This window comes from Pinus tabuliformis, chromosome 6, assembly GCF_031772625.1.
Source record: "Pinus tabuliformis cultivar Carrire ecotype Pingquan chromosome 6, CPIR1, whole genome shotgun sequence".
NCBI lineage: Eukaryota > Viridiplantae > Streptophyta > Pinopsida > Pinales > Pinaceae > Pinus > Pinus tabuliformis.
In genome coordinates this window covers 658,776,327-658,920,505 of record NC_142292.1, presented here as the reverse complement: position 1 = coordinate 658,920,505, position 144,179 = coordinate 658,776,327, and positions in this window count along the sequence as shown.

Here is a 144,179-nt window from a genome sequence, read left to right as displayed (position 1 = left end):
GCATTGATAACCAAAAGAGTGAAAACCATGAAACATGTTGTGTCATGAATTTGAATTGTATGGTAGAGATTTCCTATGTACCAAAAAAAATATGTTAATATCAAATCATATTTGTAATGAGATCAATCCATTGAAACCATTGAAAACAATGTGTTTGGAACAACTACAATCAACCAACCAATGCAAAGGGAGAGAGATCATGCAAGAAAAATAGTTGTAATTATTCAATATCCTCACCACAATACACAACGTGACATAGTTTCTCTTTTTTTGTTAGGCATCGCCATTATTTATACAACAAACAACCATTGTCTTCCCGAGGTTCAAAACCTCTTAAGTACTTCTTCAATTAAACTCCCGCCAATCAAAGCAAGTAATTGACTTCCACACATTTAAAGCCTCTGAGTACCTCTTCAATGGCCACCAACCAGACCAACCAATTGTTTATTTTGCGAGCATGCTTAACACTTTGCAGTGAAAATCTCTCTCTAACATGCGTATATAATACACTGGTGGACAATTTTCAGGTTCATGTGTAGACTTGTTCTTCACCATGAAGGCCCTGAGAGAAATGTGCCTCAACTTTAGTCTCTTATTCATGCTCATACCCATGGCCATCAAATACGTTAAGGTAACGTTTCGAGAAGCTTTCATTCCTCAACAAGAAACTTGACATTCTGCCGCAGTTTATCCTCAGACAACCCCAAAATCCTAGGCATTATCTTCAGAAGAATCCCAACTTCCTCTGTAAACCCTAATTCTCTCAAATTTTCAATCTCCACATAACAATGTACCTATTCAGCGAACTCAACCTACCAAAATAACAAGCAAATGCCTTGGACCCTTTCTCAATGCCCATCCCCTCAATATCCTTGGAAAGTGCCACCAATACCTTCGATGTAGACATTGATAAAATAGAAGGGTTATCAGATATGGCATACATGGTTAGGCTATGGTTTGATTGACATACAAGTCAGGAAGAAAAGAACGAAGGGACGCTCAACTTGTTGTGTTGTACACGCTATTAGTCCTGACCATTTTTATACATACATATTGATTCGACAGATGATTGTACGATGCAACAACTAATGGATTAGCAAGAGGTACGAACATGTTCTTGTTGCAGAGTAGGGTAGGGCCAAAGCCTAATAAATAGGAATTCCTAGCCAATGCAAAATTTACCATTCCCTCTGAATCTGTAGTCCTATTCTGACTAAATTAAAACATAACGTGAATGGTGAATGATGTAGGGGTATGAGGTTTGAAGATAAAAGACTTCGAATTTTATTTCAAAAATACGAAAGAAAGTTTACAAACAAAAGAGTGGGATTATTTAGCTGTCACTTTATAAAGCTTTCTAGATAGGATTTGAGCTAGAATTCAGGGATTTGAATTATCTTGTAATTAATCTAAGTATTTAGGTTTAGTTGAGATTCTCAAGGAGAATATCATGCAGATTAGATATTATCTGGGATTAGGCAGATTCGATATATTGATTTAGGATTTGATTGTTGTATGTACAGGTATTTATGTAAGTTTTGAATTAGTAGAATGAGATTTTCGCTGAGGAGGATTGGAACGTAAAATATGGAATCTCTCTGTATCTCTGTGAATACTGTGCATGAATGGTCAAATACTGGAGGTTTTAATTTCCTTCGAAATATTTCTTAGTTTTGTTGATTTTCAGTTTGAGCCCTTTAGAATTAGATTTTGTATAATCTTGTGTTGTTGCATCTAAATCTTCACTCACTGTGCATTGAAATAACTTGGATGTATTTCGAAATCACAAAGTTAGTTAGCGACATCCTGAATCTGACACATGAGAAACAAACTTGGCGGAAGTGCTAAGTCTGGCGAAACGAGGAAACCTGACAAATTCGCGAGAAACTCAGAGGAAGATCAGAATCGTTCGATCGGACAGATCCAACAGATCTAATTGTCATCATGTGCCAACAAGCGCAGACGTTAATTCCAAAAGCGGACACGATAATTTATAGAACTGAGTTAATAGCTCAGTTAATCATGACCTTCTGCTTGAAGGGGTCAGATCTGACGGTGATCATGTTAGAAAGATGCACGTGCTTTACTTTAAATTTCGGACGCGATAAGGTTATGAACCAAGGTTTTAATTCCTTTTGGTTCCATGGAAAATTTGAAGTTTTGCCATATACCGGGTAAATTAAATAAGTCTGCTATTTTAGTAGAAGAGATAAATTTGGAGGTTGATGACTGATACTCCAAAGGAAAACCGAGAAGAAGTTCCACCTGAACTTGAAGGAATAGTTTCTCATTTTGAATGATTATCCTTAACACCTGCGACCAACCCACCAGTGAACCATTGAAATTTTACAGTAATTTTTCCAATTTTTTTGTACGGACAAAAAAATAGAGATTCATGAATCATAAATGTCACTGCTATGTAGTGACATAACAATCGTGCTCCGAATATATGAAAAGAAGGCAAGTTTACTTTTTTAATAAACAATTTCCATATAATAATGGTATTGCATTTTTTTAAAATAAAGACAAACCTTGACAAAAGGCCATCAAACCTACATTACAATCTAAAAAATAATTGAATAATATGTTAATCATCATTAATCATCATTGTTCATAATATTAATATCATCTCCAATGATTACATACCATCTCTACTTCAGTAGACATGTAAACATTATGCACATTTAAACCAAGTATACCTATCACACATTTATTTGATTATGTCGTAGGTGTGGTCTATATTGGAATTGGGCTTGAGAAATTTTGAGTTTTTAATAAATGAGGGGACAAGATTTGACCTCAAAAGACTATTCTTCATCTAATACATCATCCAAAAGATGATATGAAATGAATTTGAATAAGTTTTTAGTTTGAAACCCAAGAATAAGCTATCAATTTTAAATATAATTTATTTGTCCACTTGGCATGAACCTGATTAGAATGGGATAGTTTCAATGTAACCATTTATTAACATGATTGATCATTTCAGTGTTAAGATTTGATTTGGTTGATCGTTTGATTTAGTTACACTATTTAGTTAAGGCGAAGCTTATGTACTGTCTCACTGATTGATGATCCCATAAATTGAACTTCGTCGCTGTTGGCTCCTCGGTCAACTCCTTAACGAAGACTAAGATTTCTTTTAAAATATCAAATTCATGGAAACAAACATTGTATTTGAAGCGTACTGCATCTCTGCCCCAATCACTGATGCTGAGAATAGTTTATTAATTCACCGATAGGTGTACATATGTGAACTTTAGGTGCAAGGAAGTTTGTTGACTTTTCTTTCTTGTTAATAATGGAGGGGCGGGATTTATTGAGGAGTGAATATGCCAGGTTATTCTTCATCTGAACATTAAATCTACCACTGAAGCGAATGAGAGAGGGAAGTGATGTTGTTTGATGCGGAGGACAAATGTTGTATAATTGACTTTGGAACTGTTGGCAGTGATGTTAAGGAATCAACGAAAAATACGATGTAATGGATTAAAATTCCGTTGTTCATATAACTACTTCTCCACTATTATAGTGAAGGTTTTACTGGGGTGAGGGCCGCCATCACCTTTCTATGCCTACTTGATAAAGACTTTATGTCGGATGGACAGCTCACTCTTCATTGCCTAGGAATAACTACAGCCAGACAATATTGGAAGGGAGAAAGGCGCCAGCAGGGTTGAGGGGAAGAAATGCATAATGACATATATAATGATATCTATTTGTATACGATATTACGGGTACGATCGATGATTCGAGCTACGATCCCATACGACGCTAAAGGTAAATTTATCGCATCACTATGAGCGAGCGCAGGTATTGCGTTTCAAATAAAAGTAAAGTGTGGAGTGGGAAAGAAAATATGTAAGAAATGGGTTTCAAAGAAGACGACCTTCTAATGAGAAGAAGCATTAAGCTTTTTATCATCCTGGCACCGAGCTATTTTCCCGCAGGGCTTCCCCTACAGTATCGTCACCGCAGTAGAGTTTAACCACCGAAAAATTAAGTTTTTTTAATAAATTAAACGAGTTAATGAATTCAAAATTAAGCGATTTAATAAATGTGTAATGTTGGTGGTTGTATTAAAAACAATGGATAACTACTTCTCCACTATTATAGTGAAGTTTTTACTAGGCGAAAATTAAGTTTTTTTAATAAATTAAATGAGTTAAGAAATGTGTATTACTGGCGGTTGTATTAAAAATAACGGATAACTACTTGTCCACTATTGTAGTGAAGTTTTTACTAGGTGAAATTAAGTTTTTTAATAAATTAAGCGAGTTAATAAATGTGTAGTGTTTGTCGTTGTATTAGAGTTATGGAGTAAAAAATATGAAACACCCACACAAATGTTAAAAATGTTAATAAATAAATAATTAAAAATAATTTTTAGTCGTGGACGCTAAAATGAGTTGCATTGTGGTGTATGCTAAAATAATGGACATTGTCGTGGGATGCTAAATTGGGTTGCATGGTGCTGGAATTCAATGGTTATGTATGTTTCATCTCTCATCTTCATGTTTCTTGGAGGTTCCTGCTGCAATCAACTTGCCTTGGTGCATTGCGCTTCCTACGATCCGTGTTGTAGACGTTGGGTTGGCGTTGCAAACATTGGGTTGGCGTTGTAGACATTGGGTGGTCATCTTTTGTGAAAAGAATAAGAAAGCTTCACCTTCTTGCTCAGACGGTAATTAGAAAGAGACTATTTTTATTTATTAAGGTTACATGCATGCATGTGGAACTGATAATAATAAACAGATAGATAGAAGAAGAGGAAGTGTAGGAACTGTGTTAATTTTAGGTATGTTCTATGCTTAGCGCAATTTACTTCAATTTTTCATATTAGCTCAATATCAATTCCAGATTAGCAATCACATTTAGCATGATAGTAAAATCCAAATAGAACATAAACATAAATCATAGAAGACAAGCCAACACAAGAGGACACAAGATGTGGCGCTATCGAGGGACAAACCCCAATGTGGGGAAACCCTTGATCAATTCTTCTTATATTCTTTAATAGTTCAGCAGAGAGAGAGAGAGATAGTACATATACATCAAAAGGCAACACTTTGACTTGACAAGGTAAGAGTAGAGATCTTCACCATGAAGATAACATAATGAGGTAGTTGATCTGAACTCAGGTGAAGGCATAATTCTTCCACTGATCCACCCATCATTGAGCTGCTCCCATCACTTAGCAGTACCTCATCATCGTGTTGTACCCATCAAGCTGCACTTCATCATCATTACGTTGCATCCTTCATGTTGCAATATGTTGTACCCTTCATTGCACTATGCTGCACCCAAATTCATACTATAATGCATCATCATCATTTTGCTACAATGCATTCTTGTTGTTGCACTACTCACATCATGTGGTTGCACCCATCATCTTCAAGCCACTGGAAAGCATCATGTTGCATCCATTGTTTTGTCACCTATCACACCATGTATATAATCACTACACTGCAATGCTATATCCAATTACCCGCCTTAGTTGCTTGCTATGGCTTGCAGCCTAGCAAAGCAGCTCGTTGTAGCAATCTATGCTTCCAAGAGATCTTATTCATGCAATGATCCATTCAACCTTCAAACAACAACCCCATAGCTTCTCTTCATTGGATACTTATGCTTAGCATGTCATACCAAAACATCACCATACTGTCACCTACAACAAGTGGCTAGATGACTGTGCAAGACTTCTTTTAGGAAAACAACCAATTATTTTCCTCCTGCAAACAATGAGTAAGAGCTACCTCAAACAATCCTCCTCAACTGTGGATTGAGGCCTCTAATGACTTCGTCCTAGTGCGCATTTACATGCTGTTGTTTGGAGCCACCTTAAGCTGCCTATAACACCCTCCTTAACTGTGGCTTAGTTCCCTCCATGGACTGTGTATTGACCGCGTCTAGGGCACCAGCTTTTGACACATAAGACTGCGGTTAGGTCATGCTTGAATCGTCTTCCTTTTGACTACATCTAGGGGTAGTTAAGGGCTCCTCTTCCTAGCGTGAGAGGATCCTACACCATGCTGCATAGAACCTTCATTTTAGGGCAACATAGAGGCTTCTAGTGACTGCAGTTTAGATGACATCTCCTTTTTGTGTAGAAAGGTCTCCTCTGCTGCATAAACTCCCTTTAGAACTACGGCTAGGGCATAACACGATCCTCATATCTTAGCGTCTAGAAGTCTTTACTTAGGACTCACTTCCTTGCGGTGATATCACCTTCTTCCCTGACTGCGTTAGGGATTCTGCCTTCATGACTACGTATTAGTTAGGGCATCATTAGGCCAATGGTCAAGGCTTCTTCATACCATCATTAAGCTTCTCTATGGCATCATAGAGCCTTCTATATGGCAGTGTTTAGACTTCTCCATGACAGCATAGATCTAGGGCATCTTCTTCTTAGGGCAGCGAATACTCTTAAGATCTCTGCTCCCACTAAAACCCAAGACAAATGGAGAGGAAGAGATCACAAGAGGTGTGTCCAAAATGACTTGCAAGGCACATATATTTATACTAAAATGTGGAGGACAAGTGGGGGTAATTTGGTTGCTGGCTGACCTCGACGAATTGTCACATAACACAAATAAATTCATATCTCCATGAATACTTTTCGGAATCGGATGATCTTTAGATCAATCTTACACCTCCCGACGAGAGGAATCCAAGAAAAATATCAATTTCCATAAATAGGATGACATGCATGGATTTTAGCCCCAGTTTCCAATTTTAACACTCCCTCTCAACTAGGGAGAACTCCATTTGCTAATCCATCTGCCAGACTGACCATCTCTGCCATCAATGCCCTGCACTGCTCTACTCTGCTGAACTATGAAGAAGAAGAAGTGATTGAGAATGTATCGTACCATCCTCTACTGACCCGAAGTCAGTCCCATCTAAAAGAGAGTGTCTAATGCCACTCTTATTGACCCGAAGTCAGTTCCAATAAAGAGAGTGTGTCATACCACTCTTACTGATCCGAAATCAGTTCCAAACAAAGACAGTGTATCATACGGCTCTCACTGATCCGAAATTAGTTCCAAAAGAGAGTGAGTTATATCACTCTTACTGACCCGAAATTAGTTCCAATTGATCCCAGATCAATATCATCCTGGCATAGGGAGTACGGTAGTAACATGATGCATCCATCGGTACTACTATGGTCCCTATCCTCCTTTCCCTACTCATTGGCCAGATGAGAGGTACTTCCCTTCAATCCCAAACTGCACGTGTAGGATGTCTTAGTAGGATAAAGACGAACCACTCATCCTGCCTACATGTCACCAGGGGTATCCCAGGGAAAGGCTGAACCACTCACCCTATAGACAAAAAATCACTAGGGGAAGGCTGAACCACTCACCCTATGACTGTATCTCGATAGGAGAAGGATGTACCACTCATCCTGCCTACATAGCAAACCGCTAGGAGAAGGCTGAACCACTCACCCTATGGTTGCTTATCGCTCCAAGATGTTCCCCCAATTCTCCAAGAGCTCCCAAAGCTCAATGTCCATATCATACAGGACCCTTAGGAGAGAGTCTCTCCACGACTCCTAGTCATTCTCGGAAAGTCAATAATTTGACCTTTCCCAAGGGCTTCGATGGAATATCGACGACCTGCACATCAGTCCCAATGCGATGGATCCTTCTTTCTCCTCGATGTAACATATCCCACATAAAGTGGTACCTGATATCTATATGCTTGGAGCGATCATAGAACACATGATTCATCAACAATCGAATCCCCCTCTAGTTGTCACAGAAGATCACGATGGTATCTAGTACATGTCCAAACAGCTCACTGAAGAGCTTCCTCAACTAGGCAACTTCACACAAGGTCATACTTTTAACTATGTATCTAGCCTCATCGGTGCTCAAAAACAACTGACATCTACTTCCTTCTCATCCAGGATATCGAAGCAGAACCCAAAGAGAATCAACACCCAGAAGTGCTCTTGCGATCCTCCACACTGCCTGCCCAGTTAGCACCAAAATAATCATGTAGCTTCATATTTCTAGTAGTGTATCTCAATCCATGAGAGATTGTGCCCTGAAGATATCTCAAATTATTGTTGGCACCAATCCAATGAGGCTCAACCATTTATGAGCTCAACATGATAACTATAAAACATATATCTGAACAGGAGTTCACCAAGAACATCAATGCTAGTATGAGTTTATGGAACTCAGAGGAATTTCCCAAATCAGGTCCGACATCACTACCACATAACTTCTTGAAGTTAAGCTTCATCAGGGTAGTCACGGGCTAGCAGTACACCATTCCAAATCCAGAATCCAACTCCCCCTTACTTTTGAAATCGAGAGGATCTGCACCTGTCAAAAAGAGGTCGTCCTCATAAGGTGCCAGTATGAGAGGTCTGTCATCCACAACCTTCAAGCAATGGTTTGGATTGGCTTCACTCCTAGTGAATCTCAGCTTCATCGGCTATCCATCTATTCTCTCATATCAAGCCCAGGATGTTTGCTCTAAAACATAGAGCTTTCTTCAACCTACATACATGAGAATCCTAATCATGAATCTCAAACCCCTCGGCTTGTTCCAAATATTTGGACTTGCTACATGAGGGGAATGGCCCACATCTCGGAAATGTACCTTCATGATCTTCTTGAGTTTAGGCATTCCTGTCACCATTTGACACACATCGGGTAGGGCCTCATAATGAGCAAACCTCCGGTTCTATAGAAAAGATGTGTCAACTGACATGGTCCCCAATGGACTTCCTGCAACTTGATACATATTGCCAATCCTGAACTCAAAAGCATATTTTAAAATTCCTTATCGACACACTTACCTTTTCATTGATGAATGCCACCTTGAAACCTTTGACTTCCATTGCCGAAATGGACACCAGGTTCTTCTTGCGATCAGGTACATAAAGAACTTCTTGTAAATGAACCGTGTTACTCTCATTCAATTGAGGGCTAACATTCCCTACACCCTTTCAAGGATAGGTGGCATTGCCTCCAATTATAATCTCCATGATTGTTTCCTTCTATATCAAATTAGAGAGAGCTTCATTCTATCTGATGAAGTTCCTTGAAGCACTACTATCAATAAGACAGATTCCCAAAGAGTCTGGAGGAGAAGTAGTGGAGAGAGCCAATATAAGATACTACTCCTTTAGTTTATCAGAAACAACATTTCATTCTTCATACCTGGATTTCCTTGCTTTCTTTGAGGAGTCGGCCATTTCCTTGATGACTTGCATTCCTTTTATTTTGTCATTGTACCTGTCATTCCTCCGATCATTGAAGATGCCCCTGGAATGATTGTTATCATCATCAAGTGATGTGTCCCTTCTATTCGCACACTCCTTCGCATAATGGCCAAACTTATTGCAAACAAGGCATCTGCCTTTTCTTCCACCCTAAGATCTGGGCTTCCTTTAGGTAGGCCACCAGATGCTTCCGTTGTGCCACTCTGAAAGTCTTCTCTGCTTTGACTTCACCCTTGGCGAATTTGAAGAGGGACGAGGAACCGATTTAGCCTTTTCTCCTTTCCAACTACCTTCGGTGATTTCTATTTCACTCTTGCTTGGGCTTTGTCTTCACCTCACCTCTAATACCATGTTAATTTTAGGTATATTCTACACTTAGTGAAATTTACTTCAATTTTTCATTTTAGCTCAATATCAATTCCAGATTAGCAATCGCATTTATCATGATAGTAAAATGCAAATAGAACATAAACATAAATTGCAGAAGACAAGCCAACACAAGAGGACATAAGATGTTGCGCCAGCCAGGGACAAACCCCAATGTGGGGAAACCCTTGACCAATTCTTCTTATATTCTTCAATAGTTCAGTAGAGAGAGAGATAATACATATACATCAAAAGTCAACACTTTGACTTGACAAGGTAAGAGCAGAGATCTTCACCATGAAGATAACATAATGAGGTCGCTGATTTGAACTCAGCTAAAGGCATACTGCTTACACTGATCCACCCATCATTGTTCTGCACCCAATCACTGAGATTCTCTCATCACTATGTTTCTCCCATCACTAATCAGTACCTAATCATCATGCTGTACCCATCAAGCTGCTCTTCATCATCATTATGTTGCATCCTTCATGCTACACTATGTTGTACCCTTTATTGCACTATGCTGCACCCAAATTCATACTGCAATACATCATATTCATGCTGCTGCAAAACATTCTTGCTATTGCACTACTCACATCATGTTGCTACACCCATCATCTTCAAGCTGCTGCAATTCATCATGCTGCATCCATTGTGTTGTCACCTATCACACCATGTCCATCATCACTACACTGCAATACTGTATCCAATTACCAGCCTTAGCTGCTTGTTATGGCTTGCAACCTAGCAAAGCAGCTCGCTGTAGCAATTTATTCTTCCAAGAGGTCTTATTCATGCAGTGATCCATTCAACCTTTAAACAACAACCCCATAGCTTCTCTTCATTAGATACTTATGCTTAGCATATCATACCAAAACATAACCATGATGTCACCTACAGCAAGTGGCTAGACGACAGCGCAAGACTTCTTTTAGGAAAACAACCAATTGTTTTCCTCCTGAAAACAATGAATAAGAGCTACCTCGAATAGTCCTCCTCAACTGTGGATTGAGGCCTCTAATGAATGCGTCTTGGTGCACATTTACATGCTGCTGTTTCGAGCCACCTTGAACTGCCTATAGCACCCTCCTTAACTACGGCTTAGTTCCCTCCATGGATTGTGTATTGATTGCGTCTAGGGCACCCGCTTGTGACACATAAGACTATGGTTAGGGCATGCTTGAACCGTCTTCCTTTTGACTGCGTCTAGGGGTAGTTAAGGGCTCCTCTTCCTAGCATGAGAGGATTCTTCACCATGTTGCATATAACCTTCATTTTAGGGAAACATATAGGCTTCTAGTGACTGAGGTTTAGATGACACCTCCTTGCTGCGTAGACAAGTCTCCTCTGCTGCATAAACTCCCTTTAGACCTGCGGCTAGGGCATAACACAATCCTCATATCTCAGTGTCTAGAAGTCTTTACTTAGGACTCACTTCCTTATTGTGATATCACGTTCTTCCCTAACTGCGTTAGGGCTTCTGCCTTCATGAATGTATGTTAGTTAGGGCATCATTAGGCCAACGGTTAGGGCTTCTTTATACCAGCGTTAAGCTTCTCTATGGAAGCGTAGAGCCTTATCTATGGCAATGTTTAGACTTCACCATGACAACGTAAAGCTAGGGCATCTTCTTCTTAGGGCAAAGTATACTCTTATGATATCTCCTCCCACCGAAACCCAAGACAAGTGGAGAGGAAGAGATCACAAGCGGTGTGTCCAAAATGACTTGAAAGACACCTTTATTTATACTAAAACGTGGAGGACAAGTGGGGGTAATTTGGTTGCTATGCCGACCTTGACGAATTGTCACATAACACAAATAAATTCATATCTCCATGAATACCTGTCGGAATCAGATGATCTTTAGATCAATCCTACACCTCTCGACGAGAGGAATCCAAGAAAAATATCAATTGCCATAAATAGGATGACCCACATGGATTTTGGCCCTAGTTTCCAATTTTAACACTCCCTCTCAACTAGGGAGAACTCCATCAGCTAATCCATCTGCCAAACTGTACTATCTTTGCCATCAGTGCCCTGCACTGCTCTGCTTTGCTAAACTAAAAAGAAGAAGAAGTGATCAAGAATGTATCATACCATCTTCTATTGACCCATAGTGAGTCCAATATAAAAGAGAGTGTCTCATACCACTCTTACGGCCTCGAAGTCAGTTCCAATAAAGAGAGTGTGTCATACCACTCTTACTGATTTGAAATTAGTTCCAAACAAAGAGAGTGCATCATACCATTCTTACTGATCCAAAATCAGTTGTTCAATTAAGAACCAATTCGCATAAACTTTGGTGTGAAACAAGGCAGTGGAAAAGGCCTAAAGAAGCTTGGGAAGAACGAGTGTGTACATTTTGCATGTCTGGGGCAGTGGATTTGGAAAAAAATTTCATTTTGGAATGATGCGTTCAAAGATATCAGAGAAAGTTATGGGAATATGTTTAGCATCGGTTCCTTGGCATTGTCTTTCATTATCAATTTGAATAAGAAAATGATTGAATTGCAAAAGGTGAAAAAACATGGAAGTGGTGGTCCCATAGTCTATTTTTACTCTCTGAGCATTAAAATATCATTTCATTTCATTGTATATATTTTAATTAGTCAAATTTTGTCGTCGTTGAGTTGGTTGGTACAACTGAGTGGACATAAAAAATGTCTTGCAACGTTCAAAATGTAGTCGATAATCGAAACTTAGTTAATACCAAGTTCTACAAGAGAAATTCGGAAGTCAAAACCATCTATTGATATTAAATATTCTCTCACTCCAAAAATGTTTCTCATGCAACTACATAAAACATCTTAAGTATTCTTTCATCTTAAATAAGTCGCATTGTATGTTAGAAAAATTGAGAAGCACAAAGATTGTTCACACAACTCAAATCACACATTGTATTCTATTGATCACAAGAATTACATATACAAGAATTGATCCAGGTGGATCTTCAAACACCATGGCATGGAAACACTCAAAAATCAAAGTGTTCAGAATGATGTCGAACTAGGACTAGAGCATAGATTTCGTCTTTCTGATTGCGGAGGTGCGAACGGTTTGTTAATCCGAGGCCGGATGATGAAGTTATTGCGAAAAGAGTTTCCTTGGTTCCTTTGAAAAAAGAGGTTTTCTCATAAAAATGGGTTTTAAGCCTTTGTAAGGCAAATTGCATCAGGAATCGTGCCAAGGGCGGACTTAAGGTAGGCCTTTGGAACCCCTGATCAGTGATCTTCGATTAATCGGGATTAGGGGCAGGCAATCGGCGATGACGGGACTTTAGAACCAGCAATGGAGCGATTACCAATATCGGCGATCGGAACGATCGGCGATCAGTATCGGCGAAACCCAAATGCTGAGGACCAGGACCCCAGGCCGCAGCGATTGCAATATGCGATGCGATCTCAGCCATCGAATTGGAAATCGATCAACGACCATGATTCAATCGACGATCGGCGATCTGCGATCCCAACTGGTGATATAGCGTAGACCCGATCGATTTATAGGTCCGATTTTATAAAATTTGAAATTCGAACTTTCAGATTTTTCAATGTTTTCCAATGTTTTCGGGTTTTTGTATTATCGTTTTAAAATGATAAAAAGGCTATTTTTTAAAGTTTGTTGCACCCACCGATTGTTCTATACAAACGACTTCTATTCTTCAGCAACAGATCTCCGATTTTGAAGCAGCATTGTCTCCAAACGTGTTGTAAAACACGATGGGTGACAGAGAGCCGAGGCTGGAGAAGGGAGAGAGAGCCTGCATGCCAGAGAGTGCCAGAGAGCGTGAAACCCTATGCTAGAGTGTCGAGAGCATGGATGCAGAGAGCCGAGAGCGGCGAAAGGCTATGTAACAGAGGGCAAGGGCAGTATAACAGAGAGCCCGAAAAACTACGTGGAGAGACTGCGTGGAGAGAAGCCTGAGAGCCTGAGTACGTAGAGAAGCATGAAGCCAGAGCAACGCTTCAAATCCATAGAGCTGCAGAGCTACAGAGAAGCATCGAAGCCAGAGCTGCGCTTGAGATGCGTAGAGCCACACAGCTTGAACTTCAGGCAGATCGCAAAGCTGTAGTGACATAAGCCAGAGTGCTACAAAGCCAGATAGCCATTGAGCTACAGAGTCGAGAGTCTAGAGCAGTTCATATTTTTTATGATCGATTCTTCTCTTCATGATCGATTCTGCTTCTTTTGATCAATTATTCTCTGTGATCGATTCTTCTTCTTGCAATCAATGCTGTGGAATCGATGTTTAAGCAAGTTTCAACACTTTGACAGTCTGATTCAGATGTCCACATTCTTGTGCGAGCAACCATCTTCTTTCATCGATGCCTTGAGATTGATGGTCTGAGCAGCTTCAGCAGTGAGACATCCACTTCTTCAGATGGCCCGTGGTGTGAGGTATATGGTTATTGTCTATGTACTTCTTCTTTTACATTACGTTCAATGGATCCTTGATTGATATTGATGCAGGATCTTCTTTATTACATGTTGTCATGATTCCTTGCTTCATGTTATGCAGAATCTTCTATATGATGTACTTGCTGTCATAACTCTTCATGTTATGCTTTGAGATCCCTTGTTGTATGTTGTTGGGATACTCTTGTTGTCGTCATGCATGTGTTTTGCTTTGACATCCCTCTTGTGCCATATCGGCGGGGTGCGCACCATGCTTGTTTTTGTGTCATACTGATAGGAGTCTTTTGATTGAGAGTTCTAGTTGTGGAACATCTCTTAGAGCCACTTCTGCGTGAGAGCATTCTTCCTTGTATGATCAAGACATCATCTTTGTGTACGTCACCTTATTGGCAGCACTTAATGCAACGACCTACACCATCTTGATACCGGGGCTCGGAGACGTAGTCTCTCCTGGACGAACTCTGTTATCAACGACTTATGTTTTTATGCGCTGATGATTGTTATGTTCATCTTCTTTTCCGCATGCATATGTATTCATTAATGTTTTTTTAAAAGCAATTTTAACACATCATGAAAGTAAAAGGTCTTGGAAGGGTCCTTCTTCAAACTCGGACCTGAATTAGAAGTACATGATAATTCTAGATCCGAGAATAGTGGATCTAGATTACTAAAAATAGATAATACAACTAATAATCTAGGAACTTACACAATTACAGCTCACGACAACTTGGAAGTCATGGAAGCATTATTTCCAATACCTTCTATCAATGTTTATATGACAAATACAAAAAATAGACATTACAACAATAAATGAATCTTTGTTATGTTTGTCTAAAATGGTCATCACTAGCACTCATATTCACTTCGAAATCTCACGGTTTTCGATATTTTCTTCACCACACTTTTGAGCTTCCCACTTGATTCATTTAAGACATAACCATTTCATATCATTGTTGATGTACTTTGCAGAATTGATGCTTCTCAACTTCCCGGAGCGCAATGAGTTAGTCTCGATAATGAAGCATCTTATGGAATTGCCACCATCTATTGAATATATGACTTTCCTCTATATTTACTAATTATCTAGGATAGCATTTTGGGTACAAAATATTTTCGGCAGATAATTCTACAACTTGACCTTGTATAAAATAACTTGTACTAATGCTCCCAAAGCACGACGAGTCACATTAGTTTGTTAATTAATTGGCATTTTCTTTGTGATTCTGCAGTAAATTTTTTTTTACACACCAAAATAATTTCACATATATAACAACCACTCTAAGCAATACAATTTCTCTCTTTTATTTTCTATTTTTTTAATACAAAAAAAAATAATTTTATAAATAACAACCAAACGCCAAAACGGACTAAGGCAAAACTAATGCCTTCAATCTATGCCTACCTCGATCAAAGCAACGCTGGGTATAGAAAGTGCATCAACAACATTATATCGTTCGTTCTCAATACATCTTGCTTTCACCTTCATAACTGATCTCAACAACCAAAAGGTTCCACAATTTTTTTTTAACTAGCAGATCTTAGTACTTTTGGGAGATCTTTCTCCATCCAAGGTGTTGTTTCCATTGTAACAATGTCCAACATTCTACCAAGGTGTTGTTTCCATTGTAACAATGTCCAACATTCTACCAGATGTCTTCTGATGGAAATTAGTGGAGGAAAAGCCTTTTCCATCCATTAATAAAGGGATACAGTGGTTATCTTTGGCGGCCTCGTTGCTTAGCATTGATCTCGATAGCAATTTATGACTTTTCATCCATGCCTTTCAACTGAGATTCCATGATTGCTCATGCCCAGATTGCAGGTAGGTTTTCATCCTCTCCAACTGCAAATTAGAGTCACCACAATACGAACCCTCCATGGGTTGTGACGGCTCCACAGACTTCCTAGAAACATACATGATTTTTCCATCCGCAAGAACATGGACAATTTTCATTGCTTGACGGTGGTTTTTTTAATTTTCTGAACCGATGGCGAACCTCAAGCTTGGTACTAAATGGCCTGCAAAATTTCTTAGCAATAACAGATCTTCTTAATCACAGTTGATTGACACGTACTATCAATTTTACAATAGCCTCGTCTGGGCCTCCAGCGTGATATGCCTATCTGTGGATTACAGACTCACTCTGAGCGTGAAAATTCGTTTGGCGTTCTATTGTGGCTCAAGTCTAATTGGCGGCTAGCAGACACAGAGGAATTTTTAGAACGCTGGCTATTCGCTGCATACTGATCAACAAAACCAAGTTCTCTCACACACAGATCTAAACAAAAAGAAATAAAATTCAAAATAGAAAACAATCTTCACACATCTATACTAATCATGTACCTAACACTCAAGATTATCTCACATTTTCTTGGTTCTCCTTTGGAGGAGTCAAACCAATACCAGTTTTGATATCATGTTGGAAAAATTGAGAGAACACAAAGATTATTCACACAACACAAATCACACACTGTATTTTATTGATCATAACAATTACATATATAAGAATACACGATACTTCTAGATCCAAGAATTGTGGATCTATATTTTGAGAGAACACAAAGATTGTTCACACAACACAAATCACACATTGTATTCTATTGATCACATGAATTACAGTAAAAATACATGATACTTCTAGATCCAAGAATAGTGAATTTACATTACTAAAAATATCTAATATAGTAATATCTGATAAATCTAATAACCTAAAAACTCACATAATTACAATTCACGACAATTTAAAAGTCATCCTAAATTTAAAAAAAATAACATTAAAAATTTTGAGCAACCACAATAATACAAATACATATGGAAAATATGTTAGATTTGTTACAAAAACACACTAAAAACAATTCAACCTCACCATAATTTTCATGAAATAAAACCCCTCCAGCCTAATCCAAAACATTTTGGTCCAACCCCCAATTTCCCTGGCAAGGGGAAACACATTCTCCACCCCCCTAAACTGTCTCTCATGCAACTACGTTTTCAGTGTATTCTGTGGCAACAAGTATTCATTCATGTGAAATGAATTGCATTATAAATTTAAAAGAACACTGTTATAATTTTTCCGGTATCTCAAAACATTTTTCTCGTTGTTGTATGTATCCCAAAACATTTTTCTTGAAGTGCGTGCAGCTTCAATCCCGTGGTAAGAAGGGGCTCCACTGAAGAAACTATTCACATAAAAAAGAATTCTCTCATCCAACCATAGCGAGGAAAAAATACGATAAAACTATGAAATGATACAAGATCTGCAAAAAGAAATGACAAAGATCTTCTTGGACTAGATGTCTGTATAAGAAGTGAGCCCCAAGCAAAACCTCTTCGACAATACCAACATAATGGCTCGTAGACTCAATACTGGACTTGAAAACAATGTCTAATAATGCAATTGGAATATAACCATGAAATGGTGTTTTGCATTGATAACCAAAAGAGTGAAAACCATGAAACATGTTGTGTCATGAATTCGAATTGTATGGTAGAGATTTCCTATGTACCAAAAAAAATATGTTAATATCAAATCATATTTGTAATGAGATCAAACCATTGAAAACAATGTGTTTGGAACAACTACAATCAACCAACCAATGCAAAGGGAGAAAGATCATGCAAGAAAAATAGTTGTAATTATTCAATATCCTCACCATAATACACAACGTGACATAGTTTCTCTTTTTCTGTTAGGCATCACCATTATTTATACAACAAACAACCATTGTCTTCCCAAGGTTCAAAACCTCTTAAGTACTTCTTCAATTAAACTCTCGCCAATCAAAGCAAGTAATTGACTTCCACACGTTTAAAGCCTCTGAGTACCTCTTCAATGGCCACCAACCAGGCCAACCAATTGTTTATTTTGCGAGCATGCTTAACACTCTGCAGTGAAAATCTCTCTCTGACATGCATATATAATACACTGGTGGACAATTTTCAGGTTCATGTGTAGACTTGTTCTTCACCATGAAGGCCCTGAGAGAAATGCGCCTCAACTTTAGTCTCTTATTCATGCTCATACACATGGCCATCGAATACGTTTAGGTAACGTTTCGAGAAGCTTCCATTCCTCAACAAGAAACTTGACATGCCGCCGCAGTTTATCCTCGGACAACCCCAAAATCCTAGGCATTATCTTCACAAGAATCCCAACTTCCTCTGTAAACCCTAATTCTCTCAAATTTTCAATCTCCGCATAACAACGTACCTATTCAGCGAACTCAACCTACCAAAATAACAAGCAAACGCCTTGGACCCTTTCTCAATGCCCATCCCCTCAATATCCTTGGAAAGTGCCACCAATACCTTCGATGTAGACATTGATAAAATAGAAGGGTTGTCAGATATGACATACATGGTTAGGCTATGGTTTGATTGACATACGATTCAGGAAAAAAAGAACGAAGGGACGCTCAACTTCTTGTGTTGTACACGCTATTAGTCCTGACCATTTTTATACATACATTTTGATTCGACAGATGATTGTACGATGCAACAACTAATGGATTAGCAGGAGGTACGAACATGTTCTTGTTGCAGAGTAGGGTAGGGCCAAAGCCTAATAAATAGGAATTCCTAGCCAATGCAAAATTTGCCATTCTGTTTGAGTCTGTAGTCCTATTCGGACTAAATTAAAACATAACGTGAACGGTGAATTATGTAGGGGTATGAGGTTTGAACACAAAAGACTTCGAATTTTATTTAAAAAATACAAAAAAAAGTTTACAAACAAAGGAGTGGGATTATTTAGCTGTCACTTTACAAAGCTTTCTAGATAGGATTTGAACTAGAATTTAGGGATTTGAATTATCTAGTAATTAATTCGAGTATTTAGGTTTAGTTGAGATTCTCGAGGAGAATATCATGCAAATTAGATATTATCTAGGATTAGGCAGATTCGATCTATTGATTTAGGATTTGATTGTTGTATGTACAGGGATTTATCAGTAAGTTTTGAATTAGTAGAATGAGATTTTCGCTGAGGAGGATTGGAACGTAAAATATGGAATCTCTCTGTCTCTCTGTAAATACTGTGCATGAATGGTCAAATACTGGAGGTTTTAATTTCCTTCGAAATATTTCTTAGTTTTGTTGATTTTCAGTTTGAGCCCTTTAGAATTAGATTTTGTATAATCTTGTGTTGTTGCATCTAAATCTTCACTCACTGCGCATTGAAATAACTTGGATGTATTTCGAAATAACAAAGTTAGTTAGCGACACCCTGAATCTGACACATGAGAAACAAACTTGGCAGAAGTGCTAAGTCTGGCGGAACGAGAAAACCTGAAAAATTCGCGAGAAACTCAGAAGAAGATCAGAATTGTTCGATCTGACAGATCCAACAGATCTAATTGTCATCATGTGCCAACGAACGCAGACGTTAATTCCAAAATCGGACGCGATAATTTATAAAACTGAGTTAATAGCTCAGTTAATCATGACCTTCTGCTTGAAGGGGTCAGATCTGACGGTGATCACGTCGGAAAGATGCACGTGCTTTACTTTAAATTTCAGACGGGATAAGGTTATGAACCGGGGTTTTAATTCCTTTTGGTTCCATGGAAAATTTGAAGTTTTGCCATATACCGGGTAAATTAAATAAGTCTGCTATTTTAGTAGAAGAGATAAATCTGGAGGTTGATGACTGATACTCCAAAGGAAAAATGAGAAGAAGTTCCACCTGAACTTGAAGGAATAGTTTCTCGTTTTGAGCGATTATCCTTAACACCTGCGACCAACCCACCAGTGAACCTTTGAAATTTTACAGTAAGTTTTCCAATTTTTTTGTACGGACAAAAAAATAGAGATTCATGAATCATAAATGTCACTGCTATGTAGTGACATAACAATCGTGCTCCGAATATATGAAAAGTAGGCAAGTTTACTTTTTTAATAAACAATTTCCATATAATAATGGTATTGCATTTTTTTTTTAATAAAGAAAAACCTTGACAAAAGGCCATCAAACTTACATTACAATCTCGAAAATAATTGAATAATATGTTAATCATCATTGTTCATAATATTCATATCATCTCCAATGATTACATACCATCTCTACTTTGGTAGACATGTAAACATTATGCACATTTAAACCAAGTATACCTATCACACACTTATTTGATTATGTCGTAGGTGTGGTCTATATTGGAATTGGGATTAAGAAATTTTGAATTTTTAATAGATGAGGGGACAAGATTTGACCTCAAAAAACTATTCTTCATCTAATACATCATCCAAAAGATGATATGAAATGAATTTGAATAAGTTTTTAGTTTCAAAACCTAAAAATAAGCTATCAATTTTAAATATAATTTATTTGTCCACTTGGCATTAACCTGATTAGAATGGGATAGTTTCAATGTAACCATTTATTAATATGATTGATCATTTCAGAGTTAAGATTTGATTTGGTTGATCGTTTGATTTAGTTACACTATTTAGTTAAGGCGAAGCTTATGTACTGTCTCACTGATTGATGATCCCATAAATTGAACATCGTCGTTGTTGGCTCCTCGGTCAACTCCTTAACGAGGACTAAGATTTCTTTTAAAATATCAAATTCATGGAAACAAACATTGTATTTGAAGCGCACTGCATCTCTGTCCCAATCACTGATGTTGAGAATAGTTTATTAATTCGCCGATAGGCATATATATGTGAACTTTAGGTGCAAGGAAGTTTGTTGACTTTTCTTTCTTGTTAATAATGGAGGGGTGGGATTTATTGAGGAGTGAATATGCCAGGTTATTCTTCATCTGAACATTAATCTACCACTGAAGCGAATGAGAGAGGGAAGTGATGTTGTTTGATGCAGAGGACAAATGTTGTATCATTGACTTTGGAACTGTTGGCAGTGATGTTAAGGAATCAACGAAAAATATGATGTTATGGATTAAAATTCCGTTGTTCATATAACTACTTCTCCACTATTATAGTGAAGTTTTTTCTAGGCAAAATTTAAGTTTTTTAATAAATCAAGCGAGTTAATGAATTCAAAATTAAGCGATTTAATAAATGTGTAATGTTGGTGGTTGTATTAAAAACAACGGATAACTACTTCTCCACTATTATAGTGAAGTTTTTACTAGGCGAAGATTAAGTTTTTTTAATAAATTAAATGAGTTAAGAAATGTGTATTATTGGCGGTTGTATTAAAAATAATGGATAACTACTTGTCCACTATTATAGTGGAGTTTTTACTAGGTGAAATTAATTTTTTTAATAAATTAAACGGGTTAATAAATGTGTAGAGTTTGTCGTATTAGAGTTATGGAGTAAAAATTATGATGATGATGATGATGATGATGATGATGACGGTTAACGTCCACTCAGACCAAATTGGTCTATCGGACCTACAATTTTCTTAATTTTTACTTGTCTGGCTCCTCGTCTTTCTTGGCGAGATTGGTGTTGTAGCTTTCTTTCTTTTCTCTACGGTCTTCCAACTTCCTTTGTCTTGCATCTCCTTCATCTCTTCTGGTTCTTGGGACATTGGTGTCTTAGCTTCGCGATCTATTGTGTTCGTTCTTTTGAAAATAGTCGGAGAAGAAGTTTGGTTTAGGAGATCTGCTTTGCTGTTAAATGAAGATTTATTTTCTGTGGTATTCAAATCCTCATAACTGTTGATTTGTTGGGGCGGGCTTTCTCCTTGCTTGTTTTGAGAGTTGCTTCCTTCTTCCTTGATTTCTTGTGACTCATTTTCTCTAGAATATTCTTCTTCTTTGATGACAGTGTAGTGTTCTTTTTGTGCTCCTTCCCACCATGTAGATCTGTGGTGGTTTTTTCTAGCAAAATTTTTCTCCGAGGCTTTTGGGCAATTTTTGGCTAGATGCCCCATCTCAAAGCACGATCGACACCTGAAGAGGACACTTTCATAATCAAGCTTCTGGTTCCACACATAGTCTTTACTTGTTAGGTTTATTTCAGCTGGAAATCCGACGCTGAAATCCATTTCCACACAGATGCGTGCATAGGTGGTTCTGGCATATTCCTCTGTTTCTGGGCACCTGCAGTAAAATTTCCCAATTGCATTTCCGATGGCTTTTAGCGAGGAGAGATTCCAGAGATGCAAGGGTAGGCTTGGCAATCTCACCCAAACTGGTGCTGAGGTTATCATTGCTGTAGAGGGATCGAATGATGGGTTCCATGGCTTCATGAATAGGCCTGATTTTTCCCAAAACCAAGGGTCGGAGTCTAGAATACATTGTCTGCTTTCAGGATTTTCAAAATCTACTATAAAGAAACCTCTAGCACAGGGGTAGATATTAATTTCATCAGAAATGATAGGCTTCCATACCTCCGAGATCCAATTGTGGAGTGCTATCAGCCGCGGCCAAAAACCATTGAACCGGCAAATTAGGGCACTTTCGGAGAACTTCAAAGCTTCATCGAGTGAGTCCTGGACCACTTGGATAGTGGGAGCTGGGGCTTCACTCACGATATGGGCAGGAGATTGCCCTTCAGAGGCGGATGAGCCACCAGTTATTTTTGCGAAGCTCGGAGCCATATTTTACTTGCTCGTAGAACGCAGCCGCAGATAAATAAGACAGAAGATAAGATTAGATCTAGATCTGACCGCAGAAATTAGCCGCCTAGATCTAGCCTCAGATCTAAAACCTCGCCGTGAAATATTTGAGACTATCAAGACTTCTGAGATCTGCGGAAGAGGAAATAGGAGATCTGAGCCACCGAGACTTCTGGAATCCCACCGAGACTTGTGAAATACTTCTGGAATCTCTAATAGTAAGAGCTGCAGAGGAATAGGCCGATCTACATTCTGGTATGATAATGTAACAATAAGAGCCTCAGAGGAATTGGCAGATCTACGTTCTGGTGATAGCCGCAGATCTAACCACCGAAGTCCCAATCAAGCCGCAGATCTCACTAAATTGTAATATCAACGACCGAAGAGCCGCAGACTTACGTTAGCTTCAAATCTCCTACGCTAAGAGCCTCAGAGGAATTGGCAGATCTACGTTCTGGTGATGGGGAGCCGCAGATCTAACCACCGAAGTCCCAATCAAGCCGCAGATCTCTGAAGTAAAGAGCCCGAGATGAAGAAATATAAAACCAAAGCCGTAGAGGAATCAGCAGACTTGTGAAATACTTCTGGAATCTCTAATAGTAAGAGCTGCAGAGGAATAGGCCGATCTACATTCTGGTATGATAATGTAACAATAAGAGCCTCAGAGGAATTGGCAGATCTACGTTCTGGTGATAGCCGCAGATCTAACCACCGAAGTCCCAATCAAGCCGCAGATCTCACTAAATTGTAATATCAACGACCGAAGAGCCACAGACTTACGTTAGCTTCAAATCTCCTATGCTAAGAGCCTCAGAGGAATTGGCAGATCTACGTTCTGGTGATGGGGAGCCGCAGATCTAACCACCGAAGTCCCAATCAAGCCGCGAAACACCCACACAAATGTTAAAAATGTTAATAAATAAATAATTAAAAATAATTTTTAGTCGTGGACGCTAAAATGAGTTGCACTGTGGTGTATGCTAAAACAGTGGACACTGTCGTGGGATGCTAAATTAGGTTGCATGGTGCTGGAATTCAATGGTTATGTATGTTTCATCTCTCATATTCATGTTTCTTGGAGGTTCCTACTGCAATCAAATTGCCTCGATGCATTGTGCTTCCTACGATCTGTGTTGTAGACGTTGGGTTGGCGTTGCAGACATTGGATTGGCGTTGTAGACATTGGGTAGTTGTCTTTTGTGAAAAGAATAAGAAAGCTTCACCTTCTTGCTCAAACGGTAATTAGAAAGAGACTATTTTTATTTATTAAGGTTACATGCATGCATGTGGAACTGATAATAATAAACAGATAGATAGAAGAAGAGGAAGTGCAGGAACTGTGTTAATTTTAGGTATGTTCTATGCTTAGCACAATTTACTTAATTTTTCATATTAGCTCAATATCATTCCAATTAGCAATCACATTTAGCATGATAGTAAAATGCAGATAGAACATAAACATAAATCACAGAAGACAAGCCAACACAAGAGGACACAAGATGTGACGCCAGTGAGGGACAATCCCCAATGTGGGGAAACCCTTGATCAATTCTTCTTATATTCTTTAATAGTTCAACAGAGAGAGAGATAGGACATATACATCAGAAGTCAACACTTTGACTTGAAAAGGTAAGAGCAACGATATTCACCATGAAGATAACATAATGAGGTAGGTGATCTAAACTCAGGTGAAGGCATACTTCTTCCAATGATCCACCCATCATTGTGTTGCACCCAATCAGCGAGCTGCTCTCATCAGTATGTTGCTCCCATCACTTAGCAGTACCTCGTCATCATGTTGTACCCATCAAGCTACTCTTCATCATCATTATGTTGCATCCTTCATGTTGCACTATGTTGTACCCTTCATTGCACTATGCTGCACCCAAATTCATACTGCAATACATCATCATCATGTTGCTACAATGCATTCTTGTTGTTGCACTACTCACATCATGTTGTTGCACCCATCATCTTCAAGTTGCTGGAAAGCATCATGTTGCATCCATTGTGTTGTCACCTATTGCACCATGTACATCATCACTACACTGCAATGCTATATCCAATTACCAGCCTTAGTTGCTTGCTATGGCTTGCAGCCTAGCAAAGCAGCTCGTTGTAGCAATCTATGCTTCCAAGAGGTCTTATTCATGCAGTGATCAATTCAACCTTCAACCAACAACCCCATAACTTCTCTTCATTGGATACTTATGCTTAGCATATCATACCAAAACACCACCATACTGTCACCTACAACAAGTGGCTAGATGACTATGCAATACTTCTTTCAGGAAAACAACCAATTATTCTCCTCCTGCAAACAGTGAGTAAGAGCTACCTCAAACAATCCTCCTCAACTGTGGATTAAGGCCTCTACTGACTGCGTCCTAGTGCACATTTACATGTTGTTGTTTGGAGCCACCTTGAGCTGCCTATAACACCCTCCTTAACTGTGGCTTAGTTCTCTCCGTGGACTATGTATTGACCGCGTCTAGGACACCAACTTTTGACACATAAGACTGCGGTTAGGGCATGCTTGAATCTTCTTCCTTTTGACTACGTCTAGGGGTAGTTAAGGGCTCCTCTTCCCAGTGTGAGAGGATCCTACACCATGCTGCATAGAACCTTCATTTTAGGGCAGCATAGAGGCTTCTAGTGACTGCAGTTTAGATGAGATCTCCTTTCTGTGTAGAAAGGTCTCCTCTGCTGCATAAACTCCCTTTAGAACTACGGCTAGGGCATAACACGATCCCCATATCTTAGCGTCTAGGAGTCTTTACTTAGGACTCACTTCCTTGCGGTGATATCACCTTCTTCCCTAACTGCGTTAGGGATTCTACCTTCATGACTGTGTATTAGTTAGGGCATCATTAGGCCAATGGTTAGGGCTTCTTCATACCATCTTTAAGCTTCTCTATGGCATCATAGAGCCTTCTATATGGCAGTGTTTAGACTTCTCCATGATAGCGTAGAGCTAGGGCATCTTCTTCTTAGGGCAACAAATACTCTTAAGTTCTCTTCTCCCACCAAAACCCAAGACAAGTCAAGAGGAAGAGATCACAAGAGGTGTGTCCAAAATGACTTGCAAGGCACCTATATTTATACTAAAATGTGGAGGACAAGTGGGGGTAATTTGGTTGTTGGCCGACCATGACGAATTGTCACATAACACAAATAAATTCATATCTCCATGAATACTTGTCGAAATCGGATGATCTTTAGATCAATCCTACACCTCTCTACAAGAGGAATCCAAGAAAAATATTAGTTGCCATAAATAGGATGACCTGCATGGATTTTGGCCCCAGTTTCCAATTTTAACACTCCCTCTCAACCAGGGAGAACTCCATTTGCTAATCCATCTGCCAGACTGTACTATCTCTGCCATCAATGCCCTGCACTACTCTGCTCTGCTGAACTATGAAGAAGAAGAAGTGATTGAGAATGTATCGTACCATCCTCTACTGACCCGAATTCAGTCCCATCTAAAAGAGAGTGTCTAATACCACTCTTATTGACCCGAAGTCAGTTCCAATAAAGAGAGTGTGTCATACCACTCTTACTGATCCGAAATCAGTTCCAAACAAAGAGAGTGTATCATACGGCTCTTACTGATCCGAAATCAGTTCCAAAAGAGAGTGAGTTATATCACTCTTACTGACCCGAAGTTAGTTCCAATTGATCCCAGGTCAATATCATCCTAGCATAGGGAGTACGGTAGTAACATGATGTGTCCATCGGTACTACTATGGTCCCTATCCTCCTTTCCCTACTCATTGGCCAGATGAGAGGTACTTCCCTTGAGTCCCAAACTGCATGTGTAGGATGTCTCAGCAGGATAAGGACGAACTACTTATCCTGCCTACATGTCGCCAGGGGTATCCCAAGGGAAGGCTGAACCACTCACCCTATAGACAAAAAATCACTAGGGGAAGGCTGAACCACTCACCCTATGACTATATCTCAATAGCAGAAGGATGAACCACTCATCCTGCCTACATAGTAAACCGTTAGGGGAAGGCTGAACCACTCACCCTATGGTTGCTCATCACTCTAAGATGTTCCCCCAATTCTCCTGGAGCTCCCAAAGATCAATGTCCATATAATACAGGACCCTTAGGAGAGAGTCTCTCCACGACTCCTAGTCATTCTCGGAAAGTCAAGAATTTGACCTTTCCGAGGGGCTTCGACGGAATATCGACGACCTGCACATCAGTCCCAATGCAATGGAGCCTTCTTTCTCCTTGATGTAACATATCCCACATAAAGTGGTACCTGATTTCTATATGCTTGGAGCGATCATAGAACACATGATTCATCAACAACCAAATCCCCCTCTAGTTGTCACAGAAGATCATGATGGTATCCAGTATGTGTCCAAACAGCTCACTGAAGAGCTTCCTCAGCTAGGCAACTTCACACAAGGTCATACTTGTAACTATGTATCCAGCCTCATCAGTGCTCAAAAACAACCGACGTCTGGTTCCTTCTCATCCAAGATATCGAAGCAAAACCCAAAGAGAATCAACACCCAAAAGTGCTCTTGCGATCTTCCACACTGCCTGCCCAGTTAGCATCAAAATAATCATGCAGCTTCATATTTTTGGCAGTGTATCTCAATCCATGAGAGATTGTGCCCTGAAGATATCTCAAATGATTCTTGGCACCAATCCAGTGAGGCTCAACCATTTATGAGCTCAACATGCTAACTGCAAAACATATATCCGAACAGGAGTTCACCAAGAACATCAATGCTAGTATGAGTTTATGGAACTCAGAGGCATTTCCCAAATCAGGTCCGATATCACTACCACATAACTTCTTAAAGTTAAGCTTCATCGGGGTAGTCACAGGCTAGCGGTACACCATTCCAAATCTAGAATCCAACTCCCCCTTAATTTTGAAAATGAGAGGGTCTGCACCTATCAGAAAGAGGTCGTCCTCATAAGGTGCCAGTATGAGAGGTCTATCATCCACAACCTTCAAGCAATGGTTTGGATCGGCTTCACTCCTAGTGAATCTCAGCTTCATCGGCTATCCATATATCCTCTCATATCAAGCCCAGGATGTTTGCTCTAAAACATAGAGCTTTATTCAACCTGCATACATGAGAATCCTGATCATGAATCTCAAACCCCTCGGCTTGTTCCACATCTTTGGACTTGCTACATGAGGGGAATGGCCCACATCTCGGACATGTACCTTCGTGCTCTTCTTGAGTTCATGCATTCCTGTCACCATCTGACACACATCGGGTAGGGCCCCCATAATGAGCAAACCTCTAGTTCTATAGAAGAGATGTGTCAACTGACATGGTCCCCAATGGACTTCCTACAACTTGATACATATTGCCAACCTTGAACTCAAAAGCATATTTTAAAATTCCTTATCCACACACTTACCTTTTCATTGATGAATGCCACCTTGAAACCTTTGACTTCCATTGCTGAAATGGACACCAGGTTCTTCTTGAGATCAGGTACATAAAGAACTTCTTGTAAATGAACGGTGTTATTCTCATTCAATTGAGGGGTAACATTCCCTACACCCTTTCCAGGATAGGTGGCATCGACTCCATGTATAATCTCCACGATTGTTTCCTTCTATATCAAATTAGAGAGAGCTTCCTTCTATCTGATGAAGTGCTTTGAAGCACTACTATCAATAAGACAGATTCCCAAAGAGTCTGGAGGAGAAGTAGTGGAGAGAGCCAATATAAGATACTACTCCTTTAGTTTATCAGAAACAACATTTCATTCTTCATACCTGGAGTTCCTTGATTTCTTTGAAGAGTCGGCCATTTCCTTGATGACTTGCATTCCTTTTTCTTTTGTCATTGTACATGTCATTCCTCCGATCATTGAAGATGCCCCTGGAATGATTGTTATCATCATCAAGTAATGTGTCCCTTCTATTTGCACACTCCTTCGCATAATGGCCAAACTTATTGAAAACAAGGCATTTGCCTTTTCTTCCACCCTAAGATCTGGACTTCCTTTAGGTAGGCCACCAGATGCTTCCGTTGTGCCACTCTGAAAGTCTTCTCTGCTATGACTTCACCCTTGGCGAATTTGAAGAGGGATGAGGAACTGATTTAGCCTTTTCTCCTTTCCAACTGCCTTCGTGATTTCTCTTTCACTCTTGCTTGGGCTTTGTCTTCACCTCACCTCTGATACCATGTTAATTTTAGGTATATTCTACACTTAGCGCAATTTACTTCAATTTTTCATATTAGCTCAATATCAATTCCAAATTAGCAATCACATTTAGCATGATAGTAAAATGCAAATAGAACATAAACATAAATCACAGAAGACAAGCCAACACAAGAGGACATAAGATGTTGCGCCAGCCAGGGACAAACCCCAATGTGGGGAAACCCTTGATCAATTCTTCTTATATTCTTCAATAGTTCACCAGAGAGAGAGAGAGATAATACATATACATCAAAAGTCAACACTTTAACTTGACAAGGTAAGAGTAGAGATCTTCACCATGAAGATAACGTAATGAGTTCGCTGATCTGAACTCAGGTGAAGGCATACTGCTTACACTAATCCACCCATCATTGTGCTGCGCCCAATCACTGAGATTCTCTCATCACTATGTTTCTCCCATCACTGATCAGTACCTCATCATCATGCTGTACCCATCAAGTTGCTCTTCATCATCATTATGTTGCATCCTTCATGCTACACTATGTTATACCCTTCATTGCACTATGTTGCACCCAAATTCATACTGCAATACATCATATTCATGCTGCTGCAATACATTCTTGCTATTTCACTACTCACATCATGTTGCTACACCCATCATCTTCAAGCTGCTGCAATTCATCATGCTGCATCCATTGTGCTATCACCTATCACACCATGTCCATCATCACTACACTGCAATACTGTATCCAATTACCAGCCTTAGTTGCTTGTTATGGCTTGCAGCCTAGCAAAGCAGCTGGCTATAGCAATCTATTCTTCCAAGAGGTCTTATTCATGCAGTGATCCATTCAACCTTCAAACAAAAACCCCATAGCTTCTCTTCATTGGATACTTATGCTTTGCATATCATACCAAAACATAACCATGATGTCACCTACAAAAATTGGCTAGACGACTGTGCAAGACTTCTTTTAGGACAACAACCAATTTTTTTCCTCCTGAAAACAATGAATAAGAGCTACCTCGAATAGTCCTCCTCAACTGTGGATTGAGGCCTCTAATGACTGTGTCTTAGTGCACATTTACATGTTGTTGTTTGGAGCCACCTTGAACTGCCTATATCATCCTCCTTAACTGTGGCTTAGTTCCCTCCATGGATTGTGTATTGATTGCGTCTAGGGCACCCGCTTGTGACACATAAGACCACAGTTAGGGCATGCTTGAACCATCTTCCCTTTGACTGCGTCTAGGGGTAGTTAAGGGCTCCTCTTCCTAGCGTGAGAGGATTCTTCACCATGTTGCATATAACCTTCATTTTAGGGAAACATATAGGCTTCTAGTGACTGAGTTTTAGATGACATCTCCTTGCTGCGTAGACAGGTCTCCTCTATTGCATAAACTCCCTTTAGACCTGCGGCTAGGGCATAACATGATCCTTATATCTCAACGTCTAGAAGTCTTTACTTATGACTCACTTCCTTGTTGTGATATCACGTTCTTCCCTAACTGCGTTAGGGCTTCTGCCTTCATGACTGTGTGTTAGTTAGGGCGTCATTAGGCCAACGGTTGGGGCTTCTTCATACCAGCGTTAAGCTTCTCTATGGAAGCGTAGAGCCTTCTCTATGGCAATGTTTAGACTTCACCATGACAGCGTAGAGCTAGGGCATCTTCTTCTTAGGGCAACAAATACTCCTAGGATATCTCCTCCCACCGAAACCCAAGACAAGTGGAGAGGAAGAGATCACAAGAGGTGTGTCCAAAATGACTTGCAAGACACCTTTATTTATACTAAAACGTGGAGGACAAGTGGGGGTAATTTGGTTGCTGGCCAACCTTGACGAATTGTCACATAACACAAATAAATTCATATCTCCATGAATACTTGTCGGAGTCAGATGATCTTTAGATCAATCCTGCACCTCTCGACGAGAGGAATCCAAGAAAAATATCAGTTGCCATAAATAGGATGACCCACATGGATTTTGGCCCTAGTTTCCAATTTTAACACTCCCTCTCAACTAGGGAGAACTCCATCAGCTAATCCGTCTGCCAGACTGTACTATCTCTACCATTAATTCCCTGCACTGCTCTGCTCTTCTAAACTAAAAAGAAAAAGAAGTGATCAAGAATGTGTCATACCATCCTCTACTGACCCGTAGTGAGTCTAATATAAAAGAGAGTGTCTCATACCACTCTTACGGACCAGAAGTCAGTTCTAATAAAGAGAGTGTGTCATACCACTCTTACTGATCCGAAATCAGTTCCAAACAAAGAGAGTGTATCATACCACTCTTACTGATCCAAAATTAGTTCCAAAAGAGAGTGAGTTATATCACTCTTACTGACCCGAATTCAGTTCCAATTGATCCCAGATCAATATCATCCTAGCATATGGAGTACAATAGTAACACGATGCGTCCATTGGTACTACTATGGTCCCTATCCTCATTTCCCTACTCATTGGCCAGATGAGAGGTACTTCCCATGAGTCTCGGACTACATGGGTAGGATGTCTCAGCAGGAGAAGGACGAACCACTCATCCTACCTACATGTCGCTAGGGGTATCCCAAGGGAAGGCTGAGCCACTCACCCTATACACAACAAATAACTAGGGGAAGGCTGACCCACTCACCCTATGACTGTATCACGGTAGGAGAAGGATGAACCACTCATCCTGCCTACATAGAAAACCACTAAGGGAAGGCTGAACCACTCACCCTATGGTTGCTTATCCCTCCAAGATGTACTCCCAAGCCCCCTAGAGCTCCCAGAGCTCAATATCCATATCATACAGGACCCTTAGGAGAGAGTCTCTCCACGAATCCTTGTCGTTCTCGGAAAGTCAAGAATTTGACCTTTCCTAGGGGCTTCGACAGAATATCAGCAACCTGCACATCAGTCCCAATGCGATGGAGCCTTCTTGCTCCTCGATGTACCATATGCCACATAAAGTGGTACCTGATGTCTATATGCTTGGAGCGATTATAGAACACGGGATTCATAAACAAGCGAATCCCCCTCTAGTTGTCACAAAAGATCACGATGGTATCCAGTATGTGTCCAAACAGTGCACTGAAGAGCTTCCTCAACTAGGTAGCTTCACATGAGGTCATACTCATAACTATGTATCCTGCCTCATCAATGCTAAAAAACAACCGACTTCTGCTTCCTGCGCATCCAGGATATCAAATCAGAACCCAAAGAGAATCAACACCCAGAAGTGCTTTTGCGATCCTCCACACTGCCTGCCATGTCAGCATCAGAATAATCATGCAGCGTCATATTTCTGGCAGTGTATCTCAATCCATGAGAGATTGTGCCCTGAAGATATCTCAAATGATTCTTGGCACCAATCCAGTGAGGCTCAACCATTTATGAGCTCAACATGCTAACTGCAAAACATATATCCGAATAGGAGTTCACCAAGAACATCAATGCTAGTATGAGTTTATGGAACTCAGAGGAATTTCCCAAATTAGGTCTGGCATCACTACCGCATAACTTCTTAAGGTTAGGCTTCATCAAGGTAGTCACGGGTTGGCAATTCACCATTCCAAATCTGGAATCCAACTCCCTCGTACATTTTCAAATGAGAGGGTTTGCACTTGTCAGAAAGAGGTCGTCCTCATAAGGTGCTAGTATGAGAGGTCTATCATCCACAACCTTCAAGCAATGGTTTGGATCGGCTTCACTCCTAGTGAATCTCAACTTCACCAGCTATCTATCTATCCTCTCATATCAAGCCCGTGGTCTTTTCTCTAAAACATAGAGCTCTTTTCAACCTACATACATGAGATTCTTGATCATGAATCTCAAACCCCTCGGGTTGTTCCAAATCTGTGTACTTGCTACATGAGGGGAATGGTCCCCTTGTAAGTTTTCCTTCAATACATCTCGGACATGTACCTTCATGCTCTTCTTGAGGTCAGGCATTCATATCACCATTTGACACACATTCGGTTGGGCCCCATAATGAGCAGACCTCCAGTGCTATAGAAGAGATGTGTCAACTGACATGGTCCCCAATGGACTTCCTGCAATTTGATACATATTTCCAACCCTAAACTCAAAGTCATATTTTAAAATTCCTTATCCACACACGTACATTTTCATTGATGAATGCCACCTTGAAACCTTTGACTTTCATTGCCGAAACGGACACCAGCTCCTTCTTGATTTTAGGTACATAAAGAAATTCTTGTAAATGAATTGTGTTACCCTCATTCAATTGAGGGGTAACATTTCCTACACCCTTTCCAGGATAGGTGGCATTGACTCCAAGTATAATCTCCATGATTGTTTCCTTCTCTATCAAATTAGAGAGAGCTTCCTTCTATCCGATGAAGTGCCCTGAAGCACTACTATCAATAAGCTAGGTTCCCAAAGAGTCTGGAGGAGTAGTGGAGAGGGCCAATATAAGATAATATTCCTTTAGTTTATTAGAAACAACATTTGATGCTTCATACCTGGAGTTCCTTGCTTTCTTTTAAGAGAGCCATTTCCTTGATGATCTGCATTCCTTTTTATTTTTTCATTGTACCTGTCATTCCTCCAATCATTGAAGATGCCCCTGGGATGATTGTTATCATCATCAAGTGATGTGTCCCTTCTATTTGCACACTCCTTCACATAATGGCCAAACTTATTGCAAACAAGGCATTTGCCTTTCCTTCGACCCTAAGATCTAGACTTCCTTTAGGTAGGCCACCAGATGCTTCCGCTGTGCCACTCTAAAAGTATTCTCTGCTTCGACCTCAACCTTGGTGAATTTGAAGAGGGATGAGGAACCCATTGAGCCTTTTGTCCTTTCCAACTGTCTTCGGTGATTGCTCTTTCACTCTTGCTTGGGATTTGTCTTCACCTCACCTCTGATACCATGTTAATTTTAGGTAGGTTCTATGCTTAGCACAATTTACTTCAATTTTTCATGTTAGCTCAATATCAATTCCAAATTAGCAATCAAATTTAGAATGATAGTAAAATGCACATAGAACATAAACATAAATCGTGGAAGACAAGCCAACACAAGAGGACACAAGATGTGGTGCCAGACAGGGACAAACACCAATGTGGGGAAAACCTTTATCAATTCTTCTTATATTCTTCAATAGTTTAGCAAAGAGAGAGATAATACATATACATCAGAAGTCAACACTTTGACTTGACAAGGTAGGAGCAGAGATCTTCACCATGAAGATAACATAATGAGGTAGCTGATCTGAACTCAGGTGAAGGCATACTGCTTCCATTGATCCACCCATCACTTTGCTGCACCCAATCGTTGAGATGCTCTCATCACTATGCTGCTCCCATCATTGAGCAGTACCTCATCATCATGTTGTACCCATCAAGCTGCTCTTCATCATCATTATGATGCATCCTTCATGTTGCACTATGTTGTACCCTTCATTGCACTATCTTGCACCCAAATTCATACTGAAATACATTATCATCATGCTTCTGCAATACATTCTTGCTGCTACACTACTCACATCATGCTGCTACACCCATCATCTTCAAGATGCTGCAATGCATCATGCTGCATCTCTTATGTTGTCACCTATCACACCATGTCCATCATTACTATGCTTCAATACTGTATCCAACTACCAACCTTAGTTGCTTGCTATGACTTGCAGCCTAACAGAGAAGCTGCTGTAGCAGTCTATTCTTCCAACAGGTCTTATTCATGCAGTGATCCATTTAACCTTCAAATAGCAACCCCATAGATTCTCTTCATTATATACTTATGCTTAGGATATCATACCAAAACATAACCATGCTGTCACCTACAACAAGTGGCTAGATGACTGTGCAAGACTTCTTTCAGGACAATAACCAATTGGTTTCCTCCTAAAAACAATGAGTAAGAGCTACCTCGAACAGTCCTCGTCAACTGCGGATTGAGGCCTCTAATGACTACATCCTAGTGCACATTTACATGTTGCTGTTTGGAGCCACCTTGAGCTGTCTATAGCACCCTCCTTAACTGCGGCTTAGTTCCCTCCATGGACTATGTATTGACTACATCTAGGGCACCAGCGTGTGACACATAAGACTGCGATTAGGGCATGCTTGAACCGTCTTCCTTTTGACTGTGTCTAGGGGTAGTTAAGGGACCCTCTTCCCAGCATGAGATGATCCTACACCATGCCGCATAAAACCTTCATTTTAGGGCAGCATAGAGGCTTCTAGTGACTGTAGTTTAGATGACATCTCCTTGCTACATATATAGATCTCCTCTACTGCATAAACTCCCTTTAGTCCTGCGGCTAGGGCATAACATGATCCTCATATCTCAATGTCTAGAAGTCTTTACTTAGGACTCACATCCTTGTTGTGATATCACCTTCTTCCCTAACTGCATTAGGGCTTTTGCCTTCATGAGTGCGTGTTAGTTAGGGCATAATTAGGCCAACTGTTAGGGCTTATTCATACCAGCGTTAAGATTCTCTATGGCAGCATAGAGCCTTGTCTATGGCAACGTTTAAACTTCTCCATGATAGCGTAGAGTTAGGGCATCTTCTTCTTAGGGCGACGAATAGTCTTAGGATCTAACTTCCCACCAAAACCCAAGACAAGTGGAGAGGAAGAGATCACAAGAGGTGTGTCCAAAATGACTTGCAAGGCACCTCTATTTATAATAAAATGTGGACGATAAGTGGGGGTAATTTGGTTGCTGGTCGACCTTGACGAATTGTCATATAACACAAATAAATTCATATCTCCATGAATACTTGTTAGAATCGGATGATCTTTAGATCAATCATGCACCTCTCGACCAGAGGAATCCATGAAAAATATCAGCTGCCATAAATTGGATGACCCACGTGGAGTTTGGCCCTATTTTCCAATTTTAACACTCCCTCTCAACTAGGGAGAACTCCATCTGCTATTCCATCTGCTAGACTGTACTATCTCTGCCATCAGTGCACTGCACTGCGCTGCTCTGCTGAACTATGAAGAAGAATAACTGGTCGAGAATGTATCATACCATCCTCTACTCACCCGAATTCAGTCCCATAAAAAATAGAGTGTCTCATACCACTCTTACTAACCTGAAGTCAGTTCCAATAAAGAGAGTATGTCATACCACTCTTACTGATCCGAAATTAGTTCCAAAAAAAGAGAATGTATCATACCACTCTTACTAATCTGAAATCAGTTCCAGAAGAGAGTGAGATATATCACTCTTATTGACCCGAAGTTAGTTCCAATTGATCCCAGATCAATATCATCCTAGCATAGGGAGTACAGTAGTAACATGATGCGTCCATCGGTACTACTATGGTCCTTATCCTCATTTCCCTACTCATTCAATAGATGAGAAGTACTTCCCATGAGTCCCAAATTGCATGTATAGGATGTCTTAGTAGGAGAAGGACGAATCACTCATCCTGCCTACATGTCAAGAGGGGTATCCCAGGGCAAGGCTGAACCACTCACCCTGTACATAACAAATCACTAGGGGAGGGTTGAACCACTCACCATATGACTGTATCTCGATAGGAGAAGGATGAATCACTCATCCCGCCTACATAACAAACCACTAGGGGAAGGCTGAACCACTCACCCTATGGTTGCTCATTGCTCTAAGATGTACCCCCAAGCCCCCCGGAGCTCCCAGAGCTCAATGTCCATACCATATAGGACCCTTAGGAGAGAGTCTTTGCACGACTCCTAGTCGTTCTCTGCAAGTCAAGAATTTGACCTTTCCCTGATAAAGTGGTACCTAATGTCTATATGTTTGGAGCGATAATAAAATACAAGATTCATCAACAATCGAATCCCCCTCTAGTTGTCACAGAATATCACGATGGTATCCAGTACGTGTCCTTACCCACATACTGGCACACACGTTCTGGATGGGGAATGAGCATATTTTAAAATTCCTTATCCACACACGTACCTTTCATTGATGAATGCCACCTTGAAGCCTTTGACTTCCATTGCCAAAATGGACACTAGGTTCTTCTTGAGATCAGGTACGTAAAGAACTTCTTGTAAATGAATTGTGATACCCTCATTCAAATGAGGGGTGACATTGCCTACACCCTTTTCGAGATAGGTGGCATTGACTCCAACTATAATCTCCATGATTGTTTCCTTCTCTATCAAATTAGAGAGAGCTTCCTTCTATTCGATGAAGTGCCTTGAAGCACTACTATCAATAAGCCAGATTCCCAAAGAGTATGGAGGAGAAGTAGTGGAGAGGGCCAATATAAGATAACACTCCTTTAGTTTATCAGAAACAACATTTGATTCTTCATACTTAGAGTTCCTCTATTTCTTTAAAGAGTTGGCCATTTCCTTGATGACTTGCATTCCTTTTTCTTTTGTCATTGTACCTGTCATTCCTCTTATCATTGAAGATGCCCCTGGAATGATTGTTATCATCATCAAGCGATGTGTCCCTTCTATTCAGACAATCCTTCACATAATGGCCAAACTTATTGCAAACAATGCATCTGCCTTTCCTTCCACCCTAAGATCTGACTTCCTTTAGGTAGGCCACCAGATGCTTCCGTTGCACCACTCTGAAAGTCTTCTCTGCTTCGACTTCACCCTTGGTGAATTTGAAGAGGGATGGGGAACACATTAAGCCTTTTTTCATTTCCAACTATCTTCGGTGATTGCTCTTTCACTCTTGCTTGGGCTTTGTCTTCACCTCACGTCTGATACCATGTTAATTTTAGATATGTTCTATGCTTAGTGAAATTTACTTCAATTTTTCATATTAGCTCAATATCAATTCTATATTAGCAATCACATTTAGCATGATAGTAAAATGCAGATAGAACATAAACATAAATCGCAGAAGACAAGCCAACACAAGAGGACACAAGATGTGTGGCCAACCAGGGACAAACCCCAATGTGGGGAAAACCTTGATCAATTCTTCTTATATTCTTCAATAGTTCAATAGAGAGAGAGATAATACATATACATTAGAAGCCAACACTTTGACTTGACAAGGTAAGAGCAGAGATATTCACCATGAAGATAACATAATGAGGTAGCTGATTTGAACTCAGGTGAAGGCATACTGCATCCACTGATCCACCCATCACTGTGATGCACCCAATCACTGAGCTACTCTCATCACTATGCTTCTCCCATCACTGAGAAATACTTCATCATCATGTTGTACCCATCAAGCTGCTCTTCATCACCATTATGTTGCATCCTTCATGCTGCACTATGTTGTATCCTTCATTGCACTATGCTGCACACAAATTCATACTGCAATACATCATCATCATACTGTTGCAATACATTCTTGCTACTGCACTACTCACATCATGCTGCTGCACCCATCATCTTTAAGTTGCTGCAATGCATCACGCTACATACATTGTGCCTGTCACCTATCACACCATGTCCATCATAACTACACGACAATACCGTTTCTAGTTACCAACCTTAGCTTCTTTCTATGACTTGCAACCTAGCTGACTATAACAATCTATTCTTCCAATAGGTCTTACTCATGCAGTGATCCATTCAAACTTCAAACAACAACCCTACAGCTTCTCTTCATTGAATACTTATGCTTAGCATATCATACCAAAACATAACCATGCTTTCACCTACAACAAGTGGCTAGATGACTGTGCAAGACTTCTTTTAGGGCAACAAGCAATTGTTTTCCTCCTGAAAACAAGGAGTAAGAGCTACCTCAAACATTCCTCCTCAATTGCGGACTAAGGCCTCTAATGACCGCTTCCTAGTGCACATTTACACGCTGTTGTTTGGAGCCAGCTTGAGATGCCTATAGAACCCTCCTTAACAGCGGCTTAGTTACCTCCATGGACTGTGTATTGATTGTGTCTATGGCACCAACTTGTGACACATAAGATTGCGGTTAGGGAATGCTTGAACCATCTTCCTTTTGACTGCGTCTAGGGCTTATATAAAATTAATATATAAGAATGTTAATTAGTTAAAATCTATTTTTAAAAATTAATATCGATATTTTTAATTTTAAAGGTTATTGTTTTATTATTATTTCTTTATAACAAATGTATTATAAGAAAATGAAAGTGTAATCATTGTTAAACCATCAATTGCTGAGAGGAAAATTGATTTATAACAGTCCAATATATACAAATTCACATAGGGTTTAGGGTTGAAATCACTGAAATTCATAAAAATGATTTGCACCCTTCTCAGGGTGAGGAGATCCTGTTCTTCTTAGAAACCCTTGCTACGAGAATAAAATGTTCAATCCTAATTCAACATTAAACTGAAAATAATGATTATATGGAATTGTAAACGCTAGAGAGGTAACCTAATTAAACTTGGAAGCGGAGAACGCAGAGTCGAGAGAAAGTCTGGACCACATTATTGGGAAGGGTTGTAAACTTAGTGTAATCTACCAAAATTATTCCACAAATTCACAGATCTGGCCCAAACATATAAACAACATTTGCACACAAAAAAATAGATTAGAGAGAAAATCTATTATAAGAAAATGAAAGTGAAATAACTATTAAACCATCAATTTCTGAGAGGAAAACTGAATTATAACAGTCCAATATATAGAAATTCACACAGGGTTTGGGGTTGAAACCCCTGAAATTCATAAAAATGACTCGCACCCTTCTCAAGGTGAGCAAATCGTGTTCTGCTTAGAAAGCCTTACTACGAGAGTAAAACCTTGAAGCTTGATTCAACATTAAATTGAAAATAATGATTATATGGAACTGTGAATGCCAGAGAGGTAACGTAATTGAACCTAGGAGTAGAGAACACAGAAATTAGGTGGTGCTCTATAGAGCATCTTTTCCCACCTGAGAATTCTGGAGAGTCGAGAGCTAGTTCACACCGCATTCTTGGGAAGGATTGTAAACTTAGTGTAATGTACCAAAATTATTCCACTTATTCACATAGAGTTGGCACAAACATATAAACAAAATTTGCACACAGAAAAATAAACTGGAGAGAAAATGTACTATAAGGAAATAAAAGTGCGATAACTGTTAAACCATCAATTGCTGAGAGGAAAACTAAATTATAGCAGTCCAATATATAAAAATTCACACAGGTTTCGGGTTGAAACCCCTGAAATTCATAAAAAAGGCTCGCACCCTTCTCGGGGTAAGCAACTCTTGCTACGAGAATGAAACCCTCAAGCCTAATTCAACATTAAGCTGAAAATAACGATTTTATGGAACTGTGAACACCGAAGAGGTAACATAACCCTTAATTCTAGCAACTACCGAACTCATAGGAATCAAAATTTTGTCGAGGTAGCATTGTTGAGCCAAAATTCTAGCCAGGAAGGGTTAGGTTGCTAACCTAGAAAACAGAGGAAACAATCAATTCATAATCAGAGACTCTTTGTCCATACTGTTGATCTAAAGATGATCTGTGGTTGTCATTGATGTCAACCCAAGAAGCACCAGGGGCTACCCTGATCTTGCAAGGGAATTTTAACTTGACAACTTACTCTATTTTGAGTCAAGGATCTTCTAGATAGATTCTACTCATCGAGATGTTTTCGTTGATATATGGCACGCCAAGTAATTCTTCACGGTTTGAGAGATATTCATGTTTGAAGTTAGTAACCCCAATTAGTGGGCTAAAACCCTATGGGGTTGTGGCATGGCACTCATAATTGGTTTTGGTCATTGAATAGTCAATAATTAATAACTTTTTAAGCTCCTAAAATCCAACATTCTCTATAGAAGCCCCTGTCAACTCTATCAAAAGAAATCTCATATATCCTCCAAATGTAGTGATTGTGGCATTTTCACTATAAATTCATTTCTGCAAAGTCTTAGATTATGAAATTAAATTCCATTTGATTTGCAATCCTGATGAACATCGTGACCAAATTTCAGATCTTGGTTCGCTATATTTTCGGAGATATGATCTGTGGAAGTTAGGGTTTTTGCAGGCTGCTGAATTTCATCTCAAAGAAGTGACCTTGGGAAAATCGTCATAACTCTCTCTCAGAGAAGAGGATTGGAATTCTGTAAAAAGTGGCGGATGGTGCACGGATTGTAGTTTTCTATGTATCAATTTTAGAGCCGAAGGAGGAAATAGTGACACGTGGTACGTCGTACAAGTTTACTCTACTGAACTAGTCCATAATTAGGTCATTGTGAGAGATTGGGCATAACTTTGCCTTGAAGAGTCCAAATCGGGTCAAACCTATGGCATTGGAAAGAAGACTCAGAGGGCTTATACAGGACCAAATATCACATGTTGGGGATCTGAAATCACAGAGATACATTAGATTAAATATCGTGCTCCTAGAAGGCAAGAAAAACTAGATCAAGTGTTGTCAAGGGGTGCAAAGGACCAGACTTTCTAGGGCAGAAAAGAGCAAGGTGCAACAAAATGATGCAGTAGAGGTAAGCTATAGGTAAGTATCTTCTGTATATGCATGTTCATCTCTTAATTGCATTAGGTTCTTTGTATTCTAATTTGTTGTTTTTGTTTAGCACTGACATATGCTCTGTAGGATGAGGTAAGTTTTGTTATTATCATGTCATGGGTATTTCCTTGAAGACTTTTTGCAGGTATTATATATTCATCAAGAGAAGAATCAATGCATAATCTAATGTTCTAAAGAATGAGAAAGGGTGGCATGACAAGAGCAATAATCAAGGTGCAAAACAACAATAAGAAGTTCACTACATGAAGTCTTCAAGTGGGAAACACTGCATACAGACATTGTAAAAGTATCGTTATACAGAGTCATTGTAAAAGCATCCTTGTAAAAGTTGTACGAGTGTCTATCTGCCAAGAGTTGAAGAGGCAGTGTCGGGAGGTCTAGGATCATCATTAGGTTGCTATGTCATAGTTGGGGTTATGGTCTAGTGTGTCATCTTCTTCTACATCATTCTATATCATTGTAAAGTGGACCATTTTCCTTGGTACGAGAGTCCATTCTTCTTTTATTCTTCTATAGGGTGGTAGGGTTGTGCTAGGCTGGTGCACGAATTCACCAACAGGTTCAAGTCTGTGAAAACTTCAGGGTGGTAGGGTGGTGCTAGGGTGAGTTGTAGCTCATTGGGTGTTGGGGCATCCGTTCAGTTGACTACTGAAGAATCTCGGGTGTTGGAGCATCCATCCAATGGGAGCTGGAGAAGAATGCTTTTCTATAATTCTAGGAAGTTTTTGCTTTCATTTCAGTTGGGGCTGAAGATTAAAGAATTTGTTAGAAAAGCGTTCGATGGTTTTTGACGTGGAGTGGGTTTTCCACCTAAAATCTTTGTGCCTCCTAGGTTCTTTTATTTGCTATTATTACTGCATAAACATTAATAATAATTGAATATTAACTAATGATATGAAAATATTTAAAAGTTCTATTTGATAAGGAATACTGATTCACCACCCCCCTCTTAGTATTTTCCAACAATTGGTATCAGAGCTTGGTTCCTTTCAGTGACATCTTAACCACTAGAAGTCAGTTTTCATAGCATAGAGATGGGAAAGTCAAAGTAGCGGGTTACAAGGATTTCAAAGGAAGGTACAGGTACAACAAAATCTCAAGAAAGTGAGTATTGTGTACCAACCCTTGATTTTGATGCAAATAATTACTGGATATGGGAATCCAGGATGGAAATATCTTTGCTGGCACAATGGAGTATGGGAATCAATTTTTTCTAGAGACACATCTATCGATGAAGCTAAAAGGTTCAATTCAAAGGCCATGAATGTAATTTTGATTTTTTTGCCAAATTCTGTGAAAACAAAAGTTTGTCAATTTTCAACAGCTAAAGCTCTTTGGGAAAAGCTTCATAATCTCTATTGAACAAAGAAATCAGGTCAAGATGTTATTGAAAACTCGGATCCTTCTGAGTATGATGAATAAGCGTTGACCATAGAAGAATTTTCTAAGGAGGCAATCAAGCTTATAAAAGAGCTCAAGGTTGAGAATATATGTTCCAATAATCTTGAAGAACAAGTCCAGGGTCTCAAAATTGAAGTTGAAGAACACAAATGTATTGAAGAATCACTTCAAAAGAAGTTGGAAGAAATCAATAATACAACGACATGAGACCTCAAGAGGGAAGTCCAATAGAAGCAACAAGAACTCGACACAACATTTGTAGAAATTAGCAGGATCACACAACAGATGCAGGAAGTAGAAATTGAAAGGAAGGAATATGATCAAAGATACATATCCGTCGTTGACCAAAAGCAAAAGGAATTAGAAACATCTTCAATAGAAATAAGCAGGCTCAGGATTGAAAATGATAAGTAGAAGGAACCAATACAGTTTCTCAACAGAGAAGTAGAGAAGATCACTCTTCTCAAGCTACAGGTTGAGGAGGCAGAAAAAAGAAGGAAGATCTTAAAAAGATGGTTTCAAGAAGATCTTACTCAAAAGCAAGAAGAACTTGATGCAACTCTTGCTGAGATCAACAAACTCAAGGGATCACAAAAATAATACATACAGGATAAGACAGATGAAGAAGCGAAAATGAAGGAAATTAAAGATGGTAAAGCTCCAGTTGATGAAGGTACAAGCTCCACAGCTTCGCAGGATGATTCTAAGAAGGAAGTTGATCAAAGTGAAAAGCCAAATAATAATGTTGCAACTTCAAAGAACAAGACCAAAGCAATCAAGAACAAAGGACCGCAAGAAACTACAACACCGCCTCCAAAGAAGAAAGTAAAATCTTCCAGGTATGTTCGTTTATTTAATGGTTATTGCTTTTTATGTGCTAACTATGGACATATGGCTAGGGATTGTGATTTTTTTTACAGGTACAATCATTATCTACAAAACCCTAGAAGCAAGTTTGCAGGATCACGAGACAAGTTCCACGATGATTTTGTTAGAAGAGAATATGTGCTAGATGGGCCAAATATTGAATGTTTCAAATGCCATAAATATGGCCATATCGTTTGTGGTTGCAGATATCAGATGGAATTGCCTATGGACAATATTGAATGCTTCAAGTGTCATAACTATGGGCACATGGCTCGAGATTTTAGGAATAAGAAGGTTTGGAAAAGGAAACAGGTACGTGAAGACAAAGCAGATAACAAGGTTTGAGCAATTATTCTTTCAGGATTTGTAAAAGCAAAAGGTCATGAGGAATTAGCAGTTGCTTCAAATAATGACTCAAGTCAAGATGGCCCGTTAGGTGACTCACTATTTTGAACAATCTGGCTTGTTGACTCCTTAATGTTTGTACAAGAGGAGTCTATGCAGCAGTATATGGCACAAGTCTACAATTGACAGGAAGGTAGTTTGAACAAGATGGTAGTTTCATTAAAGGTTCAGGGGGAGCAAAACAATTGAAGGATTACAGGTTACCAGGAATAAGACAAGATTAGTCTGCAAAGGATATGCACAAGTGGAAGGAATTGATTTCGACGAAACATTTGCACCAGTTGCCAGAATGGAAGCCATCCGGATGTTTCTCGCCTATGCATGTTCAAGAAAAATAAAAGTCTACCAAATGGATGTTAAGTCAGCATTTCTGAATGGAGAATTAGAAGAAGAAGTTTACATCGAACAACCTAAAGGTTTTCTACTATCAGAAAAAGAAGACTATGTTTGCAGGTTAAAGAAGGCTCTGTATGGTCTCAAGTAGGCTCCCAGAGCATGGTATGCTCGTCTTGACAGATATCTACATCAACAAGGGTTCAAGAAAGGTACTGTTGATAACAATCTTTACGTACAAATAAATAAAGATAATTTAATAACCGTTGAGGTATATGTGGATGATATAATCTTTGGTAGAAATGATGATCAACTAAGTAAGAACTTTGTTACAAAGATGCAAAGTGAGTTTGAGCTGTCTTTACTTGGCGAGTTGACATACTTCTTAGTGCTTCAAATATCTCAGCAAGAGAAAAGAATATTTATATGTCAAGCCAAGTACATCAAGGAAATGCTCAAGAAATTCAAAATGGAAGATTGCAAACCCGTCCTGACTCCGATGGTAACAGGTTTCAAATTGAGCATAGACGACGCATCTAAGGATCTGGATCAGAGGTTGTACAGATCTATGATTGGTAGTCTTCTATATGTAACAGCCTCCCGGCCAGAGGTTATGCAAGCAGTTGGACAAGTAGCAAGATTCCAAGCAACACCAAAAGAATCACATATTATTGTCGGCAAAATAATTCTTCGATATCTGAAGGGCACAACAAAATATGGCTTGTGGTATCCCAAGGGAAACAGTCTCATTATTCAAGCCTTTACAGATGCAAATTGGGCAAGAAGCGTTCATGATAGTAAGAGTACTAGTGAAGCAACATTCTATCTAGGTGGTTGTCTCATATCATGGTTGAGAAAAAAGAAAACCTCAATCTCATTATCCATAGCAGAAGTAGAATATATTTTTGGCAACAACTTGTTGTACTCAATTTCTCTGGATGAAGAAAAAATTTCAAGATCTTCAAGTTAAGTGTGATGAGCCTATTCCCATATTTTGCGATAACACTAGCGCCATCATTATCTCCAAGAATCCTATGATGAATTCCAAAACGAAGCACATTTTGATTAAATATCATTTTGTTAGAGAGAAGGTCGCCGAAAACAATATCAAGCTTGAATATGTTGGTACAAGATAAAAAATCATTAATATCTTCACTAAACCTTTACCTCATGAAGCATTTGAATATCTTCGCCATAAGTTTGGGATTTTTCCAAGTTCTCATTATATTTTCCTTATTCAGGAAATAAAGGGGGAGTGGAAGTGTGTACAAGTCTGTAGGATGGTTGTGTGTCAGGGGGAGTTACCCTTTTCCATTGATGTCAAAAGGGGAGAGAAGGTAGTAGGAAGAGGTGCCCTGAACACAGGGGGAGTACTTGTGTTGCCACCAATTCCAAAGGGGAAGATTGCTGATCTAAAGATGATATGAGGTTGTCATTGATGTCAACCCAAGCAGCACCAGGGGGATACCCTGATCTTGCAAGGGAATTTGTACTTGAAAACTTACTCTATTTTGAGTCAAGGATCTTCTAGATAGATTCTACTCATCGAGATGTTTCCGTTGATATATGGAACACCAAGTAATTCTTCACGGTTTGAGAGATATTCGTGTTTGAAGTTAGTAACCCGAGTTAGTGGGCTAAAACCCTATGGGGTTGTGGCATGGCACTCATAATTCGTTTTGGTCATTGAATAGTCAATAATTAATAACTTTTTAAGCTCCTAAAATCCCTCCAACATTCTCTATAGAAGCCCCTCTCAACTCCATAAAAAGAAATCTCATATATCCTCCAACTGTAGTGATCGTGGAATTTTCTCTATTACTTCATTTTTGCAAAGTCTTAGATTCTGAAATTAAAACCCATTTGATTCGCAATCCTGATGAACATCATGACCGAATTGCAGATCTTGGTTCATTATATTTTCAGAGATGTGATCTGTGGAATGTAGGGTTTTTGCAGGATGTCGAATTTCATCTCAAAGAAGTGACCTTGGGAAAATCGTCATAACTCTCTCTCAGAGAAGAGGATTATAATTCTGTAAAAAGTGGCGGACAATGCACGTACTTTAGTTTTCTTTATATCAATTTCAGAGCTGAAGGAGGAAACAATGACACATGGTATGCCATACAAGTCCGCTCCACTGAACTAGTCAATAATTAGGTCATTGTGAGAGATTGGGCATAACTTTGTCTTGAAGAGTCCAAATCGGGTCAGACCCATGGCATTGGAAAGAAGACTTAGGGGAATTCTACAAGACCAAAGATAACATGTTGGGGATCTGAAATTGTAGAGATACATCAGATTAAATATCGTGCTCCTAGAAGGCAAGAAAAACTAGATCAAGTGTTGTCAAGGGGTGCAAAGGACCGGACTTTCTAGGGTAGCAAAGAGCAAGGTGCAGCAGAGGTAAGCTACAGGTAAGTATCTTTTGTATATGCATGTTCATCTCTTAATTGAATTAGGTTCTTTGTATTCTAATTTGTTGCTTTTGTTTAGCACTGAAAAATGCTCTGTATGATGAGGTAAGTTTTGCTATTATCATGTCATGGGTATTTCCTTGAAGACTTTTTGTAGGTATTATATATTCATCAAGAGAAGACTCAATGCATAATCTAATGTTCTGAAGAATGAGAAAGGGTAGCATGACAAGAGCAGCAGTAGAACAACAACAAGAAGTTCACCACATGAAGTCTTCAAGTAGGCAGCACTGCATACAGACATTGTAAAAGTATCATTGTACAAAGTCATTGTAAAAGCATCTTTGAAAAAATTTGTACGAGTTTCTATCTGCCAAGAGTTGAAGAGGCAGTGTCGAGAGGTCTAGGATCATCATTAGGTGGTTGTGTCATAGTTGGGGTTATGGTTTAGTGTGTCACCTTCTTCTACATCATTCTATATCATTCTAAAGTGGACCATTTTCCCTGGTACGGGAGTCTATTATTCTTTTATTCTTCTATAGGGTGGTAGGGTGGTGCTAGGGTGAGTTGTAGCTCATTGGGTGTTGGGGCATCTGTTTAGTCGACTACTGAAGAATCTCAGGCGTTGGAGCATCCATCCAGTGGGAGCTGAAGAAGAATGCTTTTCTAGAATTCTAGGAAGTTTTTGCTTTCATTTCAGTTGGGGCTAAAGATTAAAGAATTTATTAGAAAAGCGTTTAGTTGTTTTTGACCCAGAGGGGGTTTCCCACCTAAAATATTTGTGCCTCCTGGGTTCTTTTATTTACTATTATTACTCCATAAATGTTAATAATAATTTAAGATTAACTAATGCTCTGAAAAGATTTAAAAGTGTTAATTGCTAAGGAACACTGATTCACACCCCCCCTGGCTTAGTATTTTCCAACACATACACCGTGAGCATGGGTCTGACTTGTGAAGAAGAGATAATAACATATAAGTAAAAGAGTTGAAACCCTACTGTAGATAATCCGGAATAGAAGAAAATCCCCATAAACATACCTAGGTCACAAAGAAGAAAGCCCATCAAAATTCTGTCACTAGAGCACACAAGATGATAATCTTACAAGCCAAGAACTGATTAAATAAGCCGAAGGGTGTTGAACATGAGTTTTGTCCCTAGTTGAAGCTGAGGGAAGCCTAGGATAATCGACCTTAACTGAGGAAAGTGATGAAGATAGCGCTCATATACTTTCACAACGAAGCTATGGAGACAAAAGAATGCTTAGCCAGAGAAATGTGCCAGATAGAAGGATTTATCACTGACACAACCAAGAAACTCAATCAGGAGTATAGTGAGAAAATGAGGACGCCTATGCGAGACGCGGAAGCCTCGCTGACTGGTGAAGTTGTAGAGCTCATTTCCGCCGAAGTGGAAAAGACCGAATGACCCCTCTGCGACCCCAGTGGAGGGTTTTCAGTTACTTGAATGACCATCTTTACTTCTACACCATCGATGCTAGGGTTGTAACCAAAACTGTTGATTATATTGGCAAGTTCGAGATTAGTAGTGACAAGTGGAAGGTTGAGATGGATTTTACAGATTTCGATGCCAACCTCGATTAACTAGCAATTTCCAAGTTTGAGATCTGTAACGAAAGGTGTCGAAAGAAATAAATTGAATCTTCATTGATCTTCACTATAACTTAATTAATATGGGATGGAAAATCATAATACATTCACAATAATAGAAATTATTATTTTATTATCATAATAAAGTGCAGTATCTTTTTATGCGAGTTTTTATACATTACTTTAGAGAGTTGAATAAGTAATTTAAGACTACTTCGATAAACGATAAATTGACCAAATAAATAATAATAGAAATCTTATCTGTATCAATATCATTCAATCACTTTAGAACCTTCATAATCAACTTTCATTTTCACTTTATGTATGACGTTTATATAGTTACAAACCAATCTTACATATGCAAACCAACTAAAACACTCTTAAAGCTCAAAAAAATGCCACATCATCTAAATAAAGTATCCCAATCTGTTTTTTAAGATCATGTGCTTACACCCAACCTACATCTCCCTTTCAACTTCTCGTTGTAAGTTTTCTAGTCACATGTCGTGGACCGTCGTGAATATTTCTCTCACACTATTTTAGATGTCAAGTTCTTGTAGTAATGAATTATATAGTTTTTTTAAAATTGAGCAAACGCATAAAATATTATGATAAAAAAAATAAAAAATTATGTATATATATTAAAACAATGTAGGTAAAAGATAGAATATTAATTTATTAAACCATTTATATTATTGCAATCTACAATTAAATGTTGGTAATGAAATAAGGTATTTTTCTAAATAATCGATCAAATAGGGTTATTAAATAAGATATCAAAATGTATTTTTATTCCAAATTTTCTAAAACTATTATTTACATAATTAAATTAATAATTTTTTTAATTATATGAAAAGTTATTAAATTTAAGGTATTGTGTTTATATTTTATGAATGTATATATTTTATAAACATATGCATATTTTTATTATTAATTCATTTTTTTAATATAATTATAATAATTTAAGAAAAACAAATATTTAATTATAGTAATTGAGGTTTTTTTCTAAATATGTGGTATACAACTCTTACACATGAAAGGTATAAGGTTTGCCTCATTAACGAGTATATGGTAAAAATTTGGACGTATATTTCACATATGATATTAACCACTCTTATATATGAGAGCAGATTTGTTCAATGTTTTTGAGTATGACAAGGAACTTTTTACACGGAAATAAATTTATTGAGTTCATATTGTATAATTTTATTACATAAAAATTTTAAATTTTTGAATGGATGTTTTATAAGTATTTTTAACTTTTTTTTTTAATAATCTATGACATTGTAGTTTGTGGAATATATGAATAGTTTAGAGCTTAATTGTTATAATAATTTAAAATTTTATGAATTTTCAATTTTAAGTTTTATGAATTTTAAATTTGAGTGTCCAATTGTGTGTAAATGTTAAATTTTGGTGGTTATTAGACAAATTTGAAATTTTTACTAGAATATGTGTTTTCAATTATGAAGTTTTAAGTTGCATTATTTAATTTATTTACTCTAATATTGAAGTCTATAGCAACCAAGTAATGATGAAAATGGATTGTTTTCCTAATCAATTTTGACATTAAAATAATGAATGAATGTTGTGGATATTTTGATTGATATGTTTTTTGTTTTTCTTTGTAGTAGACAAGGGAAGTTTTCCTTTCTTCCCAACAAAAGTTGTTGCTTTTGGTATGGATCCTGCTATTTGGAAATTTCTCCCCTTTGAGATTATTGAGCTTGTGTTTCATTGGCTTCCTTTATCGGTCTTGATGAAATTTAAGTTGGTTTGTAGACAATGGTGTATTGTTTTGGAAAACTCATTTTTCCTCGCGAGTTGTGATCGATGTCGTGAGAAAGAGTTAGGATTTATTTCTTTCCCCACTCATTTTTCCGATGATTGCTTCATAGAATCATACCTTAACAATAGAGGTTACTTGTCTACCATGGTTTTTCCTTTTCTTCATTTTGCATACCGAATTGAAAATATAGTGGGATCAATGATTTTGTTCAGCGTGCCTAGAAGTTATTTGCATACAAAAAATTATTTCATTGGCTACCCTTTTACAAAGATATTTAGAAATGTTGGAGTTCTTAGCCTTTGGGAGCAAGGATTCTTCTCTTTGTTGCAAAAATCTAGTCCACGAAAATATGAATGGTTGTTCTTGAAAGACGTTTCTAAAAACATGGATTCACATTTTCTCATTTGTGGTAGTGTTGACAACATTTGGAACATGACATGCTTCCATATGGTGGTGTAACACCACCAAAGGAGGCTATCTTCTTTAAAGAAAAGTTTTATTGGGTATATCTAGACAAAGATTATGAAGATTACCCTACTTATGGTTACACTATCTACTGGTTGGATTTGAATAGAAACAATTGGGGTTATTCATTTGTTCTTATTGTTGACATACAATGTATGTCATTAGGGTTATACAAAAATCAACTTGTTTGTGTTGTTAATAATGGTTCCACCTCCGTTTGGTCACTTGAAGAGATAGAGAATTTTGAATTTGGTCGACTCTCGAAAGAGAAAAGTTTGGAATATTTTGAAGATGATTGGGGGTACAGATGGTCATTGCTTGAATCTGTCTTTGTGGATATAAATAGTAAATGTTCAGGTTACCTACCTTTGCGCATAGTTGAAGAAAAAGTCCTTATGTTGGGTTGGTCTGAAGTGCAGTTAAAGGTGTATGATTTAGTGACTAGATTGTGAAAAACAACAATTGTTGATGGACTGTTCGTGCTTGAAGCATCATGCTTCTATCTACAAATGGTTGAAGATTTTGATGATGTGATTGAAAATGGAAATGTTTTTTTCTTATTCCAAATGCAAATTCTATTATTGGCATACCTCCACTACCAATGGATGTATTGAATTAGCCTTTGAGGCTTGAACATGTTTGTTTTTTGATATTGCTGAAGACCCTATGTATGTTTAATGTTTTTAAACATTTTTTTAAGATCATTGTAATTCATATTTTGAAGTTATATTGAGGACATAGCTATGCTAAATTTGGAATGTGGTTCATATTTATTTGTTTTTTGCAATTTGTAGAAATGGAAATGTTTTCCTACTTATTGGGAAGAAAGGTTTTGTTGCTACGAATCCTTATTGGTGGAACTTCTTATTGTATCAGCTGAAAGCCTTGCAAGTGTTTGGTTTTGTGCATGTTGATATACAATTTGTTTCTGTGACCTCTTCGATTATCTATAAGGGGATCATTGTTCCATGTGTTCAAACTTTGTGGTGGGAAAGATAATTTTTCAAATATTTCTTGTGTGTGTATATCCTTGAAATTTGAAGGCGTATTTGTTAGTATTTAGTTTTTTGAAGATTGAAGAGTAGGTATTAGCATCCAAGGCAATTGCAAAACAACTTTTGAACTGACTTTAACTTTATCATAGAAATGTTGAGTGAACTAAGAAGCGAGAGTGGTGCGAAAAGACCTCACTTTGCTGCTACACAACAATGATCAAATGAATACCAATGACAATGGTATCAACAGAATAAGGAATTCATTAAAGCACAAAGAAGAGTTGCATACCAATGAAAAAAAAGAGCTTTAGCAAATCAGAAAAGAGGAAGCATTGTAAATCATAAGTATGAAAAGAGGAGTGGTTTAGTGCAGCGAAGATTTTGTTTTGATGGTCGTTTTCCTGGATGTTTATGATGTGAAAGAACTTATATTTTTTCAAGATTTACTAGCTTTTTGTATTCTTTGGGAACATTTTGTTTGAAAAGAGAGTCTTCATATGAACGACGATGGTATTTTGTGTGAAAACAATGAAAGAAATGCAATTTTGGGAGTTGATGACAACTGTAGGAATGAACAATTTCCTGAAATGGTTGAAAATTTGGGAGATTGTGTTGGCGAATAGGGTCGGGGATTTCCTAGTAGAAACTATATTGTTAATATAGTTACCCCTGTTGAATTTGTACGTAATGTGTTTGTTGCAACAACGTAGGCAGTTCAAGTTTTTTTCTTTTGCATTCTTTTTTCTTCTTCTTCATGTGAAGTTTTTATTGTTGTATTTTTTTCCCGTATTATTTTTTTAGAACAGTGTCGAAATGATTACTGACTAGCAAATAGATTCAGAAGCAGTGCAACCTTTATTTGTTCCTGAATGTGAGGGTTGACGACCAACTTTTCAAACTTCACGAAATGATGAAACGTATGGCCTGACTAACCGTAAGTTTAGAACCTTCCATCTTTAGGTAGGAGAACATTTCGTTGGCATGTTTATTTGCTTTGTTGTTGACTGTCTCCAAATTTTGTTGTTATTCCATATATTTTCTCAAATGTTGTATGTTTTGGAACATTGTGTTTACATAGGGATGCTTGATAGAAGTGAGGACCTTGGGGGACGTGGAAATGGTGGAAGACATGCTATAATGGAAGATAGGGAATCTGATTCCATTGAACAACTTGTTGCGTATGTTTTTTTTGTGATAGTAATATGCTTGCTAGAATGGTTGATAATTTGGGCCATTTGTTGGAAATGTTGGAACCAATATTTGTCGATGTATCTCTAGAGAGAATATTGTTGAAGCCAAAGAATGTGAGGAAAATTTTCCTCTTGGCACAACACAAGTGGTTAATGCAGATTTATTTTGAAAGGTTTTGTGCTTCTGAATGTTAAATTTATATTGTTTTACGCATCTGTTTTTTGATGTTTTTTGGCAGAATACTACTCAAGTGAATAGTGGTTAAGAAACAAATTTGCAATCAATGCAAACAATATCAGTTCCCCAACTTGCACATGGACGATGAAACAATGAAGAAAATGTAAATTATTTTTGTTCGATTAACAAATTTAACTTGTTTTGTAGATATTTCATTCTTACAAAGGTTATTTTCTTTCTTGCAAGTAGAATTTTCTCAGGTCTAATGAATGTAGAAGAATGAATTTCCATTCTTTTATGGAAATAAATGTTGCAACCAATACTCCAGTTCCACGAGTTGTTTCACATCATCACCAAGCTAGAATAGTGTGTTGTAGAGAAAATGAAAGTGCTTCCTATCATTTTAGTGGAGACATGGTTGATGTCCATTTAAAATTTCGTTTGAGGATTGACAATTTGTATGATATGCATATGTGCCATGTGTGCAATGAATGTTATCCTGGTATATTAGTTGTCAGATTGCATGAAGGGCCTATTTGTAAAATATGTAAGTGCGAGAAAGGTGCTCATCACTTTTCTAACTTTAACAACATGGATCTAGGTGAGCAGCCGAAGGTTCTAATAGTTTTGACACAAGTTGAAAATTAATAGCATGGGTAAATCCAATATTGCAAGTGACGCATGCTCGTGGTGGTTAATATAAATATAGCGGCCACACGATAATTTTTCCACAAGATTTTAATTTCGATTGCGAAGAAGCTTCCACGACGTGTTAAACAACTATATTTCTTGATTGTGAGAAGGTGAGGTGTTCAATATGAATACTATGAAAGCTATGTCAAGAGACAATGTGTGCTCAATGCATTGCGTTATAAAATTGAAATGGACAAGTACTACAGGGATGTTGAAATTGACATGGATTCAGTTGTTTCTCTCCCGGAAATACCTACTGATGTTTCTAGTAGGTTACAATATGTTGATAGTGATGTTGATGAAATAGCTAGGATGGATGCGGAGATTGAAACAGATGGGGCTAATTGTTTGCATTGTCACCCATCATCCTTTATTTCTCGCTTGCCTAATGAATCTAAGGAAGTTGATCGAATGAGAAGATTTATTGAGAATGAAAATAGCACATCCGTTGAACCAATAGATTGGCTAGATATTGGTACATCTCCCATTAATGAATATAACACTGAAGGACTGCTAGATATGGAATTCCCCACTTTATTCCTTACAGGTGATGTTGATTGGTTGCATCCTTGTATTTGCAATGTTGAGATGCATGAATATGGTTTGCATCTATTGAAATTTTATGATCAAATATTTGGAAGCCATCCTTGGTTTCGATATTTCTTGTTGAATATGATTAGGCGACATTGTAGTAAAGGAACAAATCCTTTCTTCTTGAAGAAAAATGTCCATGAAAATGCGCTTGCAACTATTCAGGAGTTGCGTCAGCAACTTTCTGATCTGCCAAATAATAAGTTGGATGAGAAATTAATGCATTTTGGATCTTCTCTTAGGGGTACAAGGGCTTATTGGACAAAGTGTCATTCTGAACTGAATGACATGATCAACCAGTTGGGCTGCCCTACTTTGTTGTTTACATTAAGTGCGACTGACACAAAGTGGTCTGATTTGCATAGTGTTATGCCTTCAAACATAGATTGTCGTCAACAAAGTGAACATGCCAAAAAAAATCAAAATGCTATGCAGTACTCACATATAGTCGCTATGTACATGCACCAAAGAATCAATATCTTATGTGGCATAGTCTTGCAGAGATATCTTGGTGCTAAATACTTTTGGTATAGGTTTGTTTTCGTTCCTTTTTGACGATTTTTTAATGATTTGAAGCAAAAAGGTATGTTCTTGTGGTTGGCTATTATATGTTCACTGAGTTTTTTGAATTTTGTCAGGTACAAGTGTCAATGTAGAGGTTCGACTCACATCCATGGACTCTTGTGGTTACTTGAAGCACCAGATATGGAAACATTGGATTGGACTAATGCCACTACTATCGGCGCAACAAAGTGCTACTTTGAAAAATATGTTGCATTTTTGGAATCCACGTCACATACATCATCAAAATGTCATGATCCCTTGAACTCTAAATGATGAACCATATATTTTGAATACTCAATTTTTTTTCTTGCAATGCTGAAGAAGATTATGAGCATTTAGTGAATCGTGTACAAAGGCATACAAAATGCAGTGTTGATTCTTGTTTACGTAAAAAAGGGTTTGTCCTTTCATGTCACTATCATGCTCCATGGGAGGTTCATGTAGAGTCAACATTGTGCATAAATGAAAAAGGGAAAAAAAGTATGAACCAACATGAAATGATGACCGTTTAAATGTTCCAAATGTTGATATTTTAACAATGTGGCGAGCAAATGTTGATTGACAGCCAGTTCTTTCCTGACATCAAGTTTTGAAGTATACTGAAAAATATTTTTCGAAGGTAGAGAGGAGGTCAGAAAGTTATCATGATGTTGACCAGAGTTTCTAGTGGGAGTGGGTCTAAGGCTTCTACATTATCTGCGTATAGAAGGTTCCTTGTTGAAACACTTGTTGAGCATGACATTGGAGCTCAAGAAACGTGTCATTTGTTGCTAAAGTTGCCTCTTGTTGTCTATAGTCGCAAATTCTTCTCATTGAATGTTGGGAAGAAAGTGTACCAAAGGCTTTCGTTGCATTATGAAGTTTTGTGCGGAAACAATTTCATTCAGGTTTATCAAACTCGACCTATTTTTTTGGAACATTTGTGCTTGATAGAAACAACAAGATCGTGGAGTTTTGAGGTGAAGCATGGGTAGGAGAAAAGGACTACATGAGATAACAATGCTATCGTTCGTGTTTGGCAACGGTTTTATGTTGTTCCTGATGAAGGGTCAGAAGAGTTTGAAATTTTTTGTTGGAGTGAGTGGCTTTTATACAAGCCATTTCATGACATTGGTTTAGATATCGGGTTGTCTATTGAAAGTATTGTTGAGAATTGGAGGAATTGGAGATATCGTGTGTGGCATGTTGATCGAGGCCCTTTGCCAAATGAAGGCAATGAAGAGGATGTGGAGCTGCTTATACATGAAGAAAATGTTGATCGAGATTTAGAGGAGTGGCAAGTTTTTTCACGGTTAGTTCCTCCAAGCTATGTAAACATTTTAGATCTTGATAATCTTGGTAGAAGGGAATTTGATATTGATTATAATTAACAGGAAATGATGGTCTCAAATGAATTTTTAGAACAAGGGATCAATTTTGTAAAAGATGCATAGTTTCTAGGTGTTATCAATTACGACTTCGTTAGGGACAAATATTTGTCGCGTTCCTCTCTATAAGAAAAGCAACTAGCTGCTTTCAATTTTTTTTTTGATGCTTTGTTAATGGTGAAAATGATGGTGCTTTGAAAATGATTATTCCAGGTACTGCTGGAACTGGGAAGTCTTCTCTCATTGACTGTATTTCTCATGCTCTTTCTAGTTCAACAACGGATGGAAAAAGTCCTTTGTTATTGATTTCTCCAACTAGTATTGTTGCTTTTAACATAAGTGGAAAAACAATACATTCTTCTTTAAAAATTCCTATAATAGATATGAAGCCACTATGCAGGCAGGGTTTGGAAATGTTTCAAGAATAAATGAGGCACGTTCGATATATATTGATTGATGAGATGAGATTTATAGGTCCAAGGCTATTCATACAGATAGATTCTCATTTGCAAGAAGCCTTTCCTGAAAACAAGGATTGTCCTTTTGGTGGTAGGTCCATCATTCTTATGGGTGACCTTGCCCAACTACCTCCTATTAGGGATAAACCCTTGTATGCAGGTAGAACAACTGGGAAATTTTTGTGGGAAAGCTTCAACATTATTGTGACTCTGGACAAAATTTATAGGCAACAAGGAGATGATCCGAGACAAGTGTCTTTTTGTAATATTTTAACCAATATTAAAAATGCAGAGCCTTTTCTTGTTGATTGGGATCTTCTTATGACATGTGTTGATAGTTGCTTGGATCGATAGGAAAGAGCTTTGTTTGATTCTTCTGTTCACTTATTTGCAGAGAATAATCTCATCAATTTTCACAATAAAAAAATGATTAAATCTCTAAATTCTCCTATCACAAGATGTGTTGTAGAATGTAGTAGAATAACATAAATAAGTGATAGTGATGATGATGTGTTGGAGCGTGAAGTACTGCTATGTCGTGGAGAGCGTGTGATGTTAACATGTAATTTGTGGGTTGAAGCTAGCCTGGTTAATGGTGCACTTGGATATATTGAAAATATTTTCTTTGTGCCTGGTTAAAATCCGCCACAACTTCCACAATTTGCTACAATTATGTTTGAAAAGTATTGTCATGTTCCATTTAATAGGGATTGTCCAATTCTTTTACCGATTTCACTTGTTGTTAGGGGGAATATGAGACAGATTCCTTTGAAAATGGCATGGGCGTTGACAATACACAAATCACAGGGGATGACTTTGCAACGAACCATTGTAGATATTGGAGACAGAGAGAGGCAGGGTCTGACATTTACAACTATATCAAGAGTGAAATCAATATATTCTTTGCGGACTTCACCTCCTTTTTCTTTTCAATGTATGCAAAAATGCAAGAAAATGAAAATGTTACACTTAGAAATAAACAGGAGGAACGTTTGAAGTCAATATCTTTTTTGGGGTATTTATCTTGAATACAATTTACTATTCATGAATTCTTTTTTGTATTTGTTGTTGTTTCTTGCAATTATTTGTATGCATGTCTTTAAGAAAAAAAGATTACTTCTCTCTAGTTATTGTTATTTTTTGCAATTATTTGTATGCACCTTGATAAGTTCTTTGTTTTTCTTGTTGCTGATTTCAATAGATTTGTTGATTGGTCAAGTAAGTAAATTGACTGTTTGGGAGAAATTGCATGTGCTAATAAACTTTTTTGTGGTGTTGTTGTTGTTTCATTGGTTGAATTGTACTTGTTTCTACCTTTTTCACTGCTCCTTTTGAATCTTGTTACATTTATGTTTCAATACGAAAGAACCAAAATCATAAATCAATAGTTTTGTTTATGCTTATTTTTGTTTGAATGTATTGATTTTAATTGTATCTTTTTGTCAATGATTCATAGATATGGAGAAAAATGATAGTCTGTATTACATCAAAACGTTTAAATCTATTGCATAAACCATTAGTTTTGTTACCTTTATTCGCGCAAATTTTGATAGAAGACATGTCTTCCATCCTAATTTCATCAATGAGAATATTTGTGTTTTGAATGGAATGAAATAAGATGTTGAAACTCTATATCATTTTCACCAAAGAGAATCAGGGAGGAAAATGAGAAGGGATTGGCTTGAAGGTATGAAATATCGCAATCATTATCCAGTTGATTTGAATTGGTGTTTCTTTTGCCACCGCTCTGGGTGTGTTTTGGAAGAGGCTCGTATTAATAATTGTGTTCTGGTCGAGAATTGAAAGTTGGATTTTGTTGTTGAATGTGTTGTTATTGTTAGAAATAAAATATACCTCATTAAAAATATGTTTTTTTTTTTTTCAATGTTAGTAAATTCCACGTTCTTGTCATTGGTCCTGTAATGTTTAAAATTTGTTTTCATTTTTTTGTCGCATTATGACAGAGATTGTCAGAATCGTCCTTTGTTAACCATCGTCAACGATTGTTAACGATTCACAATGGTTGTCGATCATGCAAAAATTTATGTTCTCTTCAATGCCTTTACTTTTTCCTACGGTTATACTTACTCTGTAATATTTTTATTTATATTGCTTTTTTTAATTTTTATAAGATTTTTTTCCCATAATTATATTAAAATTTATTTTTTATATTTATATTGTTTTTCTTTAAGTATTAATACTTTTTTTATTATATTAATAATATTCTCAATAATAATATTTTCTATATTAACCAAAAGAGTTATTATTAATAGAATAAATGGTTAATTAATGATAATAATATTATTTTTTGTTAATTTATATTTTTAATTAGCAACATTTGGCATTGCTTTCTTTTTATCATTAATATTATATTATTATTGGTGCTAATAATGAATCTTATTATTTATTATTATTATTATTAATCATTTTATTATTATTATTATTATTTTGTTTAATATTATTGATAAAGAAAAACATTATTAATAATATTCTTAATTTATTTTATTAATTAATTTCTATTTCTATTTTTAATTAATTTTTATTTCTATTTTTGTTTTAAACAATTATTATTAATCACATTTGTTGGTTCGAAACACTCGGCCAAAAAATTCTCTCATGTGATTTCTACCGAAAGACTTTGTTTAAATTATTATTAAATTAATATTGCCATAAATATTTAAACAATTATTATTCAATTATTATTTTCAATTAACATTATTAAATTTTTCTTTCTATTTCTATTTATTAATATTTTCAATTAACATTATTATTATATTTCTATGATGAATAATATAATATATTTAGGCTATTAATTTTTATTAATATTTACTTCATTGTGTTAATATAATGATTGTTTATTTTATCATATTTAAATAATTTTTATTTAATAATTTAAATTGTTAATTAAATTGTGTTTAATTATTTCTTATAATATTTACGCTATTATTTTTTTTTCTCGTTAAAACTAATCTATTATATACAGGAGCAAGAAAACAGTTACATCATTTCAAGACCAAAAGAACCAGAGGCCTGTTGTGGCACTTTGGAACAGCTGAGACCAAAAATGAACAACCCTCGCAGGGGCGCCAGACCAGAGATAAACAACCCTCGCAGGGGCGCCAGACCAAAAATAAACAGCCCTCGCAGGGGCACCAGACCAAAACATTACATCCCCCACAGGGGCGCTAGCAGAACTTCAGCATAATCCCGCGCGGGGAAGACAGACCCATCCCTGAGCCAACATACCATAAACAGACTATGTGCCAACATAACATGAACAATAAGACCAAAACAAAACCTGAGCAGCGAGGGAGGCCGAGAGTCCAAACAGATGTGCAGCTATTCGTCTGGCTCCTCCTCGACCACCCTACACCATCCATATTTCTCCACCTCCTCTGCAGTGGGAGCAGTGTCCATGTTGACGTCGTCCCCTTTGCTGGTCGTCGCCTCCTGAGCCAGAGGGCGATTAGAGACATTCTCTGGAACATCCGCAGGCTTCTTCATGACATTCTCTGAGCCGCCAACAGGATGCTTCCCCCTACTGTCTTGAGAGTCGCCACCATCCGGAGAGTCTTCGAGGAAGAGAACCGACACATGGGCACTGATTCGGGGTCTATTCAGAGAACTGCTAAAATTGAAAATGGCGGAACCGAAGGCAGGCGTGGAAGCCGAATCAGAATCAGGAGCGCTTGAGTCCAGAAATTGGCTAGACTGAAGGGGGTTGGCTTCAGAGGTTCGATGGCAATAGCAGTGGCAACAATGGGGATAAGGAGCATCTACTGGAGGGCGCGAAGACCCGCCACGGGAGGAACCTCGACGGCTGAGGATTCGCTGTCGAGGCCTAACCATATTTGCAGGGTCACTGAGAATATAGTGCAGCTCGAAATTGAGTAACCGACTAGGCTTAGGACTACCCAAAACAGTCAGGGAATTGGCCCTGACGGCAAGAACCATAGACTGAGCATGAACCTGCACACAGAGAACCATGGACTGAGCATGAACCGGCGCACAGAGAGCCAACCCACCGCGGCTTTTAACATCCCTGCCGCCCCCTCGAAACCCGTCCACCATTACTGCACTCTCCATTCGAACCAAAGAGCCAGACAGAGCATTGAATTGCCTCTGGAAAATACCAATCCATTTATTCCTTAGTGGCCGAAGACAGGTCTTCTCGCATGCGTTACCCTTGTGACAGCGCATGGCCGGCATGTGGCTTCCATTAAACGCGCGTCCCGTCCACATTATCACCCGCATCCGGGGAATATTTACGCTTTTATTAATTATATTATATTATATTATTAATAATATTGATATTGGTTGATATACACTTATGAGTGTTTATCAATCACATTTATATTAATATAAATGTGGTTGTGCTAGTTACAATATAAAGTAGCATTTTGTAGTCACATTAGTGAAGTGTTCTAAAAATAGAGTTTTGTTTACTTAAATTTACCTCTAGTAGATTACTTACAAATGTTCAAATATTAACATTTTTGTGAACAAAGGTTTACTTGGTGTACATTGTAAAACTATTTTTATGTTTCAAATAAAGTTACATATCAACTTATATTTATTAGTTTTAATTAAAAATATTATTGAAATGATAATGATGTGTAATATCTTATACTAGATGTTAAATTTTATATTAAGTTGATGCTTACTACTTATATCAACAACGTTAATTAATATGATTGTGCTAATAATTTTTTTTTTATAATTGTGAATTTAATATATTTTTATAGATTAACAATAAGAAAAATTAATAAATAAAAATAAAAATAAAATTAGGCTAACTTTATGCAATAAGATGTCTAAAAAAATTCAATACATAATCCATGGTCCTATCTTGAGTTGAATTCATATTTTGTTAGTTTATTATTTTTTCAAAACAAATTACAAGGTAAAGAAGATTTCTTTATAAAATTTTTTATATAATTAATTTACAATCCATCACAATAAAAATAAAAAATAAAAACGACAATAAAATTTTTATTATTTTTAATTTAATTTTATTAATAAAATAAAAGACTATACCATCACTTTTTAATACTATACTCTGTTTTAACATCTTTATCTAATACTATACTATTTTCCAATAATCATATTTGATAAAATTTCATATTTTATGATATTTTTATAAATTTAAATTAAATGAAATCAATTGTATAAAAAAATTTAAACAACTAAAAAATAACCTTCTTTATCTAGAATTTGCTTTACCTAAACCATGTTGCCATCATATTCACTTTTTGGTTGAGTAATTAAAATATATAATATGCATGTTTTATAATTTTATATAAATAAATTGAAGGTTTTTTTTCATAAACGAAGTTTGTAGATATAAATTCGATAAGTGATTTTTTATAATTAGAATAAGAATTTGTAGAGAATTTATAATTTTGAAATGTCAACTCCTATTATTACACCATATATATATATATATATATTTTATAAATATTATAAACTTTCTTGAATTCGTATAACTAGAGAAACAAATTGTTCATCAAATCACTAGAGCTCAAAGGCTCTTAAAACTAGGAAGTTGGGGAAACAAATTGTTTACCAAACCACTCAAGCTAAGATCATTTGACTAGATTTTAAGGATGACATAGGGTTGGTCCTAGAGAATCAATAATTTTGAAATATCTACTGCCACTATTACACCAAATACAACCATTTCATAAATGTTATAAACTCTCTTGGGCCTACATACCTAGGGAAACAAATTATCCACCAATCCATCATAAATGTCACAAACTCTCTTGAACCCACATAGCTAGGGAAACAATTTTTTCACCAAACCACTAGAGCCCACAAACTCTCTTGAACCCACACAGTTGGGGAAACAAATTGTTCAACAAACTAGTCGAGCTAACATTGTTTAACTAACTTTTAAGGAGGAGATGGGGGAGGGATTTAATCCACTTGTGTGTGCACGAGTCAAAAACCATTTAATATGGTATCTCACGGTACTGGGGAAATAAATTGTTCACCAAACCACTCTAGCTAAGATCATTTGACTAACATTTTAAGAAGGACATGGAGGTGGGATTTGATCCAATTTTGTGCACATGGGTTAGAAACCATTTAATAAAGTCTCTCTAGGTGCAACCACATAATTGACCACTACCTCAAGTTACCCCATGGCTCTAAGGAAACCATCACGAGAATTAAACCTTGCCTAAAGGTGAAAAACTCGTAGCTTTCCACCATTGTATCCAACCCCTTTGAGCCATTGCATTGGAGAATTGATAATAAAGTAGAATGTTAATTATTGGGTGAATTTATTGACAACAAATCCATAGCATAAACATGTCAATCCAGGATTGTAGGCTTAGAGGCATTACACAGTATGTGCAAAGGTATGGACATTGGTAATCTTCTCTACTCAACTACTACAATAAGAATTCTATGTATTGTCATGGGTTTGTCTCCAGAAACAAACTCAGAATATTGACTCTTGCATGGCCAATCAAGTTCTTACAAGCTATTTCTAGGTCTTTCCTTCAGTAGATCTAACTCTTGTACTTAGTAATGATAATATTAAAAGCGACACTCTAAGATGTCTGAATCAGCTGAATACCTATTGTACGACTTGTTACAAGACACATATATCTCAATGAATGTTTTATCATCAACCACATCTAAGGAATCACCTGAACTTAGGCTCCTTGAATGATAAACTCTCTACTCTAATGTGTTGATAAGAAACCCTAAATTATGGGCATCACTAGGTTCGTGTCACGTAGCTCTTCCCTCAAGGGTTGTAATATTTCACACTCAAAAGGGAGTGTGTTATAGCCACGAAAGGTTGCAATGCTTCAAAGGATCCTTGAGTAATCACTCTTGAAAATCCAAAGAAATCTAAAACAAAAGAATAAAGGCATCATAAAGACTTTAAAACCACCAATTATATGTAGTGCTTCCAACACCAATCTCACAAAGAAAATCTCAGAAGATATTTGTGTCACTTTTTTAGCAAAATCAAACACAATTCCATTAACAAAAAGTTGGTTATGTGCATTAAACCTTATTGTGTGTTTATTAGTTAGTTAAGGTACAAGACAAGATAATATATTAAATCTATTAACTTTTTAAAGAAACCCTTGTTTCATTTATAAAGTTATAATGCCAAGTATTAAATGTATATAATACAAATCACACCATGATCACGACAATATCAATCACTCATTCGATCTACTAGAGAAAAAAATATTACTCTATATCATATGCAAAACTTGAATATTGCAAAGTAGACCTATCTTATAAACCAAATGAAACCCTTCATATACCCAATCTATGTGTTTACTAGACAAAAATTCATTCTCTATGCCAAATCTAATTACAATGAAGAAAACCCTTTTCTCAAAGTACAAATTTAAATATCAAATCTATGGGTCATGAATTAATTGTTCACAAGTTTTCATATGTTAGACTTATCAAAATATAGAGTATCATTTTGTATTGTTCTTGAACACAAATATCATCAATCAAACCTAGAACCTACACATAAATTATAGATGCCATGCATCACATAGACTGATGTGTAACCGTATAGGGCATAAGTTAATAAAGAAAATGAGATATGTGCCCCATATGTAAATGCATTGCAATCAACACAACCCAAATTTAAATTTCACAAGCCAAACAAAATCGGTATTGCTCCAATCCATACAACTGCTACAACGAAAAGTTATCACAAGGCTTGAACTCATGTATCAAATATTATACAATCGATATATTGATAAAAACAAAGTAGTTTAAGAATTAAACCAAGGTATACTTACAATCTATAACAAACACACCAGAATACCCATTGTAAACACACTAGTAAATGAGGCAACGCACTAGGTTAATGGGCCCTTGCCAACCAGCGACGTTGCCTAAGAAAAAAATTAGCTCAGGTTAAAGTATTGCAGAAAACATGAGTCTAAATATCAATGATTTCCTTTTATTATAAAAATCCAGAGATTACATGAAGGATAATACAAGAGGTTCCTTAAAAACAGGAAGATACAAGACGTCATGGCTATCACTGAGGAGTGTTTGCATTTTATAAAGGTGAATACGGAGGATGCTATTCTTATGAAGATTGATCTGATCGAGGCATATGATTGTGTGGATTGAGACTACCTGAGGATTGTTCTTCATAAAATTTCCCTTTTTGTGAGAAATGTTGATTGGATTATGGCTTGTGCGACTTCAGTAAATTATGTTGTGCTTATTAATGTGGTTCCCACTCCTTTTTGTAAGGCTTCCAGGGGATTAAGGCAGGGTTGTTCAATTTCTCCCATGTCCCTTTTGTTAGTGACTGAAGGGTTGAGCAGGTTAATCACTTTGGCATCTTTCAAGGGTTCTTTTTCTGATTTCTCAATTACTAGATCTATTTCCATTACACATCTGATATTTCCCGATAATGTTCATATTATAGGGAAAACATCATATGGGAAATGGTCTATAATTCATATTATTATTGGTTCTTTTGGTGATGCTACTAGACTCTTCACGAGTAAATCCAATCAATTATGATTGCACAGTTTCTAGAGGATGTCAGGATTAGGGAGATTGCTAACTTATATGATGTAGAGGTGGCCCCATTAGACCATGGTTTCAAATATATTGGTTTTTAGTTGAAACCAAAAAAATATGGCATTAAATTTTGGAGATGGCTCATGCATAAATTTTAATGTAGATTGTCAACATGGCACCATAAATGGTTTACATTAGGGGGGAACTGATCTTGGTACATCCTATGCTACAGAGCATTTTGACATATTGGATGCACTTATATATATTTCTTAAAAACATCGTCTATAAGATCAATTCATTCATATCAAATTTTATTTGGGTTGGTACTTCTTAGGTAAAGAAGATACATTTGGTCAATTTTGAGGTGCTTAATAGGCGGTTTGAGGACAAAGGATGGGGAATTTTGAATATTGAATGGTTTAGATGGGCATTGTTGGTCAAGAGCTTTTGCTGTGCTCTAAATGGTGTACGAATTTGGCAGCAGATTATCAAGGGTAAATTCCTTCATAACAGTTTGGTTCATAATTGGATTAAAGAGGGTGCTCGATCTTTGAGTGCAGTCTCATATATATGGAGTAGTTTTTCCAAAATTAAATAGTGACTGATGAGTACTATTTGTTGGGAGAATGGGTTTAGCAATAAAGTGGAGATCAGACTTGATATCAGGGGTTTTGTGGGAAACCATATTCTTCCTATTTGTCTTATTCGACACATTCATAATTTGGATTTTTATTACATTAATTCGTTGAGGGTGACGCAAGTGTCTGGCTCTATTTCACTCTCATGGAAATGGACATGGGACTTGGGTGTGTATGGTGATTTGGCTGATATTTGGGACTGATATATTGAATGCTTAATTTAGGTTGGTATTTCATTAATTGGTGGGGATGATAAATTTGTTTGGGATGGGAAATTGTTACAAGACAAATTATTTTTATTGATGCTTACAAATATATTATCGATTGAAAACAACAAGTTAGGCCTTGGGCATGGCTATGTAAAATATGGAAGTGGATTATGTCACTAAAGCTTAAATGCTTTGCTTGGACAATGTGGAATAATAAGATACTTACATGGGACAACATGTTGAAAAGTGGTTTCATTGGCCCAGGGCGATGTGTATTATGCTAACTTGGCTTGGAGGATGTGGCAAACATTTTCTTACATTTCCCTTTTGTGGTTCCTATTTGGATTTGGGTGCTAGAGATAGTGGATTTACTTGCGATTCCGAATATGTTTTCCATCGATGCAAGTTTGATGGACTAACACAAGGAATATAAGGATTATGGAATGCTTCCTATCTATATTTTCTGGGGAATTTGGTGTTGTAGGAACATAATTATTTTCAAAAATAAGCCACAACACATTAAGAAAGTGTGTTTGAAGATTAGTGCTTGTTTATGTGAAAATGGGTTGGTGGTTATTAAAAATAATACGAGACATATTGTGATAAAAATATTTGGAGCAAATTTCTGGTTGGTTTCTTTGATGGGGAAACCTGTAATTACAAGTGTGGTAGTGGGGTGGTCATTGTCATTAAGCCAAGTCACTACTATGATTTTAGCTAGAACAGTGGGTGGAGGATCGACACTAGAGAAAAAATAATTACTCTTTGGGGTGTATTACATTGTGCTTGGTGGTTGGCTATTAAGTTCCTACAACGTCAAATCCCCCATAATCGTTTGATTATTGTGCTTGATTATTGATTAATATTTTTAGGGAGGTTCACTTCTCACACATTTACAAAGAACAGAATGACACTACATATGCTTTATCAAAGGAGGGGCACATATTCCACCATGTGTAGACTATACTCTATTTTTATTGATGACAATCTTCTTGGGAGGGAGTAGATAACTACATATGAGTATTTTAATTATATTTTTGTTATTTTATGAGTGGAATTTTTATGATATATTAGCAATATGTTTTTGAGATATTGATGTTTTCTCTTTAAACATGTTACTTTATTGTGTAATTTGATAGCATTAGATTAAATACAGGTAGGAATTGGGATATTGTTGTACTTTCTAATTTACACTTATTGTGGTGTTATTATTGGACAAATTTTGGTCTTTTGCAAACAACCAGCGATTAATATAAAATTCCTATTAGTTATTTCTTTTGAAAAAAAAATGGAAACCCTAATGGCCATAATGTATAGTTATAAAATGATATCCTAACTCTATTCCCATTGTTTGATAATAAGACTTAGATCTGAAGCTTTGATTTTATACAAAATAACACAAAAATTACATTGACATCTTCTATCGCTTAAGATCTTACTCTTAGTAATATCTCAGGGGTCCAACGATCTCAACACTAATATGGTATGCAGGTGCAACAAAGTGCCAAACTAGGTTTGAGCAGCTGCATTCTTGATGAAGAGATATGAACATAAGCACTCCAATCTCAACCACATCTTGTTAGGTTTGACCTGTTGAAGTGGCAAGCCAACTACGTACTCCATATGAACTATAGTCCAATATGATAGGAGTGAAATGATCTCAGAACTAAGCCAAAAATGACTAGTGTGTAAAACCAAATGTGGAATGCGCACTTGCATGTCTAATGTGGAGTTTGGTTGCAGGACTCCTAAAGGAGGTGCAAGACTTGCTTCAAACCCTCATTAGTAGCCTCATAATGATTAAGCTCTTTTAATGCATTCAAATACCATATATAATTGAAATTAAACTAAATATTTACCTTAATATCCCTAGTTAACATGATTCCTTGTATTATGCATAAAAGAGAGTAGTAAGTGGTTGAAAATGGGTGTGTAAAAGGGTAAAAAATGGGTAGATGGCAGTGAAAATGTCATCAATTCCAGGCCTTGACATCTCCCCCAACCCTACATGGTTTTGTATTTTCTCACTCAAAAGGAACCATATCTGATTATAAGGGTAACACTTGGGACAATAGATATGACATTGTGAGGGAATAAGGTGACATATAGGGGAAAGTAATGAATAACATATATAATTGAATGAAGCAATATGTGAAATAGGGGATATGGTGATGTATGTGATAGTGTGTCAGATGAGGATGAAATAATTCCTCGACAAGGGATACAAAATAGTCAATGGATGATGAGAGCGACAAAATTGAAGGCAAGCATACTAATAATATCTCATTACAACAAGATCATTGTAGAGGAATGTCATCATTATATGATCGAGTTACTCGTTTGAATGATTGCATAAAAGAATAGAGGAAAATCATGTCTTTATATATATGAGACTAAGGTTTTATATTTCCAATATTATCTAGGTTTTAAATACACCAAACTGACTTATAACATGATAGGATTACCTTAGGTTACCTTTATACCAAAGCTTCTAGTGATACCATACAAGAGAAAACCTAATTTTTATGTGACCAATGAGATCGTATGTTGATTATAAGGAAACAATGTGGATAGGAAGCTAATTTTAACTATTGTATTATGACAATTATGAAAAGAAGAGATTTAATCTACTAACAAGATCTTAAGAGACATCAAAATACATGAAGGAAGATCCTTTGTCACACCCTTTGAACACTAAAGAACCTTGAAATTTTTAAACTGACTGTTTAAACATTCACATAGGAAGTCTTGTAGTTGGGGCCTATATGATTCTTATTTCTTTCCATTTTCAGGAGTTGGGGTTAACGTCCTCTGATTCTGCCTACTATTAGGCTTTTAAGTATCCTTTCTTGATCTCACATCAATATTCATTATCAACCCTCAGGTTGTCCATTTCAACTCTTAAATGTTGCATTGTTTCAAACAACATTACAGATTGTGACTGGGATTCTTCACCCAACTGCACCCATATTCTTGGATTAGGTCCGAGAAATGGTACAAAACTTGGAACTATAGGCTTGAATGATGTTACATTACCAACTCCTTTTTATTCCATTCTATGAAACATAGCACATGATTTTGTTACTTTTAAACTTGTTTCTGAATAGGCCACAATGTTGGAACCGTGGCTCTAATACCATCTGTAACATGCCTCCAAATACATGTAAAATAAAACTATCTTTTTACCACATTTAACTTCCATGTGTCAAATTTAAAATCCCTTTACTAGAATGTATCCAACGATTGATTAAATTTCACTTCCTTTTAATTATTGTAATTTTCTTGTCAAAGCCTTTATTGACGAGGCTGTATTGGATGACGCCATGTGAAATATGACAATACTGCTATGTATATTTATATGCTTGTCTACTCCATTGGTAATGTTTGGTATACATGTGAATCTGTTGGTCCTTGGACTTATATAAGGTATAATTCTTATATATTGTTATACCCGACCCCAAAGGTCTTAGTCCTAGATTTGTTTGTATGTTTCAATTTTATAATTATTTATCATAAGTCTTTTTTTGGGGGGATGATATGATTTTTTAAATAGCAGCATGAAATTTTGTTTAACATGGGGTTTGTCGAACCCTCCAGAAGCACCAGCTGGAACATTGGTTGTCCCACCAGACATATGAGGTGTTAGTGATCTATTGCATTAGGGTTTAAGGTTCTCAAATTGACGGTGGGGAGGGTAAGTGGGAAGTTATGGCATTTACCCTATCCCTACCCTACTGTCGATGCTCAATTGTCTCTCTCCTTCCCAACTCCAATGAGATCTACAATTCTCTCTTTGTTGGGTCCCTATAATACTAGTGATTACCCCATTACTATTGTAGTTATACCCCTTATTTATATTGTTGTGCCCCTATTACCCCCATGTTGTTATTTCTGTGCCCCATAGAATCCCTCTATTGTTATTTTTGTGGCTTTATATTATTATTGTTAGGTCGGCTGGATTATATTGTGACTCCTTAGACTCCTATATATAGAAAGGAGGTTTTGTCATTTGTATCATCCAAGAATTGTTCATTTATGTAATGTAAAGGAGGTTTCCCCCTCGAAGAGGCTGAATTCTAAGGCGTTGATCTATCTTTTCTATCTTTTCTTGAGCTGGTTTCATAACATTTGGTATCAGAGCTTTGGATTCTAGGGTTTCGCTGCTCCAAACAGGTCATCGTGGCATTTTCGCTATAACTTTTTTTCTGTGACGTTTCAGAAGTCGCAAAAAAAACCCATTTGAAAGAAATCGCGCTGAACCTTGGGTCCGAATTTCAGAGCTTTTTGCGCGATATTTGCGGAGATATGATCTGAGGAAGTTGGTCTTTTTGCAGACTCCTGAATTACATTCAAAACAGGTGACCTGGGGAAAATCGTCATAACTTTCTCTCTGGGGATCGGATTGAAATTTCGTAAGAAGGTACAGAAAGAGGACGGACTGTAGTTTCTTGTATGCGTGTTTCAGATCCAAAGGTTGAAACAGTGACTCGTGGCACGTCGTACAAGTTCGCTCTACTGAACTAGTCTAAAAGCAAGTCACTGTGGGAGATTTCACATAACTCTTCCTTGGAGAATCCAATTTGGGTCAGACTTGTGGCATTGGAAAGAGGATGCAGAAGGCTACTACAGATCGAAATTTCAGAACTGGATGATCCGAAATTACAGAGATACATCAGATTCAATATCAGGCTTCTATAAAGTGAAAAAAGGTGTGTAGTTTTTTTTTAATTTTTGTGTAAGCTTGGTTTAACGGAATTCAAAGGGCATAGTAAAGCATTATTATCGGTAACTGATGCCCCGAGGAAAGAAAATGCAAACACCTAGTAAGGAACCTGAAAGCTCTAGCATGACTCATGAAGAAGAGGAAGAAATGCTACATGATATATCAAAATTACAAGAACAAGTGCAACAAATGTCACGCTCACAAAAGCTAACAGAAGCTAAGATAAATGGCGTGGAATCTAAGATAAATGGCATGGAAGCTAAGATGGACGATTTGAAGATAGATTTAAAGACAGATTTGAAGAGAGACATGGAAAATTTGAAGACAGATTTGAAGATAGACATGGCAGATTTGAAGACAGATTTGACAAATTTTCTACAAGAAATACTTACTAATGGTGAAAAGGTAGTAAAGGAAACTCATGATGTGAACAAAAGAAATGTTAATCATGATTCCATAGACTCTAATGTTGGATCGAAGACCCACCATATTCCAAAAATCGATATGAGGAAGTTTGATGGCAAGGATCCCGCCACATGGATATTACAGATGGAGCAGTTCTTCGATCTCAATAATGTGCAAAACACACAAAAGGTACGTATGGCAACTGTATATTTGGAACCAAATCAGTTTGTATGGTATCAATGGCTTTGCTCTCGTAAACAATTTATCACTTGGGCAATTTTTACGGAAGAATTGATAGCACATTATGAAGATACAAAAAGCAACACTTTTTTTAGCCAATTGATAAGTCTCAAACAAAAGGGTTCAATAATGGAGCACATTGAGGAGTTCCAAAAATTGAACATAAGGGTAAAAGATATTCCAGAGGAGCATAGGATTGATGTGTTCATAGGGTCTTTAAAGGATAATATCCAACATGATGTTCGCCTTTGGGAACCTGATTCATTAGAGAAGGCATTCAGGTTAGCAAGAAAAATGGAAAGCAAAATTATGGCAACCAGGAAGCATACCACTCACAACTATAAAGACGGAAGTGTTGTTGCCCCTAGTCTTCCACAACCTATAAGGTTGACACCACAACAATTGGAAGAAAAAAGAGCAAAAGGGCTTTGTTACAGTTGTGATAGCAAATACACTAAAGGTCATAAGTGTGCTGAGAAGAAATTATTCTACATAGATTGTGAAGAGGAAGAAGAAAAGGAGCAAGAAAGGTCAAAAGAAGAAGATATACTCCAGGAACAAAGCCTAGATGAAGAACAAATAAATCCGACCATATCTTGTAATGCATTGGCGGGAATTACCACTCCTCAAACCATCAAGATAGAAGGACAAATCAAGAAGAAAAAGGTAATAGTGTTGATTGATTCAGGAAGCACCCACAATTTTATTCATTGTAGGGTAGCAAAAGAATTGAATTGCTTCCTATATCCAGCACCAGAGTGTCAAGTGATGATTGCAAATGGAGGAACAATAAATTGCTCTGGAAAGTGCCATAATATCAAGCTATCCATGGGAGAATATGTATTGACTAGCCCAATGCTTTCCATTCCAATGGGAGGTGCTGATGTTGTACTAGGAGTCCAATGGCTACAATCCTTGGGTACAATAGCTTTTAATTTTCAAGAACTTTTCATCAAATTTTCTATGGAAGGAAAGGAAGTTGAATTAAGGGGTATTGCAGGGAAACCAGGAAAGATAATCAGCTCTAATGGTATGACAAAGCTTCTAAAAAAGGAGCAAAGAGGTGTAATTGCACAATTATGTTCGCTAGATGTTTCCACATTGGAATCATCTATTTCTCCAGATCTCCAAAAAGTCCTGGACAATCATTCCAAGGTATTTGAGACTCCCAAAGGTCTCCCACCTATGCGTGATCATGATCATGCTATTCATCTGATTCCAGGAAGTGTTCCTCCAAACATCAGGCCGTACAGATATCCCTATGTCCAAAAAAGTGAAATTGAACGTATGGTTGCAGAAATGCTAGAGGCTGGTATAATTCAACCAAGTCAAAGTTCTTTCTCTGCTCCAGTAGTATTGGTGCACAAGAAGGATGGATCATGGCGCATGTGTCCGAATTATAGGGAGCTCAACAAGCTCACTATTAAAGATAAGTTCCCCATTCCTGTCATTGATGAATTACTGGATGAATTGCATGGATCAATTTACTTCACCAAGTTGGATCTTCGTTCGGGATATCATCAAATCAGAATGAAGATTGAAGACATTCCGAAAACGGCATTTAGAACTCATGAGGGTCATTATGAATTTTTGGTCATGCCTTTTGGCCTTACCAATGCACCTTCAACATTTCAAGGTTTGATGAATTCAATTTTCAAACCATTCCTTAGAAAATTTGTGTTAGTATTTTTTGATGATATACTAATCTACAGCAAGTCTTGGAAGGATCATGTTGAACATGTTGACAGGGTGCTACAACTATTGGAGGAGAAACAATTATATGCAAAAAGATCCAAATGTTTCTTTGGAGTCCAGGAGGTGGAATATTTGGGTCATATTGTATCTCATGAAGGAGTTAAGGTAGACCCTAGCAAAATTAAAGCCATTAAGGAATGGAAAATCCCCACATCCATAAAGCATCTGCGAGGATTTCTTGGGTTGACAGGGTATTATCGCAAGTTTGTTAAGAATTATGGGAGAATAGCAGCACCTCTAACAACATTATTGAAGAAAGATGCATTTTCATGGACTCCGGAAGCAACAAAGGCCTTTGAACATCTTAAAGAGGCAATGTGCCAAGCACCGGTCTTAGCTACACCGGACTTCACAAAAACCTTTATTGTGGAATGTGATGCTTCAGGAAATGGAATTGGTGTTGTTCTAATGCAAGATGAAAGACCCATTGCTTTTGAAAGTCGTCCAATCAAGGGAAAGTTTTTAAGCAAAGCTATTTATGAGAAGGAAATGTTGGCAATACTCCATGCACTTAAGAAATGGCGACCCTACCTAATGGGAAGACACTTCAAGGTAAAAACGGATCATGATAGCCTTAAATACTTTTTAGAACAAAGATTATCCTCTGAAGAGCAACAAAAGTGGGTCACAAAGATGTTGGGTTATGACTTTGAAATCATCTACAAAAAAGGGAAGCAAAATGTGGTGGCAGATGCACTCTCAAGAAAGGATGAGGATGTGGAAGCATTGTTGTGCGCCATTTCTATTATCCAACCAGATTGGATAAACGAAGCAAGGGAGGAATGGAAGAATGACGAAGAAGTGTGGGCACTTATTCGAAAGCTACAACAAGATTCCAGTACGTCTGATACATTTAGCTGGCAAAATGATTCGTTATGGTACAAAGATCGCTTATACCTCTGTAAGAATTCCCAGCTAAAACAAAAGATTCTTATGGAATTGCACACTTCTCCCTTAGGAGGGCACTCAGGATTTTTAAAAACTTACCACAGGGTTAAGAAGGAATTTTTTTGGGATGGCCTTAAATCAGATATTCAAAAGTTTGTGGCGGAATGTTTGGTTTGCCAACAAAATAAAGTTGAAACAATTAAGACACCGGGTCTATTACAACCTTTATCCATTCCAAGCCAACGTTGGGAGGAGGTTTCAATGGATTTTATCACAGGTTTACCCAAGTCTGAGGGAAAGAGTGTCATCATGGTGGTAGTTGACAGACTTACCAAGTATGCACACTTTTGTGCATTATCACATCCATTTAAAGCCAGTACAGTTTCTACTGCATTTATGGAAACAATTCAAAAGCTACATGGAAACCCAAAGATTATTGTAAGTGACAGAGATCCCATTTTCACTGGAAATTTTTGGACAGAATTATTTTCTTGTCTTGGTACTCAGTTAGCTCATAGCTCATCTTATCATCCTCAATCTGATGGGCAAACTGAGATAGTAAACAAATGTTTGGAAGGATATCTTCGTTGCTTTGTATCTGATAAACAGACACAATGGGTCAAATGGTTGCCTCTGGCTGAATGGTGGTATAACACTTCCTTCCATACAGCAACAAAAATGACCCCATTTATGGCACTTTATGGGTATCAACCACCATCCATCACATCATATTTAAGAGAAAATTCTAAGGTTCAGGCAGTGGAACATCACATCGAACATCAACAACAAGTCCTCCAACTCTTAAAGGATAACCTCGTGTTGGCACAAAATAGAATGAAACAACAGGCAGATCAACATCGCAGTGAAAGAAGTTTTGATGTAGGTGATTGGGTATTCCTACGGCTACAACCATATAAGCAAATGTCCCTAAAGCAAGCTAAGAAGGATAATAAATTATCACCAAAGTATTATGGTCCGTACAAGGTGTTGCAAAAGATTGGTACTATGGCATACAAATTGGAGCTTCCTGCAGCTTCTCGATTGCACCCAGTTTTCCATGTTTCATGTTTAAAGAAGGTTATAGGCGACAAGCTCCCAGTTCAAACAATATTGCCAGAACTTGACGAGGAAGGAAAAATTATATTGGAACCGGAAGCAGTCACAGAAACAAGAACTCGACAGCTACGAAATCGATCAATTTCAGAGTATCTTATCAAGTGGAAGAACTTATCCGCTGAAGATTCCACATGGGAGGATGAGAATTTTATGCAGAAGTATCCAGAACTACTCAAGCGTTGAGGACAACACTTTTTTGAAGGAGAGGGGCATGTTGGGTCCCTATAATACTAGTGATTACCCCATTACTATTGTAGTTATACCCCTTATTTATATTGTTGTGCCCCTATTACCCCCATATTGTTATTTCTGTGCCCCATAGAATCCCTCTATTGTTATTTTTGTGGCTTTATATTATTATTGTTAGGTCGGCTGGATTATATTGTGACTCTTTAGACTCCTATATATAGAAAGGAGGTTTTGTCATTTGTATCATCCAAGAATTGTTCATTTATGTAATGTAAAGGAGGTTGCCCCCTCGAAGAGGCTGAATTCTAAGTTGTTGATCTATCTTTTCTATCTTTTCTTGAGCTGGTTTCATAACACTCTTTCTTGCAAAGGTGTTTTCTCATCTATTCTTGGTTACTTCGGCTCTATACCTTTGCATCAGGTATAAATTTGCTGGCCTGTGATGCCTTCTCTCTCATCGTTAAGGGTTTTGTGCAGTTATATATTGTTACTGAAGTTTTTCTACCAATTTTGTTTTTCAAGGTTTACTCATAGTTTGCATTTGTTTGAAAGTTGCAGACAGCCATGACCGAGGGCATTTCAAGATTCTTGATGTTACTCATCTAATTCTAGGTCTCAGCATTGAAGTGTTTGGAGTCACAAGTTACCTATAAGTGCTCCTTAGTCAATTATTTAATACTCTAGTGTTTTATTTGTCGACACTTTGCCCTCTTTTTTTTTAGTTGTGCTGTAATGTTCAACAACCTCCTCATATCTTGATTTAATATTTAATATTCTATCGATAAATGGGGACCCTTTACAAAAAATTCTCCAAAAATTAGCACTTAATCACTTTCTTTTTGAAACCTTAGGAATAAATTTCTAAATAATATAGGGTATCAAGCCAAATCCCTTTACGACTAGAAATTCTTGCTTCATCGCATATCTCCGGATCATATGTGTCAAAAGGTCAATTAACGACCGGAATTTACGAATTGTGATAAGAGGGATCACCATAATAAACTTATGGTATCATTAAACTTTTCATCTAAAACCAAGACTTAAAGTATTTCTTACAAAACAAAGTGCCTATCGCAATCACATATCGACGTTCACAAGTCGCCACAACTAAAAAAACCTTTGGATTGTGTGAATTGTGATATTCTGACATTACAAGCCAAACAAATTATCACATCATGGCGCTTTACTCAAAGGCCAATCTTGTAAACTATGAAAATTTTGCGAAACACGATATGACCCGGACCCGCTAAAAGTATGCGATAAATGCTATAAACATTGATTAAGTCCGGTGCATTAGTAAAAGGTCAATTTATGCAATAAACATTTATTTAAGCAAAATGCACTTTAAATGATAAAAGGTACTCCACTCACATCGCATCTCGCAAAATTCTAAAACAACTCTGAAATAACGCATAATCAAAAATGCGATATTGCGATTTGCGATATTGCGATAATCTTTATCGCAATCGCATAATCGACATTTCACACTTTAAACTCATTACCTTAAAGTTTTTCCTCACACGTTTGCGATGTGATGGCTTAAATGAATAATAAAGGCCACGATAAAATATCTTAGTGCGTATTTAATAAGTTTTAATGGCATTTATGTTTAAAATGGCTCGACGTGATTTGATATCTTTCATCTGCATTTTCGAATAAAAGCTCCTTTCTTGTCACCTTTCGGAGTTAACTGTATCATTGAATTTTCACTGCCATTTTCGCTCTGTGTTTATCCGATAATCTCCATTGCTTTATTTCAGGGAACCTCTTAAGAAAAATACATTGGAAAAGATGGCGACGAAGGGAAAAGCTACTGCATCTCAGAAATCAAACATAATACCACTTTTCTCTGATACCACCTGCAACAAAAACGGAGGAACCACATCATGGGAAGCTATGTATAACCTACTGGAAGAAGAGAAACTTAGGCCACTGGTAACAAAGGCAACAATTGATGCCCAAGAATCATCAGACGCTTCCTACTTTGATGCAACATGTTCATTTTCACACATAATAGCAACAAGACCTAAGATTTTTCCATACACAGGAATTCTGAAATGGGTGATTGATGATGTAGATGTCTCAGACAAAAATTTTAGGACTAAAAGACATGAGGTCACGGGGTCTTTCACACCAGACAATCCGTGCCAGATGTACCAACTACCATAGCCTCAAAATCTCTATAAAAAATATTTCCTTGAGCACTTTGCCAAAGAAAACGAGGACCTGTTGGACGTTACATAGACTTGGAGCTCAGGCGGAGGCAAATTCAAACAGGACAAATTTGGTATGTACCTGATTTCATTCCTCTCTGCCCCACATAATTTCACAACCGTGATGATGTGTAGATTATTTGGTAAAGCTGATAGTACCAAATTTTCTATAAAATGGTTTCCCTTAATTGATGCAGTAGTTAACGCAACAATTATGAACTGGAGCAAGATTTTATTAGACAATTTAGCAATGGCTATTAGGGAATATAGACAAAAGAGAAGTGTTTCCTCAAGAATTTTTCCTCCTTTTTATATGAGTGCTTATGTTATGGACGCCAGTTGTTTTTGTTCTCAATTTCCAAACATGTGTTGGAAGTGGATTGTACATAACCATCTCCCCATCCATGTATACCATAAAATCTTGTGGGAATCCCAATTCCATCCCCATTTTTACAAAATATGCAAGAGTATTATGCTGCCTATTCATAAAACCATTTTTTATAGAACGGCCCCTAGGTTTTTTGAAGAAGCCAAGGTAGACATCTTGCCAGTTGCGAGATGGTTCAGTGAAGAGACGTTCACTTACATCAGAGTTTTTGGGAGCATTTCTTCTCCGCATGTCCTCCCATATTATGTCCCAGACAAGCTATTGGCTAGAGAGATAGCTTACCAGACAACAAGGGAGGGCGGTTTAACCAAAGGCCCGAGGGAACAGAAGAAAGCCATTTGGCCAGCCTTCCCATTACAATGTGGTGCTTTCACACTACATGACTATGGGCACACAATAAAAGAAGCAGAGATTATTATGTCTCTGAAATTGGCCACAGTTCCAGGGAGACAGTATGACCTAAATCAAGTTGCTAAAGACTTTACCACTATGGTTAAAGTCAAACAGTTTACTCATGAAGAGGATGCCTTTGATGACCTCTTTCAAGGAGTTGAAACATTTGCACAGGTCCTACATTCAACATCATTACAGTTAAGCCCAGATGATATTAATTCTTTTCATGTGTATAGGAATAAAAGATTGTTGAAGGTCCCATTGGGCCTATTACAAATTGAACCAATAAGAGAACCAACTCCTAGCATAAGCCTAGAGGGAAGTTCAAAGGAAAATTCTGATGAAGAAACGCAAGAGAAGTTGACTCATGAGTCAAAACACTCAGAACAACAATCTCAGAATGGAAAAGGGAGCCCTAATAAAGATTTTGAGGATGACACAGGAGGAAATGCTGAGGAAACGGTCGAAAAGGTCTCAGCCAAGAAGCAGACAGAGCTCGGGTCCACTTCATCTCATCAGGGAAATTTCCAGTCGTTGACCTTGATAAGGAATGGGAGAAATTCAATAAGAAGCTCCAAAAAAGCACAAATCTTGAGGAAACATCTGATTTTCAGACCCCCAAACAGACTCGGCACAAAGAAAATCTAGAGACAACAGAGCAAAGGGCTACAAAAACTCAAGATATTGAGGTTATTCCTGCTTTTCCTACTTCCGAAATTGTCTTGAGAATTGAAGAGATACCTCCATTAGATATATTATACAGTCCTACTCAGAAAGTTGTAGTTAAAAGACAAATAAACAAGAGGAAACCTGACACCATGACTGTAGAAATTCTAGAGAAAGAGCCAATGAATGTTGTGTGGAAGGACACTCCTATTGGCCCATCATAAAATCTTACGAAGTTGTCACAGTTTGCAGGAGCTTATGCCACAATAACCATCGATAAAGCAATGAAAGTATGAATGCTACTAAAAGAAAAAGAACAGAAAATTCTTCTGCTTGAACGACAATTAGAATAAGAAAAAACTAATCAGCAAGAAGAACAAGTAGCTCAGCTTCAAAGGGAATTTGAGAAAATGAGGTTACAACACCATGCCATCTTAAACAAAAAGGATTCGCAGATTCGCCAAATGAAAGACACGGTGGATTGATTTAAAGATAACCCTCAAACTGATGAATTCATCAAAGAAGCAATCAAGCTCAATTACCTAGAAATGTTCTGCCAGAAAATCTCACAGATTAATCCTTACCGTGAGACAAGTGATAAATTGAAAAACCAAGTAATTGATATGAGGTTTGAATATGAAGAAATCCATAAAAATATTTATGAATTTATCACCTGACAGGAGTCTGATGAGAGAAGAAAGGTTGACCTACCAAAAATAGAATAACCCAACAACGATTTTGTTTACAGATTGGGATACACAGTTAAACAGGTAGAAAAGGCGACATCGACAGTAGCAGCTGTAGTAAGCAGTATAATAGAAGTCGTTAATGAAAACCTCCACATTGCTAACCTTGTAAAAGATTGCATACCAGGGTTTCTACCAAATATCAAAAAATCGGAGCAATAGTGGAAATAGGCAATGTAGACCAATGAAGAAGCAATAAAACAACTGAGAAAACTAGAATGGTAATCATATTGGCAGTGTCTAGTAAAACCACATAGTCAGTGGATGACTCTGCGATGTTTAACTGCCTCTGCACAAAAGATGGTGCGACCCTTGTCACATGCCATATTTTCTGGACAATTAAAATCCACAATTAGCTAGCCACCTTAACTCAAACCAATGATCAACATTTGCAATCTCAAAGATCAAGTTAGTCGACTAAGTTAGTTCAAGTTGAAAGGAGCTTGTCATTAGTTTAATTCTATTTTTAGTTTTATTTTTTCCACTCTGAGGAAGGTTGTTTGAAACCTCCTCAACTATTTTTGTAATAATATATTTTTGAGGCATGTATTTTAGTATTTAAACCCCTCTCATGCATTTAGAGAGGGGTCCAGAATTTTATCAAAAACACTTTTCAAGACATTACACTTCTGTATTTTTGGGAAGGTTTTGATGAAATTAATGGAACATGATCTATTTTTCTTTGAATATCAAGCATGCTCTACTGAAATTACACTTTTGTACTCTTAGAGTGTATTGGATTGAATGAAATTGAATCAATATTGCTGAACCCATGAGCAGAACCTTTCATATATGGTACTTTTATCGTATGATTGTGTTTTATTTATGCATTAGCAATACTATTTCTCTTGATTGTCTTATGGATTAAAATTTGAATTACAGTTCTGCATTATTGCACTTTTGTATGATGTTTTAGCTCTGATTTCGTTTTGAATACATAAACAATTATTATATGCGATATAGTTTTCTTAATTTTTTTGTATAACTATTTATCCAAAACAATTATCTTGAATGATTTCATTTCTTTTGGCAGTTGAATGATCTTTATTACCAATTTCTTTGAGACATCTTTGTAGATCGCATATCTTAGTTTATTCCTAGGTATATTTATAGTTAGATAATGTTAGATTAAGATATATGCATGTGTTTATTATTTAGATTAGATTATACTTAGTTGAATCATTCTCCATTATATCTTATATCATCCCAACAATATTATCAAATCAATCCTCTCTGGGAAAATGGTCCCATTATCCCGAGTGGAAGCCACTATACCAAACGGAAAAGGAGATGATTTTAAGGTCCAGACCGGGTGGTTACTCCCCACGTTGTCACAACGAATTTCGAGGCTTCAACATTTTGGCACTAGAAGGAGGGCCACGACTGTGAATGGAAAGCAAATCTAAATCAGAAATCCATTCTAAGAGTAAAACTCCCTCACCATCACCTCTGACTTCTCGGTCACATTCCAAATCCCCAAATCCTAAATGTGAAGTTGCGAAGAAAGCTTTACAATCCACTAGTGTTTCTCCAAGGAAATCAGATCAACCTTCTTCTGCAGAAACTCTCGAAGTTCAATCTTTAATTCATAAGTTACAAGGGATTTCTCTGTCTCAAGAAGAATCTGAATTATCCCAAGCTAGTGTTTCTTCTCATTTTCCTTCATCTCGAAGATTAACTAGATCACAGAGTGAAAAAATTGGAATTCCTCCATTTGAATTTCCTCTGCCTCCTCCTCGAAGGAAAACTAAGAAATCAGAATCAAAAACTCATAGTGAGATTCTTTCATCATCACCAGAAACACCCTCATTCATTCCATCATCTTCATCTCAAACCCAATCATCCACCTCATCATCCCAGATCGTGATTTACATAGGCACAGGAGCACAATCTTCCTCTACCCAATCACCTTCAACCACTGGTACATATTCTTCCACACAAATACCCATAATGGCTCAAAGACCATTGACAAAGCTGGAGGACCATTGCATCCATTACCTGCTCATCCATTGAAATAGTTGTCAAAATTCAATCCCGATAATGGTCTTGCTGCTGAAGAACACAAATAAATTTATGTTGTCCACAAATCTAAATGGAGTTGTTGAAGAAGATGCAGTTGTAATATTATTCCCTTATACTTTACAAGGATCAACAGGATCCTGGTACTTTTCATTAGAATTTGGTTCTATTGATAGTTGGAATACATTTCAAGCAGGGAAAATTTTAAGAACCCCCCCTAAATTTATAAACATAATAAATGGGCGAATCTCCATGGTATATAGGAAAAATGGAAGGCGATTATCAATAATATAATATGTATATATAATTTTTTGGCGAATCTCTCACCAGGCATGGCGAATATTTTACTCAATTATAAAATCTTGTAAGATCTTGGCGAGTCTTTCACTAAATAATAAAACTTTGTAAAGTCCTAGTGAATCTTAGCATAGGCTACATGCTGGTTTAATTCCCCCATTTAAATAGGCTACATTCCAGGTGAATACCATGGGTCAACACCATGTGCCATTTTGGTGAATACCATGGGTCAATACCATGTGCCATTTTTATTTTTATTAGAATATTTTACTCAATTATAAAATCTTGTAAGATCTTGGCGAGTCTTTCACTAAATAATAAAGCTTTGTAAAGTCCTAGTGAATCTTAGCATAGGCTACATGCTGGTTTAATCCCCCATTTAAATAGGCTACATTCCAGGTGAATACCATGGGTCAATACCATGTGCCATTTTGGTGAATACCATGGGTCAATACCATGTGCCATTTTTATTTTTATTAATTCTAATATTAGGGTTAATAATGGTTTTTTGCATGGTATTAATAACAATCTAGTCCATGGTATTTGTCCCATAGTATTTTGGCCATAGGTTTCACCTAAATATAACCCATTTTTTGAGTGTTCGTAAATATAAGGTGACTTATGGAGTAAATATAAAAAAAATGTTTTATTTGTTTACCATACCTCTCGTTTATTTATATTTTTATTAATTTACCATACCTCTTTTACAAATATGGTATTTGGCCCATAAGATTCACTTAAATAAAACCTCTTTCTTGAGCCTTCATAAATAGAACGAGGGTTATGGACTAAATATAAAAAGAGGTTTTATTTATTTACGATACGTCTAGTTTATTTATATTTTTATTTATTTACCATACCTTTTGAGTAAGTATAAAAAGACGTTTTATTTATTTACCATACCTCCACTTTACTTATATTTTTATTTGTTTACACCCTTACATGTATATAAGGTGACTTATGGAGTAAATATAAAAAATGTTTTATTTATTTACCATACCTCTCATTTATTTATATTTTTATTAATTTACCATACCTCTTTTATAAATATGGTATTTGGCCCATAGGATTCACTTAAATAAAACCTATTCTTGAAAATGGGTGAATGGATTCACTTAAATAAAACCTATTCTTGAAAATGGGCGAATGGAAGGTTGTAAGTCCTAATTTCAAGGGCTAAATTTACCTTTTTTACCCTCTCCCTTAAAATAAGGTGGGCTATTTGAAGTGATTTGTAAAAATGTACTATGATACAAAATATTCGCCCACTAAAAATTTAAAACCCCTTAATTTCGCCAAAGGGCGAACATTCGCCCCTAAAATTATCCTTGATTTCAAGAATAGTTCCTAACCAAGTTTGGAGATGACCGCTCAATGACTATGCTTATTGATGATCTCTCCAACTTGAAGGTAGAATCTAAAGAACTGATTAAGGACTTCAATTCCCGTTTTAAAAAATTATTAAACAAAATTCCAATCACATCTAGGCCAAGCACTGAAGTTCAAAATGAATGGTACATTTATGCTCTTCCCTCGAATGCAACTATTTTTGTAGACAGAGCTGCTAAAGCAACTTTGGAAGAAAACATGAAAGAAGCCATAGTTGTGGAAAAACGAATTTTAGCTTTAGAAAAGAAGAATGCATTAGAAGAAATAAAATCCAAGAAGGTCACTTTCAAAGATGAATCTAAGAAGAAAGCACCTAAAGATCCTTTCGATCTTGAAGGTCTGCAAAAGGTACTCAAAACCATGTCCAATGAAATGGTCAACATTAAAAAGCAGGTAGCTGAGACTTCTTCAAGGAAATATTTTAGACCTTACAAAAGAAATTCCCCCTCTGATCCTAAACCTCCAAATACAATATCAAATGTTGAATCAGATGTGGAGGAAGAAGAAGTGTCAACAGTTGAAGAACAAACTAATGACGAAGAGACAGTTGAAGTACAAGGAATGTGGGATTTCATTCTTCCTCTGTTAGATAATGAAGAATCAGAAGAAGCATTACCTGTCGCTACCAGAAGCAAGAGCACTGTTGATTTGCCACAAACAAATCAAAAACAGAAATCATCAACTCCTGCTCCCAAAGATAAAGCAATAGGTAAGAAATATTCTCCCAAATCCACTCAAACAACTCCTCAATCCAATTCTTCACCTTCAGCTAAAACCTTGCTAGTATCTGATGAGATGGAATACAACATCGTCGAAGACATGAAGAAGACTAGAGATAATATCACATTCCATGAGCTTAGCAAGTTGAAACATCAACAGAAGCTATTACTCAAAGAATTAAAATCAGTTCCTACTTCTCCTCTTCCCGTTGTTGTAATTTCTCAGGATGCTCAAGAAATGGGTAGGCCTCCCAGTACTTCATCAGACAAAATGAGTTCAATTGATGTTGCTTTAATAGGTGGTAGATCTAAATCCCATACACCTCATTTTCTTTTGAATTTTGAAGTCTTCAATAAAAATTTGCACAATTTTTTAGTAGACTCTGGAGCCTCATCCAACATTTTACCAAAAACTATTTGTGAAAAATTGAATGTCGAACCCCAGAAATTTGTTGTTCGCATTGTTCAGTTAGATCGATCTCAAGTCGAAGTCATAGGAGAAATCAATCAGGTTACCATTAGACTCTCATCAAACCTGAAATTATGTCAAGTGATTGATGTTCTTGTGGCCGACATCCCTGAATTCTACGACTTGATCCTTAGTAGAGATTGGTCTGAAAAGCTTCATGGCTATTTCGCAACAGACTGGTCCCATATGTGGCTTCCTTATAATGGTAAGCCAAATCAAATAAGGGTCGATCATGAGAAACATTTAAAGTATATCATCACAGAACTGGAAGGAGAAAATGAACCCATCGCATACAGTAGTAATATCATTGGAAATTATTCAGTCGAATCATTTTTAGGAAATTTTAATGCCAATGCTTCACCCTTTTTGGAAAATTCTGTTACATCACAAATCGAAAATTTTTCTCAAACGAATTCTTCTAAATGTATCAATTTTGTAGATAAACCTGTAGTCAATACTTTATTTTGGAAATTATTTTTTGATGGATCTAAATCTAATGATGGAGCTGGAGCAGGTTGCATATTGGTTAGCCTTGAAGGAGAAAAAACTATGTTGGCATGCAGACTTGAATTTGAATGCACAAATAACACTGTTGAATACGAAGCATTAGTTCAAGGGTTGTATAAAGCCATTGGCCTTGATATTAAATACCTTCAAGTATTTGGAGATTCAGAAATTGTAATCAAACAGGTGAGGAATACTATTCATTGTCTTTCTGGACATTTGAAACATTATCAATCACTAGTCCAGGACCTCACCTCACATTTCACAACATTCAACATTTCCCCAATTCCAAGACTTCAAAATGCAAGTGTCGATATTTTGTCTAACGTTGCATCCAAGCTCATACCACCAGGAGATTATAGTCCTAATCGATTTTCTATAGAATTAATTTTTAGGCCTTCTATTCTCGATAACATCACCAATTGGTGAGTTTTTAATAATGATCTGGATATCATAAATTTTTTAACATCTGAAGGCTCTTATGATGACCAGATAATAGATGAAGATCAACATGATAACCAGCTTAAGCAATAAATAAGTGTAAATCCCATACCTAAATCTTTGGTTAAGATGGAAGACTTGTATGATCTTAGGGACAGATTCAAGAAACCTACTAACTCGAAGCTTCAAAGTTCAACTTTGAGGTTTGAATTAGTTAATATTGGAACTGACCTTAAGCCTCAAAATATTAATCTGGTTCTTAGTCTCACACTCAATGAGAGATTAGCCTTTATTCATTTGCTAAAGAAATACAAAAATGTTTTTGCTTGGAATTATGAAGATCTTAAGACATATGATACTTCCATCATTCAACATACCATTCCTATGATATCTGATGAAAAACTTGTACAACAAAAGTTGAGAAAGATTCACCCGAATTTAGAAAATCAGATCAAATTTGAATTGAATAAACTTCTCAAAGCCAAAATAATTTTTCCTATCAGGCATTCAAGGTGGGTTTCTAACTTAGTCCCAGTCAGGAAAAAGAATGGTGATATTCGAATTTGTATAGACTTTCACAATCTCAACAAATCTTGTCAGAAGGACAACTTTCCATTGCCTCCTATGGAACAAATATTGCAATCAGTTGTGGGCTCAAAGTTAATGTCTTTTCTAGATGGATTTTCAAGTTATAATCAGATTCTCGTACATCCAGATGATCGACTAAAGACCACATTTAGAACCAAATGGGGAACATACGCTTATCAAAAGATTCCATTTGGATTAATCAATGCTGGTGCAACATTTCAGAGAGCCATGGATATAGCTTTCAAAGGTTTGGTGAATAAAACAATGGTAATTTATTTAGATGACATAACTGTGTATTAAAAAAAGCACAGTAATCATTTAAAGGACTTAAAACAAATCTTTGAACATTGTCAGAGATATGGAATTTCTCTAAATCCAAAGAAATATTTCTTTGCTTTAAGTGAAGGTAAGCTTCTTGGATTTATTGTATCTAAATATGGTATTCACATAAATCCTGATAGGATAAGAGAAATTTCTAAAATCTCTTTGCCTCATAACAAAAAATCCATGCAATCTTTCCTAGGTCAGATAAATTTTGTCAAAAGATTTGTCCCTGACTTTTCACGAATTGTTTTACCCCTCCAATCTATGATCAAGAAAAAATATGTTTTTAAATGGGGACATACTGAGCATGAAGCTTTCAATCTTATCAAACAAGCCATTATAAATGCTCCCTCTTTAGCAACTCCAAATTTTTCTAATCAGTTTTTTTTATATACTTTTGCTTCTGAGACATCATATGCAACTATTTTGACACAGGTCAATGATGAGAAAGCCGAAGCACCAATTTCTTTCTTTAGCTCCAATTTGCAGGGTGCTGAATTGAATTATTCAGATGTTGAAAAGCAAGCTTTCATTGTTTTTAAATCAATAAAACATTTCAGACCTTTCCTTCTTAAAACTCACACTAAATTAATAGTTCCCTTCTCTTCAGTGAGAAATTTACTAATGCAAAGAGAATTAGGTGAGAAAAGAGAAAATTGGGTAACAACACTGCAAGAATATGACATTGAGATTAGACCAGCTAAAATTGTTAGAGGTCAAGGTTTTTGCAGAATGTTAGCTGGAGCATCCAACTTACCAGTATTAGAAGATTCAGGTAATGACATACAAATATGTGAGGTAAGCCTCAACGACACTGAATCTAAATATGTTGACATCATATTTTATTTGAAAAATGGATATGCCCCTATGCAACTCAGTTATAAATGAAAATGGGCTTTGAGATTAAAATACAAGAAATATGAGATCATCAATGATGTTTTATTTAGGAAGAGTTATGATTCTGTTTTACTTAGGCACTTTGAAAAATCTGAGGCAGAAAAGGTTTTGCAGGACCTCCATGATGGACCAGTTGGTGGACATTTTGGAGGAGACACAACAGCGCATAAAATCCTGCATGTTGTCTATTATTGGCCAACCTTATTCAAATATGCACACGAATATGTAAGGAAGTGTAAAATTTATCAAACAACTGCTAGAAGACAAAGGAAACCCGCATTACCATTACAATCGGTCAACATTGAACAACCATTTGAGAAATGGGGACTAGACATAATAGGTGAGATCGTTCCTCACTCTTCAAAGCAGCATAGATATATCCTTACAACAATTGATTACTTCACTAAGTGGGTGGAATAAATTCCACTTAAGGTAGCCAATTCTGAAAACATCATTGAATTTATTGATCAATTTATTATTACCAGATTTGGCCTACCAACTGCCCTCATGTTTGACAATGCATCCTATTTCACAGGTAATGTTATGACATAATTTTCTCTTAAAAGAGGTTTCAAACTTAAATATTCTGCTAACTATTATCCTTAGGGAAATGGTTTAGCCGAATCTACGAATAAAAATCTCATAAGGATCATCAAACAAACTATTGATCAAAGTTAGAAAAACTTGCATAAATCTTTAACATTTTCTCTATGGGCAGATCAAATAACACAAAAGGCCTCAATATGCACTTCTCCTTTTAATTTGGTCTATGGGAAAGAGGTTGTTCTTCCTACAAATGTAGCTATTCCCTCTCTAGCCCTAGTTCAATTTATTGAAGAAACTCCTTCCTCTTCTATGCAATTAAGGCAATCACAAATCCTCAAACTCGAAGAAGAAAGAGATAAAGCCAAGATCATACATGCACATCATCAACAGTTAGTCAAATCTTCATTTGATGCAAATTATGTAAGTCCTAAATCCTTTCAACTCGAAGACCTTGTATTGAAGTGGGATAAAGCACACGAGGAAAAAGGTAAGCATACCAAATTCCAAAGAATGTGGCTTGGCCCATTTCAAATTGCGAAACAAATCGGCCCATCAACTTTTCTATTGCAAGATTTATCAAGCAAGAGAGATTCTCTGCCTGTTAATGGGCAGATTTTGAAGAAATATTTTTCATAGAAGATAACCTCTTCTATCCCTTGTACATTATTGCCTTTACTTTTCCTAGGAAAATAAAAGTTAAACAGTATTTATTTTGGCCTTCCAATAAAAAATCTCTTTTATATTTTGATTTTTCGCTTGTATAAGTAGAGATTGTTAAGAAGATAATTATGGCATTTGAAAAATAAGCTAAGTTCTATTTCTCTGAAATTTTCTTGTTTTCCACCAAAATAATTTATCCTTTGTGAAACCCCAACTTTATAAAGAGACCTTTGTTCTATTATTAGTTAAGAAAAGTATCTTTAACAAAGAAAAGAATCTCTACAGATAAGCATCTTTAACTCTATAATTGTCATCTAGAAACTCTTAAGGAGTCAATGATTCTCCCCATCTAATAAAATTTTCTCTTTTTAGAGTGTAATTCTAAAATACACTAAAACTTAAAAGGTAAGGGGTTTCATTACAAACCGGCTTACCATGTTCATAGGGAAATAATAGACTGACATTACCAATATTACATATCAAAACAGGGTAATGGCTTGAGATTATTTTAATCAAAAGACAAGGGGTCTCATCACAAGCCAGCTTGTTCAGTTTAATTACAACTAGTGAATGGCATTGTCACTTTTTGGTCATCAAACCAAGACAATGACTTTTAAGTAGAAAAAAAGAAAATTTTCTAGAATATGGCGGATGGAACATATTTGAGCAACTATGTTATGAAGAACAGATCCACGTGTGATGGGAACACTAATATGGAAAAGAAATCTAGTAGTTCCGGGACAACATCTAACAAACCCAACACAGTGTCTAACGCTGGTCCAAAAAAGAACAGTTTAGCTGCATCGTTTGGGGATTCCGTGAATTAAAATATAGGTCATAATGCTTCCCTCAGAAACGTTGCTGGAACCATTTTGACTAACGAAGGTCCTCCTGGGATGGAACAATCCGCAAAACAGAGATTGGACAGCGTAAATATGGAGGATGGAACAGATTTGAAAAACTATATTATGAAGAATGGATCTACATGTGATGGAAACACTAACAAAAACATTTTGAATACAACAAATATTGAGCTTAAAATAGCCGTTTTGACTAACGCAGGTGAAATGGAGCAATCCGCAACACAGAAATCAAGCTTAAATGTGGTGGACAGTGTGATTATGGCAAAAGAAATAGATCTACCACACATTCGATTACCTATGTTGCTGAACAACGAGAAAAATGGTACTGCAGACACGTATGATGATACCACTGACAAGGATGTTAAACTTACAGCAAAAATTGGAATCAAAACAGCTAACAATGAGCTTGAAACAGCGAAGTTGGAACCTGTGAATGAAAACGCAGGACAAATAGCTAACAACAGACACATAAGATTTGCTGGGGTAAAAAATCTTGCGTCACAAGGATCAACATCACAATTAGACAACAAAACCACAGGGACTACTATGAAGTGCGATGAGACCGATGGCACTAGGCTCACATCCACTGAAATAGAAATCGAAGGGATTGAAACAGATGAAACAACCACTGATCCAATGTTGAACAGCGGGAACAATTACCCCAATAACACTAAATCCAAAACTCAAGAAATCGAAACAAGAAATGAGACAGTGACATCCAATGTTGGGAAGGTAAGTATCATAAATCTCTCTAATACCTAGATTGACCAAGTCACTTTAAGTCTGCTTGAAAGAGGATTGAATTTTTCCATTTCCCCACGCACCATCCCCAGAGAAAACATTTTATGCAACATTGAGTATGGGATCAAGAATTTCCCTGAAAATATCAAAGAAACCATTAGACATGATTGTTCCATCATCCTCAAAAAATTTAAACCTCCCAGAAGCAATATCTCCAAACAAGAATACCTTTCTCTCAAAACCCTAAACCAAAACCCCAACATTGTATTCTTAAAAGCAGACAAAGGTGGTGCCACCATTATAATGAACACAAAAGATTACAATGGAGAAAATGACAGACCACTTAACTAATAGTGGTTGTTACATTAAATTAAAAAAGAATCCCATAAGGAAGATCTCCAAAAATGTAAATAACTTAATAAAAATGAGCAATGAACACAATATCAAGAATCTTATTGAAACCAATCCCTACACCCCTAGGATCTATGGAGCCCCTAAAATTCACAAGGAAGGCATCCCCATTAGACCCATAGTCAATACAATTGGAGGTCCCACTTACCATCTCGCGAAACATCTTGCTAAGAAGCTTAAACCTATGGTAGGAAACACTAGCTCCTTTGTCAAGGACTCCCATCACTTCATTAATGAGATCAAACACATAAAACTAGACCAAAATGACATCTTGGTAAGTTTTGATGTAAAGGCACTATATACCAATATTCCTATAGATGAAGCAATGGAAATAGTCCACAAAATCATTGATCCTGACACAGCTAAATTAGTAGAAATTTGTCTGAAATCCACCTTTTTCAGCTTCAGGGATGATATATACGAAAAGACTTGTGGTGTGGCCATCGGATCACCTCTATCCCCCATCATTGCCAATTTTTTCATGGAACATTTTGAAGCCAAAGCCATTGAGTCTTCCCCTTTAAAACCTAAGCTTTGGAAAAGATATGTAGATGACACTTACGTCATTTGGCCTCATGGAAAATAAAACCGGGACAAATTCCTAGACCACCTTAACAGTCAATCAAATTATATAAAGTTTACAATGGAAGTAGAAGAGAATGGATGTCTTCCATTTCTTGACATCCTAATTAAGAGAAACCAAGATGGCTCAATATCTCACCAGGTCTATCACAAGAAAACCCTCACAGAACACTATGTGAATGCCAACTCTCACCATCATCTTGCTCAGAAACTCGGGGTGCTCAACACTCTAGCTACTAGGGTGGTTCGTATTTCGGATCATGATCATTTTGATCAAGAGAAAAACCACCTCTTAGATGTTTTTGTAAAGATTGGATATAGAAGACACCAAGGAATCAAAGCTTTCAAAAAAACAGAGAATCCTAAAAAGAAACAAACATTGGATGACTGTGTAGGCAAGGTTCACCTTCCCTACATTCTAGGCACCACTGATAAGATTTCACACATTTTAAAAAAGAATAATATAAAAACCACTTTCAAACCCTTGAATACAACTAGCAAATGTCTGAAATTTGTAAAAGATCCCATTGATCCTAGGCACCACAAAGGGGTTTATTTGGTTCCGTGTTCATGTGGAAAATCCTACATTGGTGAGACTGGTCGTTCGATATTAACTAGGATTCAAGAACATGCCACTGACATCAAACATAACTGCTCCAAAACCTCAGCTTTGGCCGAGCACTCTAGTAAAACCAATCATCACATTTGCATAAAAACTCCAGTGTTTTGGCCAAAATCGATCATTATCACCATAGAAAATTTAGAGAAGCTATAGAAATAGGAAAACACCCCAATAACCTCAACCGTGATGACGGTTGGAAAATTAGTGACAATTGGATTCCTACACTAACGGGGGATTCTACTGTCCCCTAGGTACCCCTGGCCCCTTTATCTCTTAATGGTTCACCTATCCCTAAAATCATTAAACTAATATTTTAATTAGTTTATTCAAACCTAATTAACCGAATCAAGCACTAAAAAACATTATTAATATAATAAACATTATAAATATTTAACCAGAAACCTTTAAACCTTTATAGATCAATACATAATATTAATCTAACATTAGAACCTAGGAACTTCCTCAACAATAAAATCTAGATGTTTAATGTTAAAACTAAATAAATTTAACATCAATAATTCAACAAATTAATTAATATTGAAACTTTTAGTTAAACATTATAATATTTGAAATATTATAACATCATAATTATCACATCATATAATGTTTGAATAAATAACATTAAGTATTAATTAATGTCAACTAAAATAATTAATACAAAAACTTTTGGGTTAATAACATCACAATATTTGAATAAATAACATCATAATAGTTGAATTAATAACATTTTTTTATTTTTGTTTATTTTATTTTTATTTTTATTTTTTATTTTTGTTTATTTTTATTTATTTATTTATTTATTTTTATTATTTTATTATTATTATTATTATTTTTTTTTGAATAAGTTTAATCTATTAGTATACAAAAAGATTACATGGAGGCCTGGGCCTCAGAAGTTCTGGCCCGTGGTATGGGCATTCTAAAACAGCAGACATGATCAACATGTATCAGGCGATTCAACAAGAGAGTGCCGCCCTCATAGGGGAAACCGGCCATGAAGCTCCAACAGTTTATCAACCCACAGTAACTAAGAGAAGTTATGCATACAAAATTGTTCCCAGTCAAAAAACACAGCCGCCCGCAAAGGGGAAACTGGCGACTTGACAAGCTGTAAATCTGAAGGTAACCAAGTTGTGGCAGCGAGCGAGTAACAGTGACTAACCTGGACTGTCGTCCATCCAAAAACATGCAAAAATGGAGATTAGCCATTTAAGTACCTTGAGAGGAGGGGGGAGATTCGACCACGCGACATGCATAGGCGTAAGGGTCGTCCTCGTCCTGCATATCATCTTTAGCACTGGAACAGCCTCGCTTGGTGTCGTCCTCGTCCTGCTTATCATCTATAGCACTGGAACAACCTCGCTTGGTGTCGCCCAAACCGGCTTCAACTCTGAGATCCTGCGAGGTGCTGCACTCGACCGCTTTCCTTTTCTGACCACCTCTGGAGGGAGAGCTAGGCCTTTCAGCCTCCTTTTGCACTAGATTAGTTCTCGGAAGCTCGGTACTCATTTCAGGGGGCTCCTCTTTAAAATCAATGGTAATGGTGGCTGGTATAGTCGGCATGTTGAGCAAACAGGGGAAACGGAACTGGGCAGTATGTTGCTGACCGGGGATGAGACTGGAGATGCCTCTTGCAGGCTGAGAAATCCCGCGACCAGCTCGGAAGCCACGACCACTTCTTGTCTCAGGGTAACGACCCAATGGGGAGTCCGAGGGAGGAGATGAGGAGCTCGGAGAGGTGGAGGGAGGGTGGCGGGGAGGACAACCACGGCTCGAGCCGTGACGACACCGCATCCTCTGGCGTAGACGAGGCATTGGATACAATTGAGAATGACTGATCGAGACAAAGCAAGAAGCAGAGGGCGGGGAATGAACGGGCGGACCAGTGCAAAGCTCAGAAGGCAGAGAAAGAGTCAGAGTGAAACCAGAATCCCCGAGAGCAATGGGAGCTCTGCGTAACATGAAAGCCCGGAATGAGGTCAATGCAACAGAAAATTGAACATCTGCGCCCAGTGTTGGTTCTGGAGCTGTGCTCTGAGATAGCCGAGGAGCAGCAAGAGCGCAGAGGCAACAAAGCAGGCGTGAAGCTTCCGGAAGAAGCCATATTGCTGAAGAACAGACGCGAGCATGGGCAACTGTGCTGCATAAATGCAGTGGGGCGGTTGGCAGGCTCGTCGTTAATGCAGTTAATGAGGACGAGGACAAGAGGAAGGGTGGCGGTGGTAGAATCCCACGCGCATGCCCAAATCCTCTGCCACATATCATTCCCTCTGATCACCCACATCCGGGGGTTGAATTAATAACATTAATCAAGAACACACACACACACACACACACACACACATATATATATATATGTATATATATTAATTAAATTAAATTAAATTTGTGAAGATTTTATTAAAATTATATTCAAATAATTTTATGAAGATTTCATTAAAATTACATTCAAATAATTTTAATTTTATATAAGCTTTAGTTTCCCTATCAAGTAATTAATAAAAATAATAAATATCATGATAATATAAACATACAAATATAAAAAATATTAACAGTTAATTAAGGAAAATAAATTTATTTCTGAGCATTAGCAAACCTGTCGGCTCCATTCATTATCTTCCCAACCCTATCCTCTATTTATTGGTCCATTATTCACTGACTTTTTCACACATATGATCCTCATGATGAACCACAGAGGTTGGTTCGAAACTTTGATACAATAAAATCATGAATGCGATGACTCCGGAAAATAACACTACACAAAATGAAGGTCGTAGAAGCCTCAAATCTACAAGAAAAAATACACTGTTTAAAAAAGAAAGAGAAGAGAATAAGTATATAAGTCTGAATTTATCTCTAAAAATTGCACTCTTATCTGGATGGGATACTGAATCATTGATGGTTAAAAGGTAACCCTGTCGAGGCTATGGACGCCTGCTGGCAGCAATGGCTCTACCTGTGACAAATGAGTACATCTAAAATCTAATCTGCAAGAGCCCCCTGCTTTATCTTTAAACCAAGTAAAGACTGATATAGGCAAAGGAATTTTCATTTTGAAGAGGATATCAAATGGATGGTAATTAGGTGAGTTTTGTTTTCTTATTCAGAGAAATGTTACTTATCTTAAATTTCATGTAATTCCTATTTTCTGAACTATCTTTATTTTGGAAGTTTTAGAAGTTTCAAAAAACTATCAGAGATAACTGGTTCTTCCAGTGAATCGCCAATTGTTGTATTGTTCAACAACCCCCCATTTTTTTATTTAATAGTTAATATTCTATCGATAAATGGGGACCCTTTACAAAAAAATTCTCCAAAAATTAGCACTTAAGCACTTTCTTTTTGAATCCTTAGGAATAAATTTCTAAATAATATAAGGTATCAAGCCAAATCCCTTTACGACTAGCAATTCTCGCTTTATCGTATATCACCGGATCATGTGTGTCAAAAGGTCAATTAACAACTGGGATTTGCAAATTGCGATAAGAGGGATCACCATAACAAACTTATGGTATCATTAAACTTTTCATTTAAAACTAAGACTTAAAGTATTTCTTGACAAATAAAGTGCCTATTGCAATTGCATATCGACGTTCACAAGTCGCCACAACTAACAAAACCTTTGGAATGTGTGAATTGTGATATTGCGACATTACAAGCAAAAACTTATCGCATCGTGACGCTTTACTCAAAGGCCAATCTTGTAAACTATGAAAAGTTTTCGAAACGTGATATGACCCGGACCCGATAGAAGTATGTGATAAATGTTATAAACATTGATTAAGTCTGGCGCATAGTAAAAGGTCACTTTATGAAATAAGAATTTATTTAAGCAAAATGTGCTTTAAACGATAAAAGGTACTCTGCTCACATCTCATCTCGCATAATTCTAAAACAACTCCGAAATAACGCATAATCGAAAATGCGATATTACGATTTGCGATATTGTGATAATCTTTATTGCAATCGCATAATTGGCATTTCGTACTTTAAAATCATTACCTTAAAGTTTACCCTCACACCTTTAAGATGCGATGGCTTAAATGAATAATAAAGGCCACGATAAAAGATCTTTGTGCATATTTAATAAGTTTTAATGGCATTTATGTTTAAAACGGCTCAGAGTGATTTGATATCCTTCATCTGCGTTTTCGAATAAAAGCTCATTTCTTGTCACCTTTTGGAGTTAACTGAATCATTGAATTTTCACTATCATTTTCGCTCTGTGTTTATCCGATAATCTCCATTGGTTCATTTCAGGGAACTTTCGAAGAAAAAAACGTTGGAAAAGATGGCGAAGAAGGGAAAAACTACTGCATATGAGAAATCAGAGATGATACCACTTTTCTCCGATACCACCTACAACAAAGACAGAGGAACCATATCATGGGAATCTATGTATAACCTACTGGAAGAGGAGAAACCCAGGACACTGGTAACAAAGGCAACAACTGATGCCCAAGAATCATCAGACACTTCCTACTTTGAGGCAGCATGTTCATTTTCACACAGAATAACAACAAGACTTAAGATTTTTCCATACACAAACATGGTGAAATAGGTGATTGATGATGTAGATGTCTCAGACAGAACTTTCAGGACTAAAAGACATGAGGTCATGGGATGTTTCACACCAGAAAATCTGCGCCATATGTACCAGCTACCAGAGCCTCAAAATCTCTATAAAAAAGATTTCCATGAGCACTTTGTCAAAGAAAACAAGGACCCGTTGGATGTTACACAAACATGGAGGTCAGGCAGAGGCAAATTCAAATGAGAAAAATCTGCTATGTACCTGATTGCATCCTTCTCTTCCCCACATAATTTCGCAGCTGTGATGATGTGTAGATTATTTGGTAAAGTTGATAGTACCAAATTTTCTATAGAATGGCTTCCATTAATTGATGCAGCAGTTAACACAACAATTATGAACTGGAGTCAGATTTTATCAGACAATTTAGCAATGGCTATTAGGGAATATAGACAAAAGAGAAGTGTTTCCTCAAGAATTTTTCCTCCTTTTTATATGAGTGCTTATGTTATGGACGCCATTTGTTTTTGTTCTCAATTTCCAAACATGGGTTGGAAGTGGACTGTACAGAACCCTCTCCCCATCCATGTATACCATAAAATCTTGTGGGAATCCCAATTCCATCCCCATTTTTACAAAATATGCTAGGGTATTATGTTGCTTATTCATAAAACCATTTTTGATAGAACGACCCCTAGGTTTTCTGAAGAAGCCAAGGTAGACATATTTCAAGTTTCTAGATGGTTTGGTGAAGGGACGTTCACTTACATTAGTGTTTTTGGGACAACATGGGAGGGCGGTTTAACCAAAGGCCTGAGGGAACAAAGGGAAGCCATTTAGCCAGCCTTCCCATTACAATGTGGCGCTTTCGCACTACATGACTATGGGCACACAGTAAAAGAAGCAGAGATTATTATGTCTCTAAAATTGGCCACAGTTCCGGGGAGACAATATGCCCCGAATCAAGTTGCCAAACACTTTACCACTATGGTTAAAGTCAAACAGTTTACTCACGAAGAGGATTCCTTTGATGACCTCTTTCAAGGAGATGAAACATTTGCAAAGGTCCTACATTCATAATCATTACAATTAAGCCCAGATGATATTAATTATTTTCATGTGTATAGGAATAGAAGATTGTTGAAGGTCCCATTGGGCCTATTACAAATTGAACCAATAAGAGAATCAACTCCTATCGTAAGCCTGGAGGGAAGTTCGAAAGAAAATTCCGATGAAGAAACACAAGAGAAGTCGCCTCACTAGTCAAAACACTCAGAAAAACAATCTCAGAATGGAAAAGGGAGCCCTAATAAAGATTTTGAGAATGATACAGGAGGAAATATTGAGGAAATGGTCGAGGCCTGACAGAGGTCGGTTCCACTTCAGCTCAATCAGGGAAATTTCCAGTCATTGACCTTGACAAGGAATGGGAGAAATTCAATAAGAAGCTCCAAAAATGCACAAATATTGAGGAAACATCTAATTTTCAGACCCCGAAACAGACTCAGCACAAAGAAAATCCAGAGACAACAGAGCAAGGGGCTATAGATACCTAATATATTGATGTTATTTCTGCTTTTCCTACTTCCGAAATTGTCTTAAGAATTGAAGAGATACCTCCAGAACAACAAGTAGCTCAGCTTCAAAGGGAATTCGAGCAAATGAGTTTACAACACAAGGCTAACTTATCAGAAAAGGATTCGTAGATTCACCAAATGTAAGCCATGGTCAATAGATTTAAAGATAACCCTCAAAATGACGAATTCATCAGAGAATCAATCAAGCTAAATTCCCTATTAATACAACAAGAAGAAATGTTCTGCTAGAAAATATCACAAATTAATCCTTACTGTGAGACAAGTGATAAATTGACAAACCAAGTAATTGATATGAGGTTTGAATATGAAGAAATCCATAAAAAGATTTCTGAATTTATCACCTGGCAGGAGTCTGATGAGGGAAGAAAGGTTGACCTACCAAAAATAGAAGAATCCCACAAAGACATTCTGTTTACAGATTGGGATACATGGTTAAAACAGGTAGAAAGGACAACATCGACAACAACAGGTGCAACAAGCAGTATAATAGAAGCCATTAATGGAAAACTCCACAATGCTAACCTTGTCAAAGAGTGCATACCAGGTTTTCTACCAAATATCAAACAACTAGAGCAACAGTGGAAGCATACAGCGCAGACCAAGGAAGAAGCAATAAAACAGCTGAGCAAACAAGATTGGGAATCATACTGGAAGTATCTAGTAAAACCACATAGTTAGTGGATGACTCTGTGATGTTTAAGTACCTCTACACAAAAGATGGTGCCAACTTTGTCAGATGCCATATTTTCTAGATAGTTAAGATATACAATCAGCCATCTGCCTCAACTCAAACAAATGATCGACATTTGCCAAGGCATTAGCCTCTCAGTTCAAAATTGACTTTACCCTCATTGCATGCATGGTTTAATCGATGATGGGTTGTGTCTAGTATCTTGACAGTGGAGCCTCATTCCACATGACCGGTGATAAAAATTTATTTAGTGCCTTGGAGGAGAAAGACCTTAAGATGCGCATAGAGATGGGTGACGATGATAGGTATAGTGTTTCAGGAGTGGGCATGGCTTCTTTTCAGAGGGAGCATGGAGCTCCTATCACCTTGACAGATGTGAAGTATGTGCCTGGAATGAAGAAGAACTTGGTATCGGTCGCAATGTTGGAGGACAAAGGCTACGATGTTGTCTTTAGTAAAGGAAAGGTGTTCCTAAGACACATAGCCACGGGTCAGACCAAGAGGATAGGGATTCGGGTGAAGAATCTCTATAAACTAGAGGTAGATGATTGTGCAGCATTGAGTATGAAAGAAGAATTGGTGCAAAGCCAAGACATTGGCGAGTTGTGGCACAGGCGTTTGGGCCATTTTCATCATGGGGATTTGAAGATAATGCAGAAGATATCTATAGGACTTCCCAATGGTAAACTTGAGCAAGTTGACACATGCAAAGGTTGTACCTTGGGAAAGTACACCAAGTCTTCCTTTCATGATCGAGACAGTCGAGCAGAGGCTATCTTAGAGTGAGTTCATACTAATTTGTGTGGACCATTCTCAACGGAATCCACAGCAAAGAAAATGGATTATGTGATTTTCGTTGATGAATATTCTCGTAAATGCTGGATTTATTTCATGAAGAAGAAGGACCAAACCTTCACAAAGTTTTGTGAGTTCAAATCTTTGGTCGAGAAAGATTCAGGGAATAAGATCAAGGCCTTAAGAAGCGACAACGATGGAGAATATGTCTCTGAAGAGTTTAAGAACTTCTGTGCAGAGGAAGGAATTAAACGAGAGTTGATGACACCTCATAACCCACAGCAGAATGGGGTGGTCGAGAGGAAGAACAGAACTATTGTAGGGGCAACACAGGCAATGCTGCATGACCAAGGCCTACTACTTCACTTGTGGGCACACAACAGTCTATTTGCAGAATAGAAGGCTGCATCGCATACTTGGGATGAAGACACTAGAGGAAGCTTTCTCCAGTAAGAGACCAGATGTGGATCACTTTAGGATCTTTGGCTCATCGGTATATTGCCATGTGACAAAGGATGCACGGAAGAAGCTTGAGCCGATAGCAGAGTTGGGGATATTTGTGGGGTACACTGATACACCTCACAACTATTGAGTGTACTTGCCTAGCAGTCGGAGGACAGGGGTTCAAAGAGATCTCAAGTTTGATGAGCAGAAGGCCATGCAAGTTTCACTTGAGAGGGAGCTCCAACTACAGGCTATGGAGGAACTATTGGTTCCTAAGGAGGAGGAGCCTCAGACTGATGCGGAGCAGCCGCACGCAGAGGTTCCAGGAGTGGAAACATCCACTCAAGCACATTCTTCCAGAGATGGACAGAAGCACACAAGTGAAGCTGACTGATTGTTGGAGGATGCGAGAGAGAATGTGGGAGCATCATCTTCTTAGTGCAGATAGAGGAGGTCACCTGAGAGGTACACTAGATACATGGCCCTTTCTGGGGAATGTGTTGAGACCGTGCCATCTTCCTTTGAGGAAGTAGTGTAGCAGCCGATTTGGGTTAATGCTATGGTGGAGGAGTATGACTCCATAGTTCGTAACAGTATTTGGGACGTGGTTCCGAGACCGGAGAACAATTCAGTTATGAGTTCCCATTGGCTTTACAATGTAAAGAAAGCTGCTGATGGTAGTGTGGAGAAGCATAAGGCAAGATTTGTTGCCCGTGGCTTCTCACAGGTCAAGGGGATTGACTATGATGAGACTTTTGCTCCTATCGCAAGGTACTTATCTATCAGATCTATGTTGGCACTATCAGCATAGATGGGTTGGAAGATCCATTCGATGGATGTGAAGACTGCATTCCTCAATGGCCAGATTGAGGAAGAGGTGTACATAGAGCAGCCGGAAGGTTTTGAGACCTTCGATCGTGAGTCGCATGTGTGCTGACTCAAGAGAGCATTGTACGGGCTGAAGCAAGCACCTCGTGCTTGGTACACTAGGATAGAAAACTACTTCACCGGGTTGGGCTTCACAAAGAGTGAAGCGGATGTGAACCTGTACCACATCGTTGTGAAAGGTAATTTGTTGATCATCGTACTTTATGTTGATGATCTCATATTAACTAGTGATGATTAGTTGATTGTGTCTTGCAAGGAGGACCTTGCAAGAGAATTCGAGATGAAAGACATGGGTCTCATGCATTACTTCCTTGGCATGGAAGTGTGGCAAAAGGATGGGGAGTTTTTTGTGTCTCAGGGAAAATATGCCAACGAGATACTCAGGAGATTCCACAAGGAGAAGTGCAAGCCCATGCAGACTCCTCTAGCAAGTAACTGGAGGAATGAGGTTGCTACTTCAATAGAAGTGGTAGAGGCTACTGTGTACAGGTAGCTTGTGGGTTCATTGATGTACTTAGTGAACACACGACCAGATTTGTGCTATGCAGTGAACTAGCTAAGTCAAGCGATGGTTCAGCTTACCAAGATGTTTTGGAAGGCGACAAAGCATGTATTGAGATACCTTAGAGGCACATCTCAGTATGGATTATGGTACAGACGGACAGAGGGAGTGAAGCTACAGGGCTTCATTAATGCAGATTGGGCAGGGAGTCCATCAAATCGGAAGAGCACATCAGGAGGGATTTTCAACCTTGGGTCAGCAGTAGTTTCTTGGTATAGAGGGAAATAGAGGTTGGTTGCACTTAGCTTGGTAGAGGCAGAATACATGGTTGCAAGTCAGGCAACATGTGAGGCCATCTGGATGCAGAAAATCCTAGTTGGCTTGTTTGATCAGAGGATGGATCCAACTGTGATATATTGTGATAGTCAGAGTTGTATCAAACTCTATGAGAATCCAGTATTTCATGATAGGTCCAAGCACATCGACATCCGGTATCATCATCTCAGAGACTGTACAGCGAGGAGGATCATGTTGCTGCAGTATATTTTGAAAGAGGAGCAAGATGCTGACATTTGACAAAGGCATTGTCAAAGTGTAAATTCGTGTTAAGTTATGGTATGTTCTATGCTTATAACAGTTTACTTCTTTTTCTTATTATATTCCACCAATTAGCAATCACATGTACATAAAGTAAAGTGCAGATAGAACATTAAACGATCGACAGAAAACAAGCCAAGACAAGAGACACAAGATGTGGCGGCTAGCCAGGGACAAACCCCACAATGTGTGGGGAAACCCTTTGATCAAATCTTCTTTTATCTTCAATAATTCATTAGAGAGAAATAGTACAATAAATCTGATTCATATCAGCAGTAGCAAACCCTAGATCAGTAGCATCAGCATTAGCGGCTTCATTATCAAACTAGGGCAGACCATATCTCACAAACCGACAGTCGGATTGACTTCATTCCACCACCAAAATTTTCGGCTTCCAAAGGAGGTTCAGATGAACCTACAACATAGTTCAGATGAGGAGATCTTCTAGGCCACGCAAGTCAATCTTTACTTCTGCAGTTGCAGCTTCAGTTTCAGCAGTTTCCGGCTTCAAACTAGGGCAGTCGATATCTTGTAAACCGTTCGTCGGATTGACTTCATTCCACCACCAAAAGTTTCGGCTTCCAGAGGAGGTTCAGATGAACCTACAACGCAGTTCAGATGAGGAGATCTTCTAGGCCACGCAAGTCAATCTTTACTTCTGCAGTTGCAGCGTCAGTTTCAGCAGTTTCCGGCTTCAAACTAGGGCAGTCGATATCTTGCAAACCGTTCATCGGATTGACTTCATTCCACCACCAAAAGTTGCGGCTTTCAGAGGAGGTTCAGATGAACCTACAGCGCAGTTCTAAAGAGGAGATCTTCAAGGCCACTCAAGTCAATCTTTACTTCTGCAGTTGCAGCTTCAAATTCAATAGCTTCCGGCTTCACATGTGAGAGAGAGAGAGACCCATTTCAGCGCAGTAGAGAAGAGACTCATATTTGCGCAGTAGAGAGAGAGAGATGTGATGAGATGAGTGAGTCCAAATGAGGAAAAGTCCTCTTATATTTATACACAACGTTGGTGGGTGAATAGATGCGACTGTTGGGCTTCTGAGCCTACATGAGTTGTAGGTCGGCTTGATAATAATTCCATAATCAAAATAAATTCATATCTCCATGAATACTTATCAGAATTGGATGATCTTTATATCAATCCTACACCTCTCAATGAGAGGAATCTAATAAAAATATTATTAACCATGAATAAGATGACCCACATGAAGTTTTTCCCTGGTTTCCAATTTTAACACTCCCTCTCAACCATGGAGAACTTCATCTGCAATCTGTCTATCGGTCGTTACTATTCATCCATCAAATGCACTGCCTTGTACAGCCTCACCCTTGCCCTGCTCTGCTCTATTTTTCCTGTTCTGCTTTGTCTTGTTCTGCCCTGCACTGATCTGTACTGTTTTGTTATGTTCTGCTCTGCTCTTGCATTGTTCTGTTCTACTCTGCTTTTGTCCGAATTATGAAGAAGAAGAAATGATCGAGGATGTATCATACTAACTCAAAGTCAGTGTCAGAGTATGTACCACTGGTCCCAGACCAGTCTCAACCAACCCAAAGTCAGCGTCATAGTGAGTACAACTCCAATGGTCCCATACCAATATCATCCTCCACTGACTCAAAGTCAGTCTCAGAGTATGTACCACTGATCCCAGACCAGTCTCAACTGACCCGAAGTCAGCGTCATAGTATGGTACAACTCCTACCACTGGTCCCAGACCAGTATCATTGATCCCAGATCAATGGAGGTCATCCTAGCGTAGGGAGTACGGTAGTTACAATGATGCGTCCATCGGTACTACTATGGTCCCTAACTTCATTTCCCTACTCATTGATCAGATGAAAGGTACTTCCCATGAGTCCCAGACTGCATGGGTAGGATGCCTCGACAAGAGAACTAATCAATCCTGTCCTCACAGGAGAACACATCAATCCTGCTACAATTTCCATGGAGAACACATCAATCTAGGCTGCCATGGAGAACACATCAATCTAGACCTCACAAGAGAACTAATCATCCTGCTACACAGGAGAGTGAATCATCCTGTTCCACAAGAGAGCGAATCATCTTGTCCCACAAGACAGTGAATCATCTTGTTCCAGTGTGCACCACCAGGGGAGGGTGAGTCACCCTGTGGTCATATGTTGCTCCAGTAGGAACCGCAAGCCCTCAGAGCTCCCAAAGCTCAATGTATGCAACATGCAGGGCCCTTGTACAAGGGTTTCTTGCCGACTCCAAGTCGTTTGGGAAAATCACAGATTAGATCTTTCCTCGAGGCTTTGACAAGGTGTATCAACCTGTACATCATCTTAATGTGATGGAGCTTCCTTGCTCATCAACTACCATATCCCAGATGATGTCTATCTGTTGGAGCAATTGACCAATACGGGATTCCTCAATAATCGAATCCCACCTCTGGTTGTTACAAAGAATCACAGTGGTATCCAATGTAAATCCAAACAGCTCACTAAAGAGCTTTTGCAACCAGACTGCCTCACACGTGGTTATGCTAGCAACAATATATCCTGCTTCGGCGGTGCTCAAAGCCACCGACTTCTGCTTCCTGCTCATCCAGGATATCGAAGCAGATCCCAAGGTGAAACAGTACCCGGAAGTGCTCTTATGGTCCACCACACTGCCTGCCCAATCAACATCAGTATATCCAAGTAGTCTCACATCTCCGGCAGTGTATCTTAATCCATGAGAGATTGTGTCCTGAAGACATCTCAGAAGATTCCTGGCATCAATCTAGTGAGGCTCAACCAAATATGAGCTCACAATGCTAACTGCAAAACATATGTTTCGAGGAGGTTCACCAAGAACATCAATGCGAATGAGTTTTTGAAACTCAGAGGCATTTCCCAAGTCTGGTCCGACATCACTACCATATAACTTCTAAAAGTTAAGATCCTCGAGGTAGTCATAGGCTTGCAGTCCATCATACCGAATCTTTCCAATATATTTAACACATATTTTCCTTGAGATAGGAAAATTTCCCTTGGCTTCTGCCACACTTCAAGTCCTTGGTCCTTCATTTCAAATTCAGAAGCCATCTCCCTCTTACATTTGTGAATGAGAGGGTTTGCACCTGTTAGAAAGAGGTCATCCACATACAACACCAGTATGAGAGACTTGTCATCTTCAACCTTAAAGTAAAGGTTAGGATCGGCTTCACTCCTAGTGAATCCCAGCTTCATCAAGTAGCTATCGATCCTCTCATACCATGCTCAGGGTGCTTGCTTCAGCCCATAGAGAGCCTTCTTCAACCTGCATACATGAGATTTTCAATCATAAATCTCAAATCCTTCAGGTTGCTCCACATAGACCTCTTCTTTGATAGAACCATGCAAGAACGCGGTCTTGACATCCATCTGATGTAGGTTCCATCCTTGTGAAGCCACAAGGGCTATGATCAAGCGGATGGTCGTATATCTGGCAACAGGTGCAAATATCATAGTCTATACCTTCCTCCTGGGATAAACCACGAGCAACAAAATGAACCTTATACTTTTCCATACTTCCATTTGCTGCATGCTTTATCTTGTAAAGCCATTTTGAAGTAACAATTGTCTTGTCCAGGGTCTGGGGACTACTTCCCAGACATCATTCTCCATAATAGACTCATACTCTATGGTCATAACACTCTTCCATAGTTAATGCTTAACGACATCTGAGAATAATGAAGGCTCATTTTGTATGAACGTGCTCATGATGGTCAGGTATCCCTGATACCTGTTAAGTTTCTTACTTTGACGGAAGGTTCCTCAGGGTGCAGCATGTCTTTCAGCATCATCAAGTATCCCCCTAAGCCATGAAGGCCTCTTCCTAGAAGAGGAAGGCTCATGTGAATGAGGATCAATCGGATCCATGGGTTCTTCTGCATCAGGCATTGATTTCATCATCCTTTTCTTTCGGTTCCTTGGTGTCGGCTTCTTAAGAGCTCCTCAAAGTCAAAAAAAATTTCACCTTGCTGAGAGCCATATCTTCGTCAAAGGTGACATCATGACTAATCACAACTTCCCTTTGACTGGCGGTGAACATTTCTATAGGAGTCTTGGAACCCAATGCTTGATGAGGGCATCGATTTTATACATATACGGTGGTGTTTGTAGTTTCAGCCCATAGAAACTTCGGAAGTCTTTGATCATGTAGCATGGCCCGGACAGCTTCCACAATTGTGCGGTTCTTCCTTCCCACCACACCATTCTGCTCAGGAGTATGTGGTGTAGTAGTCTCCCTCTTAATGCCAACCTCAGGTATGCCTGAGTAAACCAATTGTAATATATCGGAGGTCTTGCTTTGGCTTGAGGGGAATGGTCCCCTTTTGAGCTTTCCTTTGGCACATCCCGGACATACACCTTCTTTCTCTACTTGGAATTCGGGCATCCCTGTTACCATCTGTCTTACATCGGGTAGAGCTTTGTAATGAAGGTAGGCAAACCTCCGATGCCAAAGTTCGGACTAAAGAGTTGTGTCACAAGACATGACACCTAGCGGACTTCCATCAACCTGATATAATGAATCAACACTAAACCCAAGAGCAAAGGCATCTTTAACATTATTTTTCCATATACATACCTTGCCATTGTTGAGGGTTACCTTGTAGCCTCTGTCTTCCATTGCCAAGATGGACACTAGGTTCCTTTTGAGGTCAGGTGCATTTAACACATCCTAGAATTTCTAGCCTTCTTGAATGGTTGTCCTCTTCCTCAATCTCCAGCTCTCCTCTTACCTTTGATATTGAATTTGTCATTCCTTTGATTTGCCATCAGAGGGATTTTGATCATTGTCCCGGTGTGAGTCCTTTCTTCTCTTTGCATGAGAAGAAAAGGCAGCAGGAGGACCTTTAGGCATGGGTATTTCTTGCACTTCTTCCCTTGTTTCTTCTTGAATGCATCTAGCCATTAATTCCTTGAAACCAAGAATTACATTATAGTTCAGAATAGTAGTCTTGAACACGTACCATTCAGATGGTAATCCTCCAAGAGTTGTGAGTGCCATTTCTCTGTCAGCAATAGTTTCCTCAATAGATAGGAGATCATTCTTGATCTCGGTGATTCTTAAGAAGTATGCTTGCATACTTTCATCCTTACTCTTCTTGATTTACCTCAGCTTATTTCTAAGAAACAAAACTTGATTTGCATCATTAACTTTAAATAAACTCACCAGTCTATTGTAGATTTCCTTGGAGATGTCCAGTTCAGAGATGTAGGCCACCAAGTGCTTGTTGATAGAGTCCCGGATGATCTTCTATTGTTTTGACTTCTCCATTTTTCCATTTGTTCCAGGCAGCAGTGGATGCATTTGATGGAGGCTCAATAATATTGCCTCCAACACTCCTTGATTCTCAAGGGTTAGATCGATAGACATCTTCCATCCGTGATAGTCAGCTTTCTCACAGAGCTTGTCTTCGGCATGAAAGAGTGTTGAGGACCCCATAGTTCTTTTAGGATAGCCTTGCCAATCTTCTCTACAATGATTGCTCTTGCTCTTACTCGGGCTTTGTCTTCACCTCAGCTCTGATACCATGTTAAGTTATGGTATGTTCTATGCTTATAACAGTTTACTTCTTTTTCTTATTATATTCCACCGATTAGCAATCACATGTACATAAAGTAAAGTGCAGATAGAACATTAAACGATCGACAGAAAACAAGCCAAGACAAGAGACACAAGATGTGGCGGCTAGCCAGGGACAAACCCCACAATGTGTGGGGAAACCCTTTGATCAAATCTTCTTTTATCTTCAATAATTCAGCAGAGAGAAATAGTACAATAAATCTGATTCATATCAGCAGTAGCAAACCCTAGATCAGTAGCATCAGCATTAGCGGCTTCATTATCAAACTAGGGCAGACCATATCTCACAAACCAACAGTCGGATTGACTTCATTCCACCACCAAAAGTTTCGGCTTCCAGAGGAGGTTCAAATGAACCTACAGTGTAGTTCAGATGAGGAGATCTTCTAGGCCACGCAAGTCAATCTTTACTTCTGCAGTTGCAGCTTCAGTTTCAGCAGTTTTCGGCTTCAAACTAGGGCAGTCGATATCTTGCAAACCGTTCATCGGATTGACTTCATTCCACCACCAAAAGTTTCGGCTTCCAGAGGAGGTTCAGATGAACCTACAGCGCAGTTCAGATGAGGAGATCTTCTAGGCCACGCAAGTCAATCTTTACTTCTGCAGTTGCAGCGTCAGTTTCAGCAGTTTCCGGCTTCAAACTAGGGCAGTCGATATCTTGCAAACCGTTCATCGAATTGACTTCATTCCACCACCAAAAGTTGCGGCTTTCAGAGGAGGTTCAGATGAACCTACAGTGCAGTTCCAAAGAGGATATCTTCAAGGCCACACAAGTCAATCTTTACTTCTGCAGTTGCAGCTTCAAATTCAACAGCTTCCGGCTTCACATGTGTGAGAGAGAGAGACCCATTTCAGCGCAGTAGAGAAGAGATTCATATCTGCACAGTAGAGAGAGAGAGAGATGTGATGAGATGAGTGAGTCCAAATGAGGAAAAGTCCTCTTATATTTATACACAACGTTGGTGGGTGAATAGATGCGACTGTTGGGCTTCTGAGCCTACATGAGTTGTAGGTCGGCTTGATAATAATTCCATAATCAAAATAAATTCATATCTCCATGAATACTTATCGGAATTGGATGATCTTTATATCAATCCTACACCTCTCGATGAGAGGAATCTAATAAAAATATTATTAGCCATGAATAAGATGACCCACATGAAGTTTTGCCCTGGTTGCCAATTTTAACAATTCGAGTTCCATAGAAATAGGATTGGGGTGGCAGATAATCCATTTCTTGTTGAGAGGGAGTGTTGAAATATGGAAACAAGAATATTCCAATTTAATTTGTCCTTGGATTAAATTATGAATTAAAATCGAATTTAGTCTTAACAACTACTTGGAAATAATTAATTAATTTATTTTAAATTAATTAGTTGGAGAAATTTAAGTTAGAAGTCTTTCTGAAGTCATGCAAGAGTTATCCCTTAAATTAAGGAGATAAGATTGAGTTATATTTGAGTTGTAATTAGTTAACTCAGTTTACTGAGTTAAGTCCAGTTAAATTAGTTCCAAACTGTTTGAGGAACTAATAGTGAGTTAACAGTGAGTTGATGCATTAATGCACTCAACTAGTGCTACTCCAGTTAACTGAATATTCCCTCATTAGAAACTCATGCATGTCTATTCTGAGAAAGACCCAGTTGAGATAAATGTTCAAGGACAGTGTACTATCAGTTGCATGTGTTTTCTCATGGATAAAACTCATGCACGCAGTCAAGGATTAATCCTTGAAGATTGTGCAGTTTTGGAGGTTGATCATCCACTTGGTAATAGGAAAATCATCCATAAGGAAAAGCGCAAGGAAATAGGAGCTTGGAGGGCAGAGAGGAAGGTTGGAGAGAAGCCAAGATTTCCTATGAGCATCTATGAGGATTGTACCGAGAGCTGGCTAGTTGTGAGAGCTAAGGATTTTTATAATTCCTATGTATTTCCACCATGTATGATAATACAATAGTATGGGGTTTTTAGCTGAGGCTTTCCCCAAAGTATTTTCATGTGTATTGTGTTGTTAATTCTTCTTCTTCTAGTTATATTGTTCAGCTTGATCTTTAAGCTTCTGCAAATTGATAGTAGAAGTAGGTTATAGTATTCTACTTTGATTTATATTGCATTATCGGGTTAACCTACATCAAATTTTCTACAGAGTAGTCCACACAGATGCGGCAGTCACAACACACAAGGGAAGATAACACGTATAACACTCAGCGGATTAGTCCACACAAGTGCAACGGTAGTTTACAACAAGTTTCATGTGAAAGGTATGTCTGATGTCCGGGAGAGTAGTCTACACGGGCGAGACAGCATGAACAGCATATACAACACATTTCCATTAACAGATTATGCATTACAACAAGTGAAATAGTTCAAATGTAGAACATGGGTTAAAGCAACATGCATCACAAGTGTTAAAGATTAGTCTTACCACAGTTACAATACATGTGTGAAAACGTGTTTGCCTGGTAGTAGGCTTATGAATTAAGCGAAATTTCCAAGACACATTGTTACACCATACATCACTAACCCCGTGTGAGAGGCGTTGGAGCCACTACTTACTCCTCAAAGGAAAGATTGCAAACGCTCTTGGTTATGTGGGAGGAGTTGAGGTGAAAAATTCCTTTGCATGTACAAATGAGGGGTATTTATAGCCAAGGGTGAAAACTGAGCCTTGTGGTTGTTCGACTACCCTCATGACTATTTGACTTCCATGACTTTTCGACTTTACATGACTCTTTGTACAACAAGTGGGTCTCTTGGACTTCCACGTTACATTACATTGATTGACAACATTGCCCATAGTGGAGATGTGGGCGAAATGAATCATGACATGACTCGACATGACAGTGCTCGTACATTTGTGCTACTACTGGAGTGCATGTCAAGCTACAGTGTTGCTGGGTGATGGATTTCTTCATGGTGTATCACAACTTCACCTCTGCATGGCAAAGTGTGCAGTCTTGGATGGTATTTGGTTCACTTGATGATGCTTAGGCATGTTGCTCCTTGCTTGCATGTTGGAAGGATTGACATGCTCATCTGTTTGTGAAAGGTGCATGTTCATACATTCATTTGTTCTTGAGCACATATTTCATGTTTTCTCGTCCATCCGTCCGCGAACATATCTTTGCATGACCATCCATTCGCAAGCATATCTCTTCGCATGCATCATTCGTTCGTTCGTTGGTGAGCTTGTCCTTCTGCATGTGCTCCCTTCATTCATCCCATTCGTCATCTTGCCATGTTTTTTGGTGTACCTATACGTGTAGTCACTCATGACGATATGACATCAAATCCAAAACCTCCTAGTCTACCATAACACATGATCATTTCATATGCAGGTGACTAGTAGAGGTAGCAAGGTTGTGAAGTGGGATGATGGCTCTAGGCACTGCTGATGAAAACTACGCAAGAGTCACTGAGTGATGAAGATGGGCAATCTAGGTCAACAGTGACTGTCAGTGAGGTCTAGCTCAAATGGAATGCAAAATTACACAAATTTTGGGAGGGACAGTCCGGGCTGCAAGAAGGAAATGTAGGCAGGATCTGTGCAGTTTCCGGAATGAGCGGGAAGCAAGGGATGGAAGGCTGAATTTGTGCAATTTTCTAGAGGAACAGGTCAGGTTGCAAGGAGGGTTAGCAAGAAGAGATTGCACAGTTTTTGGGAGGAACTGCCTAGGAGCCTGGTAGCCAAAACTGCTCAATTCCCAGAGGGAACTGGTAGTTCGCTGTTGGGATCACTGGTAGCCGAAACTGCACAATTACTGGAGGGAACTGACAGACTGCTGCTAGGAGCTACTGGTAGAGGAAACTGCACTGAGGCTGGGAGGCCAACCTACTGATCATATCTGCACAATTTTTGAGCTGAGTAGACTGCTGGGCAGAAAGGCCTGCTCATGAAAACTACACAATTTCTTGGATGAGCAGTCGGTCGACTGATGGGATCACTGACTGGGAAAACTATACAATTTTCTGAGGGAGATAGGGATGGGCACTTGGTGTTTTTCCAGCCTGTCTACGCAATTTCCTCAATTAGCTGAGTGAGTAAGGTTAGTGGCCTCTGCGTAATTTTTGAGGGGAGTCAATCCTGGGGTGACTGTCGAGTCCGACTGTCCAGGTGGTCAGTATGAAAGTGGATTGAATTTCTTGCGAACAGCACAACTTAAAAAGACTTGCTTGATGCTTCTGCACTGTTCTAGTTGACATTCGGTCGAGTCGATGGTGGGGTGATGGTGCTGCTGTCAGAGGGGTGTCTCATCTTCAGAACTTTAGCAAAAATGACTAAGTGTGTGAACAATCGAAAGATGCATAGGTGATCATGCAAACACACACTCTCATGACTCAATGAAGAAACGACTCAAACCATCTAGACACACATGTTCAACATGACTGATTGATGGTGCAAGTGACAAGCGCGATACTCGTGATTGATATTTCATTGGTCGAGACGACTCTTGCGTGATAGTAAATGTGACTCCATGTGTAAAGCGAAGACTTTGAGCATAACTAGAACATGGTCGCAAGCATGACTTAGACACCAGCATGCAGAAACTTGAATGAAATGAACAAGCATGGTCGATGCAAGGACTCACACGAGCTCATGGAGTGAACCTGAGTGTGTGCAGTCACCAAGTGAAACTCTCAAGGGAGGCTCCGAAATCGGGTACAGGCCAAAATTTTGGAGGGTGGTTGTATCTGCTACAACAAAGTATAAAAATAATGCAACATCAGCTACTATGGAAACCCGTGGACATTAGCGCCTTCAAACTTGAAGTCAACGCAAGAAGGACCTTCTGGTGAGAGAGAAAAACAAATAGGAACAAGAGTGAGGAGCGATGTGAGAGAAGAAAATGAATAGGAACAGAAGCAATGAGAAATAGCCATCTATTATTTTTGAATAGGTGTGAGGAGGACGAAATTGAGGACCTCTTATTGGCTGGGATGAACAGTGTTTGCTCACCCCAAGCCCGAAGAGAGCCCAAAGAGTAAATGCCTTCAGCGTAATTATGTTCTCTCATTAATAGATATTGTACTCATTGAGAAAATGTATTAAGAAAGGGAGTCTTGAAGGAGTCATGTTTCATCTTTGATATAATTGAACTTCTTAAGCTCTTCATTGTACTCAAATATTAATAAAAGGGATATTTTGTGGTGGTGGTTGAGTCCCAATTTTTGGGACATTGGTTCTTGTCCTGGGATGAAGTGGGACACATTGTGTTCATTGTGCACTTTATCTCTCTAATTCTCTGATTCTCTCTTACTCTCCTCATGGCAACAAGCATTATTGTTTTGTCTAAACTTGGCACAAACTATTTTTATTGGAGAAAACACATGCAACCTTTATTCACAACTAAAGATTTATGGGAACTTGTAACTGATGGATACATTATGCCTTCTCTTGATGAATTAATTGTGTTCATTGTGCACTTTCTCTCTATAATTCTCCGATTCTCTCTTACTCTCTTCATGGTGACAAGCAATATTATATGCCTAAACTTATTGGCACAAACTATTTTTATTAGAGAAAACGCATGCATCCAATATTCATCACTAAAGATTAATGGGAACTTGTAACTATGCCTTCTCCTGATGAATTCAAAGTATTAAGTGATGTTGAAAATAAATCTCTGAAGGAACTTATTAAGAAAGATAATGAACCGCTTTCACTTATAGGAAGCGCTCTTGAAGAATCTATATTTCCCAGAATCAGTGGTGCAATATCATCTAAGCATGGGATATCTTAAAAAAAACATATGAAGGTGTTGTTGTAGATAAATTTCAAACATTAAAGATGAATTTTGAAAATTCCCACATGCAAAGTAATGAATCCATTCATGATTACATCACAAAAATGCAAGATCTTGTTAATCAGATCAGGTCATTAGGTGAAGAATTTCTAGAGAGAAAGCTAATTGAGAATATTTTGAGAAGTGTTTTGCCTAATTTTTAGATGGTCACCACCAGTATTATGGTCTTGAAAGATTTAAATACCATGAAAATTGATGAATTGAGTGGAATCTTGTTAACTGTTGAAGAAAATCATCCACCTGAACAAGCGGAACATGCCTTTTCTGCAAAGCATAGAGGAAGAGGAAGGAGCACAAGTCAATACCATAATCAAAATAAAAATAGAAATCGACAAAATTAACAAGGAAATGCATCTCCTTCAAGAGGTAGAGGAAGGAATCCCAGTCAATTCAGAGGAAGAGGCAAAGATGGATCTCATGGAAGAGGACAAGGAAGAGATGGAGGCAGAAATGGAGGAAGAGGACAAGGAAGAGATGGAGGCAGAAATGGATGGAAAGAAGAAGTTAATTGAGGACACTTTGTTGGCACCGACATTGAAGAAGAACTACTTTCTATAGGACAAATGATGGAGAAAAACTACAAGTTAGTGTTTGATAATAAAAAGTGTTTAGCCATGCATAAGTTGAATCAAAATGTGGTTGTAGCAAGAGGTGAAATGACTGAAGACAAAATTTTCAAGCTCTCCTTTGGTTCAAGTAATTCACAGAGTTTAAAAGCGACAAAAGAAGCAAATTTTAAGCTTTGTCACTTAAGGATGGGACATTTGAATTTTCAGAGTTTGATAAAGGTGAGAATTCTCTAGAAACTCACACAGATTGACTTGGAGATGATCTCAACCATCGATTAAGTTTTAATCTTGGTCATTGGATTCCCAACTAGAGATTGTAAGAAGAGGTCGATAAGTAGATGGAGAAACACACATCACAGTGAGTGAGAGCCAACAATGCGAGTTCCTTGGGCAGTTTGAGCTAACCAACAACAGAGTTTGAGCTAGAGAGAGGACACAGGGCTAGAGAGGGGCAGAGACAATGATCTGGAGGAATATTTTCTAGTTACAGAGAAGCAAGAGAGGAGGCATAATTATTTCTCTAGGAGGTTGCGACGGGACTACACAGTGCCTCAAGAAGGCAATTCGATTTAGCTAGTGAGGAGGTCATTTCAGTTTCCAGAGGCCGGGAGGATTTTCCAATAGGCAGGAGAGACACTTGCCCAGTTAGCAGAAAACAAGATAACTTGATTAGCATCAGTTCTGGGATGAGTGTGTGGCAGATTGCATAGAGGTGACATAGAGCCTACGTAGAGGGTCTAGAAAGCTTGATTTTCAATTATCAGTTTGAGTCGGGATCGCTTGGAAACGAGGGTAAATTCCCTCAGTTGATTTTGTCAGTATTTCTCTCAGGTTGGATAGCCAGTTGGTAATCCAAATTTATTGTATTCAGATTTTACTACTACATAATAATAAAACCCTCAGTTGCTGCATCGATTTTCCCACATTGGGTATTTCCAGGGACATTTGTCCAAAAATAATTGTGTCAATTTTTATGTGTGTGTACTAGCATTTCTCAATTTCCAGCACTTTTATTTTCAACAGTGTTTTATTTGTGAATATTTCAGTGTGATTAATTCATTGTCGCATAACAATAAATTGCATAATTAATTTTACAATTAGAATAATTAATTCGAGTTGTTGCAATAGAAATTTCGTAGAAATTTTCACACTTGCCTTCCATCCAATGCAACACTAATTATGGGTATGTTATAAGCAACATCATTCGTGACAGTTGATGCTTGCTGGACATTATTTAAATTTCCTTCTTTTTCAATGGGCTTTGTAGACAATCTCTCCAAAGGTGGTTTTCACCACAACCCTAACATTTAATTGGTGGTTTTATTGATTGATTGAAATTTTTGTTCCTTGTATTAGATCCTCCTTTTTGCCCAAAATTCTTTTACTAATTAAAATTTTTGTTGTAGTTTCCTTCTTGCACACTTTTAGTAAAAGAAGGCTCTTTAAATCCCTTTCTTTTGTTGTTAAATCTGTCAGGTTTCTTTGGTACCCATCCTTTATATTTTTCCCCTTTTTGTTTGCACTAATTGAAACATAATTTGGCTTTTCTAATGGTCTCGCCCATAGTTTTAGGTTGGTCAAACTCAATCCTTTCCCTATATGAAAAAAGGTAGGCAACTAATAAGTCTTTGTATTTTTGCCTTCTCTTCTTTCAAATGGGCACATACCTTAATAAACTCATGAATTTATTAACAAACTCATCCATAGTAAATTGTCCTAATTTCAATTCATGAAACTCTCTAGATTTTTCATCAAAATACCTCTCAGTAAAATATTTCTTTTTCAATTCTTTCTGAACAATTTCCAAGTTAAATTCTTACTTCTGATTCTTTTAACAACCTTGTTTTCTTCCCACTATAAAGTTATCTTTCCAGTCAGATGGTAGGTTGTCAATATTTCTTCCAGATTACTTGGCTAATTGTATACTTCAAAATATTTAGACATATTGAGGAACCATGCTTTTGCACCTTCAGAATCACCATCAAAGTTAGGAGGTTTGATATTCTTAAACTCCCCGGGTAACTGAGAGGAAGATCTCCTTTTTCTAGGAAAAGTGTTAGTTTTTGTAGCATCAAATGTGTTCTAGTCACGAAACTTGGTGGAGAGGCTAGAATACATGAGATATCCACAATCCATAAATCGTTTATGGAAATTCTACCTAGAGATTATTTAATTATATTATTAACCTATTTTTTAATGTTTCCTAATTCTAAACTTAGGAAAGCTAGTTAATTAATCAGAATTAATTAAGTCAAGGTGATAATAGTCTAGAAACTCACACAGATCAACTTCACGATGATCCTATCCCTTGATTAAGCTTTAATCTTGGTCGTTGGTTTTCCAACAAAGGATTATAAGAAGAAGTCGATGGGAACTTAGAGAAGACACTTCAGCAGTTCAATTTCCTTGGTAGATCGATTTCCAGAAAACAGTAGCAGTTTTCAGATAGCCAGATATCGAAGCAGAGTCAGTGAGGGGAAGAGACAATGATCTAGAGGATTTTTTTCAGATATGGAGAGGAAACAACAAGTGGCTGAGTTATTCCCAGTGAGGCAGCGCAAAGGACTACACATTTGCTTCAGAAGAGCAATTCGATTTGGCTGAAGGAAAATTTGATTCAGCTTCTAGAGGTCGGGAAATTCTTCCAGAGGGATGGAGAATTAGTTTCCTCAGTAGAGATAGGCATAACGACTTCATCGTAGGCAGTTCTAGGCTAGACATCCAAGGTTCTGCACAAGAACTACACGAAAGATAAGCAAAGGGTCCAGGAGGACGTGTTTTCTGAGGTAGAGTTGTGTTAGGATTGCTCGTGGAGGAAGGGAAATTCCCTTAGATAATTTTGGCCATATTTTCTTGATGTTTGGATTGCTAGTAAGGCATCCATAGATTGTACTTAGATTTCATTGTTGCATGATAATAAAACCCTTAACTGTTGCACCGGTTTTCCCAAGTTGGGTTTTTCATGGGACATTTTTCCAAAAATATTTGTGTTAATTATTGTGTCTGTGTGCTAGTATTTTCTTAGTTTCCAACACTATTTTCTTCCACACTATTTATTTGTGAAAATCACTATGTGAATTATTTAGTATTTGTCGTAGCAGACTGCAAATAAATTGTTAAATAAATTAACAATTAGGAAAATAATTTATAGTTGCTATGATAGATGAAATTTTCACATGGTATCAGAGCGTGAGTGATCAACCAGGAAGCTCAAAAGCAGAGGAGGGAAGTTCATTGTTCAATGGGAGCAACGGGCCAAAATTCCTAGAATTTTCGCAGTCCATTGACAGGTAGGCCGAATTGCTGAGGCATAAATTCGATTTTCAGTTGTAGATTGGCAGAAAAGTCAAGTTGCCCGGGATAATGATTCCAGCAGTCAGAGAGAGCAGCAACAACTCAGATTTTCTCTGAGTAGATTCCTTAGTTGGACGTAAAGGGCTTTGTGCTAGCAGAATCAACCTCAAGTGGAAGAGATATTTCACACATAGAGGGAGATTTCTCTGAGAGGGTTTCCAGCCAAGAAATCTGATTTTCCTAGTGGAAAATTGGTGGTAGTAGTTAGCATATCTGCGCATTCTAGGATAGAGTGCGAGTAAAATAGAAACATCCAAGCAGAGGAAGAGGGAGTTTCCAGATATGGCCACTGTAGGGATTAGAGATCAGGATAGGTTGGATGGAGCTTCCAACTATGTCATCTGGAAGAATAAGATGTCCTTACTTCTAGATGAATATGGCCTAAAAGCCTACATAGTTAATGTGGTGGAAATTCCCCAGGATGAAAATCAGCTCAAAGAATACTAGAAGGATATGGTGAGGGCGAAGCGATTGATATTGGATGGAGTCTGAGATCATATATTCTCACATTTGGTAGACAAAGATACAACCAAAGAAATGTGGGTAGCTCTCTCCACACTATATTAGAGTTCTTCTGAGCAGCGGAAGATGTTCATGGAAGAAAAGCTCAAATGCATCATGATGCAGAAGGGAGAAAGCATAGATCCCTTCCTCACCAAGATTCAGGAGGTCCAAGATCAACTTGCATTTGTTGGGGCAGCACCTCAACCATCAGAGCTAGAATGGTTGGCACTAAACAGTGTCTCAGAGGATTAGCAAGTATTCGTCCAAATTATATTCGGCGGAGACACGCTACTTATATGGAAGAAGATGTGGGCCGATTTGTAGCAGGAGGAAATGAGGTGAGCTTTGCTTAAGATCTCCATCAGTGGAAACACTAGTAGCGGATCGAAGGGTGTGAAGGAGGAGAATGCTGCCTTGGCATCAAAGAGTCCCAGTTAGGGGTAAGGGGAGAAGATGAAGAAGAAGAAGAAGGACCTGTCAAAGTCAAGTGCTTCATGTGTGGTGAGTTCAGTCACTACATTACCCAGTTTCCTCTCAGGATGAAGGACAAGTAGGAGAAGTAGGACAAGCAAGACAAGCAACCAACACAAGTTTTCTTCTAGGCTAGAGGAAGAGTTTGCTATGTTCATAGATATACCTCTTAGAGTGAGGTGGGGTGATTTGGTTTTGTAGCCCTAAAGAGATACAAATAATGGGTAGGGTCCTTAAGGAGTTCACCTCATGAATCGTTACATGGCTATGGAGGGCCCACAATATTCAGTAGAAGGATGGACCAATGGCAGTTGATGCAATCAGTACTAGAGTGAGTTGCAAACTAGTAGTAGTCATATACTGAGGAGCATGTTGACTGTAGAGAAAGTGGCTTAATGCAGAGTTAGAAATGATGCAGATTATTTACTGACAGTGCAGAGGCTAGTAATAGTCAGGACTCAAGAGATAGATGCATCATGATTATCACAAATGATTCATTATTTTGGATGCTTCCCAGTTGCAGTAGAAACATATGAGACGGGGTTGCAGTACATATGCAGAGTTGGAAGAAGTACAATACTTTCAACAGTAGCAAAAATGTAGCATCCTAGTTGCGCAGTAGTTGGTGGGAAGAAAAAACTAGACATCAACAACTTCACAAAGGATGATACAGAGACAGAGTGTTTGGCAGGATGTGCAACACTAGAACACAATCCTCGCTAAGAGGGAGTGTTATTTTTTGTATCATTGGATGTGTTCTAGTCATGAAACTTGGTGGAGAGGTTAGAATACATGAGATCTCCATAACCTAGAAATCGTTTCTGGAAATTCCACCTAGAAATGACTTAATTAGATTATTAACCTATTTTTTAATGTTTCCTAAGTCTAAAATTATGAAAATTGGTTACTTAGTTAGAATTAATTAAGTCAAGATGAAAATAGTCTAGAAACTCACATGGATCGACTTTAAGATTATCCTAACCCTTAATTAAGTTTTAATCTTGGCCATTGGTGTTCCAACAGAGGATTATAAGAAATCGATGGGCACTTGGAGAAGACACTTCAACAATTCAATTTCCTTCGTATATCAATTTCTAGAAAACGGCAACAGTTACCGGAGAGCTAGAGATCGAAGTTGAGTCAGTGAGGGGCAAAGCAAATGATACAGAAGATTTTTCCAGATTCAGAGAGGCAACAACAAGAGGCTGAGTTATTCCTAGTGAGGCAGCGCAAAGTACTGCATAGTTGCTTCAGAAGAGCAATTCGATTTGGATGAAGGAAAATTCGATTTAGCCTCCATAGGCCGGGAAAGTCTTCTAGAGGGTTGGATAATAAGTTTCCTCAGTAGAGAGATGAAGAATGACTTCATTAGAGGTAGTTTTAGGCTAGATGTCCAAGGGTTTGCGCAAGCACTGCCCATAAGAGGATGCAGAGGGTCCAGGAGGACAAGTTTTATGAGGTAGAGTTGTGCTGAGATTGGTTGTGGAGGAAGGGAAATTCCTTTAGATAATTTTCCCCATATTTTCTTGATGTTTGATTTCCAGTTAGGCATCCATAGTTTGTACTCATATTTCACTACTGCATAATAAAAAAACCGTCAACTGCAGCACTGATTTTACCAAGTTGGGTTTTTCCAAGGACATTTGTCCAAAAATAATTGTGTTAATTATTCTGTGTGTGCTATTATTTTCTTAGTTTCCAGCGCTAGTTCCTTCCACGGCATTTATTTGTGAAAATAACAGTGTGAATTATCTTGTATTTGTCATAGTAGACTGCAAATAAATTTTTAAATAAATTAACAATTAAGAAAATAATTTCCAGTTGTTGTGATAGATGAAATTTTCACACAAAGAGGTACTACTACCTGATCTTTGTTCCACTTGATCATTAGACTCATTAGTTTTTCTTTCACTAGAAGTTGTTGAGTTTGTTTTTCTTGTGGTACTTGTCGATTTACTTCTAGATCTTTTCCTATGAGTCTTTTCATTAACTCTTTCATTTTTTAGTTTTCTTAACTAATACCCATTAATTTTATCATGTTCCTCTTTCGATTTGACCAATCTTTCCCGGTTAACCTTTATATCATCCATATCTATTTTTAAACTCCTTATCACTTGAAATAATTCAGATTCTTGTTTCTCTGCATTCCTAGTTCCACCACCCATCATTCCTAGTTCAGCGTTCGGTTCCTCACCACCCTGTGGTGATCCTATAGAAGTCTTCCCATTAAACTCTTTAACCATACTTCAATATCCTTAATATTTTAAGAAAAAATTTCATGACATATACAATTATTTTAGTTTCAGAACCCGATAGAGGCCCAATGTTGTAACTACAACTCTGATGCCACTTGTAATGAATCTTATTTATAATTTTTTTTCTTTTTTATTTTAAAATTTAGACTTTAGGGTAATATTGTTCCTTTGTTGTTTTAATTAGGCCATCATTTCACAAAGTGCCATGTTAATATAACACTGGAGAGTAATCTCTTAGCCCTTTAAAGGTAGCCTTTTAACACTTTTGCTTCCAAATCTCTTAATAAAAAAGTTCTAGCCTAAAAGATAAACCCTTATTTCTCTGGATTATTAGTGAAATAATCAAACATTAAGCTTTACTAAACTATACCCTAAATGTAAAATACGACTTATGTTTATAAACCAACTATAGAAGTTACTTATATCTATTATGTTTTTTGACTTATTCGCATAGGTATGCGCAACATATGTTGTTTATACCTCACATAAAATTACTTGTTATCTCTTAATATTTATCCCGCTTGTTTCGGTTTAATAATCGTTCAATACTTTCATCGTAACGGTTTGCATTCGCTATTCTTTATAGGTTGTTCCTTACCTTGACATTGCTATGCATGTGGTTTTTAATTCGGTGTAATCGAACACCGGTAATATATATATATCTGTGGTAGCTTTTATTTTATTTTTATGAAATCTAATGACTACCCTACCGATCTTTGTTCATAATCATTTTGTTGAGATCTTTGTGTTGGAGAAGTCGCTCTGCGGCTAGGGTTTTACATTTGGTTTTTCCCTCGGCGTTATTTTAAATGTAACACTTGATGTGTAATTTCTATCTGTCAAACAACATGAAGACTTTTCCCTCCACGTATCCGCCTTCGTTGGCAAGTTTATGGTATTCATTTTTATTGAGAAATCTATGGCAGCAAGATTAGGATGATTTATCTTTTTGGTAACTGCTTTTGATGTTCTTTTACTTAAACTTGATGTACATGTAATTAGCTTTTTCTTTACTTGATTATTATAGTGTTCTTATCATCAAACAGCTACCAAATTATGAAGATCAATAGAAAAACAGGACACGAGATATAAGATGCTAGTTAGGGCCAAAACCTCTCCCAGAGAGGAAAACCCACAAGGATTTTTCTCTTCTTATAGAATCTTCAAATGATGAACTCCAAGGCCTTTAGACCCAAGACAAAGACCCCTCCAAGACCAAGTCAAATTTTTGTTTGATGAACCTTTTACTTCACAAAGTCAACACAAGTAAAACAACTTCAAACCTCATATTTTGGCCTCTATTTCAGAATTTCGGCTACTACTTCAGGTCTAAAACTTTTTAGCCTCTACTACAGAAACCCTAACTCACACGTGTGAGTGAAATATGGTGAAACGAGTCTCCCTCTTCATTCGCTTGGGGATATTTTTCTTATTTAGTATTTCGGCTTGCAAGTTTGATAATATTGACACCAAATTTCGACTCTTTTTTATGACTGCAATTTGTGCCCTAATTCCTTCGCATGTGTGGGAGAATGTAGCCCAAAAACATATTTCAAAATTTGATTTTCCTTCTTTGAATTCTCTTCTTTGTTATCTTTTCTTTTCATCATGTGCTTCAAATATGAGCTTAATCAATGATCTTTCAAATGAGGTCGATGGAATCTTATATATAAGCTTCCTTGTGAGGCTCGAACAACCCTAATGAGTCTGACTTCATCTTTTCTACGCTGACTAGTCTTCTTGCAGGCCAACTTGGTATTTGAGGGAGACTTTTGACTCTTTGACTTACAATAAATTCTTTTTACATGATACAAAATGCCCAATAGGGTCTTTTACATATGACAATGACTCTTGACTTCTTGACTTTTTGACAAAACCTAGAAGCACACAATGGGTGCTTGACCTAAAAACAATTTCACCTAGAGCATGAAACCCATGCTGTAAAAATAATAATAATAATTTTTCTTTTCTCTTTTACATCAAATACATAAAATCAATATTACATATGACATTATGAATACCAAACCTAGTTACATATTTCAACAATTTTCTCGTTTTGCAGCAACAATTTCAATAATTTTACTTCTATATGTGCCAGACAAGTGGAATACAACCCCTAAAAAATCAAATACCTTTTAGAAAATATCTCTCCAAATTGTAAACCTCCCTTCTTGAAAATCATCACCTACAGTAAAAGCACAGTGACTGAGCGCAAGAAAATTCATTCGTGTGAATTTGACTAGGTGTCGAAGTCTCTAACTGAGAAAAATGGTTCGTGGATGATGTTGTCAATCTGAAAATACCTTCTTAAACCTCCATACATAGGAAAAAAATGCCAAAACTCTGATCTTTTATCAAATCTTGATGATCTTGACAGTAACACAACAAATTTGTTGTGTTACTGTGTATATGACTGATATAAACTGGTGCACTTGGAAAAAAAAGGCAAAAAGCAAACTATCTTGGTTACCCATCAATAATGAAACTTTAGCTACCTCAGATAATGGAGCTAGTGTTCCTCTTCTTTCCTCTCGCTTTCCTTGCAATGCCTCCTGTAATTCCTGTTTTGTAGCCTTCGGCTCCTTTTTCAAGGTGAGATGTTGCATGTACATGTTCTTGAGTTGTCTATGTAAGGGAAGAGTTCTCCTCAAAATATATTTAGTTTTTAAAAGTGTTGGCCCACAACTATTCAGGTGATCATGTATCTTATGTTTAACCCTTTCATCTTGTTCTCTAACCCTGATGATTTCATCTTGAGCTTTCCTCAGCCTCTTCCTTAGCCTATGGAAAGTGTGTTGTCCTTCATCCAACTCATTCTTATTCTTCTCTTGCTCCAATTTCCTAGCTAAAGATCTGGTTACAGGGATTCTTGATTGTGAGGTCTCTAGCTCCTTGATGTTCTCTTTTCTACTTTTCTTTTACTATTGGATCTAGTGGCAAGTGAAGCAGTTTTAGCCATTGGCTTTACTTCATAAACTTTAGATTCCTTTTCCAAAATTTTCTTCTTCAACTCAATATTATCATGTTGAAGCTGAGCAATGACTAAATGAGCCTTTTTCAATTGTTCCTGTAGTTCCATAATCTCTTTATCCCTGTCATCAATGTTTTCTAATATGGTGCCTTGAACTTCATAGGTTGTTCAAGTATTTTCTTCCTAGATAACCTTTTTGCAACATCTCTTGCGTGTGCTTTTTTTGGAAACCTCCACCACCTAAGGGGAGAAATGAAGAATTTTGCCTTTTTTCTTGTCAAACTGGTCAACTGAAGTATGTGGCCAACTGAGCCTTTTTCTGAACTGACATGCATGAGTTATTTATGAGAGAATATTCAGTTATCTGGAGTACACTAGTTTCATGCATGCATGCATTAACTGACTGAACTCACAATTAGTTCCACAAACTGTTTGGAACTAATTTAACTGGACTTAACTCAGTTAACTGAGCTAACTAATTACAACTCAAATACAAATCATCCTTATCTCCTTAATTAAGGGATAACTTCCTCAATCAAAGGGATAACTGTTGCATGACTTCACAAAGACTTCATGTTTGAATTTCTCCAACTAATTAACTCAAGATGAATTAATTAATTATTTTTCAAATAGTTGGTGAGACTAAATTCGAATTTTGAATTCTCAATTTTAATTCAAGGACAAATTAAAATTGGAATATTCTTGTTGCCACATTTCAACACTATTCTCTCTCTCACACTCTTGGACACTTAGAGTTTTCTTGGAGCACTTCAGCATTGAATCAAGAAAGGAAAAGAAGGCAAAGAGGAAGAAAATATCAAGCAAGGAATAGCACAATCAAGCAGCTACGGCGGGATTATTTTTAGGTATCGACTTGTGTGTATGCTTTACTTGCTAGATTTGGCATGTGTGGTTATGCATGTGCGCTCTTGGTTCTCTTGTTGTTATTGTCATGGGTTTTGCCAGGTGTGACAATGTTCTTCAGCCTTGCCTTGCCATTTCCGGATAGCCATGGTGTGATGGGGGTTCTCATGTTTTGGTTGAGCTGGATTTTCAAATGTATTCAAAGCTAAGTGAGGTGGATCTATGAATGAAAGAACACATGGCCTAGTGATCCCTGAACTGAACTATGGATTGCGGTAAAGCCACTGGCCTAGTGACCCCTGAACCAGACTATGGGTTGCAGTAAATCCAAGTATTGTGTGCCTCAGTGGGCCTAGGAATCCTCGACCAGTGAATGGCAGGACATAGATAAAGCTTAAAGGTGGTTTCCCTTGATCAGGCATAGGAATCCTTGTTGGTGAATGGCGGGATATATGGTAAATCCTGGACGATGGTGTCTCGATTATGGCCTAGTGACCCCTGATTCAGATTGTGGATTGTGGTAAAGCCTAGAGACTAGGAGACAGGAAAATTCCTCATGGTGTAGGTGGAGAAATCCGGTGGAATCCATGCTTGTTTATGGCCTAGTGATCTAGTGTTATGAAACCAGCTCAAGAAAAAGATAGAAAAGATAGATCAACGCCTTAGAATTCAGCCTCTTCGAGGGGGAAGCCTCCTTTGCATTACATAAATGAACAATTCTTGGATGATTCAAATGACAAAACATCATTTTTATATATAGGAGTCTAAGGAGTCACAATATAGCCCAGCCGACCTAACAATAATAATATAAAGCCACAAAAATAGCAATAGAGGGATTCTATGGGGCACAGTAATAACAATATGGGGACAATAGGGGAACAACAATATTAATAAGGGATACAACTACAATAGTAATGGGGTAATCACTAGTATTATAGGGACCCAACATGCCCCTCTCCTTCAAAAAAGTGTTATCCTCAACGCTTGAATATTTATGGATGCTTCTGTATAAAATTCTCATCCTCCCATGTGGAATCTTCAACGGATAAGTTCTTCCACTTGATAAGATACTCTGAAATTGATCGATTTTGTAGCTGTCTAGTTCTTGTTTCTGTGACTGTTTCCAGTTCCAATAGAATTTTTCCTTCCTCGTCAAGTTTTGGCAATATTGTTTGAACTGGGAGCTTGTCGCCTATAACCTTCTTTAAACATGAAACATGGAAAACTGGGTGCAATCGAGACGCTGCAGGAAGCTCCAATTTGTATGCCATAGTACTAATATTTTGCAACACCTTGTATGGACCATAATACTTTGGTGATAATTTATTATCCTTCTTAGCTTGCTTGAGGGACATTTGCTAATATGGTTGTAGCCGTAGGAATACCCAATCACCTACATCAAAACTTCTTTTGCTGCGATGTTGATCTGCATGTTGTTTCATTCTATTCTGTGCCAACACGAGGTTATCCTTTAAGAGTTGGAGGACTTGTTGTTGATGTTCGATGTGATGTTCCACTGCTTGAACCTTAGAATTTTCTCTTAAATATGATGTGATGGATGGTGGCTGATATCCATAAAGTGCCATAAATGGGGTCATTTTTGTTGATGTATGGAAGGAAGTGTTATACCACCATTCAGCCAGAGGCAACCATTTGACCCATTGTGTCTGTTTATCAGATAGAAACCAACGAAGATATCCTTCCAAACATTTGTTTACTATCTCAATTTGCCCATCAGATTGAGGATGATAAGATGAGCTATGAGCTAACTGAGTACCAAGACAAGAAAATAGTTCTGTCCAAAAATTTATAGTGAAAATGGGATCTCTGTCACTTACAATAATCTTTGGGTTTCCATGTAGCTTTTGAATTGTTTCCATAAATGCAGTAGAAACTGTACTGGTTTTAAATGGATGTGATAATGCACAAAAGTGTGCATACTTGGTAAGTCTGTCAACTACCACCATGATGACACTCTTTACCTCAGACTTGGGTAAACCTGTGATAAAATCCATTGAAACCTCGTCCCAATGTTGGCTTGGAATGGATAAAGGTTGTAATAGACCCCATGTCTTAATTGTTTCAACTTTAGTTTGTTGGCAAACCAAACATTCTGCCACAAACTTTTGAATATCTTATTTAAGGCCATCCCAAAAAATTTCCTTATTAACCCTGTGGTAAGTTTTTAAAAATCCTAAGTGCCCTCCTAAGGGAGAAGTGTGCAATTCCATAAGAATATTTTGTTTTAGCTAGGAATTCTTACAGAGGTATAAGTGATCTTTGTACCATAACGAATCATTTTTCCAGCTAAATGTATCAGATGTACTGGAATCTTGTTGTAACTTTCGAATAAGTGCCCACACTTCTTCGTCATTCTTCCATTCCTCCCTTGCTTCATTTATCCAATCTGGTTGGATAATAGAAATGGTGCACAACAATGATTCCACATCCTCATCCTTTCTTGAGAGTGCATCTGCCACCACATTTTGCTTCCCTTTTTTGTAGATGATTTCAAAGTCATAACCCAAAATCTTTGTGGCCCACTTTTGTTGCTCTTCAGAGGATAATCTTTGTTCTAAAAAGTATTTAAGGCTATCATGATCCGTTTTTACCTTGAAGTGTCTTTCCATTAGGTATGGTCGCCATTTCTTAAGTGCATGGAGTATTGCCAACATTTCCTTCTCATAAATAGCTTTGTGTAAAAACTTTCCCTTGATTGGACGACTTTCAAAAGCAATGGGTCTTTCATCTTGCATTAAAACAGCACCAATTCCATTTCCTGAAGCATCACATTCCACAATAAAGGTTTTTGTGAAGTCCAGTGTAGCTAAGACCCTTGACAAGGGTGAGGTGGTTTAGCCTCAAGAAGCCCTGGTTGGTTCTTTTGGTTTGAGTCCCACATTCATTCTTGGAATATGGTGCAGGGGTGATTGGATGAAGAGAGATTTGGCTTAGCTAGCCTATGGTTAGGTGGAACATGGTAGTCCCATGCTGGGCTAACTTTTGCATTCATTAATAAGAATTCCTCATCCTTGGTATTTCGTGTGTAAATGTATTGGTTCATAGGTAGTATTTATGGTTGTTGTATCCTTGTTATTTATGTTGGTTATAAGCATGTTTTATGACAATTATGATGTATGGATCTCATCATGTTTTGGTTGATAAATGAATGAAAAATGAATATATGACCTAATAGATGACAATGCAGCTAATGTGATAAGGCATCAATGCTTCTTAGCGATTCTCAGATATGTTGTTTAAACTTGTAGAATGCATAATTGTGACATGTTTAACGAACTTCTTGTCATGGCTAGTAGGGGTCCAATTAAGTCCTTGTTTAAGATTTTGCATTGGCATCATTGTATCTATGTTTCTTTCATTTCTATGAATTCCATCAAGTTTTGGGTAGTGGTTTGGAGACTAACCCTGAAAAAAGTGGCTTAAATCTCGTAGTCTCTGGCACAGAACTGGCTAAAAAATACTGCAGTCTCTCACTTACAGGCATTGTGGGAGCGACTGGAGGGTCCCAGTTGCATCCATGCCCATGTCATGGGATTGACTGGGGGTTTAATTCATTAAAAGGCTAGGTTAACTCAGGGGTTGGGCACCTAGAGTGGTAGACTAGCTCTTGGGGGTCTTGTAGCACCCAAGGGAGGTCTGTAAGGTTTTGGTTCATCTGTTCCACTTCCTTAATTGCAATAAAAGAGTTGAATCATATCATAGTAACTCTTTGTCACATGTTTAACCTGGTGGACTAGTTAGCTTGGGTAAATGTGGGAGGGTGTTATAGAGTGGTATCAGAGTATGGTTCACCCCTTGGACTGGATGGGTAGAACCTATTTGTCATGCATGCATGTAGGTTGTATATGTACTTATTATGTATGCATGGTAGTGGTCATTGTTGTCATTGTGTTTCCATGTGGAAGTTGATGATGTTGTTTTTGGGATGCGTTGGTCATGAATGCATGTCGGTTGTATATGCATTTGTTGTGCATGTCAATGTTTATATGTTGTTATGTATGCATTTTCATGGTTATAGTTATGCATGTATAGTAGAGAAAACATGCATTGTGAGGTCATTGTATGTAGTTTGTGTCATCATGATGTTGTTGGTATGTTATGATGTTGATGTGTTAGCTGAGATAGAGCAGGAGATGCAGATCTTTAGAGCGAGATTGCAGCACTAGACTTCGGGGTAAGAGCAGATCGTCATATAGGTTTGTATGTTTGCCATGCAGGTATGTGGTTAATGGTTGTTATAATCATTAGGGTTACTTATATGCTTGTCATTTTATTGTTTTTGTGGTTACATGCGTGGTAGATGCTAGTTAAGTGTCATGATATGCACATGCCTTAGATAGTCATGTAGGATAGTAAATTGTTGTTATATGAATTTTTGTTGATGTTATACGTTAGTTAACTTGATGATTAGGGTTATTGAATTTAATATCTTGATGTTATATGTATTGTGTTAATATAGATTGGCCTATGCAGATGGTTATGGTTATGACATTCAGGTATGAGTCAACCTATTTGTGATATTGTGTCGTACTAATTTAGGCTGACTTTGCATATGTGATTGTTATGCATGGATGACAATTGTTTATGAGCTTATGATGTGAACATGTTAGTTAGTTAATGTTATGAATATCATGACCTTATTTATGTTGGGTTGAGGTGCTGTGAAGTTATATCGTGGTAATCTAGATTGATTTTACAGATAAGATAGCCTCCTCTGAGATACATCAAGGTATGAGTTTTCTTATGTCGTCTACTTGGTGTTTGAATGTTTGATTATGTCGTTTATTTGGTGTTTGAGTGTTTGGTGTCTATTATGTCGTCTATCTGTTGTTTGAATGTTTGATTAATTGCATGATATGAATTTGTATCTATAAGATTGCATGAAGGAATGATCTTGTTTTAATACAGTTGTACTAATACATATGTGATGAGAAAAACTTATATGTACTTCAGTACAAGTAGGTGATAGTTGTAGCATTATGTATTATGATTGATGATTGTGAGTTGACTGTTGGTTATGACATGATTGTTCATCTTGGTAAAGGTTGATTTCAAATTAATATACATTATGTCTTGATCTTTGGAACATGTGATTGACATATGTGAACAGTTGCAAGGCAACATGCTTGGTAATAGCGTGACAAAGTAATAGTTGATGTGTTTATATAACTAACAGCTGGGTGATATGACAGTACATACTAAGACTCAATTAGAGAAAGGTAAAAGGTAAAATAAAAGAATTAGGTGATAATTCCTCTTGCTATGTTTGGAAACCACAATTACAAATGAATGGGTGCTTTGCATGAATACAGGAAGTCTTCTTAACCTTTATTTTGTCTAAAATAATGTGGATATGTGCTAGATTCATGTATTTGACAGGTATAAGAATTGGTTTCTAGTTATAGTTGGATCCATCAAGGGAATTGTAGTCCCTTGAGAGATGTCATGGATGTGTTCAATTACAGGGAAACTTGCTTGATACAACAAGGTAAGGTAACTTGTATTGTTGTATTTATTTATACACTGAAAGTTATGTGTTTATGGCAGTATGATACAGGGAATTGCATGGCAAGGAGACTGCCATGAAATCTTAAAGAAGGATCAAGTTTAATTTCCCTTGGAGGCATTGAGAACCCATGGGGATCGAGTCCTGGTGTTTGTTGGGAGTCTTGTGCTTTTGTTTTTTTTGTTATTTGTTTACGTTTTATTTGTGATTTTGTCTGTGTCTGGTGCAAGGACTTGCCACTTTGTTTGTGGTGTCTTATTTCTATTGGTTTTTCATGGTCTTCTTCTTGTATGTTTGTTGTTCTTACCTTCTATGTTTTTGAGGCTCTGGGGAATTGGTTGGGGAAGGAGGAAGTTAATGGAGCTAGGAAGAGTTGAATGGAACCCAACAAGTAATGTGAGACCTGGATGAAGCCTAGTGCATGTGAAAGGGAAGTTGAAGGTAAGAATATGATAGTCGGTTGGACTGTTGGGTCCATTGTGGTAAATGGATGGTGTCAGTACAAACATGAGAAAGGTAACGAGAAAGGTAAAGTGAATGGATGCGAGGCATTCGATGCCTTGGCTATATTAGGAAATATTGTTCTCAATGTTGTGCATGTTGTGCGCGGATAAAGGGTATTCTCTTAACCTTGACCTTATGCTATATGGTAATTATGTTGTGATCATGATTATGTTCATGTCTATATATGTAGACATGTATGTATGTATGTGTGTCGTTGTTTGACAGGATCATGATTTCTTTATGCTAATGATTATATATATGTATGTATGTAGGCTTGTATGTCGTTAACTGACAGGGTCATTAGGATTGTTTTGTGTTAATCATTCACGTGTGTATATATATATATATATATATATATATGTATGTATGTATGTATATATATGTATGTATGCAGTTGCCTAACAGGGTCATCAGGGATCATTATTGTTTTATGTTGATGTTTATATATATGTACCTATGTTGTTGTCTGACAGGGTCATCAAGAATTATTCCCGTGGAGGAATGATTGCTTATGCATGTGAATGGTATGAATAGGTTCCTTGTTTCATGAGGAATCAAGTGGGAAGAGTAACCCTGAAAGATTTATGAGGTCAGTATCATGTGGATATGAATTGATATTATGTGATTACATTATGTCTATGTTATGGCAGGTAATGTTGAGGTGTACATCAATGGAATGAAAGTAGTGTGATCTAAGGCATGCTGGGATAAGCATGGATGGTGGAAAGACACTTGAAACAAGGTTGCTTGGTAGAGACAGTGTGGTCTTTGGATGTTTGGTACTACTGTTGTGCATATGTTGTATATGTTGTACATGTTTCACCTGTGGTGTTGTGTACATGTTGTACATATGGTGTTGTGTGTCGGTGGTGTTGTGTACATGTCGTGCATGTGGCATTGTGTACATGTGGTGTCGTGTACATGTCGTGCATGTGGTGCTGTGTACATGTGGTATTTTGTACAAGTTGTACATGTGGTGTGGTGTACATGTGGCGTTGTTTAGGTGGTACTGTGTACATGTGATGTTGTGCACACGTTGTGCAGGTGGTGTTGTGTACAAGTGGTACTGTGTACTGGTGTACATGTGGTATTATGTGTATTTCGTACATGTTGTGTTGCGGGCATGTGGTACTATGTATATCTACTGTGTAATTGTGGTATCATGACATATATATTCGTTGTGTCGTACTATGTGTAGTACATGTATTGTGTTGTGTTGTACATCGAGTGTGGATGCATGCATTGTGTGGTGTTGTACGTCATATGTGGGTGTATGCATGTGATGTACATTGTGTGTATGTGTACGTGATTGAATAAAATCAAAGGCACTAGGTGCTTGCCGGGTGTGGCAACCAATCCAATGTGTGGACGGAATGGATAAAGGTAGAAGATAAGGATCGACAAAGGACAAGTATATGTATATTATTTCAGATTTATTATGCATGCGATTTATGATTATGGTTTATGATGGTTACATGTGATCTATGATTTTGATTATGATGGTTGTGTTTTGTGTTAATCGAATGTGATATGTTTATACATGATGTTTTTACCAAACAACTAGTTTGACTTGTTGTGACAGGAAGTAAACAAAATTGCAAGTGTACCTTATTGACGAGCCACCAATGAGGTATGAGTTAAATTTATTTCAATTTGTTTTGAATCTAATGGAAATTATGTGCTTGGTATAAGAATGCATGAACATGCCTGGATTGGGTGGTTGAAACTGAATGTAAGGATTAGCAGTAGCAACAAAAAGAATTTGAACAGGCAACTAGTTTGACTTGTTGTGACAGGAAGTAAACAAAATTGCAAGTGTACCTTATTGACAAGCCACCAATGAGGTATGAAATAAATTTATTTCAATTTGCTTTGAATCTAATGGAAATTATGTGCTTGGTATAAGAATGCATGAACATGCCTGGATTGGGTGGTTGAAACTGAATGTAAGGATTAGCAGTAGCAACAAAAGGAATTTGAACAGGCAATAGTATGCTAGTAAAGCACTTCAGGAGCAAGGCCATTGTGGGAAACTGGTACCCAATAGTGTCCATTGATTTCCATGAGCATTCTATGACTAGTATGATGATTTTGAGGTAGGGATATGCCTTGGTTTTTGGACCTTTTGATTCGAGGAAACCTTGCCAAGGGATGGACTTCCTGAGATGGGGGTGCCAACAGAACATGGAAGGTATGTGACTGCATGGAAGGGGTGACCGGATTTCCCAAGGGACTGTGTAGCAAAGAAGGGAAGGTCGGGGTTGGATTTTTTTTGGTCATTAGCATTGCCAGATGGAATCAAATGCACATTGGGAGTGTGTCCTAGAACGATGAGCTGGTCATTGTTCACTTAAGGTACAATAGCGCAGGATTATAATGCTAGACATTGGATGCAAATTTGACTTTGTCAATGGATTTTGGACTTCCTAGAAAGGAGGTGAATCATGGTATTACGTTGAGGGTGGAGGTGTGAGCCTTTGGATTCCCTTGTTGCAGATGCAGGCATCGTATCCTTTTATTTGCTGGTTGAGAAAATGTGCATATGTGTATGTGCATATTATTGTAAATATTGTATTGATCTGTATTTATAAAGCTCCATAGACAATATGGTTATTTGTTGTTTGAAGCAAATGTGCATGAATATATGTGGTTGTTATTGTAAATAATGTAATGAGCTATGTTACAAAGATCTAGTAAGCGGTATGCTTGTCATGTTTTTAGCAGCATGATGTCATTGTAAATACTGCAACGAGTTGTATTATAAATCTCCATGGGCAATATGTGTTAAGAAACAAGCTCACAAAAAGATAGAAAAGATAGATCAACAACTTCAAAATCAGCCTCTTCGAGGGGGCAACCTCCTTTACATTACACAAATGAACAATTCTTAGATGATACAAATGACAAAACCTCCTTTCTATATATAGGAGTCTAAGGGGTAACAATATAATCAAAGTCGACATAACAATAATAATATAATGGCACAACAATAACAATAGTGGGCTTTTATGGGGCACAATAATAACAATATGGGGACAATAGGGGCATAAAAATAACAATAAGAGCTACAATAACAATAGTAAAGGGGGAATCACTAGTATTATAGGGACCTAACTTGCCCCTCTCCTTCAAAAAAGTGTTGTCCTCAATGCTTGAGTAGTTCTGAATGCTTCTATATAAAATTCTCATCCTCCCATGTGGAATCTTCAGCGGGTAAATTCTTCCACTTGATGAGATACTCCGAAATTGATTAATTTCGTAGTTGTCGAGTTCTTATTTCTGTGAATGCTTCAGGTTCCAATATGATTTTTCCTTCCTCGTCAAGTTCTAGCAATGTTGTTTGAACTGGGAGCTTGTCACCTTTAACCTTCTTTAAGCATGAAACATGGAAAATTGGGTGCACTCGGGACGCTACAGGAAGCTCCAATTTGTATGCCATACTACCAATCTTTTGCAACACCTTGTACAAACCATAATACTTTGGTGATAATTTATTATCCTTCTTAGCTTGCTTGAGGGACATTTGTTTATATGGTTATAGTCGTAGAAATACACAGTCACCTATATCAAAACTTCTTTTGCTGCGATGTTGATCTTCTTGTTGTTTCATTATATTATCTGCCAAAGAGAGGTTATCCTTTAAGAGTTGGAGAACTTGTTGTTGATGCTCGATGTGATCTTCCACAGCTTGAACCTTAGAATTTTCTCTTAAATATGATGTGATAGACAGTGGATGATATCCATAAAGTGCCATAAATGGGGTCATTTTTGTTGCAATATGGAAGGAAGTGTTATACCACCATTCAACTAGAGGCAACCATTTGACCCATTGTGTTTGTTTATCATATACAAAGCAACGAAGATATCCTTCTAAACATTTGTTTACTATCTTAGTTTTCCCATCAGATTGAGGATGATAAGACAAGTTATGAGTTAACTGAGTACCAAGACAAAAAAAAATAATTTTGTCCAAAAATTTCCAGTGAAAATGGGATCTCTGTCACTTACAATAATCTTTCGGTTTTCATGTAGCTTTTGAATTGTTTCCATAAATGCAGTAGAAATTGTACTAGATTTAAATGGATGAGATAATGCATAAAAGTGTGCATACTTGGTAAGTCTTTCAACTACCACCATGATGAACCTCTTTCCTTTGGACTTGGGTAAACCTATGATAAAATCCATTGAAACCTCCTCCCAACGTTGACTTGGAATGGATAAAGGTTGTAAGAGACCTGGGATCTTAATTGTTTCAACTTTATTTTGTTGGCAAACCAAACATTCCGCCACAAACTTTTGAATATCAGATTGAAGGCCCTCCCAAAAAAATTCCTTCCCAACCCTATGGTAAGTTTATAAAAATCTTGAGTGCCCTCCTAAGGGAGAGGTCATTGATATCCATAAAGTGCCATAAATGGGGTCATTTTTGTTGCAATATGGAAGGAAGTGTTATACCACCATTCAAATAGAGGCAACCATTTGACCCATTGTGTTTGTTTATCATATACAAAGCAACGAAGATATCCTTCCAAACATTTGTTTACTATCTCAGTTTTCCCATCAGATTGAGGATGATAAGACGAGTTATGAGTTAACTGAGTACCAAGACAAAAAAATAATTTTGTCCAAAAATTTCCAGTGAAAATGGGATCTCTGTCACTTACAATAATCTTTTGGTTTTCATGTAGCTTTTGAATTGTTTCCATAAATGCAGTAGAAATTGTACTAGATTTAAATGGATGAGATAATGCATAAAAGTGTTCATACTTGGTAAGTCTTTCAACTACCACCATGATGAACCTCTTTCCTTCAGACTTGGGTAAACCTATGATAAAATCCATTGAAACCTCCTCCCAACGTTGACTTGGAATGGATAAAGGTTGTAAGAGACCTGGGATCTTAATTGTTTCAACTTTATTTTGTTGGCAAACCAAACATTCCGCCACAAATTTTTGAATATTAGATTGAAGGCCCTCCCAAAAAAATTCCTTCTCAACCCTATGGTAAGTTTATAAAAATCTTGAGTGCCCTCCTAAGGGAGAGGTGTGCAATTCCATAAGAATCTTTTGCTTGAGTTGGGAATTCTTAGATAGGTATAAGCGATCTTTGTACCATAACGAATCATTTTTCCAGCTAAATATATCAGATGTACTGGGATATTGTTGTAAATTTTGAATGAGTGCCCACACTTCTTCATCATTCTTCCATTCATCCCTTGCTTCATTTATCCAATCTGGTTGGATAATAGAAATGGTGCAAAGCAATGCTTCCACATCCTCATCCTTTCTTGAGAGTGCATCTGCCACAACATTTTGCTTCCCTTTTTTGTAGATGATTTCAAAATCATAACCCAACATCTTTGTGACCCATTTTTGCTGCTCTTCTGAAGATAATCTTTGTTCTAAAAGTATTTAAGACTATCATCATCTCTTTTTACCTTGAAGTGTCTTCCCATTAGGTAGGGTCACCATTTCTTAAGTGCATGTAGTATTGCCAACATTTCCTTCTCATAAATAGCTTTGTGTAAATAATTTCCTTTGATTGGAAGACTTTCGAAAGCAATGGGTCTTTCTCCTTGCATTAAAACAACACCAATTCCATTTCCTGAGGCATCACATTCCACAATAAAGGTTTTTGTGAAGTCTGACGTAGCTAAGACCGGTGCTTGGCACATTGCCTCTTTAAGATGTTCAAAGGCCTTCGTTGCTTCTAGAGTCCATGAAAATGCATCTTTCTTCAATAATGTTGTTAGGGGTGCTACTATTCTCCCATAATTCTTAACAAACTTGCGATAATACCCTGTCAACCCAAGAAATCCTCGCAGATGCTTTATGGATGTGGGGATTTTCCATTCCTTAATGGCTTTAAATTTGCTAGGGTCTACCTTAACATCTTCATGAGATACAATATGACCAAGATATTCCATCTCTTGTACTCCAAAGAAACATTTGGAGCTTATTGCATATAATTGTTTCTCCTCCAATAGTTTGAGCACCCTGTCAAAATGTTGAACATGATCCTTCCGAGACTGGTAGATTAGTATATCATCAAAAAATACTAAGGAAGGGTTTGAAAATGGAATTCATCAAACCTTGAAATGTAGAAGGTGCATCGGTAAGGCCAAAAGGCATGACCAAAAATTCATAATGACCCTCATCAATTCTAAATGTTGTTTTCAGAATGTCTTCAGTCTTCATTCTGATTTGATGATATCCTGAATGAAGATCCAACTTGGTGAAGTAAATTGATCCATGCAATTTATCCAATAATTCATCAATGACAGGAGTGGGAAATTTATCTTTAATAGTGAGCTTGTTGAGCTCCTTATAATCCAGACACATGCTCCATGATCCATCCTTCTTGTGCATCAATACTACTGGAGCAAAGAAATAACTTTGACTAGGTTGAATTATACCAACCTCTGGCATTTCTACAACCATACGTTCAATTTCACTCCTTTGGGCATAGGGATATTTGTAAGGCCTAATGTTTGGAGGAACACTTCCTGGAATCAAATGAATAGCATGATCATGATCACAAATAGGTGGGAGGCTTTTGGGAGTCTCAAATGCCTTGGAATGATTGTCTAAGAGTTCTTGGGGATTTGGAGAAATAGATGATTTTGATGCAGGAACCTCTAGCGAACATAATTGTGCAACTATGCCTCATTGTTATTTCTTTAGAAGCTTTATCATTCTGTTAGAGCTTATTATCTTTCCCGGTTTCCTTGCGATACCCCTTAATTTAACTTCCTTTCCTTCCGAAAAAAAATCAAGAAAAGTTCTTGAAAATTAAAAGTTATCGTACCCAAAGATTGTAGCCATTGGACTCATAGTACAACATCAGCACCACCCATTGGAATGGAAAGAATTGGTCTATTCAATACATATTCTCCCATGGATAGCTTGATATTATGACACTTTCCAAAGCAATTTATGGTTCCTCCACTTGCAATCATCACTTGACACTCTGGTGTTGGATATAGGAAGCAATTAAATTCCTTGGCTATCTTACAATGAATAAAATTATGGGTATTGCCCGAATCAATCAACACTATTACCTTTTTCTTCTTGATATGTCCCTCTATCTTGGTAGTTTCAGGAGTGGTAATTCCGGCCAATGCATTACAAGATATGGTTAGATTCAAGGGTTCGTTCCTGGTGTATATCCTCTTCTTTTGACACTTCTTGTTCCTTTTCTTCCTCCTCTTCACAATCTATGTAAAATAATTTCTTCTTAGCACACTTATGACCTTTAGTGTATTTTCTATAACAATTGTAACAAATCCCTTTTGCTATTTTTTCTTCCAATTGTTGTGGTGTCAACCTTGTAGGTTGTGGAAGGCTAGGGGAAACAACACTTCCATCTTTATAGTTGTGAGTGGTAGGCTTCCTTGTTGCCATAATTTTACTTTCCATTTTTCTTGCCAACCTAAATGTCTTCTCCAATGAATCAGGTTCCCAAAGGCGAACCTCATGTTGCATGGTATCCTTTAAAGTCCCTATGAACACATCAATATTATGCTCCTCTGGAATAAATTTTACCCTTATATTCAATTTTTGGAAGTCCGCAATGTGCTCCATCATTGAACCCTTTTGTTTGAGATTTATCAATTTACTAAAAAAGGTGTTGCTTTTTGTATCCTCATAATGTGTTATCATTTCTTCTGTAAAAATTGCCTAAGTGACAATTTGTTTACGAGAGAAAAGCCATCGCTACCATACAAACAGATTTGGTTCCAAATATAAAGTTGCAATTTTCAAGATCCCTTGGATAGTCTTTTGCAAGCATTGGAGAAAATGAACGTTGCTTTGTTTATCAGCATAGATCTTGGTTTCAGTTTTCATTGTGAGTTTCCTACATATACATCATTCTACCTGCTCGAAGTAAGTGAGAGCAGAATTTCAGTAAGTAACCATCTACTTGATTGGTTACACTGGAAGGATCATTTCACCCAATTAGCAATGGTGGAAGAAGGGAAAAAGGTGGAGGAACATTTCAATGTGTTGCATCTGGCTCATGAAGAGGAAACAATTCAACTTGACAGTTGTCTGATCTTTCTGCTGATCATCAAGATCTGTCCTTTGCATACACTTTTCAAGATCCTTTTACCAATTTGTTGCAATCATCAGATCATGATGGTTATCTTGTTTTGAATCATAGTTTTCAGCTTCAATTGTATGTTGAGTTGCCAATCTTCAATTTTTTTTGTAGATAGTGTAAATAGAGGACAATCAAGTATCCAGTTGCTTGATTGGCTTCATTGGCATTTTTCCTTTACCTGATTTAGCAATCATTTTCAGCAGTTAGAATAGAATAGGGTGTGGATTTTGTTTCAACAACAACTTTCTTTCAAGTTCAGTTTTCAACAAGTGACGATAGAATTCATCAAGGTTTGAAGCCCGAGGAGAAGGCCCTAAGGCTCTGATGATCTGATGGTTTGGATTGAAGTTTTCAATGTTCAGTTTGGTTGTTAGTTTTTGACCATATTGGCCCATATGGTTAGGCACTTGGTCTACGGTGTTCTTGACACCTCTTTCAGAGCTGCCATCCCCAAATAAGGCCGATGTTAGAGTTAGTATTTTCATACTGCCATCAGATATCAAAACCCATCTTTTATATCATATTAGGGTCCCATTTTGAAATTTTTGTCATTCCACCTAGGTCCTCATTTTAAAATTTACTCACTGATGGTAGCCCTATGTCAAAATCCTACTCTCTCTCAAAAATCAATATTTGTTGGCCCACCTTCATGTGTCTTATTGAGCATACATTGACCATAAAGGTTCATTTCATCATGTTTTGTGTCAGTCAAGTCCACATGGAGTCTACTCATTCAAGGCCCCATTAGGTCACTAGGTTTCATTCTTTCAAGGTCCAATAATAATCCATTTCACTACATAAAGCCAGAAAAAAAGTATGAGAGTGAGAAAAATAATATCCTTTTGTCATTTGAAAAGGATTGGTAAACATGTGACTATGTTTGCCCAAATTCTAATTTTTATTCTAAGTATCACTTTCTAATTTATGTAATTTTATGTTCATTATATGTAGTAAGTTACTATTCCTAAAGCTATCAACTCAAAGAACTATGTGCCAACTTCATCCAAGCCAACTCAAATGTGAAGAATGCCAAAACTCCATGCATCATCAACCTGCAAAAGAAAATCAGAGAGTAAAGGGAAATTAGCAAGCATTTCAAAAAAAAGAAATGAAACATTAGAAAGTGGGTTTTAAAGCTAAAATATCAAATTCATTTGAGTACAAAGGCCTTCCTAGCATCTAACTCAACTCCATTGCCTCTTGTCATTTCTTGAGCAAACCCCAAGAGACCTTCTTTCACAATTCTGGGTGAAAATAAGCAAAACAGGGCAGGTGTTGCACGTTCTCTTATGGCACTGTGCGTTCTTTTCACTGTTCAGTTTGGTTGTTAATTTTTTACCGTATTGGCCCACATGGTTAGGCACTTGGTCTACGATGTTCTTGACACCTCTTTCAGAGTTGCCATCCCCAAATAAGGTCGATGTTAGAGTTAGTATTTTCATACTGCCATAAATGATCAAAACCCATCTTTTATATCATATTAGGGTCCCATTCTGAAATATTTTTCATTCCACCTAGGTCCTCATTTTTAAATTTACTCACTGATGGTAGCCCTACGTCAAAAGTCCTACTCTCTCTCAAAAATCAATATTTGTTGGCCCACCTTCATGTGTCTTACTGAGCATACATTGACCATAAAGCATCATTTCATCATGTTTTGTGTCAGTCAAGTCCACATGGAGTCTGCTCATTCAAGGTCCCATTAGGTCACTAGGTTTCATTCTTTCAAGGTCCAATAATACTCCATTTCACTGCATAAAGCCAGCAAAAAAAGTATGAGAGTGAGAAAAATAATATCCTTTTGTCATTTGAAAAGGATTGGTAAACATGTGAATATGTTTTCCCAAATTCTAATTTTTATTCCAAGTATCAGTTCTATTTCAGAGTGTAATTTTATTTCAAAAAACAAATGTAATATTTTTTCTAATTTATGTAATTTTATGTTCATTATATGTAATAAGTTACTATTCCTAAAGCTGTCAACTCAAAGAACTATGTGCCAACTTCATCCAAGCCAACTCAAATGTGAAGAATGCCAAAACTCCATGCATCATCAATGTGCAAAAAGAAAATCAGAGAGTAAAGGGAAATTAGCAAGCATTTCAAAAAAAAGAAACAAAACATTAGAAAGTGGGTTTTAAAGCTAAAATATCAAATTCATTTGAGTACAAAGGCCTTCCTAGCATCTAACTCAACTCCATTGCCTCTTGTCATTTCTTGAGCAAACCCCAAGAGACCTTTTATCACAATTCTGGGTGAAAATCAGCAAAACAGGGTAGGTGTTGCGCGTTCTCTTATGGCGCTGCACGTTCTTCTCAGGCGCTGCGCACTTTCCTGGTGTTGCTCACTTGCCATGGGCATTGTGCGTTCCCTTCAAGCACTGTGCGCTTGCCAAAGGCACTACACACTTGCCACACGCGCTGCGCGTTTGTCCAGGAGAACTAAAATCACCTCCTCAGCTCTGCTAAAGTTGCATTCAACCTCCCACAAGTAAGTAAACACTGAAGACTACATGTTTCTTCCTCCTAAAATCTTTCTCATGGTGTTTTGGAAGTTTGTTGAAGACTTGGTGTTATTTTCACATCTAAACCCTAGTATATCCCAAAAAACAACCCTTGCACTCTCAATTCCTAAATTTTAACTCCCCTGCACTTTCATACACCCCCTACACCTTCATTCCCTTTACCTAAACCCTTTTATCCCAAATACTCTCTAAACCTTTGTATCTAAACCCTAAGTCCTAGGTGCTACAATTACCTAGGCTCCCAACCCCCCTACATTACAAACAATTTCCCCATCCCAAAAATCTATCATATTAATACCCCATATCCTCCTCCACTACATACATCCCTTCACCCAGCTCCTTCACATTTCCCTTTCCCATTCCCTATTCCAAAAGAAAAACCACATTCCAACAACCTTATTCCCTAGGGTTTGATATTAAAACACTATGGCAAAAGAGGAATATAAACCATACAATGAGGAAGAAGAAACAGAGGGAGAAGAAACATAGGTCAAGAAAACACACAAAAGAGGAAAGATACTCAAATTTGAGCCAATAGTGTAGGTTTTAACCCCGTACAGAAATTACCTGCATATGAATTCTAAAATATAGAAAATAAACAATGCGAGATCATAACACATAAAACACATATACACAGAGATTTTCCCCTGGATCCCAAAATCGGGACTACCAACTTGATTTTTCATTATGTTCCTTTCAATGTTACAATACATATTTATACATGCCGAAGCATCCAATACCATGGACCGAAAACCGTCACGTCCAATACCATGGACTGAAAACCATCACGTCCAAAAAACATGTGTGAAAATCATGCACAAAACCATAGGTGGGTCCGCTCAACCTAACATAGGGTCCAAAACCAAAATTTTCTTGGGCGTTGCCCCGGACCCCATAAATTGGGGTTACAGGTGCCCTTCAAACCCCCTGTTAACTACGTGGAAAGAGTATAACACAACCCAACAAATAGATCTGAGGGAACACTTGGCATCTCTTATGGCTGTGACATCCTTCAAATATCTAGGTTGTTATGATTTCTGTGAGCAAGTTCAGCCAGTCCAACACCATCCTATGTTGACTAGGCTCTTCATATCTAAACTCCAAGACAACCAAGTCACTTTAGCAGGTGTCACTTTTACTTTATCTAATGCCATTATATCTGTTGCCACCGGAATCCCAAATGTTTGTGAGAAATGGTTTAAACAAGGTGAGTTGGAGAGACATTATTATTAGCCTTTCATAAAACCAAGGCACAGAAATGAAATAAAGGGTTATTTTCCTTTTTCTCATCTACTAGGCAGATATGCTCCCATGATGAAAATTATCATGAAATACTTTTCATGTGAAGGTATATTTTCTAGGCTTTATTCCTATCACATTCGGCTTTTAATGCATTTTACTAGGGTAAAAATGCTCAATATACCCTACTATCTGTTTCAGAGCATTGATAAGATGGCCTAAATTGTCTAGAAAAGGGAGTATGAACATCAAATGAAGAGTCTCTTTCATCATTCCCTCATTAAAAGTATAGTTCTTTATCATCTTAAAGAGCTCAACATCACATGGAGTACCTTCATAGCCAATCCCATATTTACTGATTCATCTACTTAGAATGTTCAAAGTATCCCTTCATCATCTCACCCTTCCACCTCCATTCCTCCATCTCAGCCCATAGATCATTCATCCTCATCTGATCAATCACCCTCACCATCACCTCCATCATCAACATTTCATGAGCATATCCATTCACCTAACAGAGATGAAATCAGAGAGCAGGAGCAGATTGGACAGGTTGAGGTCATCAAGCCTAAAGGGGTTGAGTTGGGCACTTTAACACACATTTATCAGAGAAGCCATAGGTAGGTGTTTGCCCCACAAATTGTGGGAGGGGCCTTGCCTTCTTCATTAGCAAAGCAGGTACAGAAGGGCAAGGAAAAGATGACAAAGACAAATATTTAGCATGAGGAGGAGGACCTCCATGAGACAGAGCAAGATTTTGACTTGGTTGGCCTAGGTGAGCATGATGACACTGATATCACAAGCATTGTCATCAAATAAAAATATGCACTGATTAGGGAGCTCCATATCAACCTAGAGAGAGCAAAATACATCATCTCATATTATGAGCAGGAGAAAGCAGATTCAAGCCAAACATGATGTCATGGAGATTAAGCTCATCAAGGCAAAGAGGGAAGCAATGAAAACCAAGGCATTTCTTGATGAGGCCTATGACAGTTATGGTGAACCTAAAGAATAGCAAGAACCTAAGAAAATACCTAGAACTAGAAGGCTGAAAAGAGCTCTATAACTAGAGAAACAAAAGGAGGCTGAGCTTGCTAATGAGCTCACATGGAATGAGCAATTTTCCATCTTGGTCAATGAAAACCAGGAGAATTGGCTTGATAAGGTCAATCAACATCTAGAGAAACTCTGAGACAAAGCTAACCAGAAAAGTGAAATTTAGAAGAAGATGGCAAAACATTGTGCCAACAGAGAAAGGATTGCTAGGGCAAAACTCAAAGCTGCAAAGGAAAAAATTGAAGCCCTAACTCACCAAAAGGAGAAGGAGAAGCTTGACATACTTGCAGACGCTTCACTCCAAGCCTAGCTACACCAAACATTAGATCCTTGACCAAATTTGAAGTCTCTTAGCATATTTTGGCAAAGATATGTTTCATGTGTTTTTCAAGCAATTTAAATATCAGTTGCATGGTCAAACGCGCAACACCCACTTTTTTAGGACACGTTTTGGAGAAATGGAAGCGACCTAAGGATGTAGAAGGACCAATACATCTAGGAAAACCATGTTTCCAGCCCTGGTTTGCTAAACTGGCAGGTGAAAAGGGCAAAAAACTAGCAAAAAATCATGTTTCTACCCTATTTTTCACCTAGGCGATGCGCACTTGACCAGTCTTGGGAGAATGAAGTTATGGAGGGTCAAATCAAGCCCATTTTGAAAAAGAAAGACATATTTGGAAACTATACTAGATAAGATTTCTAATGAGCTATCCTGGGCTCAATTTGGACACAGGGAAGGCAGGAAAAAGTGGGTTTGAAGATGGTGTTGCGCGCTTGCCACAGGCACTGGGCACTTGACAACTGGCCTTGTTTTTCACTGTTCTTCTCCAGATTTGATTTTTACCTATGGGAAATCAACATTTTACTGATGTAATTGATACGATAGATGTATTTATGGTCTTTTACTATTACCTAGGGGTAAATACATTAGGTTAATAGTCTTCATCCGGTCAGATGAATCAGTTGCAATGTAATTAGGGATGAGTCACTTTCTAGCTATCAGTTTAGATTTTGGTGGAATTTCTCCTCTTCTCATGGATTTGACCCCTGAGGTTGGGAGGAGTTTGTTTTGAGGTCTATATCTTCCCTTTCTTCATTTTTTTGAGAGGTTGGACTCCATTGGATGTTGTACTAGTGTTTCAGACTTTGGCATGGAATATATTGGATGAGTTGCAG